The 144,179-nt window shown below is 32.2% G+C and overlaps 6 protein-coding genes, 1 long non-coding RNA gene and 2 other non-coding genes across 15 annotated transcripts; 7 read left to right on the forward strand and 2 right to left on the reverse strand.

Annotated features, from left to right (window-relative positions):
- The first annotated feature begins 1,353 nt into the window (after positions 1 to 1,353).
- On the forward strand, positions 1,354 to 3,846 carry LOC134693858 (sodium/calcium exchanger regulatory protein 1-like). The gene is made up of 4 exons (XM_063554800.1): positions 1,354 to 1,523; positions 2,196 to 2,383; positions 2,630 to 2,728; positions 3,459 to 3,846. Exons 1-4 carry the CDS (start codon positions 1,454 to 1,456, stop codon positions 3,510 to 3,512), a joined length of 411 nt encoding a protein of 136 aa, XP_063410870.1. The 5' UTR covers positions 1,354 to 1,453; the 3' UTR covers positions 3,513 to 3,846.
- Positions 3,847 to 10,281: 6,435 nt separating this feature from the next.
- Positions 10,282 to 29,251, reverse strand: LOC134693852 (lysosomal amino acid transporter 1 homolog). The gene is made up of 9 exons (XM_063554793.1): positions 29,116 to 29,251; positions 22,067 to 22,162; positions 20,787 to 20,992; positions 20,395 to 20,524; positions 19,489 to 19,582; positions 17,152 to 17,303; positions 16,695 to 16,781; positions 16,137 to 16,307; positions 10,282 to 14,744 (listed from the first exon to the last, which is right to left on the reverse strand). The coding sequence occupies exons 3-9, from the start codon at positions 20,978 to 20,980 to the stop codon at positions 14,562 to 14,564; spliced, it is 1,011 nt and encodes a 336-aa protein (XP_063410863.1). The 5' UTR covers positions 20,981 to 20,992; positions 22,067 to 22,162; positions 29,116 to 29,251; the 3' UTR covers positions 10,282 to 14,561.
- LOC134693841 (eukaryotic translation initiation factor 4 gamma 1-like) lies at positions 29,207 to 72,668 on the forward strand. Of its 7 annotated transcripts, XM_063554773.1 has the most exons (31): positions 29,207 to 29,279; positions 29,417 to 29,566; positions 31,294 to 31,322; positions 32,180 to 32,274; positions 38,425 to 38,568; positions 39,004 to 39,183; positions 40,469 to 40,807; positions 42,134 to 42,887; positions 43,345 to 43,445; positions 44,777 to 45,020; positions 45,509 to 45,642; positions 46,863 to 46,976; positions 47,607 to 47,825; positions 48,372 to 48,509; positions 50,963 to 51,022; positions 51,382 to 51,525; positions 56,701 to 56,780; positions 57,257 to 57,413; positions 62,573 to 62,677; positions 63,940 to 64,105; positions 64,540 to 64,667; positions 65,615 to 65,742; positions 66,198 to 66,359; positions 66,779 to 66,971; positions 67,354 to 67,526; positions 68,769 to 68,973; positions 69,412 to 69,507; positions 69,862 to 70,002; positions 70,376 to 70,457; positions 70,807 to 70,953; positions 71,462 to 72,668. In XM_063554773.1, exons 2-31 carry the CDS (start codon positions 29,493 to 29,495, stop codon positions 71,638 to 71,640), a joined length of 4,911 nt encoding a protein of 1,636 aa, XP_063410843.1. In that variant the 5' UTR covers positions 29,207 to 29,279; positions 29,417 to 29,492; the 3' UTR covers positions 71,641 to 72,668. The 7 variants fall into 7 exon arrangements, with proteins under 7 accessions (XP_063410843.1, XP_063410850.1, XP_063410844.1 ...); XM_063554774.1 differs by lacking the exon at positions 29,207 to 29,279 and having other exon boundaries at positions 29,370 to 29,566; positions 63,940 to 64,100; positions 64,538 to 64,667; XM_063554776.1 differs by lacking the exon at positions 29,207 to 29,279 and having other exon boundaries at positions 29,370 to 29,566; positions 63,940 to 64,097; positions 64,538 to 64,667.
- On the forward strand, positions 65,332 to 65,402 carry LOC134693912 (small nucleolar RNA R38). The gene has a single exon (XR_010102521.1). It is a non-coding gene; the product is annotated as a small nucleolar RNA R38 (small nucleolar RNA).
- LOC134693902 (small nucleolar RNA R38) lies at positions 68,411 to 68,488 on the forward strand. Its single transcript, XR_010102512.1, has one exon. It is a non-coding gene; the product is annotated as a small nucleolar RNA R38 (small nucleolar RNA).
- A 9,868-nt stretch (positions 72,669 to 82,536) lies between the features above and the next one.
- LOC134692379 (uncharacterized) lies at positions 82,537 to 83,373 on the forward strand. Its single transcript, XM_063552829.1, has one exon. It carries the CDS (start codon positions 82,537 to 82,539, stop codon positions 83,371 to 83,373), a length of 837 nt encoding a protein of 278 aa, XP_063408899.1.
- An 11,000-nt stretch (positions 83,374 to 94,373) lies between these two features.
- On the forward strand, positions 94,374 to 98,651 carry LOC134693861 (uncharacterized). The gene is made up of 4 exons (XR_010102494.1): positions 94,374 to 94,440; positions 95,590 to 95,725; positions 97,006 to 97,082; positions 98,463 to 98,651. It is a non-coding gene; the product is annotated as an uncharacterized LOC134693861 (long non-coding RNA).
- A 487-nt stretch (positions 98,652 to 99,138) lies between these two features.
- On the reverse strand, positions 99,139 to 103,082 carry LOC134693848 (uncharacterized). The gene is made up of 4 exons (XM_063554788.1): positions 102,100 to 103,082; positions 101,464 to 101,684; positions 101,047 to 101,142; positions 99,139 to 100,554 (listed from the first exon to the last, which is right to left on the reverse strand). The coding sequence occupies exons 1-4, from the start codon at positions 102,593 to 102,595 to the stop codon at positions 100,150 to 100,152; spliced, it is 1,218 nt and encodes a 405-aa protein (XP_063410858.1). The 5' UTR covers positions 102,596 to 103,082; the 3' UTR covers positions 99,139 to 100,149.
- Positions 103,083 to 105,570: 2,488 nt separating this feature from the next.
- On the forward strand, positions 105,571 to 112,293 carry LOC134693847 (uncharacterized). Its single transcript, XM_063554787.1, has 4 exons — positions 105,571 to 105,699; positions 108,048 to 108,234; positions 110,419 to 110,648; positions 111,357 to 112,293. The coding sequence occupies exons 1-4, from the start codon at positions 105,657 to 105,659 to the stop codon at positions 112,130 to 112,132; spliced, it is 1,236 nt and encodes a 411-aa protein (XP_063410857.1). The 5' UTR covers positions 105,571 to 105,656; the 3' UTR covers positions 112,133 to 112,293.
- Positions 112,294 to 144,179: the final 31,886 nt, after the last annotated feature.

Genomic DNA, 144,179 nt, shown 5'->3' on the forward strand with positions numbered 1-144,179 from the left:
ACCACTCTTGACGAAATTTCATATGTGTCGGTTGATATTTTGTCCTTATGATGATTTATATCGGCATGAAATGTATGAGAGGATGACCTGTTAATGCATTAATACCAATATTGCTTAAATGTGTTGGACTGATCAGTAAAAGAGCAACACATAGAAAAAAGAAGATGTGGTATGATAGCAAAAATGACAACTCCTCACAAGAGATCAAATGACACAGAAATCAAAAACTACAGGTCACCGTGCGGCCGCAGTTCATCATGAGCAAAAAAGCCAATACCACATAGTCAGTATAAAAGGCCCCAAAATAACAAGTGAAAAGCAATTCAAAAGAGAAAACTACCGGCCTAATCTATGAAAAAATAATGAACGAAAAAAAAACCCATACAGAATGTGACATGTCAATATACCAAAGAAATCATAAGATTTTTTATTTTCAACGCTCGAAGGATAAAACTATCATCTTCTAAGTCCTTGTTGGCACCTGTAGAGGTTATTTTTCTCTGAAAATTCCTTTATTCGATAAAAAAAACACTTTTCTTAGTCTCATTTGATCAGACGGATCTGGAAATCATCGTTTTCTTTCATATGTTCATGACGTCTCGGTATCTCATCATATCTCAGTGAAATGACATTTCATATTTTTTATTCAAACTTTATTTCATTTTAGGGTAAGGGGAGTACCAGGTTGTGGCTTATTTCGGTACCCTACTTAATCATGTTAATTCATCTTCACTTTTATTTCGTTAAAGTTGTTTTTAACCGTCATCATCATTTTTTTTTTTTTGCCAAAATCGAGGTGTTGTTTTAAAACATGTTAACGGACACCATATTGTCCTCCCTCTCTAAGAGAAATGTTACAAATTGTCCACTTAAAAATATCGTAGACATATCATCATACATCAACATGAAATATAGACGCTTAAAAAAATACCACTTTCTTTCCTCTGTCGGCAAAGAAAGGTGACGCATAAATTATAAAAGACTTCTTCGTGCACCTAGATCAATCGGAAAATAACACTCTAGATACATTTGTTTGCCGTCTTCAAATTCGTCTAGCGCTTGTATTTAAAACATGTCTGAAACTGAAAATGGGTATCTTTTAGGTTCTACTAAACCACTTTCGCATTTTCATTTTTTTACAAAAGATTTCTCTTGGATCTATTCGTAAGGAATATTTATATTATGCCTTTTAATCGATATGACATGTAAAGTATATAAAATCCCTTTCTTAAACATATTTGTTGCGAGTAATAGTAGAAAGTACCCTCATTTTACACCTGAAATACGTTATCTCTCTTTCCGAATGTCAAACTTAGGAAGTTATTTATCAACGGTTTGTTTGACCAACCTGCAATCCATTCAAATAAACTTTTAAAGTATAACACATGTAGTAAATCGATAAACTCATTGATAAAACGCGTCTTTAACCAGAACAAGACAGATTAGTTTCGAGATGGCAGCTCTTAACGGAAAATGGAAACTTTCTTCTGGAGAAAAACTTCAGGAGTACTTAGATGCATTAGGTAAGTTAATACGGGATTATTTGTTATGGTGTTATATTTTAACCAGACTGCCTTCAGCTATATATATTCTTCGTTACTCTAATTTTATGCAATTAATATCCTTGTAGCTGGTTTTAGATTTGGAGCAAGGGCATCTTTATCAATACCTTATGAAATATTTTCCTTCTGACATTTTTCTGGAACGAATGCCTATTCTCATATTTTCCGCAAGTTTACATTTTAGAAAAAAATAAAGAACATCTACAGATTTGTTTCTTCAAAGATTACATCCAAAGAAGACTTCAAATACGTTTTACTGTTCGTTTTGTATTTTTTTAAGCAATATGAAAATACAAATAGTCAGGACCTGCATCAAAACAAAAGTGTACAACAATTTATCACGTGGAGCAGGATCGGTTCACCCTTCCGGAGCACCTGCGATCATCCACAGTTTTTGGTGGGGTTCTTGTTGCTTAGTTTTAAGTTGTGTTGTGTGTACTATTATTTGTCTGAGTTTCTTTTTCATATAGAGCCATGGCGTTGTCATTTTTATTTTTATTTATGAGTTTGAATACACCTCTGGTAATAAGTTTCACCCCTCTATTGTCATAAACACCATAACACACATTTTATTACTTTTTAAAGCGTCAAAGATATTTTTTATTGTAATATAATAAAAACACAATATTCCAGGACTTCAAGACGAAGTGAAGGCGAAAGCTTTAAAAGTTTTGACCCCAGATAACGATATAACGCAAGAAATCAAGGTGTCTGGAAATGACGTCACAATTATCACAACAACGCCAATGGGAACAACGGAAACGAAAGCTGCAGTTGGGGAAGAATCATCACAATCTGCAATTGATGGTAGTCCATTAAAGGTACCCTATATTTGCTCAACAAAGTTTATATAATATGGCTTTCAAATGATTTATTACAAAATTTCTGCTTAACGATATGCACTTTGTTGACTCCTTTTAAATAATACATTAAAATTTCAAAAAGCCATCGAAAATCGTCAAGATATTTAATCGTTACTTGAGGAACTATTTTCGTGTTAAATTGCTTTTGATTGTAAATCTGAAATGAAGTCACTGATACAGATTTTGTTTGTTTTTACCTTTTAGGTGATATACAAACTAGATGGTGACAAACTAATTGAAGAACAAAAAGGATCATTTGAATCTGTCAATGTGAGGGCTCTAGAAGGCGGCCAACTTATCATGGTAACTTTAACCAACGTTATCTTAGTTTTAAATTAGTTGATTTGTAACTTGTGTCCATATTTAAAAAAAATATATACATAAAATACGTCACTAGTCAAAGGAGAATATTTATTTAATGCTTGATGGTCTTGCAATTAACATTCTTTCTTACATAAATATTTGACTTACTGAAAAACGAAAATAGTTATACATTACTTAGATTGAACATTTCCCGTTGACTAACTTTGTGTTAATGCAACTTATAAGATGAAATCTAAAAATGCTGTGTTTTAGTAATGGGTGAACTAATAATAGTTCCATTGTTTTATTCTATCATATATATGCAACAGAATAGCATTCAACGAGTCAAACTCTGAAGCTATACAAGTCTACCAGTTTTCTAATCAATTATACGGTAACTTGACTTACAATGAATATTGGTTCATATGACTTGCAACGCAATGAACCAATATCAGAAAACTGGTACCACTTGATTTTTAAATCTCTCACTGGCCCGTTTAAAGGTTTTTGTTTAGGCCTTTACCTTCTCAAGCTATTTGCAAAATGGACCAATCTCATTTAATCTACAGGCATGCTATTCTCTTTTGTTAGTAACTTGCTTAAAACTTTCTTTATTTCCACTACTGGTTTTAATGAAATTAAAGAAAGGAATCAAAAGTGGTTCTACAAAATACAAAGAAAATAAATACTTTGGCGCCAATATTGCTATTGCATTTTTGGTTTATTTCAGAAATTGGCAGCAGGAAATGGAGTCACATGTACAAGGAAGTATGATAAAATTTAAAAGAGAGGGAAATCACCCCAAGCAACGTTTTTTGTATGCAGTGAAAACTAAAGTGTTCTTAAACCGACTTTGAATTTGTGTTTTTTTGTGTAACAAACTATTTGTTTTTATTAACCAAGTGCTATTAGATTCGTTATTATCGTGATAACTTAAAATACATATATGTGGATAAGTCTTTATGCATTTTAAATGCACTTTTTAAAATGCTGTCAAACCACCCAGGATATGGAATGTTTTTGACGTCAAAATATCACTACTTGTGTTTACATTCAAAGACGAATTCTGTCTTTATAAATGCATATAAGGTACTTCAATTAAAGGATGTATCCAGTTGCTTATTGATTTATAATTTGTCTTATATGCATTTTTTTTATTAGTTGTTATTGTCTTTGAACTTACTGTCAGTAACTTCAAGTACCACATATCTATACTAAAAGAGGGACGAAAGATACCAAAGGGACAGTCAAACTCATAAATCTAAAACAAACTGACAACGCCATGGCTAACAATGAAAAAGACAAACAGAAAAACAATAGTACACATGACACAACATAGAAAACTAAAGAATAAACAACACGAACCCCACTAAAAACTAGGGGTGATCTCATGTGCTCCGGAAGGGTAAGCAGATCCTGCTCCAAATGTGGCACCCGTCTTGTTGCTTATGTGAGTACAAATCCGGTAAATAGTCTAATTCGGTAGGTCACATTCATGAAAGGGAAGTGGATTTTAGTTACGACGTAAGGAACATATCCGATATCATCTATGAAACGGTTATTCCATAACGGTCAACCAACTCGTGATGGCGTCCGTACAATTTACGAAGGGATGATCAACTTCATCATTTGGAACTCTTGGTTTAATAGCTTCCTTGTGAGCAGCAACCCTCTATCAAGAAAATCATGATAGGAAATGCAAGCACGGGAATATCGTATCAATTGGGAGATATATACCCCGTATGCAGGTGCTGCTGGTATGTTGCTACTTAGAAATGAAAAGTTCACAATTGGAAAGCTAAAATCATCTCTTTTGTCGTAAAGATTTGTTTTCAACCGACCCTCATTGTCAATTTCTAGATGTAAGTCAAGATATGAAGCCGACTTAACTGTATCTGTAGTATCCCTTATCTCTAGTTCGATGGGATAGATGCGTTCCACATAGTCACCAAATTTTGAATTGTTTAGTGAAAGAACATCATCTATATAGCGGAAAGTTGAGTTAAAGGATATTGCTAACTTCTTATCTTTCTTCCTTAAAAGTTTCTGCATGAAGTCAGCCTTATAATAATAACGAAATAAGTCGGCAAGTAGAGGGGCACAGTTTGTTCCCATTGGAATGCCGACAGTCCGTTGAAAAACACGTCCTCCGAACGTAACAAATATGTTGTCAATCAAGAAATCAAGCATCTTGATAATATCAGTTTCAGAGATTTTTTTGTTTGAATCAGAGTGATTCTTTACAAAGTAGGATTTATCCCTCACTAAGACCAGATACTTGTATCTACGTTGGCCATTCTATTTAATGAAGCAAAGTAAAACAAACTCTTTCAATCTGTCTTTTAGTTTGGAATGTGGAATACTTGTGTAAAGAGTAGAACAGTCAAATGTTTTAATACTGTTACAAGATGAAAGAGAGTTAAATTGTATGTACTCTAAAAGATCTTTGGAATTTTTAAGTATCCACATCTGATTCACGCCACCTCTAAAATAGGCAGTTTCACGATAACTTTGAAGCCTGTCTTTGATTGCTGATAAAATAGATGTTAATAATTTAGAAAGAGGTTTCGTGGAGCACTTGGAAGACCCAGCAATATACCGTTGTTTGTAGGTATCCAATACAGTGATGGAAGATCCAGTTCTTCATCTTTGGTTGAAATTCCAAAGGAACATAGAACAGACCTATGATTATCCAGGATTTCCTCTTTGGTATTCCTCTAAGTGTCGTTTCTGTGTGTGTTACATTTTAATGTTGTGTTGTCATTCTCTTAATTGTATTTAATGCGTTTGCCTCGGTTTTGGTTTATGACCCTGATTTTTTTTTCTATCGATTTATGAGTTTTGAACATCGGTATACTACTGTTGCCTTTATTTATTGTTGTTAAAATGAACAACTACCCGGCCATGTCCACTCTTTGTTTTGATAGACGTATTTCTATTTGTATCCATCTGATGAGTTGAATAAAGGCAATAGTAGTATACCGCTGTTCAATAGTCATAAATCGATTAAACTGAAACAAATCCAAATCCAAAACCAAAACCGAGGAACACCCATGAACTAGAATAGGAAACGAATGAACAAAAGAAACACTGAACTTCTACAAAACAAAAGCCAACATACATAGAAACAGACTATTTTATAACAACTACCGTATTCCTGACTTGGTACAGGTATTTTTATGAAGAAATGCTGGTTGAAACCCTTTTTGTATGACTAGAAAAACCTCACACTTATATGAGAATGTTAAAAATATCGTTCAAATTACATTATCATTACGAGACAGGAATACAGAACAAATAAATGCAAGAAATCTCAGGACAGAGAAATACATAAATAAATGATGTAATAGTACAGTTCAACATGCAAACCACAGAAAAACACCTAAAATTAATCCAAACATTCCACAAGTACAGCACATAAAACTATGAACTGTGCGTCACACGAATGTATTAACCCCAATAAAGAGACGTCACAGGTAAATTTCTTTTTTGCTTATATGTTTTTATTGTGTGTTTCATTGTTTGGATAAGGATTAGACAGTATGTGACATAGCTCAACTCATTTATTACCGGCTGGTCGAACAGTAGTATACCGGCTGGTCGAACAGTAGTATACCTGTGGTCGAACAGTAGCATACCGGTTGTCGAACAGTTGTATACCGATGGTTGAACAGTAGTATACCGGTGGTCGAACAGTAGTATACCGGTGGTTGAACAGTAGTATACAGGTGGTCGAACAGTAGTATACCGGTGGTCGAAAGTCATCAATCGATGTAGAGAAAACCTGATTTCATAAACTGTTAACACTGTAAGATCGTTAATTTGTATTTTGTACTTTTTATATTCTTATTCTCAGCAAGCATAGAAATAATACCTTGCGAAGTTACTTTTTATTGAATTATATTTTGTGATGTTACACCTTTCTCCTGGTTAACACTAACAACCATTTTAAACTTTGACTCATTCAAGTTCTAGTATGTGACTTATTTAAACTTTTACTATAATTACTTTAAACCCAATAGTGAATTGGAAATCTGGCTTTTTGGTTTTCCCTTTTTAATTGTTTGTGGGTTTGACTCATTGTTGAAGATAGCTTGATGCACTTTAGTTTATTGCATCTTTGTGCTTTTTAGTCTTTTAGCGCCACTTTTAAGCGCTGTTTTCTGGCTATTTCGCGGCGGTCAGTTGTTTTGGGTGGAGGAGGCAGAAGTGTCCAAAGAAAACCATCGACCTTCTATAGAAAAATGAAGAATGCAAATAACATTAAACTAGTTCCACGAAATTTCACGACGACACTTAAACTTTTTAGTGACCCTTGTTCTATAAAATTCTCATGAAAATGATTTTAGATTTGAAGACAAAACGCGCGTCTGACGTTATTTCTTTTTTTCATTTCTCCTATCTATGATTTTTAATTACAACCATTGAGTCGATGTCACTGCTGGTAGAGTTTTAATTCTCCGAGGGTATCACCAGCCCATTAGTCATCACTTTTGTGTTGACTTGAATTATCATTTTTTGAACTTTTGGTCCTCAGTGCTCTTCAACTTTGTACTTGTTTTGGCTGTCAAACTTTTTTTCATCTGGGCGTCACTGGCAAGTCTTGTGTGGACGAAACGCAAGTCTGGCGTATTATATTTTAAACCTGGTATCTTTTGTTAGCTATTCGTGTGTTTCTCTGTCCTATATTTTCTCCCATTTATTTGTATTGTAATCCTGTCATGCGATGTTGTCATTTCAATGATATATTTAACAATGCCATTAAAGCAGGGGTTTGGCATGCCACGAAACCAGGTTCAACCAACAAATGTCCTGTACCAAGTCAGGAAAATGGTCATTGTTATATTATAGTTCGTTTCTGTGTGTGTTTCATTGTAATGTTGTGTTTTTGTTGTGTCGTAGTTCTCTTATAAGTAATGCGCTTCCCTCAGTTTTGGTTCGTAATCCGGATTTGTCTGAAAGGGGTTTAGTGGAACTCTTGGAAGAACCTGCAATAAACAATTCCTTATAAGGATTCTTATGAAGCTTAGGACTCCAATATAAGGATGGAAGATCCTGTTCTCCTTCTTTTGGATTAACACCAAAAGAGATTAGAACCGATTCGTAGTTTTCCAGCATCTCCTGCTTCGTAAGCGTACTTAGTGTATATGAAGAATTTCCAAGTGTTCCAAGCCAGTTCCTTAATCGGGCAGTCAATGTAGTGTTTCTTGCAAACAATATTGTCATTTTTTTTCTTTGGTTACATCTTCTGACATAGACTCGGACTTCTCTTGAATTGAATTTTAAATGTGCGTATTGTTATGCATTTACTTTTCTACATTGGCTAGAGGCATAGGGGGAGGGTTGAGATCTCATAAACATGTTTAATCCCGCCGCATTTTTGCGCCTGTCCCAAATCAGGAGCCTCTGGCCTTTGTTAGTCTTGTATTTTTTTAATTTTAGTTTCTTGTGTACAATTTGGAAATTAGTATGGCGTTCATTATCACTAAACTAGTATATATTTGTTTAAGAGCCAGCTAAAGGACGCCTCCGGGTGCGGGAATTTCTCGTTACATTGAAGACCTGTTGGTGACCTTCTGCTGTTGTTTTTTTATATGGTCGGGTTGTTGTCTCTTTGACACATTCCCCATTTCCATTCTCAATTTTAAAAACAGTATTGTTTGAGGCTTTGTCAGCTCGAACGACAACATATTTGTCATGAATGCAAGACAATTCCTCTGACATGAGGTTCTTTAAAGATGGACGGAGCTTTGGTGCTCATTGATCCTTTAAGCTAACTTACTCTTATCTGAACCAATGACCTCACTGATTTTACCCACTCTAAAAGAGTGCCAACCTCAACCTTTTCTCTTTTTGCCCAGTCTTTTGCAGTTATACTAACAAATAATAGTTTAAATCCTTTAGTTTCATGATATTGACAAATTGACACCATCAAATCATTCAAGGAAGTTGCCAAAGTACAGATTCTATATTTCCTGATTTCACCTCTTAGGTTGAAGACTACCATACAGTTATTTCGTAGTGCAATTGTTATAGACAATAAATGATAATTATAAAAATCAAACCTGCGCTTTTTCAATAATATTTTTACAGCGTGCTGTACTACTTTTGGGACAGATTATATCAAAATCATAGAAACCTTTATCAGCTCTAACTCAATATAATGGACAACTTTATGTTAAAGGGGTCTTGAAATCTATTGAAAGCTTCAAAAGTGCTAATTTTTAATCTTTTTCAGCTGGATCAAATCAGCACTTTACTTCATAATTCATGACCTAATTTTTTCCCCCCTGTAATTTCACCACGCTCCCCTTCTTTCCTTATACTTGCTATTTGAGGCATTAAATATAAATAAATAAATTTGGGGGGATTCTAAAAAAAGTGACATACTGTCAACACTAAGGACTAAATTCACAAGTACATATATGTATACAGGGTTTTTAAATTAGAATTCTTAGAATGGTATGAAAATAGTATACTCTTAGAAAGAAAATGTAGTAAATTTTTGAAAGAAATATTTATAAATATATAAAATTCACCACAATGTAATTCAATAGGTGAGGCTTACAAGTACTTATGATTTTGTAGTTGTTTGACAGAGAGTGTGTGTGTGTGTGCTAGTTTTGTGACCAAGTTTGTTTTTATAGGTACAGGTGTGTGTGTGTCTGTTTATGTGAAAGTAAAGACAATATACTCCATGTACTAGCAGAGCAATATCATGTTTTTCATTTATGTTTTATGTATACTGTTTCTCTGTTTACACGAAACGATTGTCAATACTTTATTCAAAGTATCAAAAAATATCTCATTCTTTATCCATACTAAGGAGGCAAGGACGTATGTTAGTTATATGTCCTTGTCCATACCATGTTAAATTACCATCAGAATGTCATCAATGTTTGATACTCATAATAGGCTAATTTTTTTTTTAGTATTCTATAGCGCATTCAAGTTATCGTTAAAGAAACAAAACAGTTATTTCATTAAATTTTAAACTTACCAAATAAGTTAAGAATATTCCAACATACAAGAATGAATAAAATACATGTGTTTGAGATGCATAATAAACATCTATACCACGTGATACACAATTAAAATAAGTAGAAAAACGTAAACAGAGTATGTTTTTCCGGATTTTATTGCTATGATTTTATTGCGGATTTTGTAAATTATACAGATTGTAATAATTTATTAACCACTTTTGAAACTTATAATAAGTTTATCTTGTGAATCTCCTGTTCATTTGATAATTCACACACAGGGATAAACCTATCTGGGATAGTTGTACCTTTTAGGGTAATTGTTAACAACCAATAGTGCAATAAACTGAATAATTATTAAAAAAAAAGGATGATTAATGGTAAAATATAATTTATGGCAAGAGTAGATTTTTGAAAATGTCAAAGGATGATTGACGACAACACTGGATGCCAAAAGATGAGAAATGCTCACTTAGAAGGTTGTAAGGGATAGTTATTTCAAAGCCAAATCTAAACTCTGAATCTACAGCATACAGAAAAGGAAACAAACAACTTGATAAATACATAACATGATTGGCAGTAAAACAGGTTTATTATCAGGAAGAAGTATACATATTGTACATATAGTAAATAAACACTTAAATAGTCCAATAAAGTTTCTTATAGGTTTACATGTAAATAGATAAAAAAAAATAGTATGTGTTTTTAGAACAGATCTATAACTTAAGAAGTCCATTAAATTTCTAATATTTTTTTTGTATGTTATCTTATTTTAAAATTTGTCTAAATATCTTGTTGGGTTTTTAAATTACCAATACAGCAAACATATATAGTTACCTATATTTGCTGAATTCCCCTTCATTTGAACTTTGGTGAATAGTTGTTTCATTGCCAATCATAAACATCTACTTATTTCTATGTAGTATATGATCTACTTATGAGAAACTTGAAGTTCATTGACTATAGATAGCAAAAAGTTCCTGGGGAGATATGTCTTTGAAACAATGGTTGCAGACATTACAACAGCATTTTTTGAGGGAGGGATGTAATACAATTTTATACATGTTAACATTAGCTCATGTTTAACAAAACCTCTTTAAGGTTATAATCAATATCAGAATGTTTTTGACAAAAATTTGGGAATGTTTTATCAACTATGCATGAAAAATTATATTAGGTTCATTTCATAAATTTAAAATCACAATGACTTTCTCACATACAATTTTCTTAAAATAATTTTACAATAATATAAACGGTTACAACACATGAGAAATGACTAGATTTATATCAGCAAATAACATTTCAATTGTAAGCATTTAGAGTACAAGACTGGTTATAAAGTTCTAACTTTTGACAGAAGGATAACAGTACATAATAAGGGACATATAATCATAATGTTTAGTGAGATATTTTCCAATCATATATACATACATGTATCTACAAAGTCAAAGTAACTAAGATAAAAGTAACAAGAATTATTATAATGGAAATAAAAAAATATTCTAAAACAAGTCAAAAATTATTATTTCCAATATAATACAAAGAAAGCATTCTTGCTGTTGTGGACTCATTCAATCTGAAACATGGTGATAGCTGATGATTGGTAGTGATAACATGTAGATGATAACAGTCTTGATATACAACCTTGACATATATAATCTACTGTGGATTCATCAATTTTTGTTGGATATCAATTTTCGTGGTTTTCCTGGATACATATGAACGACAAATTCAAATGTACACAAAGTACAAATTTACCATCAGATTTTATGCAGAATATGGCAAAACAACAAAATGACATATCCATGAACGGGCAAGTTTAACGTCACAATGTATGAAGAAAGATTGTTTTCATCAAATGTATAACTTTCAAAGGATGAGGGTGGAGACCATCAAAAGTAGAATGAACAGATGATCAGGTTTTCAATACAGACACATTGTGAAGCTTTTTTGCTCATCCATTAAACTCACTTTCCAAAAATATTCAGAATGTGGCTCTTTGTTAAAGTTTTAACAATAAAATGTATAGAAAACCTAAAAGTTTACACATATATACAGAATGATCATTCAAAGTGAATCCAAAACGACTAACATTCACCAAATAGTTACCACCAATAGTGGTTATTAGAAAATTGATGTTTAATGTCACTTTCAGCATTTTGGCTATATCATGGCATCCACCTTTTTATTAGAAAAGAAAGATGGATTCCCAACAAAATACAACAGACTTTCGACAGGAAAACTGGCAATCCTAATCAATAAAGAATAGGGAATGATTGAAGCGGGTCCCCTCTCATGGAAGTCAGTTCCCCTCCCCTTTTAAAAAAAATTCTGAATCCGCCACTGATGTTTTTTGTTCTAGTAAAAAATATAAAGTTTTCATACATTTACTGAGATTGCTTCTCATGAGAGGTGAGAAAAAGATCTTCTGTGTATAACAAATAAAAATAAACAAACAATACTATAACTTACAAACAAATAATAATGGCTTATTGGAGTACATATAAGCTTTATGTACTGTTAATTCAGAAATTAATGCGAGGTTTTTATTATTGCGAAAAATGCGACTGAGTTGTAAACACAATAATTTAAACCCGCATTTGAAATATTTAATATGAATTTAACAGGATTTTTCTCAAAATCGTAAAAATTAAAATCGCATTTAAATCTAAAATGACAGAATCGCAATAATAAAGGCGCGCAATAATTTCTGAATTTACAGTACATGTGTATATTGATAAATTTAAAACAAACATGAAATAAAAAATATTGAATATATGAGAAAAAGCACCATTCAATTTCCATGTACATCTAATTCATTTTAAAATTATCCTGGCATTAAAATGACAAACATAATAAACTATAAAATGTAGATTATACATGAATCATATTTTAAAACACTTTACAATTTCTGAAAGAACTGAAAGACAATTTGTCACTTCATTTATTATGCTTAAAATAGATAATATATCTTAAATTATACTGGAAATATGAAACATAACCAATAAAAATGCCCAAATTAAGGAGGTAAAATAAAAAAAATCTGTAATCGTGGAAGATTGTACACAGTTCAAGATAATATTTACATGTGTATATTGACTAATACAAAAATCAAATCCTATTGCTCAGTAATATATAATGATCTTTTTTCTTTCTACGCTTTAAAAAATAAGTGTATAAAATTCATGAATCTAATTTGTAAATTCCAACACTATTTTTACTAGTTTGTTTGGTTCTTCCAGAAAACTACAGGCAATTTTCTAAAATGGTAAAACATATGAGTGAATATTTTTATATTCACATACATTTAATGATGTTAATAAAACAAAGGAATCGGTGGCATATGCAAGGGGTAGAGGGTGTATTCACCCCCTTTTTCATATCACTCTTAACTTTTTTAGCTTAAAATCATCAATGATAATCTGTAAAAATCTAAAGAAGGAAAATAACTGAAGATGGGAAATAAAACTCTGTATTTTAAAATTCAACAGTTTCGAAATCAGAATGGCCACTTCATGTGAAATCATATAAATCCTGTAAAATGGTACATTTAAAATTACAAAAATAAAATTGGTTGTTGCTCATTTGAAGGTTTCAAACTTATAACATGTATAGATAAAAAAAAAAAAAAAAGTAGTACCCTACACCCCGTAAAAAATATGTAAAATTTCCCAAATTTCAATAAAACTTCTTTAGATAATGAAAAAAACGTTGTTTTCACGTTACACTTTGTACCAGAATTTCCATAAAACTCACCCGATTCTGACTAAGACTGGGGATAAATTTGTTATCTATGTTCATATCCATAGATTTTTACGCCTCATGGTGTACTGGGGTACTTCAGGGTATCAAAATATCCATATCTACGGATATGAACTCAGATAACTTATAATATACATTTTGGGCACATTGCACATTGTCCTTTGATATAAACCTTAATATATTGTGATTTTTTTGTGCATGCCAAATTGCATTTAATGTGATCAAATTTAAAAGACCCTTGAATACATAGTTTTGAAAAATTCTACAAGGAAGTTAGTCTGCTTTCTGCAGAATATGAACAGTATATAGTGAAAAGTATGTGTCATTTTTCATAAAGTGTATATATATATATATTTCATAACTAACAGTGTAACCCTCTTTAAATAAAGAATTACCAGTATTTAAAAAAATATAATAATAATAATAAAAAAAAAGTATAAAAAAAATCATCTTGAAGGCTTTTTAAAAAAAAATATTTGTTAAAAGCTATATGTTGAAGGATGCTGAAATGCTCATGTTATGTTTATATCATCATAGAATGAAAATGCTTTACAACAAAAATACAACCAAATAATTTAATAAACCTGTGACAAGTTTGCTTCTTTTGATACCAAATTAGTCAAAATTGAACCAGAAATGACCCTACAATAAATTTTAATATCTTTTAGAGTAATTTAAGAAATGTATACGAAGAATAACATTAAAAATGTGGTGCATTCTGAATATCTCACATAGTTGGTTATTTAAATGTGTCACCACTTTTTTTAGGTTATTCTAAATAGACAGAAAAAAATATTACAATAAATTAAATTATAACAATTTATTGTTAAATTCCAGTTCTAAGGAGACAATCAATTAAAAACGTAAATTACGTCACAGTCACATGATAAAATTATGTCTATGAGCTGATAGACACAAAAAAATCAGCCAATCAGTAGAAGTTTTACATCCAAATTAGATTATAAGAAATATAGATTAAAGTAACGAATTCTTAAGGCTACGCTGTATTTTGTTGGAACACTTGATGTTGTGGTTCACATATACCTACATAATCAATAACACATAAGATCTCAACACATAAACAATTGTAATCAATGTCTAATATTTGAGTACACAGCAGGAACAGGATCTGGATTATTGATAGACCCATAATTCTCATGTCCACCATAGTTAACCACACCATTAGCATCCACTTGGATTTCTTCTTCTGTCATTTTCTCATTAGACAGTCTTTCAAAGTCTGTGGCACTATAAATACGAAACTGTATAACTAGCTGATTAAATGTTAAGGATTATGTATAGTATACTGTATTCAATTATTATTATATTGAGTTTATTAAGATTAAAATGGGACAGATTGGAAATCAAGTACTGTGAATTCAGAATTTTATTGTGAAGTTTTTATTATGATAATAATAACTTGCATTCAGATATCTGATATATACATCATGTACATTAGTATGCAGATTTTCCTAATATCGCAATAGCAAGTCTCAAATTTTTATTTATACTTTAACAATCCCAATAATAAATACACTTATTTCTGAATAAACAGTAAGTTATAATTTGCCTTTTTTTGAGTTATTTTATAACATGAAAGACCCTTCACAGCTATAAACACACATATTATATTCTGATTTACATTTCATTCTGTTCAAATCAATTTCTTTGATTATCTCAACTTTAAATGCTGTACACTTTGTTAAAATACTTAACCAAATAACTTTTATATTAACTTTACTTGAAGAAAGGATGCGTCAAGCGAACTGACACCTTCTAACGGTAGAAGCTGGTAGAGTAATTAAGAAGGATACCAGAAAGTATGCTGTGGTTGTCTTAAAACCTCCGAAAAATAATGAACATAATGACAACAACATCCTAGATTACTGCAAGAAAATTCTTAAGGAACTCCTACGAGTGTGGGAGTTTCTCGCTACATTGAAGACCCATTGGTGGCCTTCGGCTGTTGTCTGCTCTATGGTGGTGTTGTTGTTGCTTTGACACATTCCCCATTTCTTTTATCAATTCTATTTATTCTGGTCTACATGTTTGGCAACATTATTTTTACGGTGGTGTCTTCAGGACAATTTAATGATAGAAACAAATACTGAAGTACATAAAATGCTGTGCATATGAGGTTACAAAGGTTAACAAGATACCGTATAGCGGGTTATTTTCGCGGGTGTAAAATTTCGCGATTTTCATTGAATAAGGTATACGAAATATTTTGGCGGTTATTATTTTAGCGGATTCAACATTTTTAACATTACCTTTGCATGTACACTTTTGAATTGGCGGAATTTATTTTGGCGATTTTGTTCTATCCGCGAAAATAAGCGAAAATTTACACCCCGAGAAAATAACCCGCTATACGGTATTACATCATAATAATAGATTTGACAACATTAAAATGAAAGTGAAAGAAAAAGTTAATAATGAATTGTCAGTATCTTTTCGAAAATAGACAACACTTCATAGAACATTCCAAAAGGCTACACTTGGAAAGAGGTACTAATTCCACTTGCGTCAGTATTGTAAGATGTATGGAAGAATGAGTACTCTGAAACTAGGCAGCATATTACATTTTTAAAGTAGTCTAAACGTCATATTAGTAATGACCATCATGAATTGAATGCAGTAAAACTGCCAAATTTAAATAAGGATACAGACACATCCAATAAGACAACACCAAGACTGCCAACCAACCAGGGAAGATGCATGACAATCCAGTCTGGTTCTATGGATCTAACTAATATAGACAGTCCATAAGTCACATTACCAAGTATAGCCAACCAGAACATCATCAGAGACAGGCCATCTGTAGACTTTCTTTTATACTGAAATAAAAAATACACAAATCAAACTATAATCATCAAGGACAAGAATGTTCCCCTCCCCCTTAACTAGGTTCATAATTCAATGTAAAATATGTCATCTGATTAAGATAGAGCAAAAATCCATGTTATGCAGGCAAAAACTTATCAAAGTATATTGCAAGTTTTGTTAAGATAAATGTTTTATTACAGGTATCAGGTAATGGTGATCACTGATCCATAAAAAAAAGGTCAAGATCAACTGAACCCTGGCTGACATTCATGTAAATCTTGCAATGATTTCATACATAAAATATAGTTATCCTATAACTAAAAGTAATTTGGAATTTCATATGGAAGCACAAAAATCAGTTGTTTTATGTAGTTGATGAACCATGAAAAAGAACTTACATTTTTATATAACTGTGCTAGTCTAGATCCTATATAAAATAAACTAGATATAACACCTATTGCATATCCTACTTCATCTTCTATACCCTAAAAATAGAAAAATTCTTCATTACTTTATCATGTATCATGTGTAAAATGAATATCATGCATTTGACAACAAACAATAGATAAAAACAACATTGAATTTATAATTTTTGAAGGTTGTATAATTCTCTATTGATAATTTTAATGTTTCTATATGATTTCTTAATTTTAATGCATTTCCCTTAGCGAGCCCTGATTTGAAATTTTGGAAGCTTTTTTATATTTAGCGTTTTCCAAATCGCAATAATTACTGTTTAATTAATTAATTTCTGTAGATTGAACAACGATTACAACTGCACACACAAATTTCTTAATGTGCAATATATATAATTTCCAAAAAAGGAATCCCTATTCGTCATTTCTTTATTCTTACGTGAAATATTTCTACATGAAGAAGATTTCTGCCTGCAGGGTGATGTCTAGCTGGTAATGGTCTAGATGAAGGTAGGTATCCCTGGAATAATCCATTCATTACCAGAAAACCAACTGTTAGACATAATATTAAAGTTGAGGGTTGGTGCTGTGCTAAAATACAAAACAATACATGGATGTGAGTATATAGGCCACAGATGCCCCTTGCTTGTAAATATTTATGAGTCACCTTTTACATTCAGATGCAGGATTTACGTAGTTAAGACAAAGGAGTAGATAAGGACCGATATTGGCCTCAAATTTCATGTTCATCTGACGAAAGATTTTGGACACTTTTTTAACACTTAAGTGTCTATCTCAGTTGATTCGATAAGTTTATGTGAAAGATTTTAACTGATTTACTCATGAAAAACACTCTGATTCAAAGTTAAATATGAAAAATCTTTCAAAAAATGTCACTTTTCAGATTTTTTTGGGTCAAAAATGAAAGTGGCTGCATCTGTGTTCATCATCAACCTTTACATATGTTATGTATTATCATCAAATACAACTTACATTTCAATATCAAGAATGAACACAAATGCGGCCATTTTCATTTAAGATGAAAACGTCTAAAATTTAACTAAATGCTAAAATTGTGAAGATTTCAGTAATTTAGCACGACTTAATGCTGCTAGTACCAAATATATGTGCCTGGTATTGTCAAAAAGGGCCATTTTTATGAACCAGAAGCATTCTTTTTTCCAATAAATAATTAAAAGTTTACATTTTAACAATTTTCCGTTGTGATTACATGTACAAGCATGGTGTATCAGTTTCATTAAATTTTGTTGAAGCAAACTAAAGTAATAGAACAGATACAGCAGAGTCAGCAATATTTCCATTTATAAAGGGGCATAACTTACGAAAAGTAAAAGTGACGACACACAATTTCAAACTTGATTATTTGTGTTTTGTGGTAATAAGCATTGTGTATAAAAATGATAACACTAACTTCAGTCAAACTGAATTCATTAAAAATTTATGTTTATAAAGGGGCATAACTAATGAATGGTAAATATTAAAAACAGATATGACAGATTAAGCAACATTTCCATTTATATAGGGGCATAACTAAAGAACGATTAAAGTGATGCCACACAATTTCAAACTTGATTTGTGTTTTGTTGTAATACGCATTGCGTATAAGTCAGATAACACTAGCTTGAGGCTAACTTAACTCAGCAAATTTTATATTTATAAAGGGCATAACTCATGAATGGTAAATATTAAAGGACAGAAATGACAGATTAAGCAAAAGTCCATTTATTAAGAGGCATAACTAAAGAATGGAAAAGTAATGCCACCCAATTAAGAACTTGATTTGTGTTTTGTGATGATAAGAATTGTGTATAAGTTTTATATCATTTGATTGAGGCATACTAAAGTTAGAGAAAGGAAACCAATTTTGAGGATTAACAAGACGGTAGGACAGGACAGACAGAAGGACAGACAAAGATAACCCTTAATGCCCTCTTTGCTATGTCTGGGGCATAAAAATGATAGTCATGTTATTTACTTCTTACACACATAACTTAGTTTTGGAAATATCCTACATGCATTCCACATATTATAGAATTATTACTGTTACATGATTTGCAACATGTTTGTACAACTTGTAGACCATTCTAGAGCAACAGAGGTCACCTGAATTCAACAGGATTTCATTCCTTCATGGTGCAATTTTTTGGTACAGTATTTTCCTGGTTATCATGTTCCCTTTTTCTTTTGACAAGTGTGTTCCAATTTTTTTTATAAATTTTGTCATATGTTACAAAATTTAGCACTAAGAAGGCCTAATGCAGGGCGCACATTTTTGTGGATTTTGAGGTTCATTACACAAGTCAAGTGATTTTTAGCAGGGTGATTAGATAAAATTAGAAAAGAGTGGTCAATTTTTTTGAAGGGGAAAACTGTTAAATCACTTTGCCTGTGAGGAAGACCAGTTAGATGGATAGAAAATGTCATGTGATATGACTTTTTCAATCTCCACATTGAAAAAGCCACAACCAGTTTTTACCAGTTATGTAAGCATTTTACTAAACCAGAATATCCGTCTTTCACTTTATACAGCTATAATGATAAAGTTTTCATAAAACATTTTCTTAATTCATTATAATCATTTACAGGTACATGTTTTGCAACTTTAATTTAAAATGTTATAATTTTTTTTTAACATTGAGTGATTAGAAGATAAAATGTATCCTTATTTTACAATCTGGCCGATACAAACATGAGTCATAAAAGGCAAATTGAGTTCTACACACAAAAATCTTTTTTTAAATAAGAAAGAACAAACCTTTCTTTTTCTGCTTTCTTCTCCAGACCTGATACCATATATATTGTGAAAACAAAACTAAGTCAGAAAAAACAAAATAAACTGCCAAATATATCTGAAAAAGTAAATTATCAATTTAGCAAAAAAAGTAAGACATGCTTGGAAATATGTCTTAATTTGGCAATAAATAGCTAGTGCAAGCAAAATAAAATAAATGTTTGTATACAAGAATGTTGCAATACTTTAAGTTATCTACCACTGTACTGATTTTGCTACTGACCCCTACAGATTCCTGTAGATCCCCATAGCATTTTACCAACCCTCTATGTATTGGTACGTCAATTTAAACTGTATAGTAACTAATTTATCGCTCATTTTTCCTTCAATGTTCTATATAAAGAAAAATTTAAGGGTTCCACGGAACCCAGTGTCTCCCCTTCTTTTGCTGTTAATTGCAGGCTCAACAAAAGTGAGGAAAAAAACCCAATATAAATATTACTCTTGGTATCTTAAGATTGTAAGAAGATTCTGTCAAAGTTTGATAAAGATCCAGGATTGTTTATGAAGCTAATGAATGTTTTAAAAGCTTGAACTGCAGACTTTATGTAATGTTTACTGGAAGAAAAACTAAGTCCAAAATTTACCAACAGAAGCAAAAATATCAGCAATTTTCACATTTTTGAAAAGCTAAGGATTTTCTTATCCCAGGAATAGATTACCTTCGCAGTATTTGGCACAACTTTTTGGAATTTTTGGTCTTCAATGCTCTCCAACTTTGTACTTGTTTGGCTTTATAACGATTTTGATCTGAGCGTCACTGATGAGTCTTCTGTAGACGAAACGTGCATCTAGCGTATTAAATTATAATCCTGGTACCTTTGATAAATACTGAGTAATGCAGTCTACATTTGGGTCCATTATACATACCTGTAATGGCATCTGCCCCGTCAATATACTTCCAATCAGATTTGTGGTGTCCCCTAATGTCCACTGGGTTATGAGGAATACTGATATTCCAGCCACACCTTGGATATTTCTACAATTGCTGACCATTTGACTGCAATAAAAATTATAACATTAAAACTTATAACAGAATCAAAGTGATATCAATGAGACAGCAACCCAAAAAATAAAATTACACAACAGTATAATCAAACCACCAATGATCATGATGATATTCAAATAAATTATCTTTGAATTATTACTCACTTGATAAACTTGGATATTAACAATATTTGGTTGAACATATTTTCTTTAGAAAAACAAATAAATTTTAAGTGAAAAGTTTATATATAATTCTTTGTTCAGTTTATACTTACGGTGTACTAACAAATACCCATAATGCAATGGACAGCAATCCAAAAATATCAGATGCATATTCATTTGAATTTGTCACACAGTCACCAAGTAACACATACAACCATCGTACTCCATCACTACAGTTACCTTTTGTGAGGTTATGTATGCTGTCATAGTGATGACCTCCAAGTAACCATGGAAACAAATGTGGCATGTTTTACAATGCCTGAAATAAGCATAAATTTATTAAAAGCAGATAATCATACATGTATTTTAACATCAAATTCCTGTTTCTTATTCGATATGATATCTAAGCATTTACAGCATTATATTGATACACAAAAGGTTTTTTTTCAAAAGAAAGCAGACAATGGTTAAATTAAGGCATTTTAACCTCGCCACATTAATTATGTATGTGCCTGTCCCAAGTCAGGAGCCTGTAATTCAGTGGTTGTCATTTGATTATGTGTTTAATACATGTTTGTTTTTTCTTTAATTTTTTTTTACATAAATAAGGCTGTTAGTTTTCTCTCGGAATTGTTTTACATTGTCAATTTAGGGCCTTTTATGGCAGACTATGTAGTATGGGCTTTGCTAATTGTTGAAGGCCGTACAGTGACCTACAGTTTTTATTTCTGTGTCATTTTGGTCTCTTGTGGAGATTTGTCTCATTGGCAATAATACCATATCCTCTTTTTTATATTTATTTAAATAATTAATTGTACAGATTCCACCTCCTTATCACTCGTATCACATCATCTTTTCTTTATTTTTTCAGTAACTTGATGAACTGTTCCTGAAGTTCCTGTATGAATTCTTCTCTGAAGTATTTATAGTTGACACAAAGATATGTCTAACCTTTCTGCATACAAATTCAGAAGTCTGATGGACAGCAACATTGCTTATCAATTCAATGTCACTTGACCAACTAGTGGTCAGAGGCTTGAAGTAGCTGACAAATTGACATGTTCAGACAGCAACATATATTTGTAAATTAGGTCATTTATTTTAATATTTGAATTGTTTTACATTTGTCATTTCAGAACCTTTTATATCTCCTATGCAGGATTTTTTTTGCATATTGTTGAAGACTGTATGTTGACCTTTAGTTATTAGCTTTGTTTCTTTGGTTCTGGAGGAAATGTGTCTCGCTGGTATCTTTTTTATTTTTATATTACATGAAAAAACTAACAAAAACTGAAGAGGCGAGGGCTACATACGTATTATAATTAAGTGTAAATATACAAACACAAGCTTTATATGCAAAACAAACATTTTTTGCAAGGTATTAAAACACTACCTTGTAATGGCAACTGGCAAATTGGAAACTACAGTCTCAATTCAATCACAGCTTTCAGAATACCGGTAGCATTGTTTTATATCCACAATTATCCATCTAATAAAAAAATTAAAAACAGATTATCATCTATATCTACAACTTGATTCAAACAGCTATCATGTAAAGTTGTAAACACTAATTTAAAAATGCATGTAAAGCCATTTCAATTGATATTTTATACATGTTATAGTGTGTTTTTCTATGTTGTGATGTTACACTATTGTTGCGAGGTAAGGGTGAAGATGGATACTTATTAAAATGTTTAAATCTGTTGCATTTGTTTGCACCTGTCAGGAACCTGATGTTCAGTAGTTGTTATTTGTTGATGTGGTTCATAAGTGTTTCTAGTTTCTTTTTTTTAACATAGATTCTGATAGTTTTCCCTTTTTAAATGATTTTACACTAGTAAATTTTTGGTGCCTTTAGGGACTTATCATTTTTTATCTGGGAGGGGGCTGGTCAAAATACAGGGGGGATCAATTTTTTTTCTCTATGTGGAAAAGGGGGGTTCAAGTTTTTTTATAAATTCAAAGTGGGGGGATCAAGTTTTTACACACATGAAATTAAGTATTTTACATACTTCAAGAGACAAAATGTCTAGAAGAACATTACAACAGTCAAATCAAAATATACTTTTAACACCATTTATATACAATTATAAAGTAAGACATATCCCAATACTTTAGTGATGTAGGAAGCTGCAGCTTCATTATCCAAATAATTCAGTTGTTAAACATGTACTTCACTCACTAAATCAATAAGCTTTTATACTGCCAAGCATAATTCTAGTTTGAGAGAAATTAAGTACAAATCAAAACAAAATCTACAGCGATTTGTGCAAAATTTTGTCCAAACATACAAATCACACCACATTTTGAAAAAAACATAGTGTATAGAAATAAATTCTATAAATAATTAAATATTTATCTACTCTGCATTTGAATATTGATACCCATTAATAATGACTCTGAGATGAAGAACATAACAATGTATCCTTTTGTTTTCATAACAAGAGCCCTTTGGGTCCATTTATAGCTACAATATTTAACTCCCTTAAAATTTGTACTTTTTAGGCAAATAGATCAAATTTTAAGGTTACTATCACACATTCAGGGGCGGATGCAGGAATTTTCGAAAGGGGGGTGCTAACCCAGGGCAAAGGGGGGGTGCAAAACATATGTCCCAATACAAATGCATTGATCGGCAAAAATAAAGGGGGGGTGCGCACCGGAACCCCCCCTCTGGATCCGCCACTGCACATTTGTGATTGAAATGTGATGATAAATGATCGAGTAATTGAATTGTTCAAGCTGAAAGCATGAACTATCCATATAAAAGTTTAGCGACTCAATTGATGTTTCAATGAGGCATTAGGTAAAACTTAAGTTTAAGCAGCGTTCATATAATAGATTCCTCTTCATAAATAATGTGTTTTTACTGTTTCAAACAGTTATTTTTTTAGTTTAAATACTTTCAAGTTTTCTTTTATAGCACAACATAGGCAATTAGAAAAAAAAGTCAGAAAAAACTACTAAAAGCACTGGCTTGCTCTACCTACTTATATTCACGGAAAAGGCCTTATTGAAGAGCCCTTTTTCAAGACAATTTTCCAATAAATATGTTTTCATTTTTAATATTTTCGTGAAATTTGGTACAAGTGTTTTTGTTGTTGAAATTTTCTTATGTAAATAGAGGGGGATCAATTTTTTTTAAAAGTTTTTACTGGGGGAGATCAAATAAAAATAATAAAATATTATGGGGGGGTCAAGAAATTTTGGATTTTAGATTTCAAAATGACCAGCCCCCCCTCCCAGGTAAATAATGATAAGTCCCTTAGAGCTTACTGTTTGGTGTGAGCCAATGCTCCGTGTTGAAGACCATACCTTGACCTACATGTATAATGGTTTACTTTTACAAATTGTGACTTGGATGGAGAGTTGTCTCATTGGCTTTCAAACACAACATCTTCTTATATCTATAGCTTCTTATTATGCATTCAGTTGAGAGAATAGATGTTAATGCAGATGTACACAAAATATTGATGTATATATATATATATAGGCGTAAAAAAATTTCACATGTGCAGATGTATATATTCATTAAATAAAATAATAAAATAAGTAAAAAGTTAACAGTTCCATTCTATCGATTTCATCCTTCCATTGGGACTCTTCAGGATAACTGATGTAGTGTCGCTATATATATATATATATATATGTAAGAAAGTATTTCACAACCAACTATCAGAAAAATTCTGGTCACAAATTTCTGTGTAAAGCAAATATTTAAATATATGCTTTATTTTGATAATTCACATGCTCTTAGGTAGCAATACACAGTTAGGAGTTTAATTTCGCATTTTGGCTATGGTGGATTTTTCAAATAGGAAAGTTATTGTGTAATAAAATTCATATTTAGACAGCTGAGTACAAATTGTAGATATTTATGCACATATATGTATATATCTATTTTATAAAACAGTACATATATAAACATATATCTTGTGGCAAAACACATTATGCATGTAGTACCTGTGGTCAATTTCAATCAATAACAATATATTTTGGTAATTTATTACCTTCCATTTATATAATGTCCTTAATTTAACTGATAATTGACCTAAAAGGTCACAATTTAGTAACAGTATTCAGGTCATTATGCAAAAAAAGTTCTAAATTATCCAATGTGTGTGGTAATGTTTTAAAAGCCTGTTCACACATGTATAAATATACTGGTCTGGTCACTAAATTGAGATGTTAAACAATCCAATGGTAGTTATTATTTTTAATCACTAGACAATCATAAAATATAGGGCAATATCTTTAAACTTAAATATTGTAATTTTTGTTTATAAGGTTTTCTTATGATAATAATATAATTTGAATAAACATCTAAAGATGACAAGAAACATTGAAAATGCATTTTTAAATATTTTATAGTTTACCCCTAAAAAAATCAAAAACTGATCATGATGTAAGCATTCATAAGGTTGTTTTTCTCATTGAGACACATAAGACATATATAAGGCAAAGTATGAGACACTATTTACTTAGAAAATGTTCTTCTTTTATACTGTATAATACAGCATGCTAACATTTCCTTAATTCTAATGTATGTTGTCAATTTCCCCTTCCAACTGATTAATATATCTATCTACTTTTAGATCTCGAAAAATCATATGCCGTCTGACAATATTAATATGAAAAATATAACAATATAGATTTTTTCAAGAGAACCAGTATCTTAAACCAGTTTTATAGTCTAGTGAAGACAGTTATGAAATATGACCCCTTCCAGGTCAATAAAATAACAAACCATGTAATCGAAATTTACATAATAAATCATCTCCATGCCAGGGGTCATGACCTTATGTAATTAGCTAATCCCCATGCTAAGTTTGTCCTCAACATGACACTTCTGCCAGTTCCCTGCCCCATGGGGATTGCAAATATACTTCCTGGAGATCTTACACTGATAAAATATTAAAATCAATAATACCAATTCATTAATTGCCTGCTAAAACATATTTGGTTAATTGTTCTAATTGTATCTCTGAAATTTGTGTCCTGCATAAGTTGTCATACTGTGAAATTTTAAGTTAGTAAAAGATCATAAAGATTGGCCAAATTGAAACTGTAAAGTACTGATAATATTGACCATATATCATGTATATAGTTCTGACTAACATATTTAAAAGAATATGTATGGAGAGGCTGCTGCAATAGTCCTGTAATTGACGGTTTAAGGACCGTGCCTGGGTTGTATAGCCTGTCAAGGTCGTTTAAAATATCAAACATAAGTAGTCCCCTAATTTACAGTTTCTAAAATATATTCAATCAGACTGAAAAACAAGATCAATCATAGTGAAACAAAGATTTTTTCTCTTTACATTTTTTTTAACAGTTGTTAGCTGGTCTCGGCTGTGTGGAGGGTTTGAAAATTAACAATGCAAGTTTCAGCAACCTTAAAATTTACTAATGACAATATACACCTATATTCTTGTAATATCTCTTTTCATATATTATTTGAGAATATATTTAATACAAAGTTGAAAATGCATTCAAATGAAATCTTGAAAAGTCCAAATCGCTGACAAAAAAAACATATGACAGGACCTCTGTCATTATTCTGTTTCTTATAATATCATACTTCTGACAACACAGACATGGATAATCCCTCTGTAAGAAGAGTCAATTGATATCAATCTGCACAGAAAACTTTTTCTTCGTCCGGAAACTAAATATCAAAATTTGTCCCTATATGACTGTATATAATTTTGAAAGTTTTCACTAGTCCAAATCAATATTTGCTATTCTGGGGCATTGGACTGGTGGCTAACCCTGCAGACTGTGATATAAGCTGCCTGTGTTTATTTCTTAACATACAATTCCTTGATTTTACCAAACAGTGTTGGAGAGTTTGAAGTTTTAGGAGGAAAACTTTAGTAGTACTAGTACTTTAGTAATGCATTTGTTTCTAAATCCTTGTCCCATGTTAAAAAAAAAGTCAATTTTTTTTCATTATTAATGTCCACCTCTTGGACAGTCACAACCTATTTATAAAAGTGTAAACTATGCAAATATTTAAAAAAGCAGTTAATACCCTTGTTGAAATCTTTAACAATGAATGGTTTAAATAATTGTCATGATTGTAATAAATCGGTACCAAGATTTCCTGAGAAATACCAAAAAAACATTAGATATCCCAAAACAAACTGATATATCCAGAGAAAAAGATTTTCTTAGGTGCTATGCTACTTTTAATTGTGTTATACTACTTTTAACAATATTAAAGACTATTAATTAAACGTATAACACGTTTTTATTCAATAAAGGTGTAATTTCATTTCAAAAAATTGATTTGTATGTCGTGTGCAAAATCCTTGTTGGAGACAATATGAGGACATTCTAAAGGTAGACAACTTAAGAAAATCAAATAATTCTTATAAAACAGAAATCATAAAATATTAAGAACAAAAATATAATAAAATATTAAGATTAAATATCAGAAAATTCTGTATAAGTGACATGACCAAAGTGGGCAATGACTGAATTGATGCATGATAAGTCAGATTTTTTTTTGATATTTTACTTACAAAAGTTGATCTATGATTAGTAAGATAGTAAAGAAATACGAAAAATATATTTATAGAGTAAAAATCTTGACCTAACCAGTGGTGACTGTGTCCAGATCGTTGTACGTACAAATATACTACTGTATATTTATTTAAATGTTAAAGGATTTCCTTAAAATTAATTTAAAAAAACCAAAAAAAACCCATTAAGATTGAATGATTAAATTTTATCAAATAAGAAAAAAAATGGAAAAAAATGTCAGGGTGCGAACACCTAATTTAAGCAGTATAACACCATTAAAAATCTTTTTCTCTGGATATATGTAACAGCTTGTTTTGTGTTTTTCTCGTATTTCTCGGGAAATCTTGGTACCCGTAGTGTATAACAACCATTTGTGATAAATTAATATATATATAATTTGTCTAAACATCAGCCTAACAATTTTAGATCTGTAAACTGCTTTTGCAAATTTTGTGTTCTTCTCTTGCTGGGATTTGAACTTGTGCTACTGAGATATTGTGGCACCAAATCGCTTTGCACTTTGCCCAACGCTCTAGACCACTAAACCACCTAGGCTCTACAACAATGTGCAATGCTAGGCCGTATTGTCTACATCTACATCACTTGAAAAGGGTACTTCGACCCATCACTCAAGTATAGTATAACTTTTGACGTCTTCCAACATGACAATAAACTTTCTATATTTACAAACAATGGTTCCAAAATTGTGCTAAAAATTTATATACAGGTGCAGCCTGCAGGTTAAAAACATTTTCTACTAGTATCGATTGTCTGTGTTGCTAGCCACTACAGAGGAGCTTGGTGAGCTTGGTCTTGAATTCCTCACTGCTCTCGATCTCTTATAGTTCATCTGGTAGTTTATTCCAGTCTCTGATGGTCCTAGGAAAAAAGCTGTACTTGTAGATCTTTGTTTGGCCTGATTTGTACGTATCTTTTAGTGTTTGGTTGATGGAGTCTTGAAGTTCTTCTTGGTTTTATAATGTGTGTTGGAATAGGTATAGCAACTCTTTCATGGATGGCTTTATGAAAGAGCGTCATAGAAGTATGAAGTGAATAGGAAAGGTTCAAGCCCTGGATTGGGAGGAAGAAAAGAATTAAATCTACTCTTACATCATTAACATTGTTTATAGGTTGATTTTCTAGGCACTTCTATATTTATGTATATACATCTTTTACTATCAGTATCAACAAATCATCAACTTTTAACATAGACCCTTTGCATTTCAACGATGTAGATATAGATGTAGATGAGAATCACACAGTCACAATAATTGGATATTATTAACAAAAATGCTATACAGACATTTTCATAAAGAAGAACCTGTGAAGTTCAAATGTGAATAGACAAAATAAAAAGCTGTTTAAGTAAATTACTATTCTGATTTGTTCAACTTTCCATAAAGCAAGCTGAGTAAACAAGATATTCCAATATAAGTTGTCACCTTTCAACAAAACAAGTACATTTTTTTTTGGTTTTGTTTTGGATACAATACAGTTAGTTTTAAGATATCTATTTATAGTGGCTTGGGAAACAAGTTATTGCATATTATATTTGTCCCTCTCCACTTTGCATGTGCCAGTGCTGCCTTGTAGGGGCATTAGCCCACTCTTTAGAAATAGTGTCTTTTTCGTGCAAGATATATGGCTCTTTCTTAACACGGGTTAGTCCTATAACATATGACATTCTTATTAAATATTTAACGTTTTATACTGACATTTTCATTGTTTATTTTTTTCTGAATGAGAATATTTATTGTCTTGTGATTGTGAGTGTACCAAATGCCCGAGACCAAATGTGTGACCAAATACCCCCCTTTTTATGGCACTCAACCTTTTTAACGTTTCAACGATTTCTCTTTACATTCATGTTTTGTCACTGATGTTTAAAGATCATAACAAAGAAACTCAGATTACCTTCTGTTATAATAAATACTTAAAATCCGGAGAATTTAAAAAAAAACACTGACTAGTTGCAACTTCAAACAACAATATTTATGGTAACCTTTGACCCTTGCCGGTAACCTCCGTAAAGTAACCGGAAATAGCCGAGCTACGTCTCCTTGCAGACCCTTAACAAGGTAGCCATACTTATTTACATGACTACAATCTTATGCCATCGTTGAATATCTGACCATCATAATAATCTAAAAACTAGTGAGTATGAAAATTGAATACACGAACTCTAACAAAAATGATTTTGTTTCAATTTATGTAGGAGACAGAGCTTGGGAAACAAGCATCGGAAGGGTCCTTTTCCAGGACTAAACCGCTTCCTTTTCACGTTGAATGAAATGTCGAATGTACCAAAAGTGAAATCACCTACACCATCTCAAATAACAGGACATACCCAGCAAAGAAGTGTAACGTATCCTTTTTATGCATAGTTAACAATTTATTTAATGTACTACTTGAGTTATTTCATTTTATTTCATGTCAGTTTGCACGAGAACAGATGCCGGTTTTTCGTCCTGTCACGTTTGCAGTTTTCGGGACAACTTGTGTGGGAAATATCCAAGTTTATTGAACTATTGATTGCACATCTGATTTTAAACTGTCTTTTTGTTGTTTGTTTTGTTTTTTTCTGTAACAATGTTCCGACAGCTCGTAATATGAAGGCGGGGCTTTTCGAACGAGGAACCACATTCTTTGAGCGTGCACATATCACATGACATTAATTACGACATCATGGAAAAAATGAAAACACGAAACGGTGTTATTATCAACAGTATTTAGTATATTATCAAAATGAATTTGGAAATTTTGGAATATGTCTTGTGAACTTTTTCTAAAATAACCCTTAAATGATATTTAGGATTATTGACATGTGGTGATGTGTAATTTGTCAGATATTGGATATTTGCCAATACACAAATTATTAGTAGATACACAATAGTCTTTGTTATAATGATGAACAATAATGACCTACACATGTACAATGGAAGCTGAATATAATGAATCGCAACACTGATTAATAGATATGATCAATTTCCAGAAAGAAAGTAAGAATTCTTGTTTTGCTTTTTCTGATGCCTTATTTATTGTACATTTGTTTCTTACTTTAGTCTAGTTATGATTTTATAATATGTTTTCTTTATACCAATGGCAGAGATATTGTATTTCTTTTGTCACATCTTTTAACCTCAATCTGACAATTTGTATCTGTGCAAAGAGTATTTTCTGGGAAAACAGGAATTTTCAGAAAGTACAATGTCAGATTTATTTTTAGACACTGTCACATTATGAAAGGTAAAAAATTTGCTTTCAATTTTGAGATTACTTGTATTAAAAATTCAATGGAGTGGCATATCTATGTAATGTTAAGGGCATTTGAAGTTGCAGCTATGGAAGTAAAAATCATGTTTAACATTTCCTGTTACGAATCTAACCAATCTTATCAACTTATTTTTAATGTACATACACACATGTAATTCAAAAATGAGCTATTGGTTATTTTGTTAAAAAAAAACAAATCTGATATCCAACCTTTTGAGCAGTTTTTAAAATCTTTTTTTTTTTGATTGACCTTTTTGTACAGATTGTCCCTCCAGATTATTGCTGATTGATGAAACATTTAAAATTGTTCACATTTGTCAGCTTTTAAACTCTTTGCCATTATTCAGTTTTGTGTTCTTTTATCCTAAGAGAACTAAATGCTATTTTAATGTTAGATCCTACCTTATTCATTCAATGTTTTTAGTTCAAGAATATTATAATACACAATGTATCTACAATGTGTAAAGATGAAGAATAAATGCAGCATGTACATAACATAACAGGTATTTCCATGTAAAAAATAGGTATAAATTAGTTGCATGTATGTAGAAGGCGTACATCTGTTAATGTATTCAAAAAGCGATATGATTCTTAAACCTATTCCCTTTTGTAGCTCATGCTTTATGGGAAATTGTGTCAGTAAAAAGGGTAAGTTTCTTCCCTTTGTTCCTTGTATGGTAGGGTGTCAGAGATATACTATTCTAGATCAAGAACTTGTATTATGTTGCGGGTACCAGGTTGCAAATTAAAAGCTTTGTTGTGCTAGAAATGGAAAGATTTAAATATTTAAACTCAGTCCTTTTCCTTAACCTTATACAGTCCAAGAGGAACGCCAAATTTTAACAATTGTAAGTATATATGTTTATGGTACAGTTAGGCTGCATGCTTATTATAGGATCTGCTTTAATTAGAATATTTTCACATTGTATTTTATTTTTGTGGGGTAATATGGGTTTATATTTTGTAGTATCTGGACTTGTGCTACTGAGTAGCTAGGATGAAGAAGAAACCTTTCCATCGATCTGTTACTTTGTTCCTCAATAGTCAAAAGCTATATTTTGGCTCGCTCTCAGTATCTGTAATTTTCCATTTTGATCTTTTTTGAAGAAAAAAACGTATGATCGACTTTGTAGACTAAAACCATATTATTTAAAAGATTCAACTTTTTATGCAAACAAATCCAGGTATATTATTTTTCACTTCCATGCATTGTAACACTAGTATTTATCATCAGATGAAGATTTTAAACAAAATTAGTTGTTTCATTAAAATATAATGATCTTTTGTTAATGTTAATGATTTATCCATTGGCATTAAACCACAGCTAGGCTTATACTGGGATAGTCATACCACAGAGATGTTAGAGGCTGTTCATGTCATGGGGAGAACATCAACTGTTGAAAAAAGTTTACATCTGTTTTGAGTTATCACATGTCAGACCACCAGCTCAGGATTTGAAAAAATTCTACAGGCTTATAAATTTTGATTAAATTGGACTTTGGACCAGGGCCAGTGGATTTAAAAGTTGTTCATAAGAATGCTACATACCAATTATAAGGAATGAGGTTAGGTAGAGACATTTCAAGTATCTCAACCCCACATTAGCTCTTTTCTCGTGTGCAAATGTGGTGTTGAGACACTTTTATGTATCCAAGGCATTGTTTGAAAGATTATTGAAATAATGTTCAACCATGATTTGTTTTAGGGGTACCACAAGAGGAGCAAGTACAACAACAACAACAGCAGCCACAGTTTTACATTTCTCAAGCAGGGTATTTTAATCCTCAACAGGTGCAACAGGTATGTATCAGGGTTTCAGCTAGGATTTTTGAGGGCTTTAGTCACTTTTGCGCGTGATAAAAATCAGCCTTATTTTTTATAATAGCAAGGGGTCTAGGATGTTTATTAAACTAGCTATGCATATATGTTCAAGTCCTTCAAGGAGTAGTCTAGGATCTTTGAAGACTTGAGGATTGCAAATGTAGGCAGTTATTAACAATATTGAATGAATTGACTGATGTGATGCTAAGATATGAAGATAAGAACAGGGATCTGGTAATATGCTTCACAACTTCACTTCAGTTATTTTCAGGGGACACCCTTGATCAACAAAAGTTGGGTGCCTCTATTTTTTAAAACACTGCACAAATGAACTTGTAACTCACAATCATTTATATCCTTGAAAATACGTTTCATCGATATTTGGAATCAATTTCTTTAATATTGGATAGAAGGATCAGCAGCTTTACTTAATGTGACGATTCTAATGACTGTTGACTGTAGATCACGTTAACTTTCGATTTTTAAACGAAATGAAATGAAAACGGGAAGTGACAATTGAAAAATAATTTCAGAATAAAACTGGATTCATTTACGAATTTTCACCCATGCGCAATACATCACTGGTATTAAAGAGATAATAGTAACTGCAATTACGATTATCCCAATATGGCAACGGCAGATATAGGTAAAATCTTTACAGTCATTTAACTCAAATGTAGCATGTTTTTGTCACTAGTTACTCAGCTGCAAGGTTTTTCTATACCATTACATCATATTTGAATCGTAACGGTGCACTTTTATTGTCTAAGCGCTTTGAAAATTGCCGTTGAAAAATTCGGGATGATAATCGTAACTCGGATAAAAAGATAATCGTAATTATGGTATTAAAAAATGCGAAGATAATCGTAACTGGATAGTGTTTTATTGATATTGACACTAAAAACGTATATCTGATAGCACATGATGAAATTACGGTGATGAACTAATCACGTTTCAACATCTTATGACATATCTTTTTGTGGATATATTATTAATGGTTCTAATGAAAACAGCTACATACTATTATATCATAAAATTGGAAGGGTGAACAAGTTTTAAGAAATTTGGGTATGGGAAAAACACGAACTATGTTAAAATACAGAAAACTCCCAAGAACTAGGAATGTCACAAAATATGGGAATGAGCGATGAGGCAATTTTATAGGAAGTTATGATATATGGCAATTATTGTCAGGGGAAACGCATGTGTCACCCTACATCAGATTTGTGATTAATAAGATTGAGAATGGAAATGGGGAATGTATCACAGAGAACACAACCTGACCATACAAAAAACAACAACAGAAGGTCACCAATAGGTCTTCAATATCGCGAGAAATTCCCGCACCCGGAGGCGTCCTTCAGCTGGCCCTAAGACTGTTAGAGAACATTGATTTATCATGAATAAAAACATAGTAAATATAATAATAATTGTTTTAAATCATTTAATGCAGGTGGCTATGTGTGATATTTCTTCCCCCGGGAAGCGACTGCTGGTTCAATTCTAGTCCATACCCGTAATGCCATAATGAATGTTTTCTTTAAAAAATAGTTTTTGGTTTTGGAAGATTTAATAGTTTTTAATCAGATGAACGTAAGTTATAGTTTTGATTATCAGTAAAATGAAAATTTTCTTCTAAATAATTAGGAACCATGCCAATAATTGCTTTAAATATAAGTATTGCCTTTTGGTATTGAATTTGTTTTTCCACATCTAACCAGTGTTAACTATTAAACAATAAACTGGATGATGTTTGAAATAATGATATCTAAACTGTTTCCAGTTAAACAAAGCCTTTGTTTTGAACCAATAATCATTGATTTACACTTTTTGGCATTTAATTTCATACAATTTTGCAAACATTCGTTTTCAATAACACGAATATCATTTTGAAGGTTATAGAAGCTAACTGAATTGCATCATTACCTCTACAATGTAATGTAGAATCATCTGCATATAAATCTATTGATGAATGTTCTATATTGAGTGGTAACTCATTGATATATAAAATAAATAACCAAGGGCCCAGGATAGAACCTTGTGGTACACCAGTTTTTATACGACCGCAAATTTTGAAAAAAATTTCGTCGTATATTGCTATCACGTTGGCGTCGTCGTCGTCGTCCGAATACTTTTAGTTTTCACACTCTAACTTTAGTAAAAGTGAATAGAAATCTATGAAATTTTAACACAAGGTTTATGACCATAAAAGGAAGGCTGGTATTGATTTTGGGAGTTTTGGTCCCAACATTTTAGGAATTAGGGGCCAAAAAGGGCCCAAATAAGCATTTTCTTGGTTTTCGCACTATAACTTTAGTTTAAGTTAATAGAAATATATGAAATTTTGACACAAGGTTTATGACCACAAAAGAAAGGTTGGGATTGATTTTGGGAGTTTTGGTTTCAACAGTTTAGGAATTAGGGGCCAAAAAAGGGCCCAAATAAGCATTATTCTTGGTTTTCGCACAATAACTTTAGTTAAAGTAAATAGAAATCAATGAAAATTAAACCCAATGTTTATGACCACAAAAGGAAGGTTGGTATTGATTTTGGGAGTTTCGGTCCCAACAGTTTAGGAATTAGGGGCCAAAAAGGGACCCAAATAAGCATTTTTCTTGGTTTTCGCACCATAGCGTTAGTATAAGTGAATAGAAATCTATGAAATTTAAACACAAGGTTTATGACTATTAAAGGAAGGTTGGTATTGATTTTGGGAGTTTTGGTCCCAATAGTTCAGGAAAAAGGGGCCCAAAGGGTCCAAAATTAAATTTTGTTTGATTTCATCAAAATTGAATAATTGGGGTTCTTTAATATGCCGAATCTAACTGTATGTAGATTCTTAATTTTTGGTCCAGTTTTCAAATTGGTCTACATTAAGGTCCATAGGGTCCAAAATTAAACTTAGTTTGATTTTAACAAAAATTGAAACCTTTGGGTTCTTTGATATGCTGAATCTAAAAATGTACTTAGATTTTTGATTATTGGCCCAGTTTTCAAGTTGGCCCAAATCGAGGTCCAAAATTAAACATTGTTTGATTTCATCAAAAATTGAATAATTGGGGTTCTTTGATATGCCAAATCTAACTGTGTATGTAGATTCTTAATTTTTGGTCCAGTTTTAAAATTGGTCTAAATTAAAGTGCAAAGGGTCCAAAATTAAACTTAGTTTGATTTTAACAAAAATTAAATTCTTGGGCCTCTTTGATATGCTGAATCTAAACATGTACTTAGATTTTTGATTATGGGCCCAGTTTTCAAGTTGGTCCAAATCAGGATCTAAAATTATTATATTAAGTATTGTGCAATAGCAAGTCTTTTCAATTGCACAGTATTGTGCAATGGCAAGAAATATCTAATTTCACAATATTGTGAAATAGCAAATTTTTTTTTAATTAAGAGTTATCTTTCTTTGTCCAGTATAGTAAGCAAGAAATATCTGCAAGAATTTTTTTTAATTGGAGTTATCTTTCTTTGTCCAGAATCAACTTAAATCTTTGTTATATACAATATACAATGTATATTCACTTTTTACTACCAACTGATAAATTTAAATAATCTTTACCATTCAGTGATAACAAGCAGTTTTTTTACATCTTAATATTTTATGATGTATTTAAATGAGTAGTAATTGTTGCAAACTCCATTAGAATATTTTAATTGAAATTAGTTTTGGAATAAGGGAAAGGGGGATGTGATTAAAAAATTGGGTTCAATTTTTCTCATGAAATTTCATAAATAAAAAGAAAATTTCTTCAAACATTTTTTTGAGAGGATTAATATTCAACAGCATAGTGAATTGCTCTAAGAGAAAACAAAAATTTTAAGTTCATTTGAATACATTCATTCTGTGTCAGAAACCTATGCTGTGTCAACTATTTAATCACAATCCAAATTTAGAGCAGAATCCAGCTTGAATGTTGTGTCCATACTTGCCCCAACCGTTCAGGGTTCAACCTCTGCGGTCGTATAAAGCTACGCCCTGCGGAGCATCTGGTTATGCATTTAGTATTAGACATGACGTTATTGACCTTAACTTGTTGGCTTCGTTCAAACAAGTATGAATTTAACCAGTCTAGTGTACTATTTGAAACATTATAATATTCAAGTTTTTTCAATAAAATTATATGATTAACCAGATCAAAAGCTATCTTTAAATCTAAAAATATAGCTCCGTTTATCTCTCCATTATTTATATTTGCTAACCATTCATCTACTAATTTAGTAAGTGGAGTAGTACACGAATGTTTAGGTCTGAAACCTGGCTGTGTAGTATTAAGAAGGTCATTGCTCTTTAAAAATATATGCCAGGAATCCATAGCTTATTAGTCCCTCTAAAAATATTATGTTTCTTTGCTTAAAAAATGTTAAATCTAATTCCATGTAAAGACTGCACAAAAAAATACTTGTAAAGATCAAAAACATTAATCTAATTCCATGTAATGACTGCACAAAAAAATACTTGTAAAGATCAAACACATTTTTTTTTAAAGTGGCTGGGACAAGAAATCACGGTTTTGTAAAAAAAAAAAAAACCAATAAATCGAGAGATATATAAGTAAATCTGCCTTAAATATTAACCTGTAAGTTTCTTCATTTTTTTCATTTTACGTTAATGTTATTCATTAACTGTACATTTGCATTTTAATAAACACAATACTATTAAAATGCTGAAAGACACATTTAACTTTTCAGTTACTATTATCCGCTAAAGAAATTACGATTATCAAACAAGAAAAATTCCATAGAGTTACGATTATCATCCGGAATTTTTCAATGGCAACTCCAAAGCGCTTTGACAATTCCAGTGCACCGTTATGATTCAAATATGATGTAATGGTATAGAAAATCTTGCAGCTGAGTAACTAGTGACAAAAACATGCTACATTTGAGTTAAATGACTGTAAAGATTTTACCTATATCTGCCGTCGCCATATTGGGATAATCGTAATTGCCGTTACTATTATCTCTTTAATACCAGTGAATACATAGAACAGGAAGCACCTGTTTGCAAAGGAAAATATTTACGTTTTGAATAAAATTCATTCTTTTTAATCGAAGTTGTCGAAAGTTTTTGATGAATATTGATTTCAAGTATGACGAAAATACTTTCAAATGACGAAACTACAACAAGCAAACTGCAAATTATAATCGTAAGGGAAATATTGAAATTAAAATAAAGGTGAACTGTCCGGGAAGATAAATGATCAATTTTGTTCAAATGACGAAACTACGACAAAATTGTGAAAAATTATCAAAATGAAATGCTGACTGACTGATTTATCTTAAAAAGATTATTGAGATGGTCAATTATGAGGTTAAATAATAATTAAGGGATTAGTGACCCATCTGATTGGCGATAGGCGGATTACTTGTCATCACAACTTTTAACACCTTTGGTAAACGTTAATTACCTGAGGGTCATAAACTTGTCGGAAACATAAAGACCGGTAGAATTCAAGTATTTTGATGTGTAAATATTTTTACACTTTCCAAATTCAAGTGACGAAATTGATATGAAATACTTTCGTCATTTCGAAAACCTTTTCGTAAAATACGAAAGTGACGAGCGCTAGCAAAATCACTGTATGTATCAATGTGTGTACATAGTTCTATTCCCTGTCATATCATGTAATTACCACTGGTTTACAATGCATGATATCAATATTAATCAGATAATCAGGGGTGGGGGTTGGCATTTAACAATAAGGTTACAACATTATTTCCCTGTACTATTAAGCCATTGATGTTTTATTTTTGATTAAATGATTCAAAAGTGAGCATAATATATTTATATAATACATGTAATATTTGCCTTTATAAAAAAGATGTGGTATGATTGCCAATGAGACAACTATCCATAAAAGACCAAAATGACACAAACATTAACAACTATAGGTTTGCTCATTTGTGAATTGTAAGTTGTACTGTGCATCAAAATTTGAAAAAATATGCACTTATATTTGAAAGCCCTTATCACTATCTATTTCAGTTGTCTGCTCTAATGTTTGATATGACTTGAGGGGGAAATATAGATAACGTAATATCACCAGAGACCAAATGACACAAAAGTTAACATATGGACATGATGTATATAAAAAGATTTTAAAGAATATTCTTCTTTTTTTACAGCAATTTCTTCAACAGCAGGTAAACCCACAACAGAACTATCCCCATGATATAAGTAAACAATTGAATAATCAACAGTTGGTACAAGGCCAAGCCCTGGCTCAGCAACAAAATATGTATCAACAACCACAACAAAGGACACCAGCAGTATGTATATTTATTTGTAGCTTACAACAAAGTTTATTACAGGGGAATTGAGCATGGTTTGCTCTACATTAATAAAATTTATACTGTTTGTCTTTTTGAGCAGCTTTTGAATTCATGATTGTAGACGTTTTGATTTCAGGGTAAAATGTCTTAATTTTACAGAAAATCATTCCACCCATGATGCATTTAATAATTTGATGCAAGATTACAAGCTTGAAGTTACATTTATATGAATTTACAAATTATGACCTATAATTTATTAATATTATTCCTCATTATCATCAAAGGTCAAAATTGGTAAATAGTATTTCCAAAAGAATATATATTGCATGATTCACAAGTTCGTGCATTATATAAAACTAGTACTCTGGACAGTATTCATACATATAACCTAGTTTCCACACTAATTTATCATAAACACTTATATTATTTCAGCCATTTTACCCGCAACGGCCTATGCAGCCTCCTCAACAGCAGAGGATGCAGATGCCAGGACAGGGACAGAGTCCGATGTATCCAACTGTTATGTTCATGCCTCCAAGTACCAACATGAATAGTTATGGAACACAGATAATTGTTCAGTCTCAGCCTGGAGGACAAATGCAGCCAATGATGGTAAGATTCATATAGAAATTTCATTTATATAACCTGTGAATATTAGATGCTATAAATTCAGAAATTATTGGGAATAAAGCTTCTTCTTGAGTATCGTGATAGTAACTTGCGTTATGGTGTCATTAACATACATCAGTAAGTAGCTTTTCCCAATAATAGATGAACACAATAATTTCTGAATTTAAAGAAGTGTTTGCAAAGGGAATCATGTAATCTTTGTCATATGTTAGTATCCATATGTCTCAAAACAAAACTTGCCACTATTTTGAGCTTGTCTATGAGTTATTTTTCTGGTATGAATTGTCAGTGTCTGGCTGTAACCATTTCCCATTTTCTTCCATTATCTTTGAAACCAATTGTGTTCATTCTGTCTGATAATGGTCACCAAATCTATGTTCCATTTTGTTGTTTCTATGATCACATGTTCATGTCTGAATGTTAAGAGAAAAGATGAGTTTCAGATTATGTATTTGTAGTCATGTGTTAAGGCTATTCCATATACTTGTATGACTTTATTATGTGAGAGGGTAGGAAGGGAATTTAATTATTGAATGGAAGTCGTGGTTCGTTTTACAGTATGTGTCTATTATCATGATGCAAAATTATCTAAGATGGTTGTCAGGATAATTTGAAAGTCCTTTCCTAGGCTCCCACATACATTTTAATGGAATAGCCATTACCATATGCATGTTTTCATTGTTTTATCATTCAGTCTAAATCAGTATACCTATTAACATAAGATAGATTACAATTCAAACACAAAAATGAACATTTCTGTGTGAGATGTTATTTCCTGCATCAACTGTGGAAAAGGATTGCTAAGTTTGTGATTGGGTCATTAAAAGGAAACACAAATGATAAGTCCATGATGTTTGGTATGCAGATGTATTAACATTTCCATGAAGATTATTTGGCCCACACCCTCAGTCATGACGAATTTGACCTTGAACTTAGTGTCAAGTTAACATGTTAAAGTTAAAGATAAGAATAGTTTAAACTTTAAAGGGAATCATCTTTTGGAAGTAACAGATTGAGAATAGGGTTGTATAAACATTGGTGTATCTCATTTTTATGGACATTATTTGAACTTGAACTCAGTCTAAGTATATTGATTGGAATTTTTACATTGATTACATGTTAAAGTTATGCCATTTAAGTTTCAACAAAATTAATACCTATCCAAATATATTGTAAGTGAAGCATATCCGTCAACAGTTTATTGAAATTCTGTAACACTAAACTATTTTATATCATAGTTAATATTCTTATGTTTAAAATATTTTAGCTTCCTGGTGGTCAGAGGATGCCAGCTCCCCAACCCCCATACAATATGCCTACACAGCAAACAGTAAGTTCTGGAGGGTATAGTGGCATGCCACCAACTTCATATCAAAACACAATGACAATGTACCCAGTACCAACACAGAGACCTCCGTCAGCACCAGGGATGACTGCACCACAACCTGTAATACAGAAAAGAGAGAGAAAGATTTTGTCCATTGTTGACCCCAATACTGGGAAAGATATAATTAGTGATGTTATTTCTGCAAGATCAACAACACCTGGATCCACCACAGGGTCGGGGTCAGGGTCAAGAGGACAAACTCCTAATGAGAGTATTGAGGTGTGTCTTAAAATAAATCAAATTGAAGAGTTTTAATTCTTATTCTAAATATTCAAAATGTTGTATTAACAAAAGCTGCTTAAAGTTTTGTGATGACTGATTGACAGGTGGGAATCAACGAAAATAAGACACCTGTTTTGTGTAATTTAACTACAATTTCAAATAAGTTCATTGAAACACAATAGAAAGATAGCACATACTTTGAAGTGGTTCTCTTGCTATTCTTTGAAGAGTATTTTCCCAATTACCTTGGGAACTAAATTTTTCATTTACTTTTGTTCCAGTCTTCAATAACATGATTTCATATCAAAAAGCAAATACTATGCTTGCTAGAGATTGTTAGGGCATTCATACATAAAATGTGATATGTCTCAGTGTATCCCAAACTCTGTTTAACCTACAAAATCTCAGACAAAAAGTCATTTGGTCAGAATTTTAGTTGAAAATATAGTTTGAAAACATCAGAAGTTCTTTTTCGGTCATACAAACTCTATATGGCACAGAATGAATTTGTCTTGCAATAAAATAAATGTATAAGTACTACAAGTAACAGTAACTTCAGCTGTTCAGCATTCCAATTAGTGTTCCTTTGCATTGTTACAATAGTCTTTGTTTGAACTCTGTTAAGGCCAAATAAAAATATATGTGTGGTTCCAGAAACCCGACTGACCCTAGTTGAAACCCCCTGACCCTAGAACTTTTTTTTTCATTTCTGAAAAATAAATTTCAAACCATCGAATTTTAAGGATTGTTAATTAAAATAATTAAATTCACAGATTTCTGTCATCTGAATTTCCATCAAAAGTATCTGTTATGGCTAAAATGCAACAATTCATAACAGAATGCAACAAAACTTACTAAAAACGTATCATGACTGTTTATTTTACAACCAAACACATGTAAAAATGGCTGACTTCGGTTGGGGCGTGTATAATATCGGAAACAATTTCTGTAAACACCCGATTTTTTTGACATTCAGAAATTTAAAAAAAAAAAAATAAGAATTTGTCGACCTACCGACCCTATTTTTAAAACATATGTAACTGGAACCACACATATATTTTGATTTGGCCTAATATTAATCAATTGCATTGACCTTAATTCCTTTTTGAACATGTAAAAAAAAGTCCATGGTAAACTATGGAGAACTATCAGTCCAGAATACCTTTATAAGTCCATTCCTATATTTCCATTGAAACATTCACTCACTTGTGTTAATATTTGGACTGACATTGTGTGTCAAACATTTAAAATTTTGACCAGTAACACGACTTTGACTGACAATTCAAGAATTGTATTTAATAAATCCTCTTTTTTTTATTATAGGAACCTCCTGCCCCTGGGACTTCCCCTCCACCAGTAGTTGAAGCTAGTGCTATTTGTGCTCAGTTTGCAGCTCAGGTTGCGGCTACCATGAGATCTGGAGGAGGAGGACAGCATCCTGCACAGATGATTCCAACAGAAGTTCCACCACCAGGTGTTCAATCACAACCATTGGTACAAACTGCACCAGTGGTGGAACCTCAATCTCAACCTCCAATTGTTGCGGAAGAAAATGCGGCAAACAGCATGCCACAACAACAACCAATTGTAAATACACAACATGTCTCAGCTGTTCAGCTGCCTGTAGAAAATGCCCCAAGTCTTTCATCAAGTAAATCTAATGTGCATTCTCAGAACAATGTAGAAGTAGTTGAAGCTACAAGGACTAAATCAGACACTCCAGAAACTATCAGTTCTGTAGAAACTTTGTCAAATGTACAAACTAATGGAATAAGTGAAGGTTCCAGTCGAGAACCAACTCAAGAATTAGTTAGTGGAAGCCAGGATGTAAATGCAGTGGACACAAATGTTCCCACTAAAGTGGAAGCAAAGGTTGAAACTAAAGTTATTTCAGAACCTTCAAAAACAAAAAGTGAAGAAAGTGTTGTTAAAATTGAAGATAGAAAACAAAACCCTGTTGTCAAAAGTGAAGAAAATGTGTTGATCCAGGAAGTAGTGAAAGAGGAGTCTTCATCTGTTGATCCGGTACCAGATCCAAAAGCTATAGGGGAACCAGCTCCAGTTACAGAAACAGTTGGTAAGTTTAATTTGTGCTTAGATAAAGTGATCAAGTAGGAGTTATTAAATGTATCAGTGGGTAGTGCACTTCATGTTTTGTTTTTTCATTTAAGAAATTGACAAAATGGTCAACATTTTTCGTCTTCTTTCTTGATTCTCTACAAACTGAGTGTTTTTGTTTTATTCTGCTATAAAGCAGAATTGCTCAGAACAGACTTTATTTGATTGAGATTTTATGCAAAATTCACCCTGTTAAGTAAAAAAATATTGTTAACTCCTGAAAAGCTTTACAAAGAAGAAATATACAGATTTCTTTTGTTAATAAGGTTAACAAAATGTCAATAAAAAAGAAGCTCCTATACATTTGACAGGAAATGGAATAGGTAAAAGATGTTGACATACAATTTACATACTTTGAGGGGCTTATTTATGTTCACCATAAATTATGACTTGAAATGTTTAAAAATTTTTTTCAGTTCCAAGAGAAGCCAAAAAAGAAAGTACCAAAAAGAAGTTGAAAGATTTGAACAAGAAGGAAATGGAGGGTAGTGATATGGATGCATTTATGGATGTTGCAGTAAGTCTCAAAATAATATCCCTCAGGCATATTTTAGTCAGGTTAAGATTCAACTTTCCATATCCCAAATAAGGTAGCTGTGGCCTTTAATGTGTAGAATAAAAGAAATTTCTGCTGGTTGCCTGTTTCATTCTTGTAATTTTCCCTTTCATAATATTATCACAAAGCAACTGCACTTTAGTACAAATGTACATGAGCCGTTTTAATATCTGTAAAATCACAACCCAGAAAAGAGTAATTTCTTAAAAGTTCATATTAGGAAAAACATGCCATCTAAACACAAAAGTTTTTACCTTTAAAGATTATATGAGATTTCTTTGGTAATTGAGCTTTTTCCATTGAAAGTACATTGTATAGTTGAATGTATTTCAGTACTTATATCATAGGGTCTAAACTCTGCTTCACTAGGAGTGAAAAGAAAAGATAATAAATGTTTATAAGTTTTGTCACCTTTGCTGAGATTCAGTTTAATTGCCTTGCATGTACAGTAAAAGATGTTTTACCCTTTTGGCGATGAGTCCCGGTTTACTGGGATTCACGCTTCAGAGAGCTGATGATGGGTCCCGTTTTACAGGGATCGGCATACATCTTTTATATTTCCCACTCAAAACAGTGCAAACATGAGTTATCTTTCTTTGATTAATACCCGGATAAAAGTGTAAACATGGCGCTTCCGTTTGTTGAAAACCGTGTCAAAATCAGAGGAAATTTACAGAATTTACGAGAATTTGAAACGAGGGAACATTTTTTTGGAAAGAATATGAATAGCCAAACTAGTATTCTTTTTTGACATTAAATGTCATTTTATGTACAAAACACTTGGAATGGACATTGTTCAGTGTTAGGAATTTGTACAGCCTTTTGAAAATTTTGCTGTTTTGGGTTAAAAAAATTACGATGTGGGGTCAAAGAGCAGAATTTTGAGAATTTCACTTATAAATGCCGAAAAATTGAAAATTTTAATATTTTATGAGGAAAAAATTATCAAAACGAACATGGTGTTAGTGAATAAAATAAATACACAAATAACTACAAACAAGGTTTTATTGACATTTATTATGAAGATCTCCCACTTGAGTAATAGTAGCCAGGGAAGCCATTGTCTCAGAGTAGCTTCTGTCTGGGCAGCAATCGGTGAAAAGGTTAAGGTGTGAGAAAATACCACTTTTAACAATATTAAACATGAATTATTTTATCATTTGCCATATTTCCCAAACATGTTTTCTCACCCAGAAAAGAAAATATTATTGATTTGAAAAAAAATCTGCATACATCATATTGTTTTTATGATTTTCAATATGTTGCATATCGATTTTCATGTTTTAAAATAGCATGTGAAAGAAGAAATTACACCTGTAGAAGAAAAACCTGTTGAACAAAAACCACCACAAGAAAAACCAGAGGAGGAAAAAACAAAAAAAGAGTCTGTACAGGAAGTCAGTGTTGAAGTTCCAACAGTTGAAATAATTGTGGAAGATGAAAAAGTCCAGGAAGAAAATGCTAAGAACAGAGAATTATCTGAATCTGATTCTGAATCTGATCCATCATCAAAATTGAAATATACTTACAAAGAAGGTATTCACATATTCACAATAATATTTTAGGTCGATTTCTTTTTTCCTACCAGAATTCATTTTTCTAACCAACTGTATAGCTCAGTTATAGCTCTCTTTGTGCTATGACATGTGATACTTTAAATTCTGTTGATGTTTGCCGAAAGCTATTTTTTTACAGGCCTTTCCCAAATATCAAACTTTATTCAAATCAACTTAACATTCAGCAAAGCTTTAATTCGTGATTTTACACAGTGCATCTTGTATTTTACTGATGTTTTTAATACCAGAATTGAACAACATTAGTAACACTTCTAAACATTCTTACTTCATTACTAACAGACCCTCAACCATTTTAATCCATTTAAGAACATTATAAAAATGTTATAATGGCAATTTTACCATTGATATCATCAAATGATTAACATCCTGGATCCAAATAATTTTGAATTCAGATATGAAAATTTTACATTTCTACAATATTCAGCTCACAATAAAATTTTATTTTAGATCAATGGAGTCCACTGAACATGGAAGGAAAAAAATTGTATGACAGAGAATTTTTGCTTCAGCTGCAATTTTCAAAAGAATCTACAGCCAAACCAAAAGACATGCCAGATTTGCCTGATATCGTTATAGAAAATGTAAGTTAAATCATCTTGCATTGAAACGTTTTAAATCATAACAAAAGAACTTAATATATGCCCACTGAGATTATAGTTTTCTGACATACATGTTCATGTTGACCTAGGTTATAGGCATCTTCTTACAAAATAGCATCATTGATTTCCTATGATTTTATAGGCTTGTCTTACAAGACATCATTATTCATAACAACTTTAAAGGCATCTTGCAAGGACAAAATGTTTTGGACATTATATTTTTCATCTCATCTTGCAATCAAAACAGTCCATCTAGATAACTGACTAATCTGTTCGGTTTAAAGAAAAGCATTTGATCAGTTAGATGACACGTTCTTCTTCAAAAGCCAGTCAGTTGATTCTTGAGCTTATACAGCTACCTAAAAAAATATCCATATTCATTGAGTTGGGTCAGTAATTTTTTGGGTAAAGATTGCATGGAATACAATCAAAACCCTGTGTTACTGGCTTCATATCTAAATCTTCCAAGGCTTAGCACTACCTTTTTGATGCACAAAATATAATGCATTGATCATAACATTCTATACATCCTATCTATCCTATCTACGAACATTTTAGAAATTTATCACAATAATATATGCTCAGATATTCAAGTCACAAAATTATGCTACACCTAAAAAAAATTACATAACTTTTGAAATATGCAGGAATCTAATATCTGTTTTAAAATATAAAGTGCCATTGTTAAAGTTATCTTTGGAGTTCTCTACCACTTTTTACTACAACCAATGCTTTATTCACCCCCACTTTCCACTAATAACTCAAAGCAATCTTTACAATTCAGTGCTTACAAGCACTTTAATTGTTGATCACAGATCAATGTTAAGTTTACTTGTTTTGCATAAAATAATTTCCACCTAATCAGAGTTAAGTTTTAATGTTAAAGCCATAACCTCATTTGACCAGCTTTGTTCAACATATAGAATCATTGTTATAGGTTATTCATGTCCATATAAAAGGGTTTGTCTGACAAGGATTTCATTTTCTTGGTACTTTCAATAACATTGATCAGTCTTATTAAAAGTTTCTAAAGCAATATGTCCTAAGTAAATTCCTTGCAAGTATTTTGATCAGTATCACTTGGTTATCAGTTTTTATATCTCCAATAATATATACAGTCTTGTAATTTTTACCGATATTAATTTTGAATCTGATGTTTTCATTTCCTCTTTAATAGCTAACAAATGACTTAATATTTACAGCCACTGTTAGGAGGTACTGCTAGTAGAAGTCAACGAGATAATTTTAGTTTCTCTGCATCACAATCAAGTGGGTTTGATTTTACACCTGGCTATGTGAAAGGAACGCCATCAAGGGTAAGTGATCAAAGTCTTATTATAAATTCATAAAATTTATATACTAGTATATTTATTGTTGTTTAGGACTATTTTACTTCTGTTTTTCTGTTTCCTGTCTCAGTATTCCTCTTGGACTGATAAACTTGTGTAAATATATAAATAAAGAGCTATGCTAATACAAGTAAGATAACAATGCTATGAAAATCCCCAGGATAACACATGAAACAATTCAGAAAACACAACGACTTAGGCTGTTAAAGATAGAAAAAAAGATCATTTATGATGGACAACCATCTATCTTGCTAGTGTCTTGAAACAAGAAAATATAGAATGTGGCAGGGTTGAGCATGTTTGTGAGGGGCAGAGTCAACCCTTCTCTTAACCTGCACCAGTGGTGCTACAGTACAACAAGATAACAAGTTCAAAATCATTTGAAAAGGAATTGACCTAAAGAGCTGAGAAAGTAGAAAAAAAGCTGTATCCCCCTTTTTGAATGAGTACAGAGTAGACTCAATTGTAAAACATGACAAATGACAAAGTTGCATGACAAATAACACAAGTACATTAATTATCAATCAAATTAAATGACTACCAGTGAATGTTCCTCCTCAGAGAGGCCTGTTTATAAATGCTCAATTTGTTTTGTAGGGTGGCGGTGGTGGTGGTGGTGGTGGAAGTATAACGAAACGAAACTCTCAACAAAGTCATAAGAGAATTCCTGATCGACCAAGTGCTCAGAAAGTAATCAATCTATCCTCGATGCAACAGGAAGTAAAATTACACAAAGCTGAATCTGCTTGGAAACCAACACATAAAGATACTAAGGAAACTAAGGAACCTAAGGATGAAGATGAAAATAAAACCGAGGTTTGTAAATAAGATGATTTAAGTGATGTTTGTATGTTGGTTACAGTATTTTACAAACAAGTTTTAAATTGGCATCAAACTGCTCCATTGTAATTTGGAAAATTTGCTAAAATTGAGGGTGCAACTCCATCTATCAAAGATGAACCTTATACAATTTTGATTCTTTTGCAAGAGTAGATTTGATTTTGATGTTTCTAATAAAAAATTAAATAAGAAAAGTATCTGGAATATATGATAAGCAAATGATATTTTCTTCCTAATGCAGATTTTTTTGTATTCTTTGTCACCCTATCCAGATATAGAATTCTGACTCTGAGCTCTGTTTTTATTGCATGAACTTAATTCCTAAATGAAGACACGAAAATGTGATGTCTAAGCGTGAAGAAAATTGGTTTTTGGATTAAGATACAAAATTTGATGCTAGGAATTTATCTTTGAACAACTAATTGAAGTCCTGCACAACCCTTGTAAAGTGATATATAAAAATAATGAAACTGAAAATTGAATTTATGTTTCTTTTATATAATTTGTATTTTCTTTTTTTAGGAATTGTACAAGAAAGCCCGGGGTATCTTAAACAAACTTACTCCACAAAAGTTCCAGACCCTTGTCAAACAGATGTCAGAACTTGAAATTACATCTGAAGATCATCTACAGGGTGTTGCCAACCTTGTTTTTGAAAAGGTAAGAGTTATTAACAGAAGAAGATACTTAGATATCATTGAAATGTGTATGGTACCCATGAGAAATATCAAGCTAATATGAATGTACCTCTTAGTTTAAGGGGGGGGGGGGACTACAGCAGTAAAAATCAGAGGGCTAATAAAACAATAACATTCCTTTGTCTCTACATGGAAGTAATATTCAAAGGAATAACATCGTCGTCACTTCAAAGGTTTCATCTGCGTTACCGCCAATCTTTCGATAACTAGTTAATTGGTTCAATATCTGGCATGGAAGTTGATTCTCCGCATGTGATCTATTAAATCACTGACACTTATTGGTCATTTTCGTGTTCACGGAGAATAACGAACAGACAAGTTTGTGTCGTATTTACGTGCGAACTAATCCGAATAGTCCATTCGTTACATTCCGTTGATGTACCCTGCCGAATAGAGTCATTCGTTCAATTGTTATTTTAGTCCATTTTTTCCCTATTTTTGGTTAGTTTGATCTTAATAGTTATACCCCTGCTTTAAAAAAGGGGGGGTATACTGTTTTACCTCTGTCTGTCAGTCCATCAGTCAGTCAGTCCGTCCGTCCCATAAAACTTTCGTCACATTTTTCTCAGGAACTACAATACAAGGATTTCTGAAATTTGGTTTCAGGGTTTATCTAAGTCAGCTATACCGTGTGATGCGTTTTCAGATTGATCACTTGACAACTTCCTGTTTACCGAACACTTGTATGATTTTACACATGATAGCCAAGTTGAAAATTTTCGTCGCATTTTTCTCAGGAACTACAATACAAGGATTTCTGAAATTTGGTTTCAGGGTTTATATAAGTCAGCTTTACCGTGTGATGCGTTTTCAGATTGATCACTTGACAACTTTCTGTTTACTGAACACTTGTATGATTTAACACATGATCATGATGATAGCCAAGTTAAAAATTTTCGTCACATTTTTCTCAGGAACTACAATACAAGGATTTCTGAAATTTGTTTTCAGAATTTATATAAGTCAGCTATACCGTGTGTTGAAAATTTTCGTCACATTTTTCTCAGGAACTACAATACAAGGATTTCTGAAATTTGGTTTCAGAATTTATATAATTCAGCTATACCGTGTGATGCGTTTTCAGATTCATCACTCGACAACTTCCTGTTTACCAAACACTTGCATATTTTTACACTATTAATATTATCCACTTGCGGCGGGGGTATCATCAGTGAGCAGTAGCTCGCAGTTTCACTTGTTTAAGTCAACAGCTTTCATATACGAAATTTTTAATTTTAATATTTACAATCAGTTAAAAAAAACATTTCAGTAAGTTAAGAAGACGTTTGGACCCCCTTTATTAAATTCGAAAAAAAGTCTTTCGTGTATTAGTCAATTAAAATATTAACAATTCTAAACGGTTCTATCCTCGAATTTAAGTTCTTGATACATAAACTAATTTGTGTAAAAGTGAATTTGCCGTAAGACAGAGCCCATTTCCTCAGTTTGTTATAATTTTGCTGTAGCTTGTTATATTAATATAAGCATTCCACAATATCAAACATTTAAAAAAAAAATATAATATTGATGAAAATGTTATCCCCATTTTGTAGTTGTCCAGTTTCAATAATGTAATCAATGACAATTATGACATATACATAAATTTAATACTTGAAAGTAACTATCCTTTTTAAATCTTGATAAACTTTGCACATTTTAACAGTTAAAAAAATAATGTCCATTTGCCTACATTATTTTGTTATACATTATGAGAAACCTGATCGATTCATCGGTATTTAACTTTTTAACCGGAAAATACTTTTAAAACAGTTTAAACAAACTTTGAAAAGCAAAAATATGCTAAATTAAATACAATTTTCCATGCTAAACTGTTGCAGTTTGAACAATTCTCGGCTGTTTTTCAAGTTTTTTACATCAATCGAATTCTTTCTGAAGGTAGAGGTTTTATATGATACAGCGCCACCTTCTTATTAATAAACCGCGGATTTCACACAGGTACTTTATAATTACCAGACTCGATAAAATCATATGACTGTTGAGAAATTCCAGATGCCATTTTACAAACGCAGTAACGCAGATAGTAACCAAAGGGGTCTTCCTGCTGAGACTATAATTGGATAAAATGTATGACTTTAGTACAGAGCTCAGCATGCTATAAATACATGATACTTAGTCGATGTTATTCCTTTTAAATATTACTTCCATGGTCTCAATATTTTGGAAAAGAGGATTTGAATATTGCAATTCATTGTCCAGCGGGAAGCTCCAAATCTAGAATTTTGAAACATGATGATCAGACAGACAGAAGTTATCATCTTGGTTAACAATATGTAAACTGAGGTGAGTATATATCCATTGAAACAACATAATTCTATTGAACCTCTCATTCAAAAAAAAGTTGCTGCTTAACTTTATTTAAGTTTTATTGAAAGCACAATTGATTTCTTATTGCAGGCCATTGCAGAACCAGGATTTAGTGTAGCCTATGCCAGCATGTGCCGTTACTTAACCCAAGTAAGTAATTATAAAAATATAATATTTAAACAGAAAAAGTTCCAACATTTTTATTTGATTAAGATTTTTTAAGGGAAATTATAGTGGAATGGTACAATCTATTTAATGGAAGAAGACAAAAAATTTCAGCATGCCAATGCGAAATGAAAATATATTATCTCTATATGTCGAGGCCAATTCTCGCTAAACAGTAATTTTCAATTTCATTATAAACACAAATGTAACTTTCAAATAGTCTAAATGTAGTTTTAACTTTTTAGGTGACAAGTGATGGGTTATTTTCAATGATTGTTATAAATTCTATTTAGGATTTCTTGTATCCAAGAATATTTAGAAAAAAATGTGGAATTTGTTTTTAGATTAAAGTGCCATCCACTAAGAAATCTGGAGAATTTGTAAATTTCCGTGCTATACTGCTGACTAAATGTCAAAAGGAATTTGAAAAAGACAAAGCTGCTGAAGATGACATAGAAGCACTGAGATTAAAATTAAAAGATGCAGAAGTAAGTTTTTGATAGTTAAGAAAACAGCTTTTGTGCTGATGTGGAACAACAGAGCAAGTACTGGTTACCTTCTAGCACCCCATATTGTAAAAAAAGAAAGAAATATTAGCCTAGTTTAAATTAAAAAGCAGTAGTCTGATTAACTGCCTAACAATATGAGCCAATTATACAAATTCTCCTAATTAATCATACATACATGTCTATAACAGCTAATGATGATCTAAAGTTATCCCTGGCTTACATCTATGCTGGTGAACTAACGAATTCCTCGAACTGAAGCTGTTTACATTGAATTTAATACTTTTAACATGTTAGTGAATCCAAGTCTTTAAATTTGTAGCTAGAATAAGAGATGTAGGGTATGAGTCAAACATGTCCCCAATATACACAAAAAAATAACTTAATAGACATCGAGTGGTTTGTTTAATACATGGTTTGAACAATAGAGAAGTGTTGGTGTACAATTCAAATCCACCCTTAATTTCAAAATATTGGGGGGAATTAATAAAAGTAAAATACATGCACGTTTTATTGTTAAAAAAGGCTATGAAATTGTTTCCCATCACAGTGATATTAGCTTATGATGATGGAAAGTTATCCCTGGCTTACATCAATGCTGGTGAATTAACGAATTCCTCGTTTCTGAAGCTGATAACATTAAAAGCGACATGTAAATACTATTATGTTGGGTATATGTCAAATGACATAGCAACCCTTAAAATGATGAAAATCACTCTAGTGGTATTTATATGGTCTTATCAATAGTGTAGTGTGTTGTCAAACTGAAATCCACCTTTTGTCTTTATTTTAATTTTTAGCTCACCTGGCCCGAAGGGCCAAGTGAGCTTTTCCCATCACTTTGCGTCCGGCGTCCGTCGTCGTCCGGCGTCCGTCGTCGTTGTTAACTTTTACAAAAATCTTCTCCTCTGAAACTACTGGGCCAAATTAAACCAAACTTGGCCACTATCATTATTGGGGTATCTAGTTTAAAAAATGTGTCCGGTGACCCGGCCAACTAACCAAGATGGCCGCCATGGCTAAAAATAGAACATAGGGGTAAAATGCAGTTTTTGGCTTATAACTCAAAAACCAAAGCATTTAGAGGAAATCTGACATGGGGTAAAAATGTTTATCAGGGCAAGATCTATCTGCCCTGAAATTTTCAGATGAATCGGTCAACCCGTTGTTGGGTTGCTGCCCCTGAATTGGTAATTTTGTGGAAATTTTGCAGTTTTTGGTTATTATCTTGAATATTATTATAGATAGAGATAAACTGTAAACAGCAATAATGTTCAGCAAAGTAAGATCTACAAATAAGTCAACATGACCAAAATGGTCAGTTGACCCGTTTAGGAGTTATTGCCCTTTATAGTCAATTTTTAACCATTTTTCGTAAATTAAAGTAATCTTTTACAAAAATCTTCTCCTCTGAAACTACTTGGCCAAATTAATCCAAACTTGGCCACAATCATCATTGGGGTATCTAGTTTAAAAAATGTGTGGCGTGACCCAGTCAACCAACCAAGATGGCAGCCACGGCTAAAAATAGAACATAGGGGTAAACTGCAGTTTTTGGCTTATAACTCAAAAACCAAAGCATTTAGAGGAAATCTGACATGGGGTAAAAATGTTTATCAGGTCAAAATCTATCTGCTCTGAAATTTTCAGATGAATCGGTCAACCCGTTGTTGGGTTGCTGCCCCTGAATTGGTAATTTTGTGGAAATTTTGCAGTTTTTGGTTATTATCTTGAATATTATTATAGATAGAGATAAACTGTAAACAGCAATAATGTTTAGTAAAGTAGGATTTACAAATAAGTCAACATGACCGAAATGGTCAGTTGACCCGTTTAGGAGTTATTGCCCTTTATAGTCAATTTTTAACCATTTTTCGTAAATCTTAGTTATCTTTTACAAAAATCTTCTCCTCTGAAACTACTGGGCCAAATTGAACCAAACTTGGCCACAATCATCATTGGGGTATCTAGTTTAATAAATGTGTGGCGTGACCCTGTCAACCAACCAAGATGGCCGCCACGGCAAAAAATAGAACATAGGGGTAAAATGCAGTTTTTGGCTTATAACTCAAAAACCAAAGCATTTAGAGGAAATCTGACAAGGGTAAAAATGTTTATCAGGTCAAGATCTATCTGCCCTGAAATTTTCAGATGAATCGGTCAACCCGTTGTTGGGTTGCTGCCCCTGAATTGGTAATTTTGTGGAAATTTTGCAGTTTTTGGTTATTATCTTGAATATTATTATAGATAGAGATAAACTGTAAACAGCAATAATGTTTAGTAAAGTAGGATTTACAAATAAGTCAACATGACCGAAATGGTCAGTTGACCCGTTTAGGAGTTATTGCCTTTTATAGTCAATTTTTAACCATTTTTCGTAAATCTTAGTTATCTTTTACAAAAATCTTCTCCTCTGAAACTACTGGGCCAAATTAATCCAGACTTGGCAATCATCATCTTTGGGGTATCTTGTTTTAAAAATGTGTCCGGTGACCCGACTTTCAAATCAAGATGGCCGCCACAGCTAAAAATAGAACATAGGGGTAAAATGCAGTTTTTGGCTTATAACTCAAAAACCAAAGCATTTAGAGCAAATCCAACACGGGGTAAAATTATTACTCAGATCAAGATCTATCTGCCCTACAATTTTCAGATGAATCTGACAACCCATTGTTGGGTTGCTGCCCCTGAATCGGTAATTTTAAGGAAATTTTGCTGTTTTTGGTTATTATCTTAAATTTTATTATAGATAGAGATAAACTGTAAACAGCAATTATGTTCAGCAAAGTAAGATCTACAAATAAGTCAACATGACCGAAATTGTCAATTGACCCCCTAAGGAGTTATTGTCCTTTATAGTCAATTTTTAACAATTTTCATAAAATTTGTAAATTTTTATTAACATTTTCCACTGAAACTACTGGGCCAAGTTCATTATAGATAGAGATAAATGTAAGCAGCAAGACTAGTAAAGTAAGATTTACAAACACATCACCATCACCAAAACACAATTTTGTCATGAATCCATCTGCTTCCTTTGTTTAATATTCACATAGACCAAGGTGAGCGACACAGGCTCTTTGGAGCCTCTAGTTTTTTATGACTACAGTTTCTGTAAATTATGAGACAGAACTAACATGTTATAAAAAAAAAAGTGAGGCTGTTTATGTGCTGTTGTTTCCCATCACAGTGTTATTTGCTACTGATGATCGAAAGTTATCCCTGGCTTACATCAATGCTGGTGAATTGACGAATTCCTCGTTTCTGAAGCTGATTACATTAAAAACTACATGTAAATACTATTATGTTGGGTATATGTCAAATGACAAAGCAACCCTTAAAATGATGAAAATCACTCTAGTGGTATTTTTATGGACATATTAATAGTTCTTGTCTAACTGAAATCCATGTTTTGTCTTTATTTAAAAAAATATTTATGACAAGTTTCTGTAAATTGTGAGATAGTACAAATATTTTTCAATAAATAAAGTTGAGCTGTTTTATGTCTTATGTTTCCCATCACAGTGTAATTTGCTACTGATGATCGAAAGTTATCCCTGGCTTACATCAATGCTGGTGAATTGACGAATTCCTCGTTTCTGAAGCTGATTACATTAAAAATTACATGTTAATACTATATCTTGGGTGTATATAAAAAAGAAGATGTGGTATGATTGCCAATGAAACAACTATCCACAAAAGACCAAAATGGCGCAGACATTAACAACTACAGGTCACTGTACAGCCTTCAACAATGAGCAAAGCCCAAGACCACATAGTCAGCTATAAAAGGCCTCAATAAGACAAAATAAAACAATTCAAACGAGAAAACTAACGGCCTTGTTTATGTAAAAAAGTGAATGTCTAATGACAGTAACCCTCTTAAAATAAGAAATACATTATAGTGGTAGTTGTATGGTCTGAACAGGAGAGTAATCAAGTGTCCAACTGGAATCCACATTGAGACTTCATTTTAAAAAATATTTGCGACTGCATTTTCTGTTAATTGTATAATATCAACAGGTTTACATAATGGTAAAAGTTCAACTTTTTAAACAATTGAATCCAATCACAGTGTAATTAGCTTATGATGATCTAAAGTTATCCCTGGCTTACATCAATGCTGGTGAACTAACGAATTCCTCGAACTGAGGCTTTTTACATTTGAAATTTTCTATATGAAGATAAGTAAGGGAAACCATCTTTTTAGCTCACCTTTCGGGCCTTGTGAGCTTTTCTCATCACTTGGCGTCCGTCGTTGATAACTTTTACAAAAATCTTCTCTGAAACTACTGGATAAAAAAGGTGTCTGGTGACCAACCAAGATGGCCGCCATGGCTAAAAATAGAACATAGGGGTAAAATGTAGATTTTGGCTTATTAATCTGAAACCAAGGTGAGCGACACAGGCTCTTTAGAGCCTGTAAAAGAGCCTGTAGAAAGAGCCTCTAGCTAAAACTTGCAACTTGGAAGAAAGAAGTGATGCATGTGTTGTAAGAAAAAGCAACCCCTTAACCACTAAAACACCAATTTTTTATTGATAAAGTCTTAACAACAGAGAAGTGTCTGTGTCCAACTGGAATCATCATGAAGTTTATTTAAAGAAATATTTGTGAATTATTGTGAAAATATATGCTTTTGAATTGGTTTTGATTCCCAACACAATGTAAATAGCTTATGATGATGGAAAGTTATCCCTGGCTTACATCAATGCTGGTGAACTAACGAATTCCTCGAACTGAAGCTGTTATTGTTCTACATTTAATTTAAAAGGAAGAGTTCAGAAATACAATTTCTAAAATATAAAACAATTATACATTGGAAATTTTCTACTTTAAAAGAAAAGAAAGGGAATCCCACTTCTTTCCCATTTGTTTATTATTGTCCAAATATTGTTGAGGTGTAGTTACTGACTGGGTAGCTCATGATGTTTAATTCTTTATAATATATACATTTAACAATTGGACACTATCCAGCTGATCCACATGCTCAAATTTCAAGAATACAGTGATTAATAACAGAAAATCTTTGTTGTTGAAGCTAGCAAAAAATATATGCACTACAAATAAATGTGTATGGTCAAATTCAGCCATTGTCAATTGATTATAGTGTTGATATTTTGAAAATAAAAATTGTAAATATTTTCTTTCTTTCACAGGAAAGTAAAAAGGCAGAAATTGAGGCAGAGATTGTAGTTACTGAGACAAATGCTAGGCGTAGATCTTTAGGAAATATTAGGTTTGAACATTTGCTCTTTATCACATAGTGGTAAAAAATAATTAAATAAATAGTTAGAACGTGGTTGATATATAGTAAAAAATCTTATTTTAAAATGTTGCACATTGATTATTGAGATATTTAAACTACTGTTTATATAATTGACCTTTACGATGTGGAAACTACTGTTAGACTAGTGACAGACAAATTCATAGAAACTTAAATAGGTACAGCATTTGTGTTCTTAGATTCTTTTTTTTGTTTTTTTTGTTGAAGCATATTTACTTGTGCTGAAGCTGTTCAAAGTTTTTCCTGATTAAAAGATATATGCATCAAGGCTTGGTTACCATGAATTGAACTATAGAAAGTAGACACAAACAAGTTGTTACCTTGAAATGTTTATCTTCCATTCTTGAGTATTTAGTTATAATTTAAGATAAAAAACAAAGGATTTGTTAATGATTTGAAAAAAATACATATTTTGCTTTATTTTTCAGATTCATTGGAGAATTATTTAAATTGAAAATGTTAACGGAACCAATCATGCATGAATGTGTCTTTAAATTGCTCAATTCCAAAGATGAGGAGAGTTTAGAATGTTTATGTAAATTGTTACGTACTATTGGAAAAGAATTGGACTCTGAAAAGGCCAAGGTAAATATTACATACATTTTTGTACATTGGACCAATTTTGAATTCTACAGCGCCGGAAACGTTTTTTTAATACATTTTTGGCATGAAAAGTATTCAGTGTCTATCATCATTAAATAATTTTTCCAAAGAGTCAAAGTATCATTTTAAAGTAAATATAATTGAAGGATGGTACATAAATGAATAATTGAATTTATACAAAAAACCTTCAGAAATTATCATTGATGTGATAAGCTAATGATGATTAAAAGTTATCCCTGGCTTACATTAATGCTGGTGAACTAACGAATTCCTCGTTTCTGAAAGCTTTTGGCATTGATAGTTTAATTTGTAAGGAAGAGTAGGGAAATTCCAGTTCTTGAATTGAAAATGAAAACAATTAAAAGAGTGGTGGGTATATGCTTAATTTAACCACCAACTTTAATACTCACTCAAAATCAATTAAAAGACCTCTGGAGGTTACTAAATATCTTTTAGTCTTGTCACTAGTGACTGGTTACTTGTTCGAACTCACCTCAAGTCTTGAATATGAAAACAATCTAGGTGAGGTGGGGGAGGTATGTTGAGTATTAAACTCAAACTTGAATACTTGAAAAATCAATAGACAGACATCTAGAGATTGACTCTGCACATTATCACCTCAAGTCTGCATGTTTCAATGCATTATCAAATTGCATTTGACAATACTTATATAATAAATGAGTTTTACTACCATATGAATTATGAACTGTAGAATTGTTTTGACTGCCAAAACTGTTGTCAGCTTATGATGATCTAAAGTTATCCCTGGCTTACATCAATGCTGGTGAACTAACGAATTCCTCGAACTGAAGCTGTTTAAATTTTGATATTGTATGAAAGAATTTTTATGGAATTCCACCCCTCAAAACTAAATTATTTTTTTACCCCAAATAAAACTGGGAGTTTAATTAAAGTAGTTGTAGGTATATTATGCCAAAATAAGCCAGTAATTACATAAACAAAAACCCATAAAGTATCTTCAAAACTTCCTACTTGTCTTATTTAAAGACAAATGTCCATTGTAAGTTAAATACAAATAAAGTCTGCTATATCCAATATATAATGGCTTGCAATAAACTGTTCGGAAATATAAACAAAATTTTTACACGGTGGTCTATTTTACTTTTCTTATTCCCATCACAGTGTAATTAGCTTATGATGATGGAAAGTTATCCCTGGCTTACATCAATGCTGGTGAATTAACGAATTCCTCGTTTCTGAAGTTGATTACATTGAAATATCAATTTGTAAGGGAGATTTAGGGAAATTTCATTTAAATATGTAAAGGAAGGGTGGGGGTTTGTGTTAAATTTAACAACAACTTAAACAAACCAATAAGTATCAATCAAAGACATGTAAAGGTTGCTAAATGGTCTCTCTCTACACTGTTTACTGTTTACAATTTATAAATAATAAATGAGTTGTACTAACATGTGAGTTATGGACTAGAATTGTTTTGACTGCCTTGACAGTTTTGTCAGCTTATGATGATCTAAAGTTATCCCTGGCTTACATCTATGCTGGTGAACTAACGAATTCCTCGAACTGAAGCTGTTTAAAAGTTATTATGTGAGAGTTGAAATGGAATTTAATCTCTCATAACTAAAATTCATTGTTTTATACCCCAAATATAACTGGAAATTAATTAAAATTAGCTGTAGGTATATGTCAAAATGAACCAGTCATCCCATAAACAAAAACCCAATAAAAGAGTTCTAATTCGTCTTGGTTAAAGAAACAAAATTCCATTATAGTCTTCACACAATTTCAGTCTGATTTAACTAACCTATTACAATAAATAGTATGGAAATATGAACAAGATGCTAAACACTAACACTTTGACCTATTTAATTTCTTACTTCTGTCACAGTGTAACTAGCTTATGATGATGAAAAGTTATCCCTGGCTTACATCAATGCTGGTGAATTAACGAATTCCTCGTTTCTGAAGTTATAAACATTGAAATTTCAATTTGTCAGGGATATGGGGAGGCAGGAAATTCCAATAACATATGAAAAATTGGAGGGGGGATAGGGCTATATGTTAAATTAAACCGCAACCTTAACAAACCAATAAAAATTCATCAAAGACATGTATAGGTTGTTTCATAGTCTTGACACTGATGACCGTTTACATGCTAAAACTTGTCTCAATGAATTATTGAGTTTCAGTTAATAATTAACACATTGTGAAAACTACCATGTGAATTATGAACTGGAGAATTGTTTGGGCTGCCTTAACAGTGTTGTTAGCTTATGATGATCTAAAGTTATCCCTGGCTTACATCTATGCTGGTGAACTAACGAATTCCTCGAACTGAAGCTGTTAAAATTTTATTATGTAAGAATGAGTTTTTTGGAATTCCACCTCAAAACAAAAGGGAATTTTGTATTTACCCCCCAATAAAACTGGTAATTAAATTAAAGAAGCTAGGTATGTATTTATGTCAAAATGAATCGGTAATATCATAACCAAAACCCATAAAAGACTGCTAAAAGTTCCTATTTCGTCTCATGTAAAGAAAATTGTCATTTTAAGCTAAACACAATTTCTGTCTGCTTTATCCAACATACTATGGCTTGCAATAAACAGTATGGAAAACAAGAAGAGAAATACATAATGTTGGCCTTTTTAATTTTTCATTCTTACTTCAGTGTACTTAGCTTATGATGATGAAAAGTTATCCCTGGCTTACATCAATGCTGGTGAACTATCGAATTCCTCGTTGCTGAAGTTTTTTACATTGAAATTTCACTTTGTAAGGGAGAAGAGGGAAATTCCATTCAGTTATAAAAAGGGGAGGATTCTATGTTAAAATAAACAGCAAACTTGACAAAACAAATAAAAGTGAACGAATTCAAAGACATGTAGAGATTTGTGAAGTTGTCTGGTAGACATGACACTGGTGATTGTTTACATGCTTAAACTCACTTCAAGTCTGTATATTTCTATGACTTATTGAATTTTCAGTAAAAAATGAACCTTTAACATGTGAATTGTGAACTGTAAAATTGATTTGACTGCCATAACAGTGTTGTCAGCTTTTGATGATTTAAAGTTATCCCTGGCTTACATCAATGCTGGTGAACTAACGAATTCCTCGAACTGAAGCTGTTTAAAAATTATGTAAGAAAGAGTATTTATTGAATTCAATCTCAAATATTAAAATGATTTTTTTTTACCAGAAATAAAACTGGGAATAAAAAAAAATAGCTATAGGTTTATGCCAAAATGAATCATTTATCCCATAAACTAAAACTGATAAAAGAGTTTTCAAAGTTCCAATTTTGTTTTAGTGTCTTAGTTAAAGAAAAATGTCCATTTTAAACTGAACTCATCTTAAGTCTGCTTTGTCGGATATATTGTGGTTTATAATAAACTGGAAATATAAACAAGATGAAAATACTAACACATTGGCCTATTTAATTTTGTATTTCCATCACAATGTAAATAGCTTATGATGATGAAAAGTTATCCCTGGCTTACATCAATGCTGGTGAACTAACGAATTCCTCGAACTGAAGCTGTGATCATTGAACATTTTGTTTGAAAAGAAGAGTTGAAAAATTCAATTTCTTAAATATGAAAAAAGATGCAGGGTGTATATGTTATGTAAGAGACAGCAACCTTACAAACCCCAAAACATCAAGAGGATGTTATATGGTCTTAACAATAGAGACATGAGAGATTTGTCTGTAAATTAACTTCGTCTTAATATTCAATTGTTGAGTTTCGATAAGCTATAAATAAGTTGTAAATCATGGATTGTAGAATTGTCATAAATGTTGTCAGCTTATGATGATCTAAAGTTATCCCTGGCTTACATCTATGCTGGTGTTGATCAATTTTCCATTGCTCAGCTCTAACACACTTTAAGTATATGTTTTATCCAATAAATTTGGGATTACAATATACAGTGTGAAAATAATAAATAACTTGTGAAATCCTAACATGTTATAAAAAATGAGATATTTATAAAAAAAAAACACACATCTAATTCTCATCCCAATGTAGTAAGCTTATGATGAGATAAAGTTATCCCTGGCTTACATTAATGATGGTGAATAAACGAATTCCTCGTTTCTGAAGCTGCTTACATTGAAATGATGATTTGTTGTAAGAAAGTTATGGATTTCCACTTTAATATAAATAAAATGTGGGGAATATATTTAATGAGGCAGCAACTTTGACATCTACAAAAAAAAAAAACATCCAAAGGTTGCTTTATAGGTTGTCTTTGTCAAACTCTTTTTCTATTTCGAATTGATTTGGAAATATAGTGTGGAAATAATGTAGAAGTTGTGAAGGACTTGCATGTCATATTATAAAGTTTGGTCTTTTTGATTGTATGTGCTTCTTGTCACCTTGTAATCAGCTAATGATGATTAAAAGTTATCCCTGGCTTACATCAATGCTGGTGAACTAACGAATTCCTCGAACTGAAGCTGTTTACATTGAACATTTTTGTGTAAGGGAGAGGGGCAATTCCACTTTTTACAAAGTTGTAAGGTACATACTGTGGATTCATTTATTTTCGTGGATTGATGAAAACTTGCATATTCGTGGATATGTAAATTCGTTGTTTTGGCAAATTCGGCATACATTCCTTTATAAAATCTGAATTTCGTTGAACATTTAAATTCGTGGTTCCCCTGTCCTCACGAAATCCACGAAAATTGGTATCCAAGGAATATTAATGAATCCACAGTATAGATAAAAAGAAATGTAGTGTACATGTATAATCTGATCATTAAAAACAAGTCTGTATCAAACTTGAACTTCCCAACAACAAGTCTGCTTTGTTTTAATATATTTTATAAGTCTAGACTATAACATTGATTTTGTTTCTCATCAGTGTAACCTGCATATGATGATTAAAAGTTATCCCTGGCTTACATCAATGCTGGTGAATTAACGAATTCCTCGTTTCTGATGTTGGTTACATTAAGAATAAATGTATAGAAATTATGGAAAAGTAATGTAGTGCAAATATAAAGACTTGTGCTTTTGCTTAAAAAATACTAATAGTAATTAAATAAAAAGGAATTCAATATATCTAAAGATAAGACCTTATGGTGTAACTTGTAAAAACCTTTGTAACAACAGGATTATAGATAACTGAAATATATTCTCTTTTTCAGCCAAGAGTAGATCAGTATTTCCAAAGAATGCATAAGGTGATAGAAGAAAAGAAGACCTCATCAAGAGTGAAATTTATGTTACAAGACGTGATAGAACTCAGAATGGTAAGAATATAAACTGTACATTCTAAAATGGAGGGAATGTATACATGTAGTTGCCACTTGTTTAAACTTTTTCTCTGTTGCTTAATATCATTCCATATCTTATTAAAAAAAAAAGTACATGTAGAAAACCTTTTACACGAGATTTATGTGAATATCTCTTAACCCTTTCACCAATTGCTGTCCAGACAGAAGCTACTCTTGAGACGATGGCTTCCCTGGCTACTTTGACTCAAGTGGGAGATCTTCATAATAAATGTCAATAAAAACTTGTTTGTAGTTATTTGTGTATTTATTTCATGCACTAATACCATGTTCAGTTTTTTTTATGTTTTGATAATGTTTTCCTCATAAAATATTCAAATTTTCAATTTTTCCCGCATTATTGAAATGAAATTCCCAAAATTCTGCTCTTTGACCCCAAAATCGTAATTTTTTATCTCAAAACGCCAAAATTTTGAAAATTTTAATGAGGCTGTACAAATTCCTCATACTGAACAATGTCCATTCCAAGTGTTTTGTACATAAAACAACATTTTATGTCAAAAAAGTATACTAGTTTGGCTTCAATTCTTCCATATTCTTTCCAAAAAAATGTTCCCTCATTTCAAATTCTCGTAAATTCTGTAAATTTCCTCTGATTTTGACACCGTTTTCAACAAACGGAAATGCCATGTTTACACTTTCATCTGGGTATTCATCAAAGAAAGATAACTCATGTTTGCACTGTTTTGAGCTGGAAATATAAAAGATGTATGCCGATCACAGTAAAACGGGACTCGTGGTCAGCAGTCTGAATTCGTGAATCCCGGTAAACCGGGACTCGTAGGCGAAAGGGTTAATCTGAATTGATCTATGATTTATTTGAATTAATTGAAACATGTTGTATGACTGCTATAAGCTGGTATATGAGCCAGTCCCTCCAAAACAGCACAAAAAACACAAAACTTGCCAAAAATCCTAAATATGTGCAGAATTATTGGTAGCAGAATGTAACACCATTTGTTTTTCACACTCTTTGGCTTTTATCATGTTTAATCAACTTATGATGATGAAAAAGTTATCCCTGGCTTACATAAATGCTGGTGAACAACTGAATTCCTCGTTTCTGAAGTTGGTTACATCAAAAATAAGTAAATTGCTGTTCACATATAAAGCAACTGTATTTGAAAATAGGTAAACTTAAATAACAATAATGAGTATGACTGAAAAAAACCCAACCTTAATGTGTTGAAACTATCTATATCTATCATTTCTTTTTAAAGAGCAATTGGGTACCACGAAGAGATGAAAGTAATCCAAAGACGATAGAACAAATTCACAAAGAGGCTCAGCAGGAGGCTCAGGAGAAACAATTATTGGTCCAGTCATTGAATACACAAGCAAAGTCTGGAGGTGGTGGTGGACGTGGTGGACGAGGAGGAGGAGGAGGTAGGAGTCAACATTCATATGAACATAAGATGTGCCAATGAGACAACTATCCACTCAAGATTCAAATGAAGTGGATGAAAGCAATTTTAGGCAACCATAGTCTTCACCAATGAGAGAAACCCACAATTTTAGGCAACCATAGCCTTCAACAATGAGAGAAACCCATACCATATGGTCAGCTATAACAGGCCCTGGACATGAAAAATATGAACAAATTCAACTGAGAAAACTAACTGCCTTTTTTATAACTAAACAATTAGTGAAACAATGACACAAACACTCAACTAAAGGCTCCTGACTTGGGACATGCACTTAAAGAATATGAAGGTGTTATTATGTTAATTTAAGTGCAAACTGTGAAACTGAAATATGTAGACCATTTAAAACATGTACCCTGAGTTGAACCATTATAATAAAAAAACAAAACATTTTAGGTCCTCGACTTGGTAGAGATGCTGGTTCAATGGGTGCTACACCTGATGGCTGGAGTACAGTTGCTGGACCTCCTAGTAGGAGAGGAGAAAGACAGACTATTGATCCTGCAAGGTTAAGACTATCCAAAGTAAGTTCATTCATATGCTTAAGGATGTGGAATATGTACTTCACTCTGCTTAATTCTTTACAGTTGACCTCACTTATGTTAAATACAGTATTTGATTTGGAACGGATACTGTAAATTCAGAAATTATTCTGTGCATTTATTATTGTGATTTGTCACGAATTGACAACATTGCAAGTTAAACAATTGCGTTTGCAAACTACATAAAGATCTTTGTTTCTGTTATCAAAATAGAAATACTTATTATTGCGATACTCACCCAGTTGCATTATTCGCATTAATTTAAACCTCACAATAATTTCTTGATTTACAGTATGAAAGATAGTCCGTGATGAATATTAGTTATCCCTGTCAGATAAAAATAGTGTTGAACTTTATTCTGAGACTTGAAAACACTATTTAAAAATCCTTGATGAAGAAAGAATGCTAAAAAGATGCAGTATACTTTCTCAGTTGTCCGTCATATACAAATGTGGCATTTGTCTCACTTTCAGTGTGAGCCTGAGGTATAACAAAGTATTGAAATGCTGATAATTGCTATACACAATGTATGTGTTAAGATGAATAGTGTGATTTATAGAATTTGTTAATAAGGACTTTGTTTTGGAAGAATTTGTAACAGCATCCAGTTAAAACCATTTCTTATTTGTATTACATTTAACATAGAAAGTGTCTTTGATGAATAAAAGTTATCCCTGTCAGAACTGAAATGGTGACCAACTTTTGTCTGAGACTTTTTCTGATTAACATGTTAGAGAATGCTTCAAGAAAAAATTAATTGCTCTTGGCTGATGAATAAGAGTACTTAATTTGATTCAATTATTTAAGGGCCTGTTTATCAAATAGCAATAATTAATTTTACATTTCTGTCCATTGTTCAATAATCACATTCATAAATGCATGCACACACTTGAATTGACAGTATTTGATTATAGAATTATTTTTTTTAGCAAAATGTTGATGAGAACATTCAGTTAGGTCCTGGTGGTGGAGCTGGTAGATTTGCTGGATGGCAAAGAGGAAGTTCAGGTGGTGGTGCTAGAACTTCACAGGAAGCAGAAAAAACACCCGGAAACAGGTTGGTATATCAGATTGTTTATAAGGGAAAAAAAAGAATTTCACAAAATGTAGGCTTTTAAAAGCACTTGTTTTCTCTTTTGTTTGTGTAATGACCTTCTGGTCTTGTGGTAGTTGACCAGTTATTTAAAACCCGAAAAAATAACCTTTGTATATAAACAAGATGGAGATTTCACATGAGGATTGTGATATCAAATGTTTACAATTAATGGGAGCAAATATTTGTCACTTATTTCAAGTTGAATGTTTTTTCTTTCAACAGATCTTTCTTTTCAATGTCATAGGGAATAAAAGTTGTAATTTCAAGTGTAATTGAGTAGATTGGCCTTATGGGGCATAACTTGTCTGATTACTTTTCATGTGTTGAAATAGTTGATTTATCATAGATATAACTGAATTATTCAGTTTGTAAAGAAATTGACAAATAAATTATGATATTTTTATGACTTTACACAGATTTTCCGCACTCAGTAAACCTGAAGATGAAGGAAGATCACGGTATGGAGTTAGTCCTGCACGTGATGGAGGTAGAGGAGGAAGAGGATTTGGGAGGCCAGTACGAGTTTCTCAAAGAGCCTCACAGGAACAAGAAAAAGAAAGCGCCCTTGCTGCAGCTAGGTATATACCTTTAATTTTCAAACTGTTAATCAATGTCTATGATGAATAAAAGTTATCCCTGTCAGAACTGAAATGGTGACCAACTTTATCTGAGACTGACTGATTAATGCTTTACAATGTTTTATAGAATTCTTCAAGACTGAGGAATATTTCTTTATTCTTTATTGATGAATAAGAATACTTTGTTTAGTTATTAAATATCCTTCATATACAAATATGTTTTCATTATGTGTAATTAATCCACTTCAAATGAAGATAAAGGGAGGTAACCATTAATCAAAGCTTCCTATACTGACTGTTCAATGTCTTTTCAAATTCACCACTTGACAACATGCTGTTAAGAAAACTTATATATTCTAACACATGCTCCTAATATCAAACCTTAAAATCTGTAACATTGATATTTTATCCTTTATTAGGTCAATTGCCGGTGGTCAAACCACACCTAGGGAAGGACCCAGCAGAGAAAGTAGTCGCGGACGGGAACCTCGTGAGAGCTCTTTAAAAGAGCCAGAAAAACCTGTCGAAGCTAGTGTTGAATTAACTGAAGCAGAAATGGTGAAGAAAGCTAAAGCAATCTTAGATGAATACCTCCATTTACAAGATATGAAGGTCAGTAAAATTCACCTTTAAAGAACTCTACAGATGTTTAATATGAGCTCAATTGTTTAGAAAATTACATAAGTTAATGAAAAGATTTTAGCAAAGTCATATAGATTAGCCTTATAACAATAGGTACATGACCGTTTGGTTCTTACATAAATTTCTTGATATATTTTTTCTACTTTCTTTTAAACAACTTGAGTGATAGCATATCCATATTTATTGTGAAAATAAAGTGGAAGAAACTGTTGTGATCTGATTTGATAAATTGAGTGCAATGTACTTGACAACAAATAGCATAAAGGGGTTTTGTTGTAAAGTACATATATAAATGTAACACTTTAATTGATGACATCTCAATTAATTCAATGTTTGATATATTTAATTCCAGGAGGCTCTTATATGTGTAGAAGAATTGAATTGCCCCTCACTCAACCATGTGTTCGTTTCTGAATGTATAAATCAAGTGCTAGAGAGATCTACAGTCGCTAGACGACATACAGGTCTTTTACTTCACGATCTAGTCAAGAAACCAATCATCACTGATAAGCAATATTTACAAGGGTAAGTGAAGTAATATGGAATGGTGTCACTTTTACCCTTCAGTTATATCAGATGCAAACAGGAGCATCTTCTCATTCTCCATTTATTTCACAGAGTTCTCAACTAAAAAGATTTTTAGAAATTCTCTCATCCAATAAGTCTCTTCACGGTCAGTTGAGCCATATTGGATAGGGGCAGATTTTCATAATGGTAGTAAAAATGGTGCGAAAACATGCATAGGATATCCCATACTTTAATACTATTTCCATCTCTTTCATAAAAATCTGCCCCCAATCCAATATGGCTGAACTAACTGTGAAGAGCCCTATTGTTCAAAGACAATAAATATTGTTTTATTTCATGCAATTTGGAGTCGAAGATGATTTTTATATAAAGTTATCCAGGTCTGATGATCAATGTTGATAACTTTTCTTTCTGAGACTTCAAATATAAATTTTTTGTTAAGTAAGTTTATTAATTGTATCTTGTTGAAAATTACTGCTACTGTAGAACCAAGACAATGCAGTTGAGAAACCAATTCCAGAAACTTAAAACTTTATACTCTATAGAAATGCTAAGAGCCATACATTATACACACACAAAAATATTGATATGTGGTTGTTTTTATCCAAATTATTTTCTTGAACGTCTCTATTTCGTTTTACTTGATGACTTCATTATTCATTATGTTATGTTGAAGCCATGTGCAAGAACTGCTTAAAATGATTGAAAATACCATTTCATAGGCTGATTTACCTCCATTGGTTTTTATCCCATCACACAAATCTTCCCTCATCTGCAAATGAATTATAACTTTTTTCCCTATTTAAACCTCTATGATCAATTAAGTGACTGGATTCTCAACTGTTCAAAGACAATAAATATTGGGTATTTTAAATGCAAAGTGTAGTCAAAGATGATTTTTATATAAAGTTATCCAGGTCTGATAATCTATGTTGATAACTTTTCTTTCTGAGACTACAATCTAATTTGTTAATTAAGATAATTAATTGTATCTAGTTGAAAATGACCACTACTATAGATCCAAGTCCAAAATAATTGGCGGGAAAATAACATAATTTAAAGTAAAAAAAGGATTGATATGGTTCAAATTCTTGCACTTTATAAACCGAGTTTAAAAAGCATATATATGCAAAAATGCAAGATGAAGGTTATATGCAAAAATCAATACACTTTTTGTAATAATTTTTATGTAAAATTGTCCATAATGGAAAGGGCTGTAGTATTATATATTTTTTGTAGGTTGAATTCAGTTCTTGCATATGCAGAAGATATGGAAATAGACATTCCTAAAATCTACCAGTATTTTGGAGAACTTATAGGTCCCATGGTTCAAGATGGTAGTGTACCTCTTGGCTTCCTTAAAGAAGCATGTCAGCCTCTGAAAGAATCTGGCAAAGCTGGAATCCTGGTGGCTGAGATTCTCCATGATGCCAGTGACCGTGAGGTTAGTTTATATATTTGAAAGGAAAATAATGTGAGTTTCAAATGTTGTAATTATCTGTGAATTTGTTAATCCGATCAAGTTCTTAGTCTTGTTAGATATTGGTTTGAAATTCAACTCTTTGTCTCTCCCATTTTAAATGTGGTGACTTATAATTTATGTCCTATTGATCCATCTTTCTTGCAAATTTGGAAAAGACAAGAAAGTACTATATACACCATTTGAAACAGTTGAAACTCTTACCGATTTTATTTTATATTTCCTATGTGTTTTTATGATAACAATACAATATTTTATTTAAATTGAATATGCTGTTAAAATGATTGAGTTTTAAGTTTTAAAAAGGAGTTTTAAGTATTAAAAAGATTAGATTTAAATTGTTTTGAAATTAAAACTTTTACAAATTGTCATTGATTCATATATTGTAAATTTTTCTTGCAGGGTCATAAAAAAGTTGGTGATTTATGGCGAAAATCAGGTTTAGAATGGTCAGATTTTGTACCTGAAGAACAGATCACACAATTTCTGAAGGATAAGGTAATGAAATATTTATGTATTTTCTCCATGCAAATGATTTTTACTTTGCCAAGTATGGAAGATATGTAGCTTACAGTTAAAGTTACCTTCAATATTATTTTTTTTTATATATATGACAATTTTCTAGGGATAAGGGATAAAGAAATTTAAGTTTATCAACATATCTTCATAAAAAAAATCAGCTGTTAAATTTTTTAAAAAACATCTTCAATGTTTAAACTTAACATGGACAAATTTGTTAGTTAACTTAAACAGACTCGTATTGTATCACTTAATTTCCCCCCAGCTATGTTAGAATGTTAAAAATTGCAAGATGGCATTGATAAATTTAGTTATATTGTTTTTTTCTTTCAGAAATTAGAATTTACAACTAGGGATGGTAGCACACCAACAACACCAACAGTTAGAATGCCATTAGAAAGAATCCAAGAAAGTTTACAAGACTTAGTAGTAGAAAAGGCAGTTAGGAATGAAGAAATATTTGATTGGATAGAGGTAGACAACATTGTAGTTTCAGCTGATAAAATTATTTATGTAAAACAAAACTTTCAAAATCAATTATTAATCAGCATTCAACCAAGATACCTCAGTCCAAAGTAGACAAATCATACAAATGCACACACTAATATCTGAACTGACATTATTCAGGAATTTTGCCAAAAAAAATCAGGAAATAAACAAAGAATTCCAATGCTTGCCTAATATGCAGCTGGACAAGTGGAACTAGACTAAAATTACTTTGGCCTCATAGGATAACAGCTGTAACATTCAACAAACCATGGAAATCAGTTAGATTCAAATCAAAATAAAGATGTAATGATTTGGATAAAAATTGACTTAAGATTAAACATGTTTATTTTGTTCACAGGCTAATTTAGATGATTTTACGACAAAAGATAAGAAGTTCATTCGTGCATTGATGACTGCAGTATGTTCAAGTGCAATAACAGGTAATGTACAGTTTGTTTCAGATTAATTTTCTTGTATAATGATATTGATTTGCTGTATTTGTCCAAAAAAAAATTATAAGGGCTATTCCAGGGTTAAAATGAAAAGAAGGGATATCCTATGATAATTTTACTGTGTCTTATAGGGGTGGAAGCAAATACAATTGTGTTACAAATGAAAACCTATAGTTTTGGAGATTATGGGGGAGGAGGGTAGTCCATGAAAGAATGGACATATTAAAAGATTAAGTAATTAGAAAGGTGCATGTCATCATTTTACATTTGTGTATGCATTTAATATTTTTATTTGCATTATTAAAATTCCAATATATTACGGTGATATTTTTTCCAGGACGTGGTAACAGTGCTAAAGTAGACGCTACAAGAATTACAGCACGAGGAGTTATATTACAGAAATACTTAGATCATCAAGCAGAGTTTGAATTACAGGCACTATATGCACTACAAGCTCTTGTACATAAATTGGAACACCCACCAGGTTAGTGACAAATAAGAATAAAGAATTAACAAATGTTTGTTAGAAAATGTTTTTTAAAAAAACATATGTAGGATCTTTGGTAATTTAATTTTCTGATTTTGTAAATAAATGACAATTTAAGTCTTGGAAGAAGCATTTGAATATGTCTTGCAACATTTTCATTTAGATCCAACATTTTGTCATGGCATTGATGAAGTTCTGTTTCTTTGCAAATTTATTTTTCTGACATCTTTTCTGATGACAGTTCAGTTTTCTTCACCCATTTTAGAATTTGAATTGTGTGGTGCCATTATATAGACTTGTTTTTGTCTCTTTCAATGAAGGTGGGCATACTGTGTTACTACAATTTATTCTAATGCTTGATTTATCTTGGTAATTTAATGACTGAACAACATTTAAAAAAGTTGTTCTTGTAAAAGTTATTGTTCATCTTTTGAAGATTCTGTTAGAAATTTAGATCAAATAGACGTGTAGATCTAACCAAGTTCATTTATCACTTTTTTTGCAGGAGTTTTACGGACATTATTTGATACATTATATGATGAAGACATTATTTCTGAGGATGCCTTTAATCAGTGGGAAGCAAGTAAGGACCCTGCAGAACAGGAAGGAAAAGGTGTAGCAATGAAACAAGTTGTTCAATTTTTCACATGGTTACGGGAGGCAGATGATGAAGTGGATAGCTGAGAATAGCTTCATTTTAGTCATATAATGTTTCCATGTTTTATACTGCCACTGTCCTGAATGATATAAATAGTGTGGCATAAGGCATTTATTTACAGTTGATATATTGAATGGCAACATAAATGAAACACTTAAAACAGTGGTGTGATCATGATCTTTTGAAATTGACAATTTTTAATGTGATCATGCATGTATAAAACCGGGCGTTTTGAAACGTCTTCAGCAATTACAGATTATTGTATTATATCATGGATTTGGTTGTATAAATTCAAGAAATGTGCATGTGTAAGAAGTTAGATTATTTATTACAGTGTGATTGATCACGCGCCGAGCATAAATCATTGATTCATTTTACTGGAATATTTTTACAGATATGGAAGCATTATTATGTGGAGTATCATTTCATATTTATATATTGCTCAGCTGCCTTCCATGATCGTCTTGTAACAAATGAAATAAGATATTCCCCAGTTGAGGTTCATCAATATTATGTGACACAAGTTCTCTCGAGAAAGTGCATTTAAAACTTCAGGGGAATAAATTCATGGCATATGGTGCTACTAACTTATTCGTATGACCTTTAACCCATTCATCAATCATGTGACAGTATAATTGCTGGTAAATGATTTGAAGCATTTTGTGCATAATTATGTGTATAACATGCAATTTAAATATTTTGTGTTATATATATGCAAATGAATAATTGTTTATGTATTGTGATAAATTATTATTTATGAAAGATGAATATTATTTATGTTAATACTATTATTTTCTTGAAAACAAGGACATTATGTGTAATTGTTAAAAAGTTTTTTGTTAATTTACCAAATTGTTTCATAATTCTTGTTTTCAAGCTTTGAATGTGTATGAATTTAACAGTTGCTATTATCTGTGCATTGTGCATGATATAAGGATATTCTAGCAACATCAAAATAAACCAAGCCTAAAATGCTTTTGACCTTTTATGACTGTGATGACTGAAAAATTATTAAAAAACCAGGGGGTGTAAATAAACCAAGATTGAATCTTTATTATTTGTTGTGGTTTTTCTTGTCCATGTTCAGGAATTTCAATAGCATTTATCACACATTAAAGTTGACTGGTATTTTGGTAGTCAGTATTGGAATGTCGTTCTGTTGACCCCTTCGGTATGCACTTCAACGTTTTACACAGAAATACTATTTTTCGACAGGTTACTTATTTTGTAGTAGGACATTCTGGTACTTGGTCAAGTAAAAGCATAAAACAGTTCATCATTATCTCAATATTTTACCAATTGTATTGCCTCTTTTACTGGACACAAAGAAGGTCATATGTCTGTGACAAATGGGTAACCTCTATGACTGGATAGACAGAACCAGGTCTATTTTGTTTATTTAAGTATTATCAACTCAATATAATAACATATTACATAATAATAGAGTGTTAAAGATGGCATTTATTTTTTGCAAGTTACTGTCTAAATCCCTGACAATGTCCATTGTCCGTGATTCTCGACTCCTAGGAGTCGAGATTAAGAATTGAACGATGGACAGATAGTGCGTGAATTTTTCTTGCTTCCTGATTGGAAGATATTACGAGACGTGAATAATCAAAGTTTATTGATTGGTTAGGACAATCCAAACCAAGTAAATGTCCTTCAATCCCGTAGAGTATTGGATTTGTCCTCTCTATTTTAGCAATTAGATTTTACACAGGTAACCTTTATCTATAAATAGTCGAATCTTCTGGAGTAAACAACAACCATTAAACGATAATAATTCATAGCGTGTGACCTCATGTGTGTGGTAAAATTTCCTGATTGATGTACGTGGCCATTCTAGTAAATGAATTAATCTACAAAGCGAGAGCACTTTCCATTTTCATCAGCTAAGAGTCGAATAGCCTTTTTGAAAGGCTAACGCTTGTGTTGATAGTTAATATCAAAATCTGTACTTGCCTGTCTGAAAAACATTTGCAATTACCCCATAACTTTTAAATTATCTCCCTTTAATGATCTCCCGAATAGAAGATCACTTTACCTTCAGCGAAAAATGGCTACAGCCTGATCGCATTTGGTGTTAAAAAAGCAACCATTAATATTCTATTGGGAAAGTATAGACATCTAGTGAATTGGACATAATGGAAGACAAGTATAAGACCTGTGGTAAGTGTAGCTCACGTATGCATGTGTTGGATACCCATGAGGAATGCTATAGACATCGTATATGTCACAAGGCTTTTCAGTACAATCTTTGCCGGGAACTGGATGACGAGAAGCGATTGCTAGTTGATAAAATGTTTGAGAAAGCCAGGTCAACGCTTTCTTTTTCTTCAAGTGCTGTTAATCCTTCTGTGCAGGAGGCAGACAAGAAACTTACAGCAAAGCTGAGTCAATTGGCGTTCCCGGACAAGCATGACAAACTATCAAAAGTCCGAACTGATCATAGTGCAGACTAGGAAGTACGGGAGTACATTTCTAAGCAGTTGCATTTAACAAATCTATAGCATATATAGTGCAAGTGATGCAATGCATGCTTCTATTGACTCAAATTGTGGAATTTCTGAAAGTCAATCTTTGTCTAGGCCAAGGGCCCACTATAGTAAATGTATGCCATCTGATGATCAGATTTCTGTTGTTTCCCATGAAATCGAGGATGAAATAAGTATGGGTGGTTCAGCTGTTTCTGATGAAAATAATGATGCCCACTCTCAGTCACAACATTCTCATGAAAACGAATTTTCTCTGTTTAGTGAAAAATCACCAGGATCTACCAATCTAATTCAATGGAATAAATTGTGATAAATTAACAGCCAAATTGAAAATAAATTGTTCAGAGGAAACTGAAGTAGATTCAGTCAGTACTTCCTATTTGCCTTCAAGACTAAATCCTGGCAATTCAGATAAAGCAACTCATTTGAAATTACCTTAGTGGGTACTACAATTGAAGTTTTCAAGAATGTTGAAAAGGAAGCTACATGCATGTCTGGAAGACTTAACTAGAGGCTCTAAAGAGCCTGTGTCGCTCACCTTGGTCTATGTGAATATTAAACAAAGGAAGCAGATTTAAAATTGACTACAAAGGTCAATAACTCCTACATGGGTCAATTGACCATTTCGTTCATGTTGACTTATTTGTAGATCTTACTTTGCTGAACATTATTGCTGTTTACAGTTTACCTATATCTATAATAATATTCAATATAATAACCAAAAACAGCAAAATTTCCTTAAAATTACCAATTCAGGGGCCGCAACCCAAAAACAGGTTGTCCAATTCATCTGAAAATTTCAGGGCAGATAGATCTTGACCTGATTAACAATTTTCCTACATGTCAGATTTTCTCTAAATTAAATGCTTTGGTTTTTGAGTTATAAGCCAAAAACTGCATTTTACCCCTATGTTCTATTTTTAGCCGTGGCGGCCATCTTGGTTTGATGGCCAGGTCACCGGACACATTTTTTAAACAAGAAACCCCAAAGATGATTGTGGCCAAGTTTGGATCAATTTGGCACAGCAGTTTCAGAGAAGAAGATTTTAGTAAAAGATATATAAAATTTACGAAAAATGGTTAAAAATTGACTTTAAAGGGCAATAACTCCTAAAGAGGTCAACTGACCATTTTGGTCATGTTGACTTATTTGTAAATCTGACCTTGCTGAACATTATTGCTGTTTACAGTTTACCTATATCTATAATAATATTCAATATAATAACCAAAAACAGCAAAATTTCCTTAAAATTACCAATTCAGGGGCCGCAACCCAAAAACAGGTTGTCCAATTCATCTGAAAATTTCAGGGCAGATAGATCTTCACCTGATTAACAATTTTACCCAATGTCAGATTTGCTCTAAATGCTTTGGTTTTTGAGTTGTAAGCCAAAAACTGCATTTTACCCCTATGTTCTATTTATAGCCATGGCGGTCATCTTGGTTAGTTGGCGGGGTCACCGGACACAATTTTTAAACTAGATACCCCAATGATGATTGTGGCCAAGTTTCAAATAATTTGGCCCAGCAGTTTCAGAGGAGAAGATTTTTCTAAAAGATTACTAAGATTTACGAAAAATGGTTAAAAATTGACTATAAAGGGCAATAACTCCTAAAGTGGTCAACTGATCATTTTGGTCATGCTGACTTATTTGTAGATCTTACTTTGCTGAACATTATTGCTTTTACAGTTTATCTCTATCTGAAATAATATTCAAGATAATAACCAAAAACAACAAAATTTCCTTAAAATTACCAATTCAGGGGCAGCAACCTAACAACGGAATGTCAGATTCATCTGAAAATTTCAGGGCAGATAGATCTTAACCTGATTAACAATATCACCCCATGTCAGATTTGCCCTAAATGCTTTGGTTTTTGAGTTATAAGCCAAAAACTGCATTTTACCCCTATGTTCTATTTATAGCCATGGCGGCCATCTTGGTTAGTTGGCGGGGTCACCGGACACAATTTTTAAACTAGATACCCCAATGATGATTGTGGCCAAGTTTGGTTAAATTTGGCCTAGTAGTTTCAGAGGAGAAGATTTTTGTAAAAGTTAACGGACGACGACGACGGACGCCGGACGCCAAGTGATGAGAAAAGCTCACTTGGCCCTTTGGGCCAGGTGAGCTAAAAATAGGTCAGTTCGTTAAAGAGATGACGAGGCTTTTATGGTGTTGAAAAAAAGATTTCACAGAATTTTGTTCCCCTCTAAGGCTTGATGATAACATAGAGGGTTTGTCATCTACTATGGGCAATAAGAAAAAAGATTTTGTAGACCGTAAAAAGTTTTCCCTCTTTACCTTCCTTCCATAAGAAAATGGATGCTGAATTTAAAAAAGTTGACAACTCAGCTAGGACATTGTTAAGAAGTGTTTCATATGGCTCTTCGATAGCAAGCTATGTTGATGTTGCTGAATCAGAGGAAGACGGGGTAGAAGCATGTTCAGCTTTAGTAGCATGTTTCAAATCAATTTATCGTTCTTCATTTGTTCCTGGAGGGCTAAAATTTGATGAAAGATCTAGTAAAAGAAAATCTCAAGAAACTTCTAATGTGTCCTACAACAAACCTGCAACAGGATTTTAAAGACCGTCGTGGCACTGACACTTCGTCTAATTTTCGTGCCTTGCCAGCAAAACAAGGAGGAAAAGGATCTTTTTTATGGAAAAATTCCTCCCATAAAATTTTTAAGAAATCAACAATTATTTGTCTGCGGTAAGTCTCCAGGTAGGAGCGCGGTTGTTACATTACCACAGTCAGTGGTTTCAAATAACTCCAGACAAGTTATAGTCCATCAGCTAGTTCTCAAAAGCGCTCTAGTTAAGGAGTTTGTGCTACACCCCAGGGTACCGCGATTTTTTTTTGATAGAATTCAACTTCATTATCTTATTGATAAAATACAAGGTGTTAGACTAAAAAAAAGTGTCCAAAAGAGGTTAAAAAACGTCCCATTCAGTGGTTCCCTCATTTAGCAATCACGACTAAGTAATTTTTAATTAAATTTTTTGATATAAAGCGACTTAAAAAATAAATAAAGTATAGGTGTAAACAGCTAAACAGATACAAAACTATCATATTTTATTTTACTCTGAAGATTTTTTGTTTAAAAAAAAGTTTTTTTTACATTACAAACAATCCGATTTTTTGGGTTAAAATTAAGGCATATTTTTGCCTTTCATAAAGAAATTCGTTATAAATTTACCCGTTTTAGCTAATTAAACTTAAGAATTAATCAATATACAATGTTTCAATCATTTGCAGTATTTATATATCGTCTAAAATATGAAATATTTGATAAAATATATGTACGTGCAAATACTCGTTAAATCATCAAATTACCGTCTTTGATTCAGTATACAACATGTACAATGCATTCACACATAAGCATTATCAATTTGCAACTGAAATCACACATTTAAATGTCGATTTATGATGTTTTGGCGAGACAAATTATTTTATAAAGTGAATGTGTAACAAAATATTACTGAAAAGTACAAATTAAGGTGTGTTTTTTTTGCGTTCAGAAAAGGTGCACTCTATCGAACTCAATAAAAGTGCTTGATTACATTTTGTGTTTTAGCTATGTAGTGATTGACTTAAGATTATTAAGTCATTCATTCGACAAACATCGCTTTGAATGAACGTCAAATAGTCAGTTATGAGAATTGGTCATACTGTTTACGTTCTTAGGTTTCTAAGAGATACAAAATAAATTGGCTTTGTTGTTTTTAGTTTAAATAAAGATTCTGTTAAGCGTTGGTTGTTAAATGTACATGAAATTATTATCAAAGGTACCAACATTATAATTTGGTATGCCAGACGCGCGTTTCGTCTACATAAGACTCATCAGTGACGCTCATATGAAAATATTTGTAAAGCCCAACAAGTCCAAAGTTGAAGAGCATTGAGAATCCAAAATTCCAAAAAGTTGTGCCAAATACGGCTAAGGTAGTCTATGTCTGAGATAAGAACATCCTTAGTTTTTCGAACAAATCAAAGTTTTATAAACAGGAAATTTATATAAATGACCACATTATTGATATTTATTCATGTCAACACAGATTGTTGACTACTGGGCTGGTGATACCCTCGGGGACGAAACGTCCACCAGCAGTGGAAAGAGCTTCAATATCCTTAAAATTCGAGATTTGGTAGGAATGGGTAACCCTGAAACATCCGCACAAAAAGAACTTTAAAAAACTCGAATGAAACGAGACAAAACTGATGTTATGAAATTGTTTCAGACACTGCAAAGCTGACCAAATCCATTTCAAACATCTGAGCAGTTATATGGCTTGTTCTCGGGTTCTGTTGCTTCTTCGGAATTAATGTGCAACCTTCTAAACGCGTATGAAAAGGGAAAGTTTGCTTCAAAAATTTTCATTAATAAGCGGCTATACAAAAGTCAACCGATATCTTCAAAACAATTAAAAGATTATCATTGCTTACATTTTTAAAAAAGGAAATAAAAGACAAGCAGTGAATGGCTGTTAAGAACAACAAAACATTGAGAGCAGATAAAAAAATTGTCGCCTGCTTGTCATAGCCCAGACAAGATACCGGTAGTTGGTTGCGCAAAAGGCTCTCCAGTTTGAATTAAGTCCTCTTCCAATGTATCTTGCAAGCTTTGATGGTACACATGTAATGAAAATTAAAATCTGTCCTGGATGGTCTTTTATAAAATGGTCATTTAAATGAAAGCATGTGGATATTTGATGACATGGCAGTTATTCGACCCATTACTAGGATACCAAGCACTTTTTTTATTTGGCAATTGTTATTTTAAAAACCATCCTTTTAGTTTCGAAAAGAGGTCCCGCATTGATTTTGTCACTGATTAGTATCCAAAAATAACCATAAAAAAATTAAAACAGCAGGTCCTTGGGAGGGCAAATCATTACGATAAGTTCTAGACCATCACAATCGTGTTCTTGAGAATGGAAGAAATGTTTGTTAGTTGGGGAACACAAAGTTGTCTTGTTGAATTCTTTGTTTCGGAAAAGAGTAAATAATCCTATAGATTTACACTTAAATGTATTGATTTATTTGTAAATAATATTAAATGGAAGTAGGTGCCACAAAATAAATGTTGGAAATGAAATAGCGTAGAATTGTGTTATCTTATAATCAAACAGGAAGAAGCCGATTACAAAATGTTTCTTAATGCAAAAATATGCAGCTGACAAAAGTTACGACTCCATTCTTACAAAACCTTCTGACATTGATGTATTGGCTTACTATTTTCCCAGTTGCATATCAATTCTAAAATTGTTAGATTGGTGAGAATATTTGTAGAAAACTGCCAGGATTTCACAGCAGTACATGTTGTGATTCAGTAAGTGTTTTGTCTGATAAAGGAAAAAAAGCAAAGTATTCGGCTTTTTGACACGTTATGTGTTTTCGGAAGGTCTATTTCATCGTGGTGAAACCTTTGAAGAGGTTGACGAAGAGTTGGTAAAACACTCGAGAGGTTTTCGTGTTCTATATATGGCTACGAAATTACAAATATCGATATATAAAGATCAGAACGTTTTGAAATGCAACCAAAAAAAATGTATTGTCATCTACTGCCCCCAACAATAGATGCAATGTTAAATCACATTAAACCATCCAACTTTCAGACGAAGATTTGGAAATCTGTTCTTAAACACAACACTGGTCTGTTGCTAGACAACTACAGTTGGATTGTTTAGAACGATTTGACTAGTATCAATGGGCTAGAACAACCACCAGCGTTAGATGCTTTAATAATTCTGAAGTGCTGTTCATTTAAAGCTGGTTGTGCCAACAACAAATGTTAATGTGTTCAACAAGGTATATCCTGAACAGATACCTGTATGTAAATGCTCGAAAGCTTGTAGATATAAGTATTATCAAAACGTTGATATTGCTAACGATGACGACGAATATGATGGAAATGATGATAATGATAATTCGGTAGATGCAAATGACCAAACTGATGATGATTCTATGGAGTGACCTTAAAATGTAGTGATTCGGTTGTTATTTTTTTTTTAAAAAGATAGAGATCTAGAAACCCTGACAGTTTTGTGTGTCTTAATATGTAAGTTATTTCATGAATGTGATGTATAAATTTGTGCCAGAATCGTGCATTTCTAGTTGCCTATGTTTGTGTCTGTCGTTGATTCTATGTTTTTGTTTCTTACTTTTAAATGGTTTTTTTTAACAGCCTTTACATTGTAGTTACATTATGATCTATGTTTCAATATAAAAAATATACCATCTTATCAAGAAAATTAGTACTTTTGCTTCTTTTCATTCAAAATCATGAATTTTGTAAATTACCCCCCCCCCCTTTCTTGGTCCTCTACGATTTAAAAATTAATTGTAAATTAGCCTGCGTTTTAATAAGATATGATTTATTCCATTTAATAAAAAGAATAGTACTTAATTATTGGTTATTTTTACATTTTTGTCGAGCCTTCGACTTTAGTCGAAAAAGCGAGACTAAGCGATCCTACATTCCGTCGTCGTCGGCGTCGTCGGCGGCGTCAACAAATATTCACTCTGTGGTTAAAGTTTTTGAAATTTTAATAACTTTCTTAAACTATACTCTATACTGGATTTCTACCAAACTTTGACAGAAGCTTGTTTATGATCATAAGATAGTATCCAGAAGTAAATTTTGTAAAAATAAAATTCCATTTTCCCCGTATTTTACTATAAATGGACTTAGTTTTTTCTGTCGGGAAACAAAACATTCACTCTGTGGTTAAAGTTTTTAGAATTTTAACAACTTTCTCAAACTATCCTGGGATTGTACCAAACTTGGACAGAAGCTTATTTATGATCATAAGATAATATCCAGAAGTAAATTTGGAGAAAAAAAAATCCATTTTTTCCGTATTTTACTTATAAATGGACTTGTTTTTTTCTGCAGGGAAAAATTACATTCACTCTGTGGTTAAAGTTTTTAGAATTTTAATAACTTTCTTAAACTATCCTGGGTTTGTACCAAACTTGGACAGAAGATTGTTTATGATCATTAAATAGTATCCAGAAGTAAATTTTGTAAATAAATAAATCCATTTTTTCCATATTTTACTTTTAAATGGACTTAGTTTTTCTGCGGGGAACCATTACATTCACTCTGTGGTTAAAGTTTTTAGAATTTTAATAACTTTCTTAAACTATCCTGGGTTTGTACCAAACTTGGACAGAAGCTTATTTATGATCATAAGATTGTATCCAGAAGTAAAGTTTGTAAAAAGATTACTCTGTTTTTTCTGTAATTTACTTTTAAATGGACTTAGATTTTCTTACAATCATAAAATAGTAACAAGAGGAAAATTTTTATTGTTTTTTTGCCTCATTGTTGTTGAGCCTGCGATTTACAGCAAAATAGGCGAGACACTGGGTTCCGCGGAACCCTTACAAATTTTATTCTGTAAATATGTGCAAAACAAAATTTTTGATATACCCTTAAATAAGTCCCCTTTTAACCCCTTTTGGACACTTTTTCAAAAGTCTAACACCTCTTAAAATATTCTTCATATATTACTCTTTAAATTTATACCAAATAATTGCAGTACCCTGGGGTGTAACACAGAATTGAAATTTTGCCCTACCAGCTGATGGACTATTAGTACTTCAGATGGTGAAGAACGGTTTAATTTTAGATTTCATAAGTCTTCCAGCTTTTACAGGAGTAAAAGAGACAGTTGTACCCAGAGTAGATACAAAAAGGTCTTCTATATTAGAAGAGGTAAATTCTTTGTCAGAAAAACATGCTATAGAGCCTGTTCCGACAAGTGCAAAAAATCAGGGTTATTACAGTACAATATTCATGGTACCAAAAAGACCAGGAGGTCTCAGACCAATTCTAAATTTAAAACCACTAAACCAGTTTGTCATACCTCATCACTTCAAAATGGAAACCCTCCGATCGATTCTAAAAAGTCTGAAAATTGGGGACTGGGCAGTAAAACTGGATTTGCAAGATGCATATTTCCATATACCCATTCACAAACATTACAGAAAATTTCTCCGCTTCAGCATTTTGGAAAAAAAGTATCAATACCAAGCTCTACCGTTCGGTGTACGATCGGCTCCAAGGATTTTCACAAAGGTGATGGCAGTAGTAGGTGCGTTTCTGTGAAAACCAATGATTCACATATTTATGTACCTGGACGATTGGATGTTAAAAAACAGCAGTAAAGTAAAGCTGACAAAACAATTACAGTACACTCAAGAATTGTTAAAAAATCTGGGTTGATAATCAATGTGAAAAAATCTTGTGTAGTTCCGACTCAAATAATAAAGTATCTAGGAGCAGTGATTCAATTAAAAGAAGGTCTTGTGTTTCCGTCTCTAGAGAGATTCAAAGATATAAGTCAGATGACTCAAAATTCCTAAATTCATAAACAGTAGAGGCACGTGTAATGTTGAGACTACTTGGTCTAATGGCTTCATGCATAGATTTAGTTCCATGGGCCCGACTGCACATAATACCACTTCAGCTTTGTCTTCTAGCTTGGTGGAGACCAGCTCTACAGAGTTTAAATCCTTTGATTCCACTGTATCGACCACTCCAGGAACATCTATTCTGGTGGTTAAACCGAAGACATTTTTTCAAGGGAGTGCTATTAGAACAGGAATCTGCTCAGGGGACTCTAGTGACAGATGCGTCACAGTCGGGATGGGAAGAGCCTCATATAAACAATTATCAGATAGCAGGTGTTTGGTCGCCGCCTCAGTACAAAGTGAAACGCATCAATTGGCTAGAACTCAAAGCTGTGCAGTTAGCACTGCAAACATTTCTGATAAAAGTACAATTCAAAAGTGTGCTAGTGAGAACAGACAATGCAACTGTCGTCAGTTATCTGAACAAACAGGGAGGTACGCGATCCCCAGACCTTGGTTACTTGGCATCGGATCTTTTGAAATGGTGTATAAATCACAATGTCAAAATCCAAGCTGTTCATATTCCAGGGAATAAGAAATATTTTAGCAGATACCCTGTCAAGAGGGAAAATGACCATTCGTTTGACAGAATGGGCATTACATATGACAAAAGTGAATTTGTTGTTCCTTCGTCTTATATAGGAACACCAGTAATAGATCTGTTTGCGACTTCAATGAACAAGAAGCTACCAGTGTTTTGCTCTCCTTGGCCGGAAGAAACTGCAGTGTCAATAGATGCGCTGTCAATGAAATGGACAAATCTCTTTAATTATGCCTTCCCGCCACCGATAATTCTAAACAGAGTATTACAAAAATACAGAAAGAGGACTGTGTAATTTTCTGATAGCGCAAATGTGGCCGAGACAGTCGTAGTACAGTCAACTTCTCAACCTGTTAATAGACTTTCCAATACAACTGCCTGTCCAACAAAATCTATTAAGTCAAAATGGAATTCTTCATCCAAATCCAAGTGTTCTAAATCTTGTAGCTTGGAAAGTGTCAAAAGATCTTACACTGCAAAAGGATTTTCACCAAAAGTTGCTTCAATTATTTCCAATGCACGAAAACAATCTACACAGACAGTTTATAATGCAAGACTCAAGCTATTTGACAGCTGGTGTCAAGAACGGAGTATCAATCCCAGTACGTCAACTGTGCCAGAAATAGCTGAAATTGTAAGCCAAGCACTTAGCTGGTTACAAGTCATCAATAGCTTTAATACATTCATCTAAAGATAGAATTTCTATTAACATGGATTTGCGTAATTTAATTAAAGGATTGTACAACATTAATCCACCAATAAGGCAGTTGGCGCCAAATTGGGATTTGCCTTTGGTTTTGCTAGTGTTGTTGACAAATGCACCTTTTGAACCACTAGAGGAAGCATAATTGAAATATTTAACCTTAAAGACAGTTTTTCTTATGGCATTAGCTTCTGCTGCAAGAGTCAGTGAATTACACAGTTTCACTATTAATGACAAACATATCAGGAAAAAGCAAAGAGGTATACGGTTGTTGCTAATATGCAAATTCAACCAGATGCTCCGCAGTTTGCAGCTTTATACGACCGCAGAGGTCGAATCAGAAACAGTTTGGGAACCACAATAATTCAATTTTTGAAGAAATCTTCTTTAGTGGTGTTGAACCTTCTGTTTAAAATTTATAAAAATCCATTCACTAAAACTAAAGTTATTGTTCGGAAACTATATGTGTCTTCGGACGAAGAGACGACGACATCATACCATTATACGACGCAATTTATTTGTTTTTGCTGTCGTATAAAAATTAAATGTCACTTGACCAACAGAAGAACCTTACATTTTGTGTATGTCAAATACATTATTTAAACTGATTTAAGCAAATGACCATTAGAATCAAGTCACCTAATATCACTTACTTTTGAACGCGCGTCTCGTATACTAAATTACGCGCGTCTGGCGTATTAAATTATAATCCTGGTACCTTTGATAACTATTTACACCACTGGGTCGATGCCACTGCTGGTGGACGTTTCGTCCCCGAGGGTATCACCAGCCCAGTAGTCAGCACTTCGGTGTTGACATGAATATCAATTATATGGTCATTTCTATAAATTTTCTGTTTACAAAACTTTTAATTTTTCGAAAAACTAAGGATTTTCTCACGCCCAGGAGTAGATTACCTTAGCCGTATTTGGCACAACTTTTAGGAATTTTTGGGTCCCCAATGCTCTTCAACTTTGTATTTGTTTGGCATTTTAACTGTTTTGATCTGAGCGTCACTGATGAGTCTTATGTAGACGAAACGCGCGTCTGGCGTATTAAATTATAATCCTGGTACCTTTGATAACTATTTACACCACTGGGTCGATGCCACTGCTGGTGGACGTTTCGTCCCCGAGGGTATCACCAGCCCAGTAGTCAGCACTTCGGTGTTGACATGAATATCAATTATATGGTCATTTCTATAAATTTTCAATTTACAAAACTTTTCATTTTTCGAAAAACTAAGGATTTTCTCACGCCCAGGAGTAGATTACCTTAGCCGTATTTGGCACAACTTTTAGGAATTTTTGGGTCCTCAATGCTCTTCAACTTTGTATTTGTTTGGCATTTTAACTGTTTTGATCTGAGCGTCACTGATGAGTCTTATGTAGACGAAACGCGCGTCTGGCGTATTAAATTATAATCCTGGTACCTTTGATAACTATTATCATATATTTAGTACAAAATACAGCTATTTTGTATATCTAATAAAGGTTCTTTTTTCCAGTCTGTATCACCTACCCTGTATCGCATACCCCGTATCGCATGGCTAAACCTGTATCGCATACCCCGTATCGCATACCTTTTTTTTTTTTTTTTAACTAAAGTCAGTTTTTTAGGGTTTTTTTTTGCTTAAGAATTTTTTTTCTAAAAATAGGTAATTTTTTGGAATGACGTCATAGTTTGGTATGTAACGTCACGTACATCAAGTTTTCATATTGTATGTGACGTCACGAACATCAAGTTTTTTACAACATATTTTTTGGCACACTCAATGCAACTATAAAAAATACAAAACACTTAAATATATACAATAATAAACAAAATATTTTCAAAACAACAGATTGTAAGGTAACCTAGGTGCTTCGTATAAATAATTGAGCAGTTATTTTAAAGCTTTGAAACAAGACAAAAGCAGTACTGAAGGTAACCCAGTGCTATGGATCAGAAAACAGTTCATATACTATAATACTCTTCTGTTGAAATATATGATAAAGCGTATAATACATGGCAAAATCCGTATCACATGCCGTATCACCCTCGACCAATATCATCCCTCGGGCCTAAAGGCCCTCGCGCTGATATTGATGTCTCGGGATGATACGACATATGATACGGATTTTGCCATGTATTATTCTCTATATAATCCTGGTACATTTATAAGTATTATAAGATTATAGTTTATAAGATATCTCATAAAGCTAATAAAACATCTCATATAGTTTATAAGATATCTCATATAGTTTATAAGATATCTCATATAGTTTATAAGATATCTCATACAATTTATAAGATATCTTAAATAATTTATAAAATATTTATATTTATATATTTATAGACTTTATGAGATACCTTATTAACTATATAAGATATCTTATAAACTTTATAAGATATCTTATATATAAACTTTACAAGATATCTTATAAACTATATAAGATATCTTATAAACTATATAAGAAATCTTATAAACTATATAAGAAATCTTATAAACTATATAAGATGTCTTAGAAACTATATAAGATATCTTATTAACTAAGACATCTTATAAACTATATTAGATATCTTATAAAGTTTATGAGATATCTTGAAGTAAGAATAAATAGCAAAACGACTTGCCATATCATATGGTTGTAAAAGCGTTTACCGTGCTCACATATTTAGAATGAAGCGCTTCCACGCTGCATACAAATGTATTTCGGTCAACGCTTTTAGCCTTTTACACCCCAATGAAGTTACAAAAATAAGCATTCAATTCTTAAACCATTGTGGTGACGTCAGCCCATTCATTTACCGTGGATTCTTTTTCTAGAATCAACGCTTCCTTAATTCGTCGCTGAAATGGACTCACCTTTTGTCATTCTTTTGTTTCCTTTGTGTGCCTAATTACATTAAGGTTGAATTGGCCAATTTTACGGATTTCTGTTCAGTAATGGAATTATTTTAAAAACTTACCTTTAATTTTTGTAATTTATATATGCCTGCACTCGGAGTCGAACCCGTCCATGAATTCTCTTCATTGTCACTTACATCAACACATCGACGAAACCTCTCGGCTACCAATTGGTTACGATTCAATTGTCTAATTCATATATATAAATTGAATATTTGATATACATCGGTACAACGGACACACGTAGATTGTACCTTTATATATACAATAATAGGCAATTATATAGTATGAGTTGGTAGCCGCCAGGTTTCATGGAAATGCTCAATGAGTTAGAACTTGTCGGCTTAGGTTCGAATCCTGTTTTTGTTTTTGTCCCTGTTCTCGACTTTTCCTGGTTTGTTCCTTGTTTATTAAGTGATTTTGGATATTTTGTTTAATAAAAGCGAGTTTGGTCGTTTATTGTTGGATGATTGTTAGCTATTCTACATGTTTAAAACGGAAATGTTAACATTATAGGTGTCTATTTTTGTATTTATGCTATTTATGCTAGAAAATCGTGATGTAGGTAATGAGACTTCTTGTTAGAAATTACGGACACATGCTTTATATATATGCCATATATATGTTTTTTGTCAAGTTGTTGTCCCAGGCTTTGACACATTCCACAATTTTATTAGAAATAAGATCAAATAAATTATTTTGTCAAAACATATAATGTTCAGATGCCTGATAAATGAAAATCTTTAAGGGCAGACGTTATGTGTACAACATGTATTTGTATTGTTTTAACCATAATGATTTAAATGTAATATATGATATATTGTAATGCATCGTTTGTCCCGATAACATGGTAATTTAAACTCACTAACAATACCTTCTAATTAAGAATAGGCTTTAATTTTGAAAAGACATTATCACAATAGTTTAAGTTATAGATACAATGGATAAGCGTTGATTCATGACAAACAAACCATTCGCCCTGCGGGCTCATGGTTTCTTTTTCAAGAATCAACGCTTATCCATTGTATCTATATCACTTAAATGGTTCCTGATCCAAATATCTGTGATGAAATGCATCATGAACGGTCAAAGAGAAAGTAAAGGGCCACTGTAACTAAATCATCAACAATCTCACAGGGGCTAAGGCATGGTTTTGATACTCTTTGTAATTGTCCGACTTTTCCCCAAGGTTACAATCTGAGTATGTAAATAACTAGAATGTTCTAATATTTTTATGTACTGTTTGTTCTAAGTGAGGGCCTCAAGGTAGATTATTGAATGCTAATTGAAACACCCTCTTTAAATAAAGTAATTACGTGCTCACTTACTTACTTAATATAAGCCTACCTATTTTTTATGTTTTATTTCCCCTGATATTCCAGCTGCCATAATCACTGGGGTAAAGCTGATGACCGTAACTGCATTCACGGTCATCCCAAGATGTCGGACGAAAAATATGGTCAGTTTCTGTATTGTCTGTTAAAGTGTTTCTATATCATTTTCTTTACAAATCGTACATTGAAACGATGTAAATTTATAAAAGAATCACTCGGAAATCACTAATTACTTCTGAGAAATGTGCATGAAACGCGAAATTCGATTTGAAAAAATCGTTAAGATGACCGTAAATCATAATCAAAATATTTTCAAGATGACCGTAACATAAAACAAGGATGACCGTAATTGGTAAAAAGATGACCGTAACTTGTAAAGGATGACCGTAATTTGTAAAGACTGACTGTAATTTATATAGGACGACCGTAACTTTTATAGGATGACCATCAATTCTAAGAAATATCCGGATTGTATTCAAAGCTTTTTTGTTGATTTTGTCGATCTCAATTGGGGATCGGTTAGCGGATATAAATATGTTTCATCAATTTCTTTTTTTAAACTATAATATAATTGGCCGTATTTTGAATTTATGACAATGATAGTTAATTTGCATATTTCTCGTAAACAATGAAATATTTATTGAAAACGACGTTAAAATTTTAACACAAATTGACAGCGATACGACGAAAATTTTAAGAAATATGAATTTGTCCCTAGTATTCGGATACCTCATCTACACTATCATTTTCTATGTTTAGTGGACTGTGAAAATGGGATAAAACTGTAATTTGGCATTAGAATTAAAAAGATCATACCATAAATAAATTGTGTACTAAGTTTCAATTTTATTTAACTCTAAGCTGGACAAACGGACAAACAAACAGACGAACGGACGAATGTACGCACATACCAGAAAAAACTTAATGCCAATAAATGGAGCATTAAAAACATTAATAATACATACGAATATTTGGTAATCGAGCCCATGTGTATGGTTTCAGAGGAAGCAGATTAAAATCTTAATTTGTCTTGATATATACAGGCGGAGACACTTTTGAAATAGAACAAAAGAATCGAAGCTCTTTGTTTATCGAGAAAGCGATAAATATTTACTGTAATGTTTGATATAGTAACAAAATTTTAAAAAGTTAATAGAAACAAATAAAAAGACAATTTTCTTCTCAATTACGAAGTGTTTTATTTTAAAAACACCATTTGCATAAGTTTTCAATGTATCTATTACATAGTAATGCAAAACAATAAGATATCAAGCCGACGACATGGGTATCTATAAATTGGATGTAGAAAATGCATAATCTGATTGTTTTTTTTTGTTTTTTTTACCGCGGACGGAGAACATATCAATAATTTAGTTAAAAAAATTTCGTGTCTGCCCTTCCATTATGTGAATCATGAAAAAATTCCCCAAAATAGGTAACGATTGTATCGGAAAGAGAAAGTCGAGTGCACCTTTTTATGTTTGGGCATGTTTGGTGTATATTTTATCTTACAAAGCAAGAGTATTTGATATAGCATCTCACTTCAGATTCTATCATTTTTATATATCAAAGCTTCAGGTTGATTTTATAACGTCAAAAAATCACAGTACGAAAAGATGAAATATAAAGGTCAAGTGAAATACCTATCTAATGAATCACAAAAACAGAGTAGGTGTGTTCGAATAGCTATTTTTTTTCTAAAAGTACTTGACGTCAGTGTTTTAATTTGGATGATGAAAATGGATATCTTCGAACAAATATGACTTTCTTGTGTGTGATAACAAGGGTTTATAATCTTCAACCACTGAAAATGTTTAGTCAGCCCTTCCACGGCACGAAATATTTCATTATAATTTTTTTAAATGCTTAAGAATTTTCCAAATTTTCACCTGACATCCGAACAGACAATATTTTTAAGTTGAATCAATGCAGACAAGATCATTAACTGATGCTCATTAGCTAGTAGATACATTTGTCTTTTGAGATATAACTGATATATAACGATCGATCGTAATGGTACTATGTGGATAAATTTATCAGTTTTCAAGAGCAAAATTGGCAGAGCGTCATCCCTACAATGGCTTCCAACTGGCGCAACGGGGAGACAATTTTGAAGAGTAGAATCCTGACTGTATGAATAACATTTCAGTTTATATACAAATTGACAAAGTTCCGCCTTGTGATACGCTATTCGTACAAGACTATTTTAAGGATCTACTTTGCTGGAGCTCACCATCACTAGTTTAGTCGTATAATATTTTCAAAATATTTCTGTTATTTTATTTGCACGACAAAATGGAAGACGATATAATATCAATGGGTTTACATGCATTGAAACTTTTAAAAGTGTGTATTATTTTATTATATGTCATTAAAAGGAATCCCAGAAATAAAAAAAAAAATCTTTTGTCGAGCAGTTGGAGGCTGTGCACAGCATTTTTTTCATTATACTTGTAAGGTGTCATTTTATCGTGCTTTTGTAGCATGTCATTTTGCAAAGTCATTTTAAAAATTAAACCCACTATTGTAAAAAAGATACATATGGTAATCTTTGCATTTGAAGCACGACTTATTTTCTTCTACCTATAGGATAATACTCTCATATTAATATGTTTATACCAACACGATTAATCATTTGATACAAATAGGTAGTTATATAAATACGGATATTTCTTAGAATTGAGGGTCATCCTTTAAAAGTTACGGTCATCATTTACAAATTACGGTCATCTTAAAAGCAATTACGGTCACGCTTGTTATGAATCGCTGATTCTGTTACGGTCATCTCGATTGTGATTTACGGTCATCTGAGCGATTTTTTCAAATCGAATTTCCTGTTTCATGCACATTTCTCGGAAGTAATTAGTGATTTCCGAGTGATTCTTTTATAAATTTGCATCGTTTTAATGTATGAATTGTAAAGAAAATGATATAGAAACACTTAAACAGACAATACAGAATCTGACCTAATTTTTCGTCCGACATCTTGGGATGACCGTGAATGCAGTTACGGTCATCAGCTTTACCCCAGTGATAATGAGTTAATGAATAATGAACAGTATCCTGATATTACCCTTTACATCACCTTCATAACTCTCAACAATGTAACATTCCCATAATTATCACACAATTTCCAGAGTTAAAAAAAAAAGATTCAAACAATCCGAAGTAATGAACACATGTGAAATCCATTGACCTTAGTTGATATTTATCTAATCTCTAGCTATGGTAAATTCATTACATAGTACTCAGAGTAAAGGTTTACTCTAAATGAACCTGAAAGCCATCTTGTTCCTAGCTATGATAAATTCATTACAAAGTAATGATTTACTCTAAATGAACTTGAAAGCTACTGAAGATTCATTTTCGTGGGCACAACTGTTCGTGGATTGAGATTAACGAGATTATCGGAAAATATTTTGAAACAATTGCTATTTTTTTTCAAAACTTATGAAATTGTAAAAAGTTTACTATGAAGGGCAATAACTCCTTAAGGGTTCTACTGACCAATGTCGTCATGTTGACTTATTAATAGATCTTACTTTGCTTAACATTAATGATCATTAATGCTGTTTACAGTTTGTCTCTATCTATTGTAGTATTCAAGATAATAACAAAAACCGAAAATTTCTTTAAAAATTACCAATTTGGGGATGGGGGGGGGGGCAGCAATCCAACAACCAGTTGTCAAATTCGTCTGAAAATTTCAGGTCAGATATATATTGACTTGGTTAACAAATTACCTCTGTCAGATTTGCTCTAAATGCTTTGGTTTTAGAGTTACAAGCTAAAATCTACATTTTACCCCTATGTTCTATTTTTAGCCATGGTGGCCATTGTGATTGGTTGGCTGGGTCAATGCACACATTTTTAAACTAGATACCCTAATAATGATAGTTGATAAATTTGATAAAATTTGACCCAGTTGTTTCAGAGGAGCAGATTTTTGTAAAGATTACAAAAATTTACGAAAAATTGGTAAAAAAGTACTATAAAGGGCAATAACAGTTTATCTCTATCTATAGTAATTTTCAAGATGATAACCAAAAGCTGCAAAATTTTCTTAAAATTACCAATTCAAGGGCAGCAGCTCAACAACAAATTGCCCGATCGGTTCTGAAAATTTCAGGACAGATAGCTCTTGACCTAATGAACACTTTTATTTACAGCAGATTTTCTCTTAATGCTTTGCTGTCAGAGATATGAGCCCAAAAAAATCATTTTACCCTATGTACTATTTTTAGTCATGTCGGCCATCTTGGTTCACGGACAGGGTCGACGGACACATTTTTGTCGAACCTTCGACTTTTGTCGAAAAAGCGATCCTAAGCGATCCTACATTCCGTCGTCGTCGGTGTCGTCGTCGTCGGCGGCGTCCACAAATATTCACTCTGTGGTTAAAGTTTTTGAAATTTTAATAACTTTCTTAAACTATACTGGATTACTTCCAAACGTGGACAGAAGCTTGTTTATGATCATAAGATAGTATCCAGAAGTAAATTTTGTAAAAATAAAATTCAATTTTTTCCGTATTTTATTTATAAATGGACTTAGTTTTTCTGCAGGGAAACATTACATTCACTCTGTGGTTAAAGTTTTTGAAATTTTAATAACTTTCTAAAACTATACTGGATTACTTCCAAACGTGGACAGAAGCTTGTCTATGATCAAAACATAATATACAGAAGTAAATTTTGTAAAAAAAATAAATCTGTTTTTTCCATATTTTACTTTTAAATGGACTTAGATTTTCTGCCAGGAAACAACACATTCACTCTGTGGTTAAATTTTAAAAAAAAATAATAACTTTCTTATACTACTTTTATTTTGTATGGAACTTAGACAGAAGCTTGTTTATGATCAAAAGCTAGTATTTAGAAGGACATTTTGCTAATATTTTGTACCCGAGTATCTGTATTTTACTTATAAATGGACTTAGTTTTTCTTCCAGTTCACATTAAATACAGTCTGCAGTTAAAGTTTTTAAATATTTATTAGAATCATAAACTATCCTGGATTTTTACCCAACTTGGACAGAATCTTCTTACAATCAAAAGATAGTATCAAGAGGAACATTTTTATTGATTTTTTTCCTGATTTTTGTTGAGCCTGTGATTTTCAGCAAAAGTAGGCGAGACACTGGGTTCCGCGGAACCCTTACACATTTTTAAAACTAGATACCCTAATGATGATTGTGGACAAGTTTTGTTAAATTTGTCTTGGTAGCTTTAGAGGAGAAGATGTTTGTAAAAAAATTTAATATTTGACTATAAAGGGCAATTACTATTTTTAAAAGGTGTCAATTGACCATTTTGGTCATGTTGACTTATTGTAGATCTTACATTGCTGAACATTATTGCTGTTTACATTTATATCTATCTGTAAAAATATTCAAGATAATAACCAAAAACGGCAAAATTTCCTTGAAATTACCAATTAATTAGGTGCAGCAACCCAACAACAGGTACTCCGATTCATCTGAAAATTTCAGGGCAGATATATCTTGACCTGATAAACAATTTACCCAATGTCAGATTTGCTTTAAACTAGACACCCAATGATGATTGTGACAAAGTTTGGTTTAATTTGGCCCAGTAATCTCAGAGGAGAAGATTTTTGTAAAAGTTTACGACGGACGACGAACGCAATGAGAAAAGCTTACTTGGCCTTTCGGGCCAGGTGAGCTAAAAAGTATTCTGATGACATGAAATTACTAAGATCATCTTAAAACTGTCTTTGCATATCTATTTAATATTGTAGAAATGATCCAAAAGATTCTTTCGTACTGATACTCCTCATGTATATAGGTTAGCATATTTTCTAAATTTTTACCCTCAGATTTTCGTTAATTATTCATTCAATGAGGAAACTTCGTCACATCCTAGAGTAAGCACTGAAATCAAGTGCTTATTAACATGCGCTTACAAACGCACAGTAGCGACTTTTATCTTCAATGTATATGAACATTTCCTATACCCTTACTGTCCCTACCTTTTTGGGGAAATACTTGATTGCTTATTGTCTTCTGTACATGTGTAAGTTTTACAAGAAGAACAATACATAATTGTTCAATACCGGACACATCGTGAACTAAATATGTTCAATGAACACCATAAACAGGCATGGATACTACAAACAAAGCATATTATTCGTTAATACATTTATGTGGTAGTTACATAGGCTGTATACACTTATATACATAATCTGATGTACATGTATAATACAATTACTTGTACGTCATTGATCGTATCCTGCTACGTCACTCGTCTTACGAAAAGATTCGTGTGTGTTACGATTAGCTACAGTAATCCAATTGTTAATATATAAAGAGGAGGAAAATCAAATTTTCCAAATTTTAACTAAACTATGTGTATATAAATAAAGTTTGAAACTGAAAACTTCAGCACACTTTAACCATTTCGCCAACGGTTTCAGGTAAAACAAACTTAACATATATACATTTTTTTGCCTTTAAGAGATTCACTCTTAAAAAGCCATTGTTTTTCCCCCCAGGTTTTCTCATTATGGACTCAGAAGACATGTCAAAAATGGTCTCAATACAGCATTTTAACTAGGCTATCGCATATAATACAACTCAAATGCACATAAAATTTCAACAATGTGTGATTCGATTCCGAAAATGTTACTTTGACTTTTTAAAATAAGGGTATCATGCTTTTACTATTTGAAAGTAATGATAAATACAATCATTCGATAATAGCATTAATGTACTATGCTATCTGGCTAACATAACGCGTGCTTGGCTATCGATTTACTTGTATTTAAATAAAAAAACTAACGAGAACATCTAAACATTCATGTCAGAAGTTTAAAGCTTGGAAGTCTAGAAAAATGCAATTATTCTTAAAACTTACCATTCAAACGTTACTTTAGAACTCTTGTTCCAATATGAAGATATGCAAAGGAGAAATAATATTACTTCCATTGAGAAAATATCAATCAAAGTACAAACGAGAAAGATGCAACACACACAAAATATACGAATAAAAGATGAAGAAATTTCAAACCCTACAACAAGCCAAGAGAACGTATGAAACAGTTCAAAAGAGAAAAACAAACAGTCTGACCTAAACCACAACATAAAATAAAACAACATGAAACCATGGCAGACAGCAACCTACGACAACCACCGTTCTTCAATCACTTGGCCCGGGACATCCGAATAAAAATCATGTCAATGTAAAATATAGATATGAACCAGTCTTACAACACTCTGATATTTATACAGTGTATATAGAGAGAGATATAAAACAACGCGTTATATAGTTCAAGCGTCCGAAGCTTTTTTCTTGATTTACCATTACAAAGAACGCTCAAAGACATATATTATGAAAGGCAATGTTATATAAGAGTTGAAGAGCTATATACCAAAAAAGGACAAAAAAATAATAAAATTAAAAACAAATCCATTAAATTTCAACTTTGAATAACAGAGTTGAAACCTTATTTTCAAAATAATTTCTAAATTTCTAAATTTCTAAACATACAATTAAGACAAAATTTGTCATAAATGATTAGCCAACCACCATACATATATCTTATAGCCTATTGTTTAACTTTTAGGAATATCTGAAAACTGAATTACAGAAGAGTCTGTACAAACCAGCTGCTGAGAAAGAAGAGCAAATGGGCATTCTACATTTTGTGGCAATTTTATTGGCAATTTATCTGACAGAACAAACGACTTCATATCCTTGTGGTGAGTAGTTACCTACCGATAACAAGATAGCAATCCAGTAAAACAATGCAACCAAACATAATATAAGGTTAACAAAAAGTCTTCAAAAATAGCCAAGTGTTCATACTATAAGTATAGAGCCAAGTGTTCATATTACAAATGTATAAGTATAGAGCCATGTGTTCATACTATAAGTTTAGAGCCAAGTGTTCATACTATAAGTATAGAGTATAGAGCCAAGTGTTCATACTATAAGTATAGAGCCAAGTGTTCATACTATAAGTATAGAGCCAAGTGTTCATATTATAAGTATAGAGCCATGTGTTCATACTATAAGTATAGAGCCAAGTGTGCATACTATAAGTATAGAGCCAAGTGTTCATACTATAAGTATAGAGCCATGTGTTCATACTATAAGTATAGAGCCAAGTGTTTGTACTATAAGTATAGAGCCATGTGTTCATATTATAAGTATAGAGCCAAGTGTTCATACTATAAGTATAGAGCCAAGTGTTCATACTATAAGTGTAGAAAAAGGCTGAATACACTAATAGATCGATGAGAAACTGACAAAATGACAATTAACTAAATAACAACAAAGTCCTCTGTGACAATAGTTATCACAGGTAACAGGCTTATAATTTAATACGCCTGACGCGCGTCTTCATAAAACTCAGCAGTGACGCTCAAATAAAAAAAGTTAAAAACCCAAACGAGTACAAATTTAAAGAGCATTAAGGACAGAAAATTCTAAAAAGGTTGTGCCAAATACGGCTAAGATAATCTATACCTGGGGTAACAAAACACTACAACAGAAGACGCAATAACACGAAGCAGTTCAAAAAGGCAGAAAGTTGTTTAATAATTCAATAAATCTTAAATATTTATTCATCTCGTGAAAGACAAATCTTAAATTATACACAAATACAAATCGATGATTTACTCTATTATCTGTATAGTTTTGAAGTTCTAACAATTTTTCATAGTTTTGCATCAGTGACTTGAATGTATCTGGTGCAGAAAAATTGTTACCGTCAAAGATTTAAATTTATTCACAAATAAAACAATTGCGCTCGTTATGCGAGTCACTTCTGGGCTAGTGCAAAGGGGTGGGGTAATGGGACGGACTACATCAAGAAAGAAAACATGGAACGGACTCTTATGCCTGTCTTGCGAAAAGAGACAGGGAACATAGGGTTGAGTTATCGGACGTTCTTCAAAACAATTACATGCTTGTTATGATTTGAGAACATATATATATATATATCTACCTGATATACTACAATAATATTTCTTTTAAGGCAACCAGGCAGATATTTCATTTGGGTTTGGACTCAAAAGAGATACAAATGAAAGATTGAATTATTTAAAAGAGAAAGTAAGAGAATTATATACAGAGATATAGAAAGATGTGGTATGAGTGCCAATGAGAAAAGATGAGTAGATGTAAGAAGATGTGATACGAGACAACTCTCCACCTAAGTAACAATTAATAAAAGTAAACCATTATAGGTCAATGTAGGTCAACACGGAGCTTTGGCTCACACCGAACAGCAAGCTATAAAGGGCCCAACAATTACTAGGGTAAAACCATTTAAACGGGAAAACCAACGGTCTTCTCTATATAATAACGAGAAACGAGAAACACTTATGAAAAACATAAACAAACGACAACCACTGAACATCATACATATTTTACATTTGGCACAACTTTTTTGGAATTTTGAGGTCCTCAATGCTCTTCAACTTTATACCTGTTTGGCTTTTAGCTATTTCGATCTGAGCGTCATTGATGGTGAGGAAACGCGCGTCTAGCGTATTAAATTATAAGCCTGGTACCATTGATACCTATTTGGACAAGTGAACGTGTACTATGCCAGTTATTTTTTTTGGCATTCTTAGGGATCGAAATCAGCTACTGAGAATATTTTTTATATTACTTTATTTTTAAATGGTAGGTTTCTATAATTCAGACAAGTGTCCGGCCTTTCAAGCTTACTTGTAAGCCTGATACCTGCCTAATGGCGAAGACTTGAAGCCTTTTACGTCAAGGGTAAAGGAGTATGTTCGATAAGGTCCTAAAATGGCCCCCTTTTTTAGCGTAAATTTCGAATTCGGATTTATTGACCAAAGTCACGATAAATTATAGCTAATACATTGACTACATAGGATATAAGCCATTTTGTTGAAAATTTTACGTTTCTTGGTTTCATTATGACGTCACAAGTTGTACTCAAATTGATTTTTCACGAAAAAATCAATGAAAATGGGTAAATTTCCATACATTATTGGACAGAAAACATAGAGCGCATATGTCGACAACAAAGATCTTTTAAAATAATGTTTGTGAAGACATTTCACATGTCTAATATGAATATTTAGCTTGTCGACGCCTGCGCTCTATGTTTCCTAGTCCTTTATTTGGTTGAAATCTTGCTGATTTTGTCAAATTTCACCAAAATCTTTTATCTTGACCTTTTTGGGATGAAAAAACCAATGTGTTAGAATTAAAATTTGACCAAAAAAAGTTCTGTTAAACTTTCTCTCATGTCTTTAAAGCAACATAAAATATTTATTGTCTTGAAACTATCAACTTTATAATTGGGGCCAAATATGGCCCTTACCGAACATACTCCTTTACGATTGGAAAGTCTACAATGCAACACCATATTATAACTTGAAATTAGAATGCAACTGAATGGTTCTGGATATTATGAACTTTCAACTTAAACAAACGTAAATCTATCCTTCTTTTTAGATCAAATGTATAGTCACAGAAATGGAAGAAATAAAAGAAAGAAGCAGACGAGTTAAATTGGAAAATAATCACAGTTAAGGAAATTGTAATTGTTGCGAAAAAAAACCAACGAATGTTTATTGTGATATCTAATTTAGTACATTATTGGAGAGAGTATGAGTTTTATGTTTGAAAGAACAAAAGTTTGCAAATGTGTGTGAATTAAATGTTTTAAGATTTTCAGACAGTTTAATATATCTTTTTAAAAGAAATTCGTTTCTTTTTTTCTTTAAGTTAAAAATGATATATTAGTAGTTGCTTTTATTGTGTTTTTCAATCCAAATCATAAATCCAAGCATGATCATGAATCTGTACTTTTAAAATTTACTTATAGATAGCGAATAAAAGTTGTAACGAATGGGGTTTAAGTTCGCAGGCACGTGTTTCTATCAAACTTCACAGGCACGTGTTTCTATCAATGGGAAGGTTGACTATCCATATACAATGTATGGATGCCTGTCTATGAACAAAGTGTAATAGTCAGCAGAGAACCAGCCTCATAGAGCATTGCGATAGACTTTTCCCATTAAAGTATCGTAAGGGAGTCGTTCACAATCTTGCATTTTTACAGACACGATCGGTCTAGACCGTGGTTTTCATTTACTGAAGAAAAAAAACATGTGATTTCATCTCTATATTATGAACTTTTTACAACTGCAATCTTAAATTAACATGAACATATTTTTTTTAAGATTGAACGAAATTAACTTACTCTTTTTATAAAACAAAAAGAGAATTGTCTTCTATCGTTCATACACATATCTAGTTTTTCGTCTGGATTAATGATACATTAATGCCAACAACAACAAAATTGGCATTCTTATGGAAACCAAATGTGCTCCTCATCTTGCAGATGTGTCCCTAAGTGCACTCATGACAGAATTGAAGAAGGAGAGTCTGACAAAGAATTAAAAGTTAAAGAATGTAGCATTATTCTTTAACTTCACGCTCTGTTATGAAGATGATTTCCTCTCACTAAATAATAAATAAAAACCAGCAATATTTATAACATTATTGGGTTCTCAATAGGTACAATTGAATAGTCGAATGTCTTGTGTTTAAATACATAAAAATACAATAGTTCAAACAAATTTAATTATTGGAAAAGATTGTTATGATTAAATAACTATAGATAACGACATTCCATATCGAAAGAAACTGACATAAAAGGACACCTAACCGTATCCACTTGGTCTAAGTTCCCGCAACATGTAATGCACCCTAAATTTCAATGGCAAAATAACCAAGTCCATTAATGATTTGACACAACACAAAATCAGTTGACACAACACAACATTTCTCATAAATATGCATACAATTTTGTCCAGTAAGCGTTACCGGTAATAAATCTGTCGTTCGATATCGAACCGTTAAAGTATTCTGTAATTAGCTTCTTTTTTATTATGTGAGAGGGTGTAGGAGTCGTTATCTCGAATTCCCGGTATGAAAAACGCGGGGTCGCAAATTTCTGAAAAATAAGGCATTTGTTTCCAGGATCAAGAAAATTACAATTGAGTTCCCGAGTTCCGACAAGTGTAAAAAAGAAATTCCAATTCCCGACGGCCCGAGAATGATCCTTCACCCTTCATAAGGATAACCAATAGCACAAAAGGGTTATAAGAAGTCAACAAGTTAATATTCAGACTGTTTAAGCATGAACTTCAAGCTCTTGGTTCTGTACTTTTTCACTTCCTTCTTTTCCACTAAAATAGTTATAAAGAATAACTCCCGGAAATATAAGTAGTAATCCGCCAAATGTGAAAGCTGTTGTAGTGTCCATTGTAGGTTTGTATTGGAAAACATCAGTTTGAGGATTGTATTGGAATAAATTCCAAAATAACGCAGCTATAGGTGACACTAGCGCTTGAACTACAACGGCATATACTGCGCCTTCGGCATACTGAATCAGCAGAAACTGGAATAAGTTTCCGAATGTATATCCGGTGTAAAACAGCCATGCTTTCCCACCAAGATTGTTACATGAACTTTCTGTACTGAAACTGCAGTGCAGACCCCTTTGTAATCGATGAAAAAAATCTTTTCCTGATGAGGACTACAACAGAAAAACACGGGTATGAGTTTTATACCTAGAGAAGAAACACGTTTTCAATACATATATGAAGAGATTTTTTTAGACTTTAGAGAAAGAGGGACAATTTCCTCTGAATTTACATGTAAAAGAAATGGCAATTCCGTTTGTAGAAGACAATTCACATGTTCGTGTGTCCAAGAACCATCTAGACTAGACTTTTCGAAATTCACCGAGTTATGTGTATTTTTTAAATAAATGTGTTTAGCTCCGATGCAACGACCCTATAAGTGAATCAATATTAACGCCAAAATATGTAATCTTTAATGACCTGACAACAGTAACGTAACTGTATCCCTACATTACAAGATATGTGAGTAATTTGATGTATGTTCGTTTCAATCATAATTGATATCTTAGATAAGTTCGAAAGAAATATTTGAAAGGCAACAGTACTTCATATTTCATTTTTCGTACGCCAAATTATATATATTCTATATATATAGTTATTCTTACACTGCCGAAACCTGGAACAAAATCTACCCAGAAGAAACAGACCATTATAGCAGTCTGAAAATATTGACCCCATGTTATGAAGCTGAACGACTGACCCTGTTAAAATAGAAGAAAGTATTTCATTTTTATGGTACAGATTTAAAAGAAACCCCAATGAAATGTTAAACCCTAGGTAGCATTGACAAAATACACATTCACACGAAAACAGAATTATTTCATGCTCCAGCGACATTAGTTTTCACACTTTCAATGTTTACCTCTGTCTTTTCTTCAAAAAATTAAATCAAACTTTACTGTCATGAAAATCGATTGCTATTTGTGACATACTTAACAAAATGAAAAAGAATTAAAGTTAGCAATTTTGAAAAAAAAATTCAAGTATCAAAAACACAAAATAAAAAAAAATGGATTATTTACCTCTTCTTTTTGAAGTTCTTTTTCACAAAAAACATTCATTAAACCCACTGGAAGAAACCCCATCAGGAAACAAAATGGCCACAGAATTCTAGCACCGGTCGACTCTGGGTTTGTTCCCGTTCCACCAGCATCTGCATCTAAACCCCATATCTGAGGTTCTATAGTAATGAATATTCCAACAAGTACTATCATAGTGCAGATACCACGAACAATGCTAATACCTAGAATACAAATAAAGCAAGCATATACATCAATTGACATTTTATGTTTTCAATTTGCTGAAAGCTGTAATATATATCGTGTTGTTGTTTATATTCTTGTCAATGATCGTTTAAATAGTTGACATTCAAACCACAACTCCATGTTTTTATAAAGCTTTGACTAAAATGTTTTAAGTATATTTTGCTATTCCTATTTAGTGTAAATCATGATAGTTACTTCACCAAATGTTTCAATGTAATCATCATCATCGTCATCATCTACATGCTAATGCATGTCTGTTATCAGCACCGCACACAGTTTAACACATTGACTATTCAATGTTACAGTACGTACCTTTTTGGGGGTATTACCAGCCTTAGACAAAGAGTTACTAACCTCTATCAAAATTATAACAGTCTGTTCCATTATACATACCTTTTCGCAGTATAAGCAATCTTAGTAACACGGTAAATGGAATGACTGATGACTGCAAAATACCCTGCAAATACGGTGGTGTTCTATTTGGCGGACTGGCATACACCACAAGAATACCGTTCATAGCTGTAAAAAGTCCCATCATAAAGAGAATTTTATAACTAGATGTTGGTCTCAAAGTTGCAGTACTGTCAATCTTAGAATATTTTACGAACAATGTTAAAAGAGTAAACACAACAGCTATGGAACAACACGTAATGAACAAAAGAACAAAAATATCGCTTCCAATAACTTCCATAGTTCCAGCATAGACGGGAAGTGATACATTCATAAGAACATTTGAGAAAACATTCATTACTGCAATTAAAAGATTTCTTGTTCTGGCAGAGAAACGACTGTTTGTAGTCTTTTTAGAACTCCATGCAGCTTGAACAAGCTTAGATCGTTTTTCGTCATCACTGTTTACAAGCAATGGATCTCGTTCATAGTTATTCATGGTGCCTTTGTCGTCAACCACATTTACCGGTTTTATTGAACAACTTGAAGTTACACAAATATATTAGTACATGACTTACATTTTAATCACATGGAGGTCACGTTATCCTCATGACGAGGCAGACGATATTATCAATAACAAATACTTGTTATCATGATGTTGCAATATTACACATGTCAACTTTTTTCACGTATTCGATCATATCATAGCAATGCAACTGAAAAGCCACTATGCTTTAATTTGCTATGAAAAAAATGTATACATATTTAAAATTGTCCCTTAAATTGTCGAATTCTGTTATAAGATGTTGCAATATTACACACGTATACACTTTTTTTATATGTTATATCGAATCATAATCTCTGATGGACCTTGTTTGATTTTGAAGTTTCGAGTCACTATCTTAGTTTTGAAATCAAAACAACCGTGAAGAAAAGCCGTTTAATCTATACCAATCAAACCCTATCTTAGTGTATCCTAATATTTGATTAAAACATGACCTTACCTATGAACAAATACTTATAACTAAGTTGATGTATCCTGTTGAAAGATTAAAGTCTCGAGTTAACTGCTTAGTTGGAAAGAACAAAATAAATAAAAATATAATTCTAAATACTAAACGTCGTCCGAATTATTAAACCCGCGTATGTTGGTCTTCATAAATAACTATCTTGAACCCAAATATTGCATTTTGTATGGACATCAAGAATAGTAAAAACACAGACAATTCATTCTCAATTCTAATCCCATGAAAACAGATTTTAGTTATTCTTGGACGATTGCTTACTGTTTTTACATCTTTAATCTTTAATAGCTCAATTTAAATATTTTCAATTCAATATATCAAAGCAAATTCAAGTGATAACTCGAGTCATGCATGTGCAAGTAGCCTTACTCTGTGGGTTTTTTTCAACGTTGGACATGTTTTTTCTGGTCTATTTTTTTATGCATTTGAACATTGATCCGATGTGTAAACATTTACAATAGTGATCTCACACCTACATCACACATGTAAACAAAATGATAAAATGTCGATCAAATTCTAAGTGTCGTGTTCAATAAAATCGGTTAGTGAAATACAGAAAATTAATAACGTTTAATGCTTAAGTTCTAAACTCTTCGAATATGCTTCGCCTCAGTTAACAATGTTTTCTCGGGGAAAATCTACTCTATCATCCTCTAAGCTATGTGGTTTTTTTTTGCAGATGCACATTCATTGGGCTTTATATAGCACTATAAATTTTAAGTTCAGCCCGAAAGAAATGACTTCAGGAGAAATTTGTCTTACTCCATAATTTAATACATTGCCATTATGTGTCCTTGTGACGCAGAGGTCCGGTCGTGACAAGCAATTGTGTAATGAAATTCATGCTCTCCGGTTACAGGATTAAAAAGTTATTCGATAAAAAGGAACTTGAATGAATGAATGAATGAATGAATGAATGAATGAATGAGTTTATTTGCAAATTGCATATACATGCTATGGCCGGGAATTAAAACATATATTACATATATGACACGATTATAAACGCGCCAAAAACAACACACAATGATATACAGTTAAGTAATAATTTGACATCTCATAAATTTCCATGTTGCCTTTAGTCTAGAGAATTAAGAATTCAATGGTCAGTTATATTTTTGCAGCTTTATCAATTCATCTTATTAATAAAAATTTAGCTAAGAACAAAAGTATTTTGGTGAATAATGTGACCTTACATGTTGTATACAGGAAAAACTAAAACAAAAGGATATTCGTCTCCCACCGTTAATGTTACAACAGAGACATAATCGTAATTCTCTTGGAATACTGGTATATATGATTATATCTATTAATTAACATATGTATACAAAATATCCAAGCACGTCGAGACGTAGGAAATGCATTAAATAGTCAATATAATACTTTCATGGCTATATGCATAATTATAATCTTTGATTATTGAATCCTGTTTTTTCGAAGAATAAAAAAAATTGTCGAAATGAAAGTGACCTTCACATTTAGCACCAAGCGTATGAGATTTTATGAGTATAAGTTTATAAAGGTGTTATTAGTTTCATTTAATACTTTAAAAATGCCTTTTACGTTGTTTTCCTATTTTATTTTTCAGCAATCGGCTATTTGCTTGATTCAACTTTATGACTGGGCAACATAGTTTCAGGACTGAGTGAAGTGTTTTATATCTGATGTAAAAATAAAATAACGTTTCCTGATTTAAGAATAATAAACTGAAAGATATAAACAAATATCTAACCTTTCTAATATGAATATACCATTCAAAACATGATTTTTCACTCAAAATATGATTTTTTTAAGAAAACTAAAGGACGGACAAAACACAAATTCAATTGGACTGTTCGGTTTAAAACAGCCAATTGCTTTAATGATTTTGAATGGTATAGAAATGCATAAAGATATACGAATAAGGTGATGTGGTTTGATTGGCAATAAGACAACTATCCACCAAAGTTCAAATAAATTGGATGTACATGTAAGCAATAATAGGTCACCGTACGGCCTTCAACAATGTGAAAAAACCAACAAAGATATCAATCACAATATCAAAATTATCTTAAGATAATAACATTTAAACTGTCCATCAACTGATTAGCGGTAACATAAATATATTGGTTTCGTGAATTTACATAATAGATATCGAAACGGATACAAATTAGTTAAAATGATTATCGATAAGTTTTGTCCATGATTAATGAACCAATTGAATGGTCGATAGATATATAAGAACAAACTAAAGTAGCGTTACACAAACCTTTCAGATTAAATTTCTTTATTTATTTTGTCATTTCGGAGAAATCACTAAAACATATTGATGCCAAAAGCACATTGTATTCCATTCTTTGTCTACAGTTTTAATGTTATGATTGTAGTAAATTGTTCTTCTTTCTAATTGATTTTGTAGTTAAATGAAATCTATATACTGAGGTTGTTGCTTCAAAATCTCCAAACTTAATTGAAAATCTAAAGCTAAAATAAATTGTTATCTATTGTAGATACTAGATTTTATTCCGGTCTTAGTAAGAAAAGGAACAAATTATAATAATGAATTCATGGATTTATTTATTTATTATGTTTGAAATATCAAGTAAGTAAAGTAATGAACTGGTGTTTCAGGTTCATTTATTTTTAATATGCTTGCCAAAATTGAATTAAATCTACATTCTGATTTTAATTGCCATACTTTTAAAAAGGACTTTGAGATGTTCGTCTGTTCTCGCAGCGACATGTATGCTGATTCGAAATGTTCATCTGTACTCGCAGCGACATGTATGCTGATTCGAAATGTTCATCTGCTCTCGCAGCGACATGTATGCTGATTCGAAATGTTCATCTGTACTCGCAGCGACATGTATGCTGATTCGAAATGTTCATCTGCTCTCGCAGCGACATGTATGCTGATTCGAAATGTTCATCTGTACTCGCAGCGACATGTATGCTGATTCGAAATGTTCATCTGCTCTCGCAGCGACATGTATGCTGATTCGAAATGTTCATCTGCTCTCGCAGCGACATGTATGCTGATTCGAAATGGTCATCTCCTCTCGCAGCGACATTTATGCTGATTCGAAATAAATCGATCAATCAAACAATATTTAATGTATCAATACCGTACAGGCTACCTTTTCAGATGAGCATAGAATCTTATTTTACTTTTGATTTCTTCTCAATTTATAATTGTTTAACGTTTTGCATTTAGACAACTAGTCCAAATGGTCTCGCCAGGGTCTTTTATTGACGGCATGTAACGTTGCAGATCTTGTTTATCTACAAAAAATGTATTACACGTTTATTCCCACGTGCGTAATGGTTGAATAAAAAATTATCTCGAAATTAAATGACCGCGTGACATTTTAGATATATCGCCTTCTTGGACTTCTTCTACATCTAAAAGAATGATAACGTTTAGTACTTTTTACGTAAATCTGCTTTTAGTGACTTGACTGTTAGTGTTGCTATCCACCAATTGCAACTCATTCAAAATTTTGACCAAATTGTAATTTATTTTATTAAACCAAATTGTTCAACTGTTGGTGGATAGCAACACTTACAGTCAAGCCACTGTAACAGAGAAAAAAATGAATGAAATATCATCGGCAAACGTTTGTGGGAGAGGGATGGAAATAATATTTATGTGTTTTTTTTGTCGAGCCTGCGACTTTTGTCGCAGAAAGCTCGACATAGGGATAGTGATCCGGCGGCGGTGTTAGTGCACTTCTTAAAAGCTTTATATTTTAGAAGGTGGGAGACCTGGATGCTTCATACTTTGTATATGGATGCCTCATGTTACGAAGTTTCTGTCAGTAACTTGACCTCATTTTCATGGTTCAGTGACTAATTGAAAAAAAAAGTTAATATTTTTTGTAATGTTAAATTCTCTCTTATTATAAGCATGGAAGTAATATTCAATATTACTTCCATGTTATAAGTAAAAGGATAACTATATTTGGTATATGCGTACCTTGCAAGGTTCTCTTTTTGTTTACTGTTTTAACATTGAAACTAAATATCTCCTTAATGTTTGTTTGCGTTCTGAAATATACTTTTATAAACAAATGATAACAAATGAACTTTGAAAAAGAAGCAGCTTTCGATAATATTTACACATTAATGCAAATTATAATTAAAATCCTATTTGTAATGAAGAATTGGAATCATTTCTCTTTTTTTTTGGTAACTTTTCACCCGTAAAAGTTTGCATTTTCTAGCTTGGAATTTCTAGCTAGCCAACAAAACTCTGCATTAAAACATTGACTGGCGTACATGAAACCAACCAACAACAAAAAAACGTACAGGTGATCCGGAAAGGCAAGCCGACCCTGCTCCACATGTGATATTGTTAAGGCAACTAATTTTGTGCAAAGATACATTTAATTTTTGAAAAAGGAGACCGGGTTTTGGATAAGACCATTATAATAGAATAATGGTCATCTGCAACACAAGTATTCCAAATTATGTTGGCATCTGATGAAGTTTTCGAAGTTGTGACTTCAACCTAACGAGAAGAATCCTTGGTTCACGTATTTTATCTGGAAAATCAAGAAAGATATATTCGTCATATGAAGGCGTTGTTGAAAGTTTGACAGATATAGAAGCGGACAGTTCACATCGGGAAAAATCAAATCATCTCTTTTGTTGTATAAATGTTAAGTTCTCAAACGACTCTCATTGTCAATTTCCAGATGAAGAGGAAGTTATGAGATAGACATAACATTTTATTTATCCTTGTCGGAGATTCGCTGATGTAATTTTTCAGAGAATCTTTTATTTGAATTAGTTGTTTTCCCCTGAAAAGAAAGATTTATTCTTTCCATTGGCATTCTTATTTTTGTAACAAAAAACCCCAATCCGATCTTTATTGAAGATAAGATTGAGGAATCAAAGTGAAATTGTGTTCAACAACTCTTTACGATTTTTCTTTAGATTTAAAACCAGCACAACCTGCACAAACTGTGATTGTCTGTGACATCCTCGGATTACACGAAGAAGATGGCGCTTGTTATTGGGTAACAGACGCAGAATACAATATGGCAGATGGCGCTGCTAAGTGCAATGAAAATGGAGGGATACCAGCAAGAGTAATTGAACAATCACACCAGGAATTTCTAGCAAATTTAATATCGTTAGTATATTTATGATAACTTTGAGGAGAGAAGTTTCAATAAAAGAGGAAATTCGCGTATAGGAATGTCAAACACTAGTATTTAATAAAAACATAACATCACATTTATCTTTAAATTCAAAAATTTACTAAATGTAGATTACTGTTGTCGAAGACTTCGATAGGATATTGTAAAGGCCAGCACATGACCTCTATTTCAGCAGAGATTTCCCAATGTCACACATTAGCACACATCAGTTTAAACATATTTATTTATAGTGCATTGGGAAACAAGTTTTGCAACTTATATTATTCCCTTTCCACTTTGCGGTAGCGAGTGCTTCCTTGTATTCCGGCTGCTATTTTTCGAAATCTACAAGGGTGTCTTCAACGTGCAAGAGATATGGCTCTCTCTTAACTTCGTGTCAGCCATTTATCGTCCCCTTCCAAGTGAGCTTTTCTCATCACTTGGCGTCCGTCGTCTGTCGTCCGGCGTTAACTTTTACAAAAATCAGTTGACCCCTTTAGGAGTTATTGCCCTTTATAGTCAATTTTGAACCATTTTTCGTAAATCTTAGTTAACTTTTACAAAAATTTTCTCCTATGAAACTGCTGAGCCAAATTTTACCAAACATAGCCAGAATCATTATTGGGCTATCTAGTTTAAAAATTGTGTTTTGTGACCTGGCAAACCAACCAAGATGACCGCTACGGCTAAAAATAGAACATAGGGGTAAAATGCAGTTTTTGGCTTATAACTCAAAAACCAACGCATTTAGAGCAAATCTGGCAAGGGTAAAGTTTTTCATCTGGTCAAGATCTATCTGCCCTGAAATTTTTAGATGAATCGGACAACTTATTGTTAGGTTGCTACCCCTAAATTGGTAATTTTAAGGAAATTTTGCAGTTTTGGGTTATTATCTTGAATATTATTATAGATAGAGATAAACTGTAAACAGCAATAATGTACAGAAATTAAGACTAAAAAATAAGTCAAAATGACCAAAATGGTCAATTGACCCCCTAAGAAGTTATTGTCCTATATAATCAATTTTTAACAATTTTCATAAAATTTGTAAATTTTTACTAACATTTTCCACTGAAACTACACGGACAAGTTCATTATAGATAGAGATAATTGTAAGCAGCAAGAATGTTAAGTAAAGTAAGATGTACAAACACATCACAATCACCTAAACACAATTTTGTCATGAACTGTCTGCTTCCTTTGTTTAATTCACATATACCAAGGTGAGCGACACAGGCTCTTTACAGCCTCTAGTTTTGCTCTGTTACTCCACTGTCCAAGGTTAGTGGAGGGTTGAGATACCGCTCACATGTTTACCAACCGCAATCTGTATACATGTATGCATCTGTCACAAGTCAGGACCCTGTATTTCAGTGGTTGTCGTTTGTTGCTGTGTTACATATATGTTTTTCGTTTATTTTTTGTACATTATTTAGGTCGTTAGTTTTTTTGGTTTGAATTTTTGAAACATTTGTGATTTCGGGGCTTTTGATAGCTGACTATGCGGAATGGGCTTTGGTCATTGTTGAATGCCATACGGTGACATATACTTTTGATTTCTGTGTCATTTGGTCTCTTGTGAAGATTTGTCACATTGGCAATCATACCACATCTTCTTTTTTATATTCAGAAATTGTACGGTTTAAATTGATAGAAAGGCAGTATAACGATAACTCTGTTTACACGTCAATATCATTCTTTCTTTCCTAAAATATAACCTTTCATAAAACTTTATTCCCTTTTTTTTAATAAAAAAAAAAATCAGAATAATGTTTGAGATTTGCGAACATTATGTCAGTAATAAGATGAAAGTAAACAAACGGTCGCATTCATATATTGTCGCAGTTTAAAAAAAACATTGTTAGAAGATATAAGAAAACGTTGTTTGAGTGCCAATGACACAACTCTCTATCCAAGTCACAATTTATAAAATTAAACCATTATAGGTCAAAGTACGGTCTTCAACAGGAAAGTTGGCTCACACCCAACAGTAATTTATAAAAGGCCTAAAAAAACTAGTGTACAACCTTCAAACCGGGAAAACCAATGGTCTCATCTATATAAAAAACGAGAAACAGTTTTGAACGACATCAACGAACGACATCAGTTAAATACTAGTAGTTATATTAAACATCAGTAAATAATTAAAAATAATGTTTTTATTTAAATATTTTCAGTGATTCATATCCCCATGTAGATGACGTCTACATTGGTGTGACGAACACTGGGGTAAATGTATTTACAGGCTGGTTAGGAAACACATTGCAACATACTAACTGGAACGACAACGAGCCCAGCGTAGTGACAAACTCTCAAGTCTGTGTAGTAGCTGAAAAAGCTGATCAATTTAAATGGCATACTGCTCCGTGTTCAAACTCTTACTACGTGGCATGTTCCTGTAATATGGGTAAGTAGGACGTATTTGAATTACATTTTTTTCGGATTATTTTACTTTACTTTATAGTAACCACTAATACTAAATTTTTAAAAATGACCCTTTCCAGCGGAAAACTGAGCAGAGGCATATTTAAGCAAAATAACTGTTTGTAATTGGTCGTGTAGTAAAAATAACCCTTTAAAAGTATGGCGCGAAGAAATTACCCAGTTATAGCCTGGTGAAAATGTCGACAGTTACAAGACTATGTTGCAATTCTGATAAAAGACATTAAATATTCGATAACTTACAGACAAAAATGCATAGCATACATCAAAAGGAGTATTAGGAAGGGCTTATTTCACTTGATAAATGTGGTATGATTGCCAATGAGACAGCTCTCCACATGTGCCAAATGACAAGATAAAACATTGAGATGTTGTATGGTTACCGATGAGACAAACATCCACATAATACTATAGAATAATAGTTTTAACAACTATATATCAAATTACGACATTTGGTTTTTAAACGGTTTTTTTCATATTAATTTTTATTGACTCCTTCAGCAGACAGTTGTCTGAATTTTGGTCTACCAATTGAAAGTTATATTTTCATTTTTATTTTATTTATTTATTTCTGCATCTAAAGTTGTCTGAATATTGGTTTTCAACATACGATTTTTACTTTTTATGATAATTTAATGACAATCATCATACTGTTGATTATTTATTATTTTAGATACCACTTCAACTTATGCTTGCACTAAACAGTCTTCGCCGAACACTTATTCATCTCCTGTAGTAAGTGTAGGAGCAAGTTGTACCGCAACGTCGACAGAATCGAGTTGCACTGCAACGACAACTGAATCGAGTTGCACCGCAACATCTACTGAATCGAGTTGCACCGCAACAACAACCACAATGTCAACTTTGACGGAAATATCAACATTGGTTAGCTGCACTGAAACATCGATAGAATGGGGTTGCACTGCAACAACTAAAACAAAGTCAAGTTACATCACTTCGTCATACGCATCAAATGCGATTGAGATTGGACAAAGTGACACATTTTACAATTTTCTATCTGAAAATTTTAATATCGGCTTCGTATCAGCATCATCGATAATGTCAGACTCGGGCATTTATAATGATATAAGTATCGATTCGTCATTTGATACTAATCTTGCGTCCGGTTATCATCCACCAACATTGGCAGCAAATGACCTTCAAAAAAAGATTGAAAGTCTAACAAAAGAAATCGAAGTTGACAGGAGACAAACTAGTAATTTCTTAAGAAAATTTTACAGCGCCAGTGATCCTAGGACATCCTCAGCAGTCATTGGAGCGTTCGGAGTAATATTTTTTTCCTTAATAACGATTATTATTATTGGTTTAGATGTTCCTATTCTGATTTTAAATCTTAAAACTACCTTCAATCGCTTAAGAGACACTGTCAACAGAAACGAATCTATTCAAATCCATAACGACAACAGACCTAAAATGTCTAATGTTTAGAGAAACATGTAACAGATTCACATATACACGTCTAATAATTGACTAAAATCAGATATCTTGCGCATGCTCCAATGCAGTTTAAAAAAAGATATTTAGAACTAGTAGGTTAATATTTATTCTTATTCCAGTCCTCTCTAATCTATATAGTTAATTTAGTCCAAATTTATCGACACCTTTGCTATGGATTATTTTCGTATAACAAATGTAACGATATTAGACAAATCTTATATTTTCTTCCAAATGTCGAATTGCGACTAATCGTTTTCACAATAAAAATATCGAAAAGATACATGTTATTACTTACGTCATTTAAACGAAAAGAAAAACACATCTTTACATTTAAATCTGAGGACGAATGATCTTTCGTTCTATTCTTTTGGAGCCCCATAATTAGATCATTTTTGTTTTGTAATTCCGATTCTCAAGTTTTATTTTATGTCTTTTGGCTATATTTACGCATATTGTTGTCTTTATTTATATTTGATGTTTCACAAAGTCTGAGTAGCAGCTGCTAATAAATTAAAATCTTCTCGTTTGTCATAGATTTTGGTAGTGAGGTGACCGCTAATGCCACATTCGTAGTATTAACTAAAAGTAAGCCAGAGGAAGACGTATCTGTTGTTTTTTTTCATTCATAGTTGTGGAAGATATATTAATGAAACCTCATCAGAAAAGTTTGGATTGTTAATTGAAAGAACATCACCAATATATCAGATATTAAATTATCTGGCTTCTTTGATGTTCTTGTTTTTGACAAGTGTCTGAAGGAACTCCGAATAATATGATAACAAGAAGAGTGCATAGATGGGCGCACAACGTTTGCGCGCAAAAGTATTGCACCGGTGTCCTATAGCCATTCTTCCCCCATGCCAAAATTTCCGTGGGGAAATACTGGATCGATCCAATATTTCCCCCCGGAAAAATTGGCATGATCCTACTTTCCCCCCTCAGCGTTATAAGGGGAAAACTAGGATCAGGCCAATTTTTCCCCCGTGAAAAGCATGATAAGCTAAATTTTCCGCCTTGTAATATAACGTCGGCGACGTCACGATAAGATTTTTTAAATGATAGTAAAAAGTAAAAACACAAAAATACTGAACTCCGAGGAAAATTCAAAAAGGAAAATCAAAAATCAAAAGGCAAAATCAAAAGTCCAAACACATCAAACGAATGGATAACAACTGTCATATTCCTGACTTGGTACAGGCATTTTCTAATGTAGAAAATGGTGGATTGAACCTGGTTTTATAGCTAGCTAAACCTCTCACTTGTATAACTTTTTTCTCAGTTTATAGTTACCAAAGCTTCATCGTGTGAATATACATTTGATATGTATTTATATGTGTTTTTCTATGTTGTGATGTTATACTATTGTTTCAGAAAAAGGGAGAAGGTTTGGTACTATTAAAACGTTTAACCCCGCTGCAAATGTTTGCACCTGTCCTTAGTCAGAAATCTTATGTACAGTAGTTGTCGTTTGTTTATGTAATTTATACGTGTTTCTCGTTTCTTGTTTTTTTTTTAATATAACTTAGACAGTTGGTTTTCCCGTTTGAATGGTTTTACACTAGTAATTTTGGGGCCCTTTATAGCTTGTTGTTCGGGTGAGCCAAGGCTCCGTGCTGAAGGCCTATTATGGTTTACTTTAATAAATTTTTATTTCAGGATGGAGAGTTGTCTCATTGTCACTCATATCACGTCTTCCTATATCTATATACATGTTATATATTTATTGACACGAAGCACATTCTGTTCAAATCCATTCTCTTCCGTGGACCCTTGGTATCATTGACCAAATAAATACAATTACTTTAACCATTTCTGGCCAGTCAGTAGTTTTTTCCTTGCATGCGGACATATAGACAGTCATTTAAAAATGTAAAAAGACTAGGGGACACATAGAAAACGGTTGAATAGAAAGAAAGACTAGTTGACAAAAGACAGACTGATAAACATGTAGACAGATTTGTGTAAATGTAAATGAATAACAAATTTGTATATTTATAAATTAATTTAATTCTAACACTGTTCGGTTTAATTTCCAGACTCTATATAAACATAGTGAAATCTATGATGTGGGAAAGATTGGCATGGGGGAAAAGTTACTATATGTATACGTATTGTCAACTTTCCGCAGGGGAAGAATCACAATGGTCCAAAATTTCCCCCGGGGGAAAAACTGGCATGGGGGAAGAATGACTATATAACACCGGCACAGATCGTTTCCATATGAATGCCGACAATGTGTTAAAAATGTCCACATCCGAATTCACGAACATGTTGTCAATGACATGTTCCAGAATACGGATCACTTGTTCCTCTGTGTAGCATGTTTTTTTTTCTGTTCACTATTAACAAAATATTCCGCATGGTATCTGAAAGTAATAAATTTAAATCGTATGCTACTTTGTTTTATGTTTGTGGATTATTTTTTTAGACGATTATTTTGCAATTTCACATAGGGAATATTGTACAATATTACTTTCCCTGTACAGATAATAGAGAGGTAATCTTGGTGGAAAGTAGAACTTGATCACTTAAGCATACATTAATACATTTCAACAGCTAGGGTTCAGAAATCATCTTTGAAAAAAACACGGCCAAATGCATACAAAATGGTGGTACATTTTATATTCACATTATTCCCACATCTATAATTAGCAGCAGACAGTCTACGCCAGATTAAAACTATAAGTTCCCCTTTAACTGACGCACTTAACATATAAAGCAACCGGAACTTGTAATACTATCTAGCAACACGATTCTAAGAATTGAATAGATGCGCAAGTGAGACAAGCTTTTTGAAAATCTAGTACTTACAAAATTTCATGAAGACGTATAATCAGAGGCATCATCATGTAGAAGACGAAATGTGTGTATTTACGTTACAAAAGAATTGTCTCAGAACTGACATTGTTGAACAATCAGTGACAAGAGTTCTTGTATTCTTCCACTAACATTGATAAATTCGCAAGATATATCATAAAGTTTGTTTTTGTGGAAGGAGTTATTCACATATTGAAATTTTCCACAGGTTACATTCAGTTTTCACATAACTATGTTAAGGTTACCGCAGACATATATACAGCCTGTTTACAAGATATCGATAAATCGGGATATATGGATAGCACCGATTTAGTGACGTTAGAATAATCGGTTCTATTGAATGATTGTTGGTTGCTTAAGGGCATACGATACAGTTACAGTGAAGGTTATGACGTTGCTAACGTAATTTGTTATTTTCGCGACGTCAAACTGTGACATATCGGGAAATGATGCATTTTTCGACTGATTTTCATCATTCAAACTGATTTAATTTGAAAACGAGTTCATGGACCCCTATTTTTCAAAACGGCATTTGGTTTCATTTTGCAGGGAGATTTTGTGACCCAAATTTTATAAAACTGTAAATAGAGGATTTTTTTTAATTGTGATAAACATGCAGTAAAAAAATACGTTTTTCCTCAATTCATGAACATTTGATAAATATGAGTAATTTCTGATTTAAAAAATTCATATTTTTTAAAGATATTTATAAAATACAGAAATTACCGATTATTTAACAAAAAACAAATTGTTTTTATCTTTTATAACAAAAAAGTAATGTCTTTCTTTCGAAAAAGAAATTACGGCCACAAATCTAAATTTCGAGCAAATATACAAAATTTCGACCTCATTTTACTCAAAAAGTAGCACATGAAGGTATATTTTTTATTACATATTTGATTTAATCAGGTAAAAAATAGCCTACATGCAAATTTTCATGAACTTGTAAATACAGGATCAAAACTGTATCGTATGCCCTTAACGTCCAGTGGCAAATATTTCATGCATATTCAGGACGAGAACAAGTTAACAATAAATACAATAGGTTGGTTTTTGTAAGATATGCCATCTAGGATGATGGTCGGGGAAATTTGGACTGCCAATGGAAAATGAGGGTATATTGGATAGGGACAGAAATTTTGCTTTGCAACAGGCCACCTACGGACCCCTCAAAGAGTTGTCGCAAGGGTTCTTAACGTGCAAAGAGCGTGGCACTCTCTTTACACGAGGCATCGAGTCCCCCTTCTGACCGAACGTGATTGCGAACTTGATACATCCCGCACAGCCAAACGGACGCCCCACTTCGGCAAGCGTTTTACTGCCGGTCGGAAGAAGACCAATTGACCATATTTCTATACCGCAGTCACCCTTGGGTCTATAAATAACGGTTAAATTAATTCTATAAAATGTCGGTATCTTTCTCAGTCTTATGAAATTAATACACTTAATAGAATAATCTTTATAAGAATATACATTGTGTTGAAATTACCAAATGAACGTCCGTAGTCGCAATTTTGACTAATCAGAAAAATTTGACTTTCCTATTAAAACAGTGCTTTTGATGCATTTGCTTATCTTGAATTCGTATGTGTTTAGAGATAATTGTCATTAAGCTTGTTGACTGAATAATTCAATTGGAATGGTACTAAAATAAGCTGCTATTGTGCATTGGTTGTCTGTGTGCAGCAGTGAAACCGGTTGGACAGTAAATATGTGCACAGTCCCGTCAGTATAGAAAGTCCCTGATTTTCACGTACTCTTTTTTTTCTGAATGAAACAAATAAATATAAATATAAAAATAGGTATAACACATATACATCTATGCAATAGGAAATACAATCCATAACTTGATAACTATTTTTTTCGGCAGATGGAGCTAACTTGCGTTTAGAAATGAATGCATAATATAGAAGTTGTCCATTAAAAAGTATCCCGTGGGAGGCAGCCATTATAATAATAACATCTAAGTTAATCCCAACTACAATTACTTTTTGTCAAAAAGAAGCAACCGATCCTTCTTGTACTTAAACAGGAATTTTGTAAGCACGTGTCTTCCTCGTTAAAGGGGGTATTTGTAATAATTAACAATTTAACTATTATCTGATTGAAGAATCTGCCCACGTGGTGGACACAATACGGTTACAATAATGGCTAGCTCCGGGCTAAAACGGAAATTTTAAAAGGAAGCGTGTTTTAAAGACTTCAAAAGAGGATTAAAAAGAAGGTAACTTAATGAATAAAATTTCAATTTAAAGAAATATGTCGTTGATGACACACGATAAATTTAACAGGCAGCCGGTAAGTGCTTTTAATGCAGAATGTGCATATGTTTTATAGTTGCAATATGTACCGTTATATAATCATTCGTCAAACATGACAACAGAGTAATGATTGAGATTCGCACGATAAAAAGGAAGATTTCATTTTGAAATTTTGTAAAAATTACAATATTTCAATCTGATACTGAGAATTCATTTAATTTGGAGTACCAATTTTCAAGGATTAAAAACAAATGTATTTTCGTGTTTTATAGATTATAAAGTTATATTATATATTGTGTATAATATAACTTTATAATACTGTTTGTACTTATAACTATGTTATTATTATTTTGAGGACTCTCAGGAAGATTAGTTTTAACTAATGGGATCATCCTCTTGAAATAAAGATTATTTATTTATTTATTTATTTATTTATTTATAGGAGTTAACCATGCAAAAAAGAGGTGTGATTTATTTATCATTTTCCGAGTTTGTGGTTTTTACTAAAATTAAGAAATTTTATATGTGTAACTTTATGGTTTAGTATACACCAAATCCACAAAAACATGAAAAAGGACCAATTGAATAATATCAAATCCAAAGTATATTATCTTACCTGCATAAAGTAGCAGCATAGATCAACATAGCTATTAATTGATTTTTACCATCATAAAAAAGGACCTCAAATGAACGGAACCTATCAAAAAATTTGATTCGGGAAGATGTATAAATAATGTTGAGAAAAGAAAGTGGAAATGCAGAAATGTAAAAATTGAATTAACATTTTTGATTAGCCATTATTTATGTATAGTAATAAAAAAAAACTTGGATCAGCGTTTCAAAAATATATTGACCGATTTCAAATTATTTATAAACATTTTTATAAACAAATTTTTTTTTAGTAAAAAAGCAAATGTTTATCATGTTGTAATTATGTTTTAGACCCGGAAGCATATAGCGGAACGTCAAAGAAGAGCTCGGATAAACCATTTACTGGAACAATTAGAAATTCTTATTTCTCCAGGAGATAGTGATGTAAGTACTGTTATTTTTGCCAGTGGCGTTTTATAATTATAACTATTACGAAATAATAATAACAGAAAAGTGAAGTAAATTAATATTGCGGAAATTCATATTCTAATTATCACTAAAGGACTACAATAAGCCTGAATTCGAAGCTCGAAATTTTAAAAATAATATAGATTTACTGATTTTCTGAACATTTATGACATACTTATGAAATCTGCAAATTTATATAAACGTACATTAATTTTCAAATAATTTTCAAATAATTCAAAAAGGACCCATTGTAATTTAATAGAAAATACATGTGTTATTTGCAATGCTTCAATTAACTGGTTTTGAATATCGCGTATGATGAATTTATACATATTGTCTTTAAGTCGATTGAAGAAAATATCTGTATGCATGCATTTTCTCTCCACCACAAGGAACCAAAAATCCAAATATAAAAAATGTTGTTTAGTTATATAATTTTGCAAAGTTCTATATAGGCCTTTTCCTCCACGTTTATGATCAGCCTTCTTTTTTAAATGATTTGAAGCTTTCAGGCTTATATCTACGGAAGCCGATAAGGGCCATTCAAAAAAAATATTTTATGTCGTAATTACGACATAGCATGTCGTAATTTCGACATAGCATGTCGTAATTTCGACATATCATGTCGTTATTACGACATCGCTTTGTCGTAATTTCGACAACGCTATGTCGTTATTTCGACATAACATGTCGTTATAACGACATAGCTATGTCGTAATTTCGACATATCATGTCGAAATAACGACATCGCTATATATAAAAAAATATGTATTATGATTGACAAGAGACTAAATGACACAGAAATTAACAACTATAGGTCATCAAAATGCCCCCAAAGAATTAGAAAAGCCCCCGCATTGTCAGCTATAAAAGAGGGAGGAAAGATACCAGAGGGAGAGTCCCCGAAATGCTGTGTGGCAGACAGTGTTATTATTTAATTATTAGCTCCCTTGGTAAAACTCCAAATTTCATATTTATTGTATTTTATTGTTAAATGATTTACATGAAGCTTAATAAGTATATATTTGTTAATTGCATAGCTTTTGCTATTTGAATTCATTCTTTAGATATTTCTTTTTATATTTTAAAGTTTGATATTTGCATCGTCGCAAAATCTTTGAGTACTTTCTTTGGATACCTTCAGTGAGAAGCATATATATTTTATAGATCCCAATGTCTGTCGTATAATTGATTTACTGTAAGACATAATAAAGATAAAAAAAGATAAATATGCATGTGATTATTCTTAAAATTGATATTTGTGTGTAATGTGTAATATATCTGTTGTATATACATGTTGAATGTGAATAAAAATAAAAAAATAAATGATAGACACAAACATTGCCAAGTTGTCGAAATTGAAATTTTATTAGAGAAGTGGACTTACTTGTCCTTCCAAGGCAAGCCATTCTTTCTATCTCCTTATAAATAATCGTAAACTACATGGCTTCTTGTAATGAAGGTGAAATGAAGTATTGTTTGCTCTATTTCTACTTTCAAACGTAGGGCACGATGATTCTACAACCCCTAGGTTTTAAAACAGAATCTTCGCAATTTCGTCCGCAAAAACAAAATAAAAATGTTAGAAAACACGAACCAATATTAAAACAAATTTAATATAATATGTTTTGAATTATGTTTTACAGCTCTTGATCATATTTTAAGTAATATCTAGTATATTTGAGGATTAAAATAAGAAAGCAATTGTGAAATAAAAACGGATGTCCAACGGTACATTTATGAAAAAACTGTTTTAACTCTCATGTATTGTGATCCTATTTCTTATTCTCCGATCTTTTTGATTCTTGTCAGGATCAACGACATGTGTCGATTCTTTTTGGTGTTAAAGTCGTTATTTTACATAATTTCATTTGACTCGCTGGCTGCATATTAAGCTGGAATAAAAAAAAATTGTCCGACGTTTTTCGTTAACTCAAAGACTAAAAGTAGATATAGCAGAAAATGAAAAAAGAGTAAGACAATAATAATAACTAACAAAAGTACAAATGTTTGCCTCATGTGAGTTCAAATATTGCTGATTCAATAAAATCTTCTCTGCACAGTCGTTTTTCAAACGGTAGTCATTTTGTCCAAGTTGATATTTCATTTTTCAAAGCAAATAACGCGTATTTTTTTATAATTGATCAAAACAAAAGTTTGATACACGAGGAGTAAAAAATGCCAAGTTATCAACTACATATTTGGGTCATAAAGGAATACAATGCTTCTATACATTACTAAACGGTATCCAATTTGTCCAAACATCTAAAAACGTCTAAGATCCTAAAGACGCTAATTTCCGACGTTACATGTGCTTAAGTTTCAATTAAATGTTCATGATAATTAAAACAAATCGTTTATGTAATTTGGAAAAAGAGGTTGATGATTGCTGCCGGAAAAAAAGTGCATGTTGCCATAGACTCCGCCCGAGAACATAGGTTAAATTTTGCATTTTTTATTAATCGAAAAACTATAAAGCTTTTAACGAGTTATTTAAAAAAAAAATTGAAATTGGGAAAAAATCCCATTACATGAACTTCGTCCAACTTTTGCAAAGACAAATTTGAGACACCAGGACAGTCCTCTAAATGTAAAAAGCGAAAGGAAATTTATGTTACGGAAGTACTCCGAAATAGATCATTTAAATTCGTCACATCAGTAAGGTGCAATGTCCAGTATTAAAAGACTTGATACCAGTTAACGGAATGTTTTACTTCGCGATTTGTCCTGCTATTCATGGTATAACTGTCGTGATGAAAGCAATTCCTGTACTAGCGCAAGCCGAAACTTTTCGTCCGAATATAAACTTGTGCATGAAATGGAAGTAATTGAAAGACAATCCCAAACAGCGACGAAAACCGTTTCATCGAATTAATAAAAACCCAGGATTATATTTGCCGTTTTCGCCGACGATCCAGGAATTGATTACTATATTTTAAAATGTATATATCTGAAGTCAAGATGACTAACTTGGGAAATAATTCTCAAGCTAAGGTTCAAGTTATTGAAGGGGTGTATTTCGACAACATATGTGCCAGGGAAATACAATTCTATTCAAATCTAACCAAGGGTAAAAATGTTCGATTTATTTGCAGTGTCAAATATATTTGTATTAGGATTGAATTAAGATATCGAAAATTTACAATGACAGATGATATCACACTGGATGCTATGCACCTTGAAAGTTAAACATCCAATGATAAATTTTTGTTTATGGAAAACCGTATACATGTACTTCCGTCCCATCTTTCCTTCCTGCATTAATTGCGACAGTACTGCATTTTTAAACATTAACAAATCGATTTCCACAACTCGAGGTAACTTTTGATAAAATGACATCACAAAACGAACAGAACCAGAACTAACCAACAATGTAAAACCCTCTTCGACACCGCATTTTAAGTGAAACGTGTTGTAGGAACATGGTGCCCAACGTTTGAAAGTAAATTAGAGCAATCAATACTTCAGTTTATCCTAATTACAAAAAGCCATGTAGTTTGCGCTTTTTAAAATTGAGATGGAATGCTTAGCTTGCAGTAGAGGTTATCTATAACCTTGTGGTTTACTATAATCTTGCCTGGCTGTAAAGCCCTTTACTTCAATTCATGTTTCAAAATTTTCGGAATCTATAAAATATATAAGTTTCTCACTGAAGGTATCCAGAGAGGGTAATCAAAAATTTTGCGACGATGCAAATATCAAACTTTACAATATAAATAAAAATCTTTTAATTTAACCAATGAATTAAAATAGCAAAAACTATGTAATTAACAAATATATACTTATTAAGCTTCATGTAAATTATTTAACAAAAAATACATTAAATAAGAAATTTGGAGTTTAACCAAGGGAGCTAATAATTAAATAATAACACTTTCCGCCACACAGCACTTCGAGGACTCTCCCTCCAGTATCTTTCCTCCCTCTTTTATAGCTGACAATGCGGGGGCTTTTCTAATTATTGGGGGCATTATGATGACTTATAGTTGTTAATTTTTGTGTCATTTAGTTTTTTGCCAATCATAATACATATTCTTTTATATATAGCGATGTCGTTATTACGACAACGCTATGTCGTTAAAACGACATAGTGATGTCGTTATTACGACATGATATGTCGAAATAACGACATAGCGATGTCGTTAAAACGACATGTTATGTCGTAATTACGACATAGCGATGTCGTTTAAACGACATGTTATGTCGAAATTACGACAAAGCGATGTCGTAATAACGACATGATATGTCGAAATTAAGACATGCCATGTCGTAATTACGACATAAAATATTTTTTTTGAATGGCCCTTATCGGCTTCCGTAATATTTTCTGTACAGTCCAATTTATTCAAAATCTGGTTACACTTGGAACATATAGGAAAAGTTGTGTGCCAAAATAACCAAGTTCCAGGACAATTGTATTATTCTTCTTTGTCAATTCCATTCCAAAAATCATTTTCTGCCTGATTTTCAAAGACTGTTTGTACTATGTATTTTCAACAAATTATATCCCGTATTATTTTCCGAAAGATATTTATTTTTCTATTTTGCAAGAAGCTTTTTTATTTTTGCAACCAATCTAACACGAATTGGTTTCTTACGAAATTCCACAAATAGTCTCACAAAAATTCCCCGTATTTTCACAAATTAAAAATAACCTGTGATTCTATAGTTGGGATTGACAGGGGCGTAGCAGCCTATTGCCGTACCAATAATTTTCATTGGTAAGGCATACCATACCTATTGTTTATAATTAATTGAAAAAAACCAAAGTTTTTGCACGGGATTAAAGAGAACTGGGTTTTTATAGGAAAAAAACAAAGACAGAAAATCCCATTTATGAGTTATAGGCAATATAAACGGTATATACATTTATTAATACTGGTTCAGTAGAAATAAAGGGATGTGTAGCCAATTAATGAGATGAGTGTAACTCTTAATCCAGGTTTCATAATGTGTTAAAAGTAAACAATTATTGTAAGTCAAACTGAGTACGGCATTCAGGAAGCTAAAAAGGTGGGCACCGAAATGAAAAAATAAATTATCGAATCTTTTTTTGAATACTTTGTGCAATCTTAGCCTACCAAATACGCTATTATTGTGTAGCTTAACTTTATGTGAAATTTTTTAAAACTTTTTTTTTAGAAATGATGGTGAATTTGGGATGTCCCTGTCAGAATCGGCTGAAAATGTGCTATTTTCCTTTGTTTATACATTGTCACAAAAATTGTCAGTATTCACCTCAAAAGCTACTTATTAAGAAGGGTTAGTTACGATACTGTTGTCAGTTCACTAAAGATTTCTTGTTTTGGCTTTAATATTGATTCAATTGGACAGGGTTCTTCACATATATTTTATGATGGTATACTACTAAATTCCTAACGGCAGGGATTGTGCTTGATATTCATATGATGAAGACGATATCAATAATTAGTTAAATTCAGGTCCCGAGCTCGCATGTTAGTATGTAACTGCTAGAAGTCTGTGTTAATTTATGTATCAATTTGTTTAGTTTCTTTTGTGACCTATTCTGACATCGAACTCGGACTTCTCTTCAACTGAGTTTTACTGTGCGTAGAGTTGTGTGTTTGATTTTTCTACATTGACTAGAGGTGCAGGGGGAAGATTGAGATTTCAAAAACATGTTCAACTAGCCGCATTTTTGCACCTGTCTCAAGTCGGGAGCCTCTGACCGTTGTTAGTTTTGTACGATTTTTTCTCTTGAGAGATATTGAGGTCCCCGTAATAAAATCATCATAAGGACCATAACTTATATATAACATAAACTCCGACAATTGAACCATATGTCTTTGACGAAAGATGTGTACAGAAGTCATCACTAGAAACCTCTCAATAAATGTCAATAAGAAATTCTAGCTTTGGATCCATCCAATCAATTTATAATAGAAATTTAATGGAGTAGAATACGGCATCAAAAATATTTAACCCTTACTCTTTCATGTCTATTTTTATATACAAGCCTCACGTCAAGAACTATTAAATTAGTGCATTTTAAACTTATTTTATGTTTTTGAGGGGAAAAAGAGGTCTTAAAAACGAGGCGGGATGAGTCGCTTCGCGACCCATAATATTTATTGCTGTACCAATATAAATTTGAGTGCTACGACTCTGAAGTTATACTTTAAAATTAATCGGGAAACGGTGTATCAGAGTTACGGTGGTACCTAACACTACAGGGAGATAACTCTGTAAAGTCAGCTTAACGTTTTAATTACGTTGTGTGGTAAGGGGAATATTAAGCTTCTCAATGATCAAAATTGGTGTTTGTCAAACTGCTATATAACCAGTGTAATTTTTCTGACAAAACGGTTGGTTCAAATTTTTTGAATTTTTCATAGTTTTGTTAAAGGTTTAAAGTAAATACTATAACAAAATTTTATGAAAATTAAACGAGCCAAATTGATTTTAGTGAAAGTGTTGGGTACCACCTTAAGCTGGAGGCACACGTTCACAATTTTTACTGTCGTCTTTAATGACTGGACTATTTCCGATTAAAATTTGTCAAATATTGAAAATATGGGACGTTGCATTGCAATGTCCCTCCTAGATGGGAAATTGTATGCGTCTGGTCACATTGCACCCTACCTGTCTATGAATGTATCTCTTTTAAGTGCATCTACTCCTAAACAACAGGATGGATATAGAAGAAACATTAACATGATAAAGTTCGAAATGTTAAAGGGGAGATAGTGGTACTCGTTACTTTAATAGTATGGCATTACTAATCTTCTGAGCGAAACTTTTCCTGAATGTTTTATGGATTTTAATAAAATGCATGTCGAAAAAGGTAAGGGAGCGAGAAAAGGGAGGGAGACGGGAGAAGGAGGGCGGGAGAAGGGAGGAGGGCGGGAGAAAGGAGAAGAGGGGCGGGAGCAGGGAGAAACCTCACCCCCTGTCCAGCCCCTCATAATTTTGTTTTTCGTCTATTGTTTTGTACCGTTTGTTCTGGTCTCATGTAAAGGGAAGGTTTGGCGCCCGCTAAATTGTTTAACCCCTCATTTCGTATTGCATTATGTGCATTACCAAAGTAAAACGGTGTAGGTATACGTGTATCTTGTAACTGTATTTCATATTTGTTTTTCGTTTATTATCTGTTCACACATTTATATATATGTCAGGTCGACGTTACATATATGTTGAACAGGTTTTTTTTCGTTTGATTGTTTAACATTTGTCGTTTTTGCGCCTTTTTCAGCTTGTTATGCAGTTATAATTATAGTTGAAAGTCATAATAGTGCGAACGATAATTGCCAAATTCTACTTTATGGGATCTTTGGTGGAGAATTATCTCAATGGAAATCAAACCACATCTTCATATTTTGATATTCTTCATTTCTGTGTTTTTCAAATATATTATCCAGCTAGTCATAAAAAAGACGGGAATGCGTCTGGCATTTGTTATGCAGGAAAAGAAAATATCAATATTTTAATAACTCAAAAGGAACATCAATGAAGTAAAACGGATATCAAAATTAATGGATGGGAGGGGGAGGGGGCAAGACTCATTCTGAAAGTTTCCTGTTTGTTGTTTTTTTTATGTTTGCTTAACAACCAATCGCATTTTTTAGATTAATAGACAGCATAGATTTTAAAAAGCGAATTCTGCTTAATAGATCCTGAAACAAAATACTGTGTTGTACAATAATTAAAATTTATTAAAAATGTTTTAACTTAATTTTGCATGTTTATTATTGAAATATATAATTAGACAAAGAGCTATAGTCTGACTAGATCGACCCTCCTAACTGGCAGTCAGTGGGTCCTATTTATGAACATTTCTGGATACGTTACTGTCTTTTCACAAGTTTACAATGGAAGGACGACAATAAACGACAAGTGATGGAAGATTTAACATGGTCCTTTTAACAGGACAGGATTATTTTGGTCAAGTTAGCTAATAGAGAATTGCAACTCTTAAATTTATTGGTTGACACACTCCAGAACAAGCAGAGAGAAGCAGCAATGCAAACATTGTGTCGTTGAAAATTTATTGTTTAATAAAATTAAAGCATGTTTTTTTTTTGTATTTTTTAGTGTATATCATCCCTTTCCGAAAAAAGAAGAAATATAATATACTTACAATCATGACCCATGTTAAAACCAAAACTACAGTTTTGATAATTTTTTCAGACGTGGTATACGTTGCTGGTTTTATCTCGTCCTTCTCTTTCATCCTGATTATTTTAAGGGCACTAATTAAAATTAATAACTGTTTTAAAGATATCATTCATGCATATTACGTGTAACAAACATAATTTCTAATCTATACATGTAAAGATGTACATGCACATTTACGGCAGTCGACATGTAAATATGTAATCCGTCAAAATTTGATATTCTAAATAATTATGTTCTTAATATGCGTGGCTGATTATTTATGACTGAAGAAAATATAATAAGTATTTAACCTTACTGCTAAAGTAAGGTATCGTAGTAAAAATGAATGTCGACACAATAGTATGCGTGTTACGTTTTTCTACTTATGTACCGCTTATGTGCTTTCTCGGTAGCATGTTCTCGGCGAATGGCTGAAGTCCTGGGTTCGTACCCCGGCCAAATCAAACCAAAGAATTGAAAATTGGCATAGAGGAAATACTAGTCGGCTTGGAATTGTTGTTGTGTTCTAGCACATCTAAAATCTGATTCAGAAAAATCCTTGTAATAGACATTCTACGGACTCTTAAAAGTTGTTACGGATGTTTTTTATTTACAGAGAACGTGGCACTCTTTATACAGCGGGGACCGGATTCAACGTTCCCATTCTGACAGAACATGGCTGTGTACTTGTACATCCATCAAAGCTAAACGGACGCCCCACTTTGGCAAGGGTTTTAGTGGTAGTCTGAAAAATACCTGTTCTGACCATATTTATCTTCCACAGTCACCTTGTGGGCGAGGTGTTGCTGGATGAAAAATAGATACCTATTTTCCCAACCATCATCGTTATTATCATTATCAGCATCTAGCGTACTTACGGGTTGTTTTGATATTATTTAATCCCATATTCAAAACAACAAAAAATAGAAACAAATTTTTAATTTCAGTCGAAGAACAGCAATGAAAGTAGCGATTCTTTTTGTTTCTTTTTTTTAAGTAAACAAATTGTATGGTCTTGTATTTCTAAGTTTTTTTTTAGTTTCCCCAACATACTTTGTAGCTTTGCGTACTACTAAAACGGAACTGCGATTACACGATTCATGCGGAAAATTATGTATCGTTTTATATAAACATATGTTTTACGTATTCTTAAGAAAACTTACCTACCTTCTATATATATGAAGATGATATTTCTTCAAAGTAAAAATATAACAACTACGCAATCTAGAACATACTTTGGTTACTTAGTATCTTTAATATATAAGATATACATATTTATCTTATACTATTATGCATTTGTTTACATAGAAGTCGAAACATGTTTTGTCAATAAATTCACCTTACAATTGGTTTATATAGTGTGATTATATAGGATGAAGCAATTGTTATTCGTGATTTATAGAATTAATGTGTTTAGGATTTCTGTTATAGCAAAAGTAATTAAAGGTCATCAGGAACAGTAAAAAGATACTAACACATATTTTGGCTCGTTGAAATATAACTAAAAACTAAAGGCTCCGAGCTATTTTTATTTACAATTGATGCATGAAATAATGCAACTGTTATACTTGTACTTTTGCTTAAAGTTTCAGAGATATAAATGAACAACTGCATGTTTCCCCTATTTTCTATTTGTAGCAATGTCTGCAATTTCAACTTGAATCGGAGCGTTTATAATGAATAAATCAGTTAAAATATTTCACTTAAACTAATTGAATCAACTGAAATAGACACTAATGACTCGTTCACACGTACATTTAATTCGAATTGAATTCGCTAATCGGGTTCAAACACTCTTCTTTTTTTAATTCGAATTAAAGGTAACGTCGTTTGGACAGTACTTTGCGAATTTGACGCGCATTGTAATTCGAATTAGAATGACATTCGGACGTAAAACACGGACATTGAATTCGAATCGAATCAAATCGAATTCGCTGATCGCTTTCACACACTCTTTTTTAATTCGAATTAGAATTGACGTTAGGACGTACAACATTACAAATGCAAATTAAACTAATTCGAATTAGTTAATGCGAATCGAATTCGAATTACGTGTGAACTCAACATAACTAATTCGAATTAGTTAATGCAAATCGAATTCGAATTACGTGTGAACTCAGCATAACTAATTCGAATTAGTTAATGCGAATCGAATTCGAATTACGTGTGAACTCAGCATAACTAATTCGAATTAGTTAATGCGAATCGAATTCGAATTACGTGTGAACTCAACATAACCAATTCGAATTAGTAAATGCGAATCGAATTCGAATTACGTGTGAACTCAGCATAACTTATTCGAATTAGTTAATGCGAATCAAATTCGAATTACGTGTGAACTCATCATAACTAATTCGAATTAGTTAATGCGAATCGAATTCGAATTACGTGTGAACTCAACATAACTAATTCGAATTAGGTAATGCGAATCGAATTCGAATTACGTGTGAACTCAGCATAACTAATTCGAATTAGTTAATGCGAATCGAATTCGAATTACGTGTGAACTCAGCATAACTAATTCGAATTAGTAAATGCGAATCGAATTCGAATTACGTGTGAACTCAACATAACTAATTCGAATTAGTTAATGCGAATCGAATTCGAATTACGTGTGAACTCAGCATAACTAATTCGAATTAGTTAATGCAAATCGAATTCGAATTACGTGTGAACTCAGCATAACTAATTCGAATTAGTTAATGCGAATCGAATTCGAATTACGTGTGAACTCAACATAACCAATTCGAATTAGTAAATGCGAATCGAATTCGAATTACGTGTGAACTCAGCATAACTTATTCGAATTAGTTAATGCGAATCAAATTCGAATTACGTGTGAACTCATCATAACTAATTCGAATTAGTTAATGCGAATCGAATTCGAATTACGTGTGAACTCAACATAACTAATTCGAATTAGGTAATGCGAATCGAATTCGAATTACGTGTGAACTCAGCATAACTAATTCGAATTAGTTAATGCGAATCGAATTCGAATTACGTGTGAACTCAGCATAACTAATTCGAATTAGTAAATGCGAATCGAATTCGAATTACGTGTGAACTCAACATAACTAATTCGAATTAGTTAATGCGAATCGAATTCGAATTACGTGTGAACTCAGCATAACTAATTCGAATTAGTAAATGCGAATCGAATTCGAATTACGTGTGAACTCAACATAACTAATTCGAATTAGTTAATGCGAATCGAATTCGAATTACGTGTGAACTCAGCATAACTAATTCGAATTAGTTAATGCAAATCGAATTCGAATTACGTGTGAACTCAGCATAACTAATTCGAATTAGTTAATGCGAATCGAATTCGAATTACGTGTGAACTCAGCATAACTAATTCGAATTAGTTAATGCGAATCGAATTCGAATTACGTGTGAACTCAACATAACCAATTCGAATTAGTAAATGCGAATCGAATTCGAATTACGTGTGAACTCAGCATAACTTATTCGAATTAGTTAATGCGAATCAAATTCGAATTACGTGTGAACTCATCATAACTAATTCGAATTAGTTAATGCGAATCGAATTCGAATTACGTGTGAACTCAACATAACTAATTCGAATTAGGTAATGCGAATCGAATTCGAATTACGTGTGAACTCAGCATAACTAATTCGAATTAGTTAATGCGAATCGAATTCGAATTACGTGTGAACTCAGCATAACTAATTCGAATTAGTAAATGCGAATCGAATTCGAATTACGTGTGAACTCAACATAACTAATTCGAATTAGTTAATGCGAATCGAATTCGAATTACGTGTGAACTCAGCATAACTAATTGTAATTAGTTAATGCGAATCGAATTCGAATTACGTGTGAACTCAACATAACTAATTCGAATTATTAATGCGAATCGAATTCGAATTACGTGTGAACTCAGCATAACTAATTCGAATTAGTTAATGCGAATCGAATTCGAATTACGTGTGAACTCAACATAACTAATTCGAATTAGTAAATGCGAATCGAATTCGAATTACGTGTGAACTCAGCATAACTAATTCGAATTAGTTAATGCGAATCGAATTCGAATTACGTGTGAACTCAACGTTAACATTAGGTGTTTAAAAATATTAACCTGAAATGTGAGGAAACATTTCTTTAAAATAACTAGTTCAAGAGCAGCAAACAAATAACTGCTTGTTTGATAAAGTGATTTGTCTAAAACTACCAAGGAAGATTAATCCTGTCCAATTTTACCACATGCCAGATTTGCCCTAAATACTATGGTTTCAGAGATATAAGCCAAAATCTACATTTTACCCCTATGTTATATGTTTAGCCATAATGGTCATCATGGTTTGTTGGCCGGGTCATCGGACACATTTTTTAGACTAGATACCCAATGAAAGTTGTGGCCAAGTTCGGTATGTTTAGGCTAATGTTTATACATGTATCTCTTGCAAACAAAAATTACATTGATTTTATAAAACTGTTAATTAGCAAATTTTAATGACTTCATTTCGTAGTGTTTATTAAAATATGTTGGATCTAAACATACTTTTGAAATATTGAAGAACTTAATAAAAGGCTATATTAAGTAAAAATAATATTCATTTCTTCATTTTTTAAAGATATTTTAGAGTATGAATGTTAAACAGGCGGTCTAGGGACATATCATTTTGGTTGAATCAATATCTTATCAATCCCTCTAAAAATCAAAGTGATGGATACATGTATCACTCATGGAAAGATTAGAACAGTAGTTTGAATTATTTCATATTAAGGTATGGTGGGGAAAAATTCACATTCAGAAAGCACTATTGCTGAAAATTGCATTTGTCTTTAGAACGAAACTTGCGTTTTTAGTATGAGGATAAATTGAGCTCAAATTAAATATAGGTTTCTAAATTTGCACAATTTTATTTAAACTGCAGTTTGTATTTCATGGAAATTATGTTGCCGGTTCTGTTTTAAAAAAAAATAAATCTTCTAGTAAATGTTACCAACTATCCTTGTAAGACATAAATTTAGTCCAACAGCTAAAAACTTTAAAGTGCCAGCAAAAAAAATCGAAAAATATTGTTTTAGGGCATTTTGTAAGTTGAAACAGAGGTTATATAGCATTGAGGATAAAAAGTTTTAAAGTGCCTTTTGATCAATTTTTAAAGTATTTTTCAACACAGGGCATTGAAAATGTACTTTTTCAACGTATAAAACCAATTAAAAAACTTATTTTATTGAAATGTGGATTCTTTATTGATTGCAAATATATATATATTTACTTTTAATAAAAATTCAAATGACTAAAATAGACATAATGCATGTAATGATTGATGGGAAATAAACAATGGTTTGTTATAATTAAAAGTTTTAAAATTTTAAAACTGTTTCAAGCCAATAGACCACTTTCGAGTTCATCCGTCACCGGAAAAAACTCGTCAATTATACACGCCTTTATAACCGTCATTTGTGCGTTTAGGGGCGTCGTCACTTCCTTCCAATGTTGAGCGAGTGGTTGGAAAACTATAATTCTATATTGTACGAATTATTCGGCAAATTGAATTCTCAAAATTGACAATCAACACTGCTGTCATTAGGGAATTGTCAGTAAGTACCTACAGAGCAACCATTATTTCTAGTTTATCCTGCACAAAGACGATCACTAAGACGCTTGGTGAACGTAAATAGTGCAGAGATACAGGCGAGCCCCTCTATCTGGTAAATGACGTCATAAAGGCGTGCATAATTGACGAGTTTTTGCCGGTGACGGATGAACTCGAAAGTGGTCTATTCCTGATTTAAAAAAAAAGTGAACTGATCTAAATTGTTGATTAATTACAGATGATTATTGGCTATTTATCAAGTAAATTATAGGCCATACTTGGATACCTTTTATATATTCATATTTTCTTTTTTAAGATCTTATTAATCAATTAATCATTTGTCTTTCAGATATAATTTACAGAATCACTTTATGTAATGTAGATCAAAAGTAATTTGCAAGAAATAAATCTATCACCCTTATAAATATCAAATATATAATATACACATTTGGTTATTCAATTATGAGGTCAAGTACTTGTTTATTAAGAATTCGATGCATATTGGAGTAGTCTGTGTAATTATGTAAGACTGAGGTTGATAGGTAATGTGGTCAATTTGATTGGCAGTTTAGAAGGTGGGGCATTGTAATTAAAGGTCCACCTTGTCTCTGATTGTTTAGTGATAATGACAGTTGTCAATCATACTAGTTGAATCAATACCCACTTACCTAATCAAAATGTTTTTAAAAAAGCCTGCACATCAACACACCTTAATGACATACATTCTTGAATGAACTGCTCCAATAATATACCCAGTTTTTTCAGTTTATATGTGTATTATATGCAAATACATGAGAACCATAGGGAACTATATTTTAGTGTGAATACATTTAGTAACAGTAGGTAACCTGTCCTGTTCTTAGGTAGGGTGGTGCCTAAGTAAAGATTTAGAACAAGTTCTAATCTTTCCAAAAAACTGTTTCTTTACTTAAAATTGTTAAATCTAATTCAATGTACTGACTGCGTACAAAAAAATACTTGCAAAGATCAAACACGTTTGTTTTTTTAAAAGTGGCTGGGACAAGAAAGTACGTTTTTATGAAAAAACGCCCATATAATACGTTACAATAAATAGGTGAAATAAGGAATTACACGTAATTACTAAACAATTCAGTAAATACCTGTAATAACAAGAACATGTATTTATCGGCCCGTATTTACTGATTGTTTCGGTGTTTACAGGTATTCACTGTTGTTTTTAGTAATTTTTACAGCTATTTACTACCTTGATATTTTAAATTGAATTTATTAATAAGACATAATTCAATATACAAAATAAGAAAAAAACGGGATAGGGATTGTATACATACATGCATTATTACTTAACGGTTTAGGGTATCAAATATCCTTCGAGACTGCGTTTTCTTTAGTTTCGTTTGTGAATTGAAACTGGAAAATGTATTTTTTTTGGTTTTTTTTAGATGAGAGATAATTGCATTGTATTTGAAGCTTTACGGACGCAGTGTATATAAAGTGCGAATCCAGCTAGTTCATTTTTACTGTTATATGCGGGTATGTCTATTGTAGAATAAAGGATCATGGGAAAACTGTATTTGTTTACGTTTTGATAATATCAAGTTTAAGGATTTTAAGTTAAGTTTTAACATATTTTCATTGTGATATGTCTTTATAATATACAAACATAGCATTAAAGTTCAAATAAGTATTATGAAAGCATCGTAATATAGCATATCGATTATTGAAAGCGATCCATTTTAACTATAGATGCGATGAATTATCACTGTTAGTGCAGTCATTATTAATGTAGAATTTTCAAAGATGCGAGGAATTTTTATTGTTGAATTATGTGATAAATGCACTTGCAACAAATGAAAAAAAAAACTTAGTTGATGACTTTAGGATTTATGAAACATGTATTTTCAAATTGAAATACAAACTCCTCATTCATTCTTCATCAAATATATAGCTTTTCAAACTTGTAACAAAAGTGATTCTCAAAATGTCATATTGTATTCTTCTGATTACGTTTCTCCTTGATTTTAACTTATATAGGAGATCACTGGAAGGTGACAGCAGCGGGCCCTCTTAGGCAGTCAGTGAGCCCCTACTTATGAAAAATTCTGGATCCGCGAATGGATACTACCGCAGAGGTAAAACCATGCACATTTGGGTTATTGTACGCGAAATGCATGCTACAGTTCATTTTTGTTGATCTTACACCCTTTGGAACTCTATGTGGGCTATTTCATCAACTAGGCAAAAAAATCCCCAAACTAGATACACGGTTAGATTCAGCATGTCAACGAATTCCAAATATCTATATTAAAGGACTTTTGTCTATAAATTTGGACCCCACAAAATTGAAAAAGGGACCAAAAATATAAAAAAAAATGCATGCATCGGATACATTTGTTCTTGAAGGCATGACTGCAACAATAGGATGAATATACAAAAATATCTTATTCTTGGGTCTCATTTGGGGGTTCTGATCCCGGATCCCGCTTACTGTTTTGTCAGATTCCCGTATTCAGCTTATTGTTTTGTCAGATTCCCGTATCCCGCTTATACTATGCAGTTCTAATTTTTATCCGTGTCCCGCTAGACTTCATTTCCCGTTTTTCACTACACAATCATTTGACTTTCACCTGTAACGCTTGCAAAAACTCGGCAATCCGGCCTGACGCTTATACCCAAATGCGACCCACTATTTTACTCTATTTTGACTCATATTAAGCCCATTATAAATATATTAAAAAAGTAGCGTAGATTTTTTTATCCCTTTTTATCCCGTCTCGTTTCGTTTTTGAGCCATATATAGATGTCGTATGTGACAATGAGACAACTCTCCATCCGAGTCACAATTTATAAAAGTAGACCATTATACGTCAAAATACGGTCTTCAACATGGAGTCTTGGCTCACACCGAACAGCAAGTTATAAAGGGCTCCAGTGTAAAACCTTTTAAACGGGAAAACAAAGGTGCAATCTATATCAAGATGTACGTAATTAGTGGTGAAGTGTCATGGAAATGGATAAACAAATAAGGATAAAGATCCCTATACGCTTTATAAGAAACTAAATGGAATACATTTGAAATTAATGTTATTTCTATTGAATTTATTAGAGTGTTTTAAAACTAAACTTTCCTCCGTAAGCTAATTTCTTAATGCATGTAGAGCAAAACTTTGGTTGGCTTGCTTTGTTTGTATAATTGTTTATACAAACTTTGTAAATAAGATTGACATTTTAAACAATATGAATAGGCATAGTTTAACCTGTATTTTTAATATTTGAATTAAATTGGGTGTTATCATAATGATTATCCAATAAAAAAAAGCAAGCAAATCAACTAAAGTCTTGCTTTACATGCTTAAAGAAATGAGCTGTAATAGATAAAATAAAATAAAATTATACAGTGAAAATGCACCGCATATACAATAATAATGATTCGCTCCACAGTGAAAATGAAAGAATAGTATCATTATTCGACAGTAAACATGACTAGCATTACGAAATCATCATAGTGGAATTTAGTTAAATATGAAGAAACTGAATGACAAAACATATTCTACGTTATACAACTTTAATAATTGTATTAAAATGAATATTTTTTACTGCAACAACATCTAACCTGTTAGTTATAAAGCACCTGCACGATCTGTTCGTAAAATGTCCTAAATATTCACCTATTTTGGTATATATTTCACAGTTGGATGACTTTAGGCGCGATAAAACCCCGCTCGCATCTCTTACTTTGTTTTATTAGTATTATGTATTTCTGAACATATACATTTTAACTAATTTTCTTGATTTTCTTCAAAAATTAAAAAAAGTTCGTCTGTTTATTTATCATTCTACAGTAGACATTTATGGCATATACAGTAAAAATGATATTTTAGGATCCGCACTTTACATACACTGGGACGTCCATCGGTAGTTTTACTGTCGTAAATACCTCATCGTTTACTAGCTGTTTGAGTAATATATAATAGAGGTTATCGTCAGTCATTCCCATTAACTCAAGAAGTAGGGAGGATCTCACTGGCTAAAGTAAATACAACTTATACAAATAAAAATTTAAGGTTTATATATGATGTTTCTAAATAGTTCAAAACAATTACATACGCCTTCATACGACACTCGACTACATTTGTAGCTTGTATTTCCTATCATGATTTCCTTGATAGAGGGATGCTGCTCACCAGGAACCTATTAAATCAAGAATTTCAAATTGAAAATGAACATGATTAATGTGTCAAAAAGACAACAAACCGACCAAAGAGTAGAAAACAGACATAACGAAAACATATCTTATCCGGAGGCGGGCTTCAGCTGAACTTAAAGCAAAAATGTGTTCTAGTTCAGTGATAATGGATGTGATACTCTAGAACATATAAATGAACTAAAATAAAAAAAAAAGCCCCAAATATATGAGACCTACAAAGGATATTGGCTCCTGACTTGGGACAGCTGCAAAACGACGGTGGATCCTTGACATGTTATGTGATATTTCAACCCTCCCCTATACCTCTAAGTTAATGTAGAATAAACATAAACACAGAAATACATGTATGCACAGTTAAACTCAGTTTAAAAGAAGCCTGAGTAACTTAAGAATCTATGCAAAATGACAATGATTTACAAATATACAAACGACTAATAACAGTCCCTGACATGCCAGCTCCAGGCAGCAATTACACTGTTTGAAAGTTTATGTCTTTATTATATGAAAATCAAGCATAATCCCTCCCTTTATGGTTTAGTATCATACTGTCATAAAATATACTAATTACATTAATATTTATGCAATGCATATTGCTATATTTTTTCTCAGACTGTCTATGATGTCTTTACACTAAAGTTGCTGGATGTGGACTGATTGATGATGAAACTGATTTCTTAACTACAATGTAGAATTGATTTGTTTTCAGGAAAATAAACAACTGAATGTGTAAACGTTGTAAACCAACGGAATGAATGGATAACAACTGTCATATTCCTGGATACAAGCATTTTCTGGTGAGAGAAAAAGATTGGCTCAACGTGGATTTTTAGCTTACTAAATCTAAATGTGTTAATGTGACAATAATTGTAAAAAAAGAACACATAAGCCAGTTTAAATTGCACATGTATATGCTTTAGAGAGTAAGAGAGAGAACTGAAAAAAGATTGACTTCTTTGTTATCTTGTAGAATGCAAAAGTTTAACTACATATATGCAAACGCTTCAATATTTCCAAAACTCTGTTTCTAAATTGTCCACTAAGCCAACTGAATAATAGAAAATTGATTGGTATACTTAGAACAAGTAATACTCGGGTAATGGAAGACATGGCGTCTAGGATATTGTGTACAATTTCATAATGATGAAGATCCGTGTACAGAAGAATGGTTGCCGGGATACATGTACCAGGTAGGATGAATATGAGAGAAATTACAGTTGTAGCCATTGTTACTTTTGCAAGTCTTATCTCTGCAATTTCCCTTTCGGTACTCGCTCTTTGAAGACGTTTTCGAATCTCAACTTGACATTTTACAAGATGCCGAATACCTACAAACAAGCAAATCATCAATATACCAGGTAAAACCTGTTGTACTATATCATTGATGATCGTAATCATAAATTCGTGATCTCTATTGCGCATGTGTATATCTGTGAAAATATGTGGATTGCGACATATTTCTTTTACTTTCTTTGTCGTCTTGTTAACTGTCATAACCTTTTCAAATCTAACATTTAGAAAAAAATAAGTAACAGATATTGTACACGAAACAAGCACTGACACTGTTACATACAAAACACTTGCTTTTGTATTAACGATGACTTTAAATGTCAATAAAGGACCAACCCGTGGTAAAATCACGATATATTCAAGCCCCCATGAATTATTTTTTAATTCTAACATGACGTCCCTCAAACTCTTTGAGTACACACCCTTGGTAAAAAATGAATATATTGATTAGGCTGTTCCGATCGCACTCCCACGTTATATGTTTGTGTGTGAATGAGATACCCGACGTCAGAATATAGGCATTTTACGGGAAAATACACGCTTGTGAAACCGAAAATCATCACAACATTGAAACGTAAACAAACGGTGCTAAATTGTTGTATATAAGCCATTTTTTTTATACAAATAAAAAAACATATATTATTAAGTGAATTGACATTTAAATTCATACAAAACTATCTAAATACGCTATGGAAATAGTTTAACCCTCTTGCTGCCGGAGGGACACATATGTCCATGGATAAATTTATGCACGCTTCTCATCAATGCTGTATCTTTTTCAATTAAAATACCGAAGATTAAATAGGGTTATGTTTTTCTCCAATGGGTCCCAAATGTAGTGGTCATTATGTCGTGACGTCATATATCGAATGACGTCGTTGTTTGGCATGTTACGTCACAGACGTTGAGCTGTCGTATTTTCCGGCATATGAAACGCAACCTTGAAAAACGGTCGGCAACAACAGGGTTAAGCATGTCCTTTATTCGTTTTCTCTGTTCTTTTACTCCATTTTAAAAGTGTGTTTATTTATGCCCACGGCAAATACTTGTCTCCTATCTAGAGCGCTTCGATCCAAAAGAATTGACATATTTGTCCTATTAGAATCGAAATAATTTATGGGGACTTGAATATATCTAGACTTTACCACGGGTTGTCCCTTTATGCTGACTTTAGTTTGAAAATTATATTGAATGTAGTTTTATATTAAAGGCTGCTTCACCTGTAGGCACACTTATCCTTATACCTCTTCAACGGTTTCGGTACTTATACATCTTTGGATTTCAAATGTTTGGCTTTGAGCGTTTCTGATGAAGGTAAATCCAGAAAAGCGCTTCGGACGCAAGAAATTAATAACGTTTTGTTTTCAATATTTTATCCTATTTATGTGTTGTTTTATTTATTAATTAATTCATATTCGTTTGGGCTGGCAAATTAGAATATAATGCAGTTAATTTATAATTTTATTTTAAATTTGCTTCATGACTGTTTATAAGTTTTTCAGACAAAGTCAGTACAATGTTGATGAGTAGTGGTAAATAATATCAAATTATTGGTATAGATATAGTCTAAGATGATCTAATTGACTGCGAACGTGTCGTCTGCAGCGTACTGTGTTTAACGCTGCAAACAAGTCTAAACATTTAAGGTGAGAAAAAAAATTGAACCAATCACTTTCTCAGAAAAAAATGGATGGATATATACATGTAGCAGTTTGACAAAGACTAAATTTGATCATTGAGAAGCTTAATATTTCTTTAACATTACAACGTGATTACAACGTTAAGGTGATTTAAGGTTCAATGCTGTTCAACTTTTGTATCTTGGCGTCACTAGTAAGTCTTGTGTGGACAAAATGCACTGCTGACGTATTGAAATTTTAAACGTGTTACCTTTTGTTGGCTATTATTCGTGTGTTTCTTTGTCATTTGTGTTCTCCTATTTATTTATATTGTAGTTCTGTAATGTTGTGTTGTCATTTTAATGTTATACTTCACATGGCCATAAAAGAGGGAGGTTTGGCATGCCACAAAACCAGGTTCAACCAACCATTTTTTCCTTTAAAATGTTCTGTACCAAGTCAGGAATATGGCCATTGTTATAATAGTTCGTTTCTGTATGTGTTACATTTTAACGTTGTGTTTCCATTGTGTCGATTGTTTTCATTTATTTTTGAGTGTGAAGTTACATTACTATAAGACGTCACGGTACTTATCTATCCCACATTCATTTATTTGGTTTGATGTTATATTTGTTATTATCATAGGATTTTGTCTAATGCTTAGTCCGTTTCTGTGTGTGCTACATTTTAAAGTTACGTCGTTGTTCTCTTCTTAAATTTAATGCGTTTCCCTCACTTTTAGTTTGTTACCCCGATTTTGTTTTTTGTCCATGGATTTGTGAGTTTTGAACAGGGGTATACTACTGTTGCCTTTATTTAATAGAGTTATCTCCCTGTAGTGTTAGGAACCACCCTAATGAAAGACTGAAAATGACTTGTTATTGTTTTGTACAGTTAATGTAGATCTGTTCAGAGATAAATCATCGTTTAAGATCAAAATTGATTTACCAGCAGAAAGTATTATTACAAATTGTTACACATAAAAAAAACAACAACTAAACGAGAATCAACCAATCCAAATTATTGTCTGTTCCAGGCCATTCTTTATTAGATTTCGTGAGAAAAATGTATATTTATCATGCATTACATCAATCAATTAATCAAAAATAAAAAAAAAATATTTTGTGTTTTCTTATCAAGATATGTTTTGTGAAAATAATGTCAAAAAAAGAAGTTATATAAGAGCTGCGAAAGATACCAGAGGAACAATCGAACTAAAAGATCTTAAATAAACTAACAACGCCATGGCCAAAGTTAAAATAAAACGACAAAGAGTAGTACAAAAGAAAAAACATAGAAAACTAAAGACTAAAGCAACACGAACCCTACCAAAACCTGGGGTTGCTTCAAATATACTGTTTGAATTAAATATCTCGGAAAATTCACTTAAAGTCATATGAAACGAATGACTGGTGAACAAAAAAAAATCAATTCTTGAAACAATGCATGTAATTATCACAAACTTAGATTTCTCTGCACGATTTTATCATATTTTACACAGACATATCGTATAATCGTCATTTTTTTCTTTGTCTGTTAGAATGTGAAAATATGGCGGCTAACTATTTGTCGTGTTTTGAAGCCGAAGTGACGCATTTATATTGAGCACGTGTATAACATGTACAATCAGATTTTTTTTAATTGAGAGATTCATGCGTATTGCGATCTTCGGATTTTTACGAGACGGGTCACGCTAAGGTCATTTTGCATACGGAAAAGATGTCGGTGAATTCCTTCCTGGAAGCAATCAATTAAAAAAGTTAACTTTATCTGAATATAGACAAATCAAAATGTTTTCTTCAGAAAACAAGTATATGTACATAGGTTTTATAATAAAAACTATCCATTTAGTTATAACAGGAATAAACATGCTTATTTTTTTCTATTTTAGGTTTCATTTGACTTTAACAACTTTTTTTTTTATTAAAAAACTATGAGTTTTCACAGGATTATTTGAACCATAGAAAATACGTTTAAAAATTGACTGAAATAATAATTATCACTTATTAATTATTGTCTAGAAAAATTGAAATTCAAACTTCATTTTTCAGGTATTTACCTATTTCTCGAGTTTGACTTTTCCCATGTGATCAAACAGAAGATGAATCTTTATTTGTGAAAAAAAGTACACAAAAAAACTATTCGAAGGCAACAGGCTACATGCAAGACATTATTACGCCAGATGCTCATTTCGTCTACATAGGACATTTAGAATTTAAAAAAAAAAACGTATACGAAAAAAGCATTGAAACGACACATTCCCGTTGTACAAAAAATAAGAGTTTTGGTTCATAGCTAGGTACTATTTCAGTATCAACACCCTGTAGTACCGATACCCTGCTTTTAATATTCAGGACTATTTTGTCACTTTCGGATTATTGTAATATGTATTTTACAGTACTTGATTTATACTCGAAATTTTAGCATTACAGAATTTTCTTTACAATGTTATATTTTCAGCATTTCGAAATTTTGTCCGTTTTAAATCTCTTAAATTTATGATTTAAAACAAGAAATATTGTAACAACTAGGGGTATTGATTACAAATGAAGTACTGTAAAATACCTAAATATTACAATTATCTACAAAAAAAATAGCACTAAATATCGAAACTAAATGACCAGTATTACAGATGCTTAGTACATAAAAAGTACCTATGCAAAAGTGGCTGTGTAGGATTTTTGATCGTCAATTATCAGTAACACTATAAAACAAATATATGAACAATAACATGTAATTCTAATGCATTACACATATTTTAAAACCAAGACTGCATAACATAAGATAAAAATGCATGGGATAGGCAAAATGATAACATTGTAAATAAAAAAAAACAGCAATGGCCTGATTATTAATCCCTAGCACATGAAATATGCATATAAAAGGATTTGAACTATAATTTTAAATCTGCATGTATCAGTAAGACGTCTAATCATTGGTGCTCGTTTGAAACAGAAGGAAGTTGAAATCTAAAACAGAAAAATCATTGAAACCATAAATTTCGTTATTTAGAAATATTTATCCAATTGGATATTATCAGTCAGAGACAGACTATATGGCAATAGAGTAAACAATATGAAAACCCAATTTACGCGGGCAGGGCGATAAGACAAACCAAAATAGAGTGAAATCATTGAGATATGGCATGTATTATTTGACATACTAAATTCTGACGAGACTGCCCTCAAACATTTCCCTCTCGAAAAAGAGTAAGAGTATTCGCAATATGTTGTCAAGTCCAAAACACGATATCAACCAGCATGACTAGGATATACATAATTTTCCATAACCTTGTAGAAGATTTCCTAATGACAGTACACATCTAGCAATCACTGAGAGCAACCGACAACGTCTCATAGATGTAATGAAAGCACAGCATAAGTAATATGTTGGTACCTTGTACTGATAATCAAATAGCATTTTGACAGAGCAAACCATTAAGTAACAAGTAAATAAATCGAAAGACAATCAGGCATATGCCTAAGTTTGATGATTCAACGGTTGTAAGGTTTTAACTAGAGCTGATAGAAACACTGGCATAGTTTTCTCGTGTGGATTCAATATTTAGAAATGATTTCTAAATAATACCATTAGAATTAAATATAATTACCCTTTAACTAGTTTACTGGAACTGCGAAACATTAGTTACTATGTCGTTATTTATACAAATAACGTAGAACCATTTTAAAAACTCATTTCTCGTATTTCCTAAATACTTTGTATTTTTTTAAGGATTGTTTCAATTTACTTATCCTCACGTTAACTTTATTATGTTTATATATCAAAGGGTTCAGGCTTACAATTTTATATGCTAGACACGAGTTGCGTCTTTAAATTTATAAGCCTCATCAGTTAAGCTCAGTTAAAAAAAAAGAATTTGAAGAGCATTGAGGACCCAAAATTCCAATAAATTGTGCCAAATACGCCTAAGATAATTCATTCCTGAGATAAGAAAATCCTTAGTATATAGAAACAATTATACTTAATATGTAGACTGGAAATTGATAAAAAAAAAAATACCATACAATTGATATTTGTGTAAACACTGAAGTGCTGACTACTGGGCTTTTGATACCCTTGGGGACGAACCGTTCACCAGCAGTATCACCGACAAAGTGGTGTTAATTAGTATCATAGGTACCAGGCTTATAATTACACAGCAAATTTGATATTATAATGTAAGTCGTCATACGCGTTTCGTCACAATAAGACTCATCAGTGACGCTTAAGTATAATATAATCCTTGGATAAGCAAATTCTTAGTATTTCGAAAAATTATACTTGTTTAGACAGGAAGTTTATAAAATTTACTACATGTATATAATTGATAATCATGTCAACACCGAAGTGCAGACTACTGGGCTTGTGATATCATCGGGGTCTACAATTAGCTATATTTTACTTTTATTGAAAAGATTACTCAAATGATCTTAATGAAAACAACAATGATAACAAATGATATCAAATTAACATTAACCATTGTGTGTTGATTTAAATATGCGATTTAGGATTTATATTTTTGAAGAACAATTTCACCTAAATTATATTTAAAAAGAATAATTAAGATTATTAAAATCAAAGTTCGATAAAATCACAAAATGTAATCAAATGTATTAAATAATGAAACGTTATGCAACATTATTGGCAGTCTAAGAACGCATCTGTTATTTTTCAATTGGTTTCAGATTTGAACAGAGATGAGAAACTTTCTGTCAATTTTTCTAAACAAGTTTCGTGATAGTTCTTAACTTAAACTAGTTTTTGTTTGTTATTTTATAAAACCTACTCAAGTAGTTGGAACATTTAAATAAGCATTATCAAACTTTAATTTTCATACCAGACTATTGATTGTTTTTGCTGTGTAAATTTTGTTCGCGTTTCATAAACTTGTGATATGCATTCCCAATCTCCATTCTCAATTTTATTGTATTGAATTGTTGGTAATTTAAAGATTCTACATTGCACAGAGGAATCAACTTTAAACAATACTATTAAATACTTGCATTTGTCATAATATTTTGGTCAATCTATATTTAATGACCAAAAACAAGCATTTCTAAAATCATAAATTAAGGTAATCAAGAAAATTCTGCTTTGATGTTAATTCATTTGTAATA

Source organism: Mytilus trossulus, chromosome 12 (genome assembly GCF_036588685.1).
Source record: "Mytilus trossulus isolate FHL-02 chromosome 12, PNRI_Mtr1.1.1.hap1, whole genome shotgun sequence".
Classification (NCBI taxonomy): domain Eukaryota; kingdom Metazoa; phylum Mollusca; class Bivalvia; order Mytilida; family Mytilidae; genus Mytilus; species Mytilus trossulus.

What these genes read in the sequence shown, in the direction of transcription:
- LOC134693841 (XM_063554773.1), top strand. Translation starts at nt 29,493, where the DNA reads ATGTCGAATGTACCAAAAGTGAAATCACCTACACCATCTCAAATAACA. An exon ending in TAAAATTAAAAGATGCAGAA is followed by an intron (nt 51,526 to 56,700) that starts GTAAGTTTTTGA and finishes TTTCTTTCACAG; the next exon opens with GAAAGTAAAAAGGCAGAAAT. An exon ending in AAATATTTGATTGGATAGAG is followed by an intron (nt 70,003 to 70,375) that starts GTAGACAACATT and finishes TTTTGTTCACAG; the next exon opens with GCTAATTTAGATGATTTTAC.
- LOC134692379 (XM_063552829.1), top strand. Translation starts at nt 82,537, where the DNA reads ATGGCTTCATGCATAGATTTAGTTCCATGGGCCCGACTGCACATAATA.
- LOC134693852 (XM_063554793.1), bottom strand. Translation starts at nt 20,980, where the DNA reads ATGCCACATTTGTTTCCATGGTTACTTGGAGGTCATCACTATGACAGC. An exon ending in CGGGGCAGATGCCATTACAG is followed by an intron (nt 19,583 to 20,394) that starts GTATGTATAATG and finishes TTACTTTTTCAG; the next exon opens with ATATATTTGGCAGTTTATTT. An exon ending in TAGCACAGTTATATAAAAAT is followed by an intron (nt 16,308 to 16,694) that starts GTAAGTTCTTTT and finishes TTTTTATTTCAG; the next exon opens with TATAAAAGAAAGTCTACAGA.
- LOC134693858 (XM_063554800.1), top strand. Translation starts at nt 1,454, where the DNA reads ATGGCAGCTCTTAACGGAAAATGGAAACTTTCTTCTGGAGAAAAACTT. An exon ending in TTGATGGTAGTCCATTAAAG is followed by an intron (nt 2,384 to 2,629) that starts GTACCCTATATT and finishes TTTACCTTTTAG; the next exon opens with GTGATATACAAACTAGATGG. An exon ending in AAGGCGGCCAACTTATCATG is followed by an intron (nt 2,729 to 3,458) that starts GTAACTTTAACC and finishes GGTTTATTTCAG; the next exon opens with AAATTGGCAGCAGGAAATGG.
- LOC134693848 (XM_063554788.1), bottom strand. Translation starts at nt 102,595, where the DNA reads ATGAATAACTATGAACGAGATCCATTGCTTGTAAACAGTGATGACGAA. An exon ending in ATTGCTTATACTGCGAAAAG is followed by an intron (nt 101,685 to 102,099) that starts GTATGTATAATG and finishes TTTGTATTCTAG; the next exon opens with GTATTAGCATTGTTCGTGGT. An exon ending in AAGAACTTCAAAAAGAAGAG is followed by an intron (nt 101,143 to 101,463) that starts GTAAATAATCCA and finishes CTATTTTAACAG; the next exon opens with GGTCAGTCGTTCAGCTTCAT.
- LOC134693847 (XM_063554787.1), top strand. Translation starts at nt 105,657, where the DNA reads ATGAATTCATGGATTTATTTATTTATTATGTTTGAAATATCAA. An exon ending in TATTATGTTTGAAATATCAA is followed by an intron (nt 105,700 to 108,047) that starts GTAAGTAAAGTA and finishes ATTTAAAACCAG; the next exon opens with CACAACCTGCACAAACTGTG. An exon ending in GGCATGTTCCTGTAATATGG is followed by an intron (nt 110,649 to 111,356) that starts GTAAGTAGGACG and finishes TTATTATTTTAG; the next exon opens with ATACCACTTCAACTTATGCT.